The sequence below is a fragment of the Rhineura floridana genome, chromosome 6 (assembly GCF_030035675.1).
Source record: "Rhineura floridana isolate rRhiFlo1 chromosome 6, rRhiFlo1.hap2, whole genome shotgun sequence".
NCBI classification, from domain to species: domain Eukaryota; kingdom Metazoa; phylum Chordata; class Lepidosauria; order Squamata; family Rhineuridae; genus Rhineura; species Rhineura floridana.
This window is the reverse complement of record NC_084485.1, coordinates 88,165,457-88,309,635: the sequence shown is the minus strand read 5'-3', so window position 1 is coordinate 88,309,635 and position 144,179 is coordinate 88,165,457. Positions and strand designations below refer to the sequence as shown.

The following is a 144,179-nucleotide window of genomic DNA, read 5'->3' as shown; positions in this document are numbered from 1 at the left end:
TGTCTGTGCAGGTTGCCTGCAAGAAATCTGGTGAGGGCAAGGATAAGATCCTATGATGAGGATGAGGAAAGATTGGACACAAGTAAATTATCTTTCCTATGGATGTGGAACAGGAGGAAACAATTTCCCCACAAATGACAGCTCCTATGCTTTTTCCCTTGTATTCCTCATTCCACATTTTTCTTCCATACACACACCCTGAAAAAAAATACAGGCAGGAAAATGCAAAAATCTGTGGTTGCTTGTCATTCCAATGAGAAGCATTACCTGATATTCCCTTATATAGCTATGATGTAACCCTCAGTGCTGGCGGGGTGGAATGTTTATTTTTAGAAAGGGAAAAGGAGTTCTAATTTGTTTTCCTTTGTCCAGCACCAATATGTGGCAAACAAATATAAGGAAAATGTAGAATCTGTGTAAACAAAGAATATCATAATGTCTCCACTGTCCATATCAAGAAGCTTCAACGTGAAGTGACTAAAGGTTGTACAGCAGGACTTGACTTTTAATTAGTGGTATGTAACATGCCATGGAAAATCTTTTTAAATGCTTTTGACAAAGCAATGTGTTGAAATAAACGCCAGACCTTAATTGTTGTACAAAAGCAATATAATCATCAGTAATTGAATTGTCAGAAATGCAAATGTTATCTTCTTGACATTTACCATTGCTGTTCTGTCTTTTCTAATTATCTTTATTAAAGGCTGAAATTTACAAAGGAACTGTTAAAATTAGGAATGGTTTGTTTCAGTAGGTGACATTTACTTCTTTGATACTCTTTATCTCCCTAGTTGGAGGTTGATGTTCAATTATTGCCTCTCTGCTATCCAAAATTGAAGTTTTTCACAAGTTGTCTTATTTCTGAAAGCCTGAAGTTAAGAAAAAAATTCAAAAGTGGGTTAGCATAACTTATTTATCTGCACTTTAATTTCTAGAGTGAATTATTGATAGTTAGATTGTTTCTTTTAGTGAAACTCTTCATATGAAAGTTTCTTGAAAATTTTGATTTACATTTTTAATCAAGTTCAGTAAAAAAAGGCAGCCTGAACATTGAGAATTAGTGAATCTAAAATTGGAAACTACAAGAATTTGTGTTCAACACCCAATAATTTAGCCTTTGGAAGTGAAAGATTGGCAAGTAACGTGTTATAGTGATGATGATGATGATGATGATGATGATTAGATAGATAGATAGATAGATAGATAGATAGATTGATTGATTGATTATCACAAACACAGCACCTGTGGGCACTGTAGTACTCACCAATCCTCTCTATGAGCTATGACTCCTGACAAAGGCCTCAGTAAATATTCCCTCAAAAATGCACCATGCACAAGACTGATCTTCCTACATGCTCCCTGTTTGCACTGGCTCAGCCTCTTCTGCATTAAACATGCTCCCTTAAACATGCCCATATTTAACTGGATTCCACATTTGGTTCAGAGAGACTTTAGAGAAATTGTATCTGAGAGCAAGTGCAGGGGTAGCTGAAGTTGATGCCTTTTCCCCATTAATGAGGCAGCTGATAAGGTGGCACGCCTGCACTATTTTGTGGCCCTGTCTCTTTTTCTACAATTTTAGATGTGGCAGCTGTTTTGTGTTATGCTATGCCCCCATGACAGCCATTTTGGGACTGGTGCCTACAACTCTTTATCAAAATTGCAAATGTGACAACACTGGCCCCAAAAGGTTAGAGATTCCTGGTCTACTGCATATGTAATATTTTTACAGGGATATAATGATGCAAACAAAGCAAAATACTACTGCTTGGACCATTTCCCCCTGTCATCATGAACAGTTCTTGATCCAGTAGTCCAATAGCAGTAATGGTGGAGAAACTCCTCGGGGTTGGTAATACTTATTATTCAGCTGCTTGAGGAGTAGGACCATCAGAGTGCTTCCTTCATCAAGGTAGTGGAAGATGATTCAGTATTCCTCCAGGGCAGCCGAACCCAAGGATTAGACAGAGGGGAAGCACAGAGTGGGAAGAATGTGAGAGATTGAAGAGTATGTGATCATGACATTTTGGAATTTGTTCTTGAGTCCTTAAGCATGTTAAAAGCATATTCTGTTAAATACATTATTGTAAATGTAGCGTAGTGGTTAGAGTGTCAGACTAGGGCCTGGAAGACCAGAGTTCAAATCCCTGCTCAGTCATTTAGCTCACTGGGTGACTTTGAGCCAGTCACTGTCACTCAGCCTAATCTATCTCACAGGTTTGTTGTGAGGATAAAATTGGGAGGGGAAGAACCATGTTTGTATGCCACCTTGACCTCCTTGGAGGAAAGGTTGGATATAAATGTAATAAATAAATAATAAATAGTGAGGACATATGTTCTGAAGCCCTTCATACTTTATAATTCCTTTCTTCAGGATAATTTAGACTGGCTGTATCATTCATAAAAAGAGGGAACATCACACAGATAAGGTCACCAGAAAAGAACACTCCCTCATCTGAGAGAAACAGGCACTGCTTAGCAACAAAAGCTATGAGCAGTCCACAATAGCTTTTCTTTCTCAATCTCCTTTTCCTTACACAAGATGGTGAATGTGTAAGCTTCTGCAAGTCAGGCAACGCCTGGCCTATCTAGTTCTAGGGCCTTTTGATTTCAGAAAAGAATCAGATAGACATCCATTTGTAATTCAACATGTATGTATGCTCTACAGCAATTCCAATTTAAGCTTGAAGCAAATCTTGCCTGTCCATAGTTACGCTTAGAAGCTTTTCATTCAGCTCTTATTGTGACTGCTTATTTTCTCCTACACTCTAAATGTAAAATTAAGCGCAATTCAAGTTCTTTTGTTGATGCTGGCAACTGACAAAGAATCTGTTATTTCATGAATGCCATGTTAAATTCTTTGTGTCTTTTTTCCATGCCTTTTTTTTTCAATGCAGTGGACAGCACAATGGTTGTATAAATTCTGCTTGATGGTAGCTAAGTATTATTAAAGGGAGCAAATAGGGTTTAAACCCTGAGTTTACTTTTATGAAAAGTTAGGCTACAAGGCAAAACTATAAAATATTTTTTTCTTGAGAAATGTCTAATAGCATAATTTTGTTGACCAGTAGTGTGGTGTGCATGGCCAGATGGAGGCCACATATAGGTCTGGGTTTGAAAGTGTATCCAATGGTTTTCCAACAGTTTTTTTTCTAAATGCCATATATATGTATATTGTAATGCTGTTGATCCTTTCAATGGACAGATGTTTTAAAAAGGTGTTGTTCAGACATAATGAACAATTGTGTATCATATTCATTACAAGCTTGGGTGAGCATGAAGCTTGCACACTTCCGCCTATCTTCTCCTTTGATGGGGCTGGGAAGGAGGAGTACTGAAATATTCACTTCTGTTGTTAGCTAACCACAGTCAAATGTTATGTCTGTACCCAACCAACTGGTTAGTCTTAACTACAGCTTATAGAAACAAGCCGACTTCAAACCATGAAGCTGGCTTATTTCTATAAACCATAGTTAAGATTAATTATAGTTTAGGGTTCAGATATAAATCTAAACTTTAATTAATAAAAAATGAAAGCAAAAGCTTCCGACCACATGGCTAGGGCAAAGGGGCAAGAAGAGTGCACGAGCCCAATGGATGTAACAATAAACCATTGTTTGCTTGGAAGTCAAAACTGGGCCACTGTGTATAGGCACACATTTTATACTATACACAAAACACTTATAAGAACTTATTTAATTTCCAGGATGAACAGATGATTCCTTCATCTGATGTTCATACTTGTTGCTGCCCAAGGGAGAATATAAAGTTGCTTGGTGTGGGACAACTTATGACAAATATTTTGTAGTATACAAAAGATGTATAGACATAAACATGTGTATATGTTACAATGTGTAATTACTACAATGGCCTGAATTTTGACTCTGTTTCATCTAGGATGTGGACAAGATCCTCTCCAGTGTTTGGGGTACCACATGTGCTCTGGATCCATGCCTTTGTGGCTAGTAAAATCTGCCAAGAATGTGTTGAGGGAATGGTTTAGTAACATCATAAATGTATCACAAGAGGGGCAGTTACCAGTGTCATTAAAGGAGGCAGTAGTACATCCACTACTGAAAAAACCCTCCTTGGAAGCACTACAACTTAACAACTACCGCCCTGTCTCTAACCTCCCCTGCTTGAGCGAACGTATTGAGCATGTGGTGGCATCCCAACTATAGAGGATTTTGGATGAAATGGATTATCTTGACCCATGTCAGTCTGGTTTTTGCCCAGGTCAAGACACTGAAACTGCTTTGGTTGCCTATGCTGAGAACTGGAGAGGGGGAGTGCATCCCTGTTAGATCTCTCAGCAGCTTTTGATACCATTGATAAATTCCAGGTATCCCTCTGGACTGCTTCAGAGGATTGGGGCTGGGAGGAACTGTCTTTGACTAGTTCTGATTCTACCTCGATGCACATGTCCAGAAAATGATGCTGGGGGACTGTAGTTTGACTCTTTGGCCTTTGGCCTTTGGAGTTCTGCAAGGGTCCATTTTGTCCCCAGTGCTATTTAACATCTACATGAAACCATTGGGAGCAGTCACCTGAGGATGTGCACTGGGCTGCCAGCAGTATGCTGATGATATCCAACTATACATATCGGTCACATCAGATCCCAAGGATGCAGTGCAGATGCTGGATCGGGGGCTCCAGGCTGTAATGGGCTGGCTGTGGATGAACAAGCTGAAATTAAATCCAGACAAGACAGAGGTGGTTTTGGTGAACAGAAATAATAATAATAATAATTATTATTATTATTAGTTCATAAAACAGCTGGTTTAAAAACCTGTACCTGATTCTAACATTCTCAGTGACAACATAGCACACGTTTGTAAATATTACAAATGATGGGATAATTCTAAATGCTATTAATTCTTTAACAGAAACAAATATTGCTTGTGCATTCTCTGTTGACTAGTACCATCTTCCTAGTGGGGGATTCCACAAGTCCTTTTGTCCAGTTCCTTAAATCTACACCTTTTGTGTTTCATGTCTCTCACTTGATTTTAAAAACACAGCCCCATTCACTTATAAAATCAGTCTGCACTGCTGGCTGTGGTTTCAGGAAGTCTTACTGAGTTTATGATCTCTTATTTCCCATTTACACCCCTTGGATTTTCTGCTCTGTTGCTTCCAGTAATCCATGGATTAGAGTTGGAACCTGTTAGAGAAAAGTTGTGTTGAAAGCCGTTGTGATTCTATATAGCGTTCTCTTGTGGTGTATACCTTCTCTCTTATTTATTTGCAGTTAAGGCGCTCTACTGCTTTGAAACATTGTTGTCAAGTCTTTGGCATTTGTGCATAATTTTATATGGATTTTTTTGGTGTGTGTGATAGTCTCTAGGGATCAATCAAAAATGAGGTTTCAATTATTGTTAAAAATTTCCGTAGTCTCACGGTATCAAATAAGAGATTCCTTTTCTTTGTCAGTCACCCCTGGGGTGAAACGTAATTTCCCTCCAGTGAACTGTTCCGCTTGAGGGGAGAACCTTTCCATAGAAGAGAATATTATCCACATCCTTGTTTGCAGTATGCCTTGTATTTTGGTGTATTCCAAATCAGTGTCATGTTAACTTTCCTACTATCCCAGAATCCTTTTTTCTCCCTATTATGTTGCATGGAAGCTGCTCAGCATGCCTTCTTCCCATGTCACAAGCTTGCAGTCATGCAAGAGTTCATGCAGCAAGGTTGTTTGTTTGCATGTCAGGGTTGATTCGCTCTATACCAGATTTGAAGGATCTGGGACAAGGTTTTCTCCCACACATCCACAGACTTTCGTAGTGTTACATAGTAGCATATGAACTAACAGCAATGTGAAAAAGAGCTCCCATTTAATATTTATTTTTACAGTGCAATCGATGCAAAAGTAAGTTTCATTGAATTCAATGGGCTTGCTCCCAGGTAAGTGTGTGCAGCTCGGGTGGGAAGCCTTTTTCAGCCCAAGGGCCACATTCCCTTCTGAGCAACCGTCTGGGTGCCACATACTAGTGGTGAGTGGGGCTAGAAGCAGAAGTAGGTGGAGGAACAGCTGTAAATTTTACCGTTGCACAGGAGGCTAGTTTATGCACACAAGACACACTCCTCTATCTTCCATCCAGGTGAGCAAGAGGCCTGGCCAGAATTCAAGGAGACATTCTGCCCAGGCAAAAACCCTCAAGGAGGTGCATCACCTGGGGGATGTGGGGTGGGGAATGTCCGGAGGGCCCCAGGTTCTGCCCCTTTGCTGTATAGGATTGCAGCTTAATCTGTGTTGAAGTGGGGCAAGAGCAACTCCTGTTTGGGTTGTATGCCAGAAGGAAGACAGAGTTAGGGTCCTCCAGCTGGCTAGACTTGCCTACCTTTCCCTGTGCTCTTCTCTACCTAGTTGTGAACTGATATGCTAAGGGAAACTGAGTTGCCCCTCCATTGACTGTCTGAGGAGAGAGGAGACATCTTTGTCTTTGCTCTCCCTCCTGAGCCACGAGGGCAACTCCCAAGTATAGGCGTTGCACCTCCAATTTAGTCAGAACTGGGTATGCCTTTCTTATCTACTATGTATTTCTATAAAGAAAGTATCTTTTTTCTTATTTTACTAAGGCTTAAGTCTCAGTGATCTCAATGCAGGGTAAAAGCCTGCTAGTTAGGTAAACACACACACTGGCACACACAGCTCAGACCACTGAGTTACTCTCCATATGCATAACAATCTGCTGGGTTGTATCCAATGCTAGTTTTACTCAGAGTAGTCCCATTGAAGTTAATGGCCATGACTACCTTAGGTTCATTAATTTCAGTGGGTCTACTCTGAGTAAGACTAGCACTGGATACAACCCTCTGATTTCTGTTAAAAGGTGTTACAGTAGAGACCCAATCAATTGCTCTATTAACTCCGTAGAGATGTTGTTGTTGTGAACTGACTTCTTTAGCATTGTGCTACATTAAGTGATAATTACAAATGAATGCATTTTAACAATTTATATTTTTGTATATGTATTTTTATGCCTGTAAGCTGCTTTTATTATTAGTGTTTATACAAATAATCACTAATAATAATGCAAACAGACAAAGTTCTTCCTGATTGTGAGAATCAGCTTTGGGTTGCTTCCATCGAGATTTTAGCAATACGATGGTGATATCTCACAGGGCTGACTTACTAGTGCTGCCGCCAGCCACCTGCTCCAGTGTTGACGTTTTGTTGGGTGGTCCGGTTGTGGCTGCTGGTGCCAACAAATTAAGTCACCTGGAAGCTGAGGAACCCTGGGGCAGAAGAACTCTCCCATGACTCCTTCAGAGGTCTGGAGAAGCCAGAGAAGGCTGGTGAGGCTAGGGGAATAGAGATGGGTTCTGTTGTGTCTCTCATACATTCCCAGGAGTGGGCAAGGAAGAGTGGGCCTTGGCCTTAGAGTTCAGCTATAACAGAGAAGGGTCACTACTTAAAAGGACCCTGGACAGGCAAAAGATTATGGGAAAATATTTCTTTCTATGAGGGAACAGAGGTAGCTGAGCAGCTGGTGGGAGAGCAGGGGAAAAGTGAGCTAGGATTCTTCTGTTCATTGAGCAAGACAGGCCTGTCATGTAAAACTCTAAAGAAACCCCATAAAAGGGAAGAGTAAGGCACCAGAACACACATTCTTGTGCTACTTTTCCTATTAATTTGCTGGGGCCATTTTGTGGAGTTGCCTCCTGTTGATCATCTGTGTAAGAGAATACTTGGTACACTTCCCAGATGATGTTATCTTGCAACAAGACCGTTCATTAAGCTGAATATAGAACTTAATTTGAAGAATAGGAGGAAAAAGAACACAACCCACCAAAGGATGAACCAAAATGGTTGTGTCCTTATGTGGAAAAACTATTCACATAAGCAGAGGTATTTCAATGCAAGACCTTTGTTTTATCCCAAAACTATTTTACATTGGAGAAGCATTCACTTATCCAGAAACTCCTGCATTGGTTTGCATAACTAACTATGACACAAACTCTAAATTATCTCACCGTCTAAACGCTTTATGTGTCAATTAGCATTAACACCATGTAGGTTATCAAAGAAGTCCCTGTACTCAATGGCGGCAGTTGAAGGTAGTGCAGTAGGAATAAAGCTTTGACGTATATTTGAAAAGTGGCTTTCTAAGTGAGATTATAAAAACAAAGTTGATGCTTGCAATAAAATGTGTTTTTTCCCTTTTATTTTTCAGATCCTACCCTTCTTGGCAGCTACAGACCCAAGAATTCTAAACGAAGCAGTGTAAAGGAGAGCGTGTGAATAAAGCGAGGTGCTTTAAACTGAACAAAACTATCTTAGCAGTGTGGCTTCCTCCTGCGTAATGTCATTGCATTACTACTGACAATTGTATATTTTACACTGTTAAGATATGGCCTCACAAATTTAGAGGGAACACTGAACATGTGGAGTATGAAACTGCCTAACCTATAAGACAAGTCTATCTAGCTAAGTACTATCAGCTTCAACTTTCCAAGGCCTAAAGCAGTGACCTCTCCCGGCTCTTCCCATGATAAATGGCAATCCATGCATTCATCATGGGCACTCATTTATGCCAGATACAAACTAGGAATCTGTTTGTAAATGGAGAGCTCTGGTGATGATTACCAACTAACAGTGCAGTCCAATACATGTCTACGCAGAAGTAAGCTCAAATGGGTTCAATGAGACTTACTTCCAGATAAGTGTGAATTGGATTCAACAGGGCTTAATTCTGAGTAGACATATTAGAATTGCCTGAATAATCTATTGGACACAATCAATCAGTACTTGCTTACAAGCAACAATCAATTCACCATCAAGGTTGTCTTTTAAATAAGCCCTCAAAAGCCTTTAGAAATATCTACTAGCCTGCTAAGATGCTGATAGCTTGTGTTTCCATGCTGGCCAAGGAGGAGGAGAAGCCCATGGCTAGCATGGGAACAGGCTACTAGCCTCTTAACAATCTAGTAAGAAAATTGCCTTGTACCAAGTGGACAAGCACAGGAGTGATGGAGTGATCCTTCCCTCCCATGTTCACCTGCACTGTTTCCATGCTGGCAGTAGTGTAGTGGCAAATTCAGAAATGCAGTGTCCTTTCATGATAGCCACAGAGGAAGGAAATCCCCTTCTTCCACAACCAGGATGCAAGGGTGTAGTCATCCAGAGTCCGGGTGTGTGTCTTATACTCCTTACATTATGGGGAGCAGGGTCCCTATGTCTCCAGCATCCTACAAGCCAATCAGCATGAAAGAGGAGAGTGTTAGCCACTGAGAAGAGTCTTCTAACATGCTTCCTTATCTTTTCCTGCTGATTGGAGCCAATCAGAGTGAAAGGAAGTGAGTCAGCCACTGAAAAGACTCTCTTCAGTAGCTGACTCTCCTTCCATGCTTATTGGCTCCTAGGTATGTCTTTTGTAGTTAACAAAGATCTCATTCTCAACCCGGCAACAAAAAAAGGGGGGGAAGGGTGTGGCTATGACTATCATGAAAGGACCCTGCAAGCTTAAACTGTTCTCTACCAGCCTGCTGCATTTCTGTGCTGGTCGTGAAAGAGGTGAAGCTGTTCATTTTCCACCAGCTCACTTATATGTATGGAATTCCACATTGCCATTGGCTACTAGATGAGTCATTAAATACAAGGCTTCTCTTAGGACAATTTCTGCTATTGATATGATTCCAGGGAAGTGCTATTTTTCCCACCATCCTCTGCTGCAACACATGAAGTCATGGTCTTGAAAGCTACACTCCTAATTTCTTGTGATGATGTTGTGAAGTGTGAGGACTTTGGCAGGGAAGATGGGAGGAGGGGAAGTGAGCATCTACCTAAACCTCAACCTGCTTGGATGTTGGTCATTCCTGTGTTCATTTCTAAGTGTTTTCTGTTACCTTGGAGGACCTGAACAGCTGGGATCCAAGATACTTAAGGGGTCATCTCTTCCCCATATGTTCCTGCCCTCCCACTTAAGACAACAGAGAAGACATTTTTTGGTGTGTTTCACCGTCATCCAAAGTTCAGTACAGTAGGCAGCAACACAGGAAAAAAATTCACTTTTGCTGTGCAACTCTGAGAGATCCATCTTGCTCGCTACTTGATGGATGCTAGCTCAAAATGTTTCTGTTCCAACAGGCCCGTAGCCTGACAGGTTTCTGTTGGTGCTTTTCTAAACTAATTTTTAATGTGATTGTTTTAGATATTTTTTTGAAACTCAGCACCTTGATTATCTTGGACATGGGACAAACAGATAGGATATACATTTTAAAATTGTCTTTCTTGAGTTTGGCATTTGTGGTATTCACTGCTTAAATCACAAGAAAGAATTTGATTTGATGGCATGTTATTTCACTTTAATTGCATGTAAACCTTGATAGTATCTTATTTACTGTATATTTCACTCAGATGTGGACAACGCTTTTATCTTAGTCTTGTATCTAACATAATGGTCCTGTTAGCTCAAGAACTTCCACCTGTGCAATAGGACCTCCTCTCCCTCTTCTCTCCCTGCCCTTCCATGTTCTGAGGGTTTCCCCAATCCTCCGGAGCAGATTGAGGGGGTCCTGCAACAAGAGGAGGGGAAGGCCCATTTTGCATGCAAGTCCACGTGCCAATGGAGTTTTGATGGATACATCCTTTTACCCTGAAGGAAGTAAATATAACATCCTTTAGGCAGACCAGAGCTTGGAAGATTACTTTTAAAAAGTAATAAATTAGTTACAATTACATGGCCCAAAAAAGTAATAATTACCGTTACAATTACAATTGTTCTGAAAGTAACTGATTGCTTTGCTTTTCCTCAAAAGTAATCACTACAATTACATTTCAGTTACTTAAAAAAACACGTCTACAAGGTGCTGGCCTTGGCTGCTGCACATCTAAGTAGCCTAAAACAACACTAAAAATAAACACACACATAACTGCGGTAGTAGAATAATTCTTTTTATCCATAAAATAGCAATGGTGGTCTCTCCGCTGGTAAGGGAGGTGGGGAGGGAGGCAGAGGCCACTACTCAGATCTTTGCATGTCAAACCAAGTGCACCACCCCTCAGCCAGCAAGTAATCTCTCTCACTTAACCACCCCTGCCCTGCCACCAACTAAGGGACACTCCCCCAAGCAAACATTTTCTCCTGAGATGCAAAAAAGTTAAAACACTGCAAATGCAGCACAGTAGCCAGAGAGGCTGGTGTAGGCCACTTTGTGTGCCAAGTGCAAACACATTATATTCACAGACACAGACGTTGTCATCTTTTACAATTCTTTATCTCCATTCTACTGCTGCCTCCTTCTCCTCCTTCATCCATGTTCTTGCCTTCTGGCTCCTTCCCCCCTCCACTCCATTCTTCACCACCACCATCCATTTTTTACACAATTGTTTTCTCCACTCCACCCCATCTCACTCTCCACCTCCTCCCTCATTGCCTCCTACCCACCCACAGAGCATGAGGGAAGAGCGATGCTTTGCAGAAGCCCAGTTTGAGGCACATGATCAGAGGAGCAGAAGACTTTCCCTGCTTCCCCCCCCCAGTAATGCCCAAAAGTAATGCTGGAAACATTACAATTACTCCTCAAAAGTAATAAAATTACCCCTAGTTCTATTACAATCAAAATGTAAAGGAATTACACAGTCGTTCCGCAAAAAAGTAATGAATTACAAATAATTTGATACTTGTAATGAATTACTTCCAAGCCCTGAGGCAGACACCAGTATTTTCAAAATCTGAAGTGGAAATTTCAACTATGTGGATGACTTGGGAAACTACATGTAGAATGGAAAGGACTGTGGCTCCTGTGTTTTAGTGGTTTTGCTATTTCTGCTGCTGTGATGCAAATGCGCAAACATGGTGTTTGTTTTCATTGTATAGCAGTTAATGCTCAGATGTAGCCAAGTCATTAAACGTACTATACATCTTTCTTAAAGGTCATGCTCCTCTTTTTGTGTTTCCGACAGATTATCAGGTCATGTTATGAAAAAAACTTTGATGGCATTTCTGACAGCCATGATAAGCACTTGATTTCAAGTATAGCTGGTAGGCAGTTCCATTTAACTCTTCTGCTAATGCATTTGACATCTCCATCATTGCAGAAGTATTATTCAACTCCTGTGTTAAATCGCTTGACTCTTAGAGAAAGGTAATGTCATATATCAATGAAGTCTGAAATAATGTGCTGTCTTTTCAATGTTTACTCTGTTTTCAGTATTTTAGGTGGCAGGTTCTTTGACTGATCGGTTAACAACACGAGGGTGTTAGAGTATTGGCACACTTCTAAAAATGTGAAATGATAATATGTAGAATGTTTAGGATGACATGCACCTAGCAGTATACCCAGGGCCGGCTCCAGGCATGCCGGGGCTCTTGGGCTCCAGTCTGTCCCAGGCCCCGGCACACACTGCGGCGGATCGCACCACCTACCCATTCCCTTGCTCCACGTATCTTTCTGTCCTGTGTTTTGAGGCTGTGCACGCAGCACTGCCCTTAACCAAGATGGCGGCTGAGGTTTCCCTAAGGGTCTGAAGCCTCCACTGCCATTTTGGTTGATGGCGCACATGCAGGGCTGCCATCAGCCAAGATGGCAGTGGACACTTCAGCCTCTTAGGGAAACCTCAGCCACCATCTTGGTTAAGGGCAGTGCTGTGCGCACAGCCACAAAACACAGAAAAGGTAGGCGAAGCAAGGGAATGGGCGGGCCATGCTATCTGCGGCAGTGATTCTGCCGCAGATCGCGGAAGGGGAGCACTACTCCCTCACCCTAAAGAGGAGCTCTTCAGGGGCCCCTCTGGGCCATGAGGCCCTCAGCCAGGGCCCAACCTTGCCATCCTTTAGAGCCAGCCCTGAGTATGCTACATTCAGCAGATCAATTACATGCCATCTATCACATCCAGAATTTCTCCTCAGCTTCACTAGCTTTTCCTGAACTGGAAATGACTTGGAAGCATTGTTTTCTGCCAGGAAGAATGAGGCATGCAAGTATTCTTAGTTCAATTCAGGAAGCAGAGAGGCTAATAAAAGGAAGAGGTGCTCCTGAGTCATTTCCAGTTAAGGAGAGGCTAGAAAGATCTCTCCTGATGGGGCTGGGCTGAATTTGAAATGAGGCTAACACTCACTAATTAGCAGTGCTGCCTCAGGATTTTCCCAGAACAAACATACTTATTTATTTATTTATTTATTTATTTTATTTATTTATTCTATTTCTATGCCGCCGTTTGGCCAAAAGGCCCTCAAGGCGGCTCACAAGGTTGTGGCTCTGCAGGACACTACGGCTACTTGTTTCCCTGGCACTCCTCCAAAAAACTCCTTAGAAGTGGTGCAAGTTAATTCCCTCCCATTGGAAGGGCAAAACAACAACAAAACAAAAGAGAATAAACTACCAACCCCACCACTTTCTGCCCTGCTTGCCCCAGATCTCTGCCCCCATCCCTTCTCCTCCAAGAAAGTGCTCTATGCTTTGCAATCCCCACTCCCTTTTTCTTATATACGCCACAAAATTTCACAGCTGGAGCTTAAGCAAATTGCTTATTAGAACTACAAAGGATTTATAGTTTTAAAGTAGTAGTGGTGAGCCTTCTCCTTGATATGCTGGTTATGTGTGTGCAGAAAGTAGGAAAAATCACTTCACTGTTGCAGGCTGATTCCAAATAGCAGTATCTGAGATGAAGATGTATCCTTGGAAGACAAGAACAGTATCAACTGTGAGCTAAAAATAAGCCAGTCAGATACGTATATATGCATCTTATGTATAGGTGTCTCCTAAGTAAGTTATAAAATAGATTCTCTCAGCTACAGATCTTAGTCATTCAGAAGGAACTGTGAACAAAGTGCCAGTTATTCTAAGAGGAAACATTGACAAAGAGAGATTCTTATTGTCTCCTGTTATGACAGTAGGAGACTGCATATCTTGGGGATTGATTCACCCAGCATGATGTGACCTTGTCTGTTCTGTGGTTGACAGGTATCAAAAACGGGCTAGCTGGCCTTTAGAAAAGGAAAGGTGCAGCTCATCATAAGCAGTTACTCTTGACCTCCGCAACTTGTCTGATATGGTTCATCAAGACTTGATCTTGTCTGCTGTAGGTCAGAACAGTGCTTCTTGAGGAGATTGCACATTGTGATGCTCATCACATCATTCTTTGTATGCCAGATGATGAAACCTACTCTTTTTCATATTCACAATACTGTGAAATATTTGTCAAAAGAGAAGGAATGATCTCACTTGAAATCACAGTGGATTTAGCAACCCCCATTTATGTTTTAGTGCTGTCCAGAGGTGATCTGGTGACATTGTTTTTAGAACACTGACAGCTGGCTCTTACTGAGTATGTTTGTGCTTATAATTGACTCCAATGTTAATTTTCTTAAAACCAGTCATGCATTTTTGTAACTTTTAAACTGCAGAAGATGAAGGTCAGAGTATGGGGCAAGGTCAGTAACAGAATTATAGATGCTCTGTGAACATGGCTGATTTTTAATTAATTTCAACAAATTATGAGACCACTGACAGAAAAAAATCTAACAGGAGTCTGAATATTTTATTCTTGGTTTGGACTTTAAACTGACTATTCTCTCTGAATGTTTTGTGTGTCGCTATGAAAACTTAGAGGCTTGTTAAGCAAGCGTTTCTGAGTTTATGACTATAAGTTTTGCAAGATTCTTTTTTGAAATGAGCTTATGGGAAGCAGCAGAATGGCATGGGGGTATTTTAACATGGCAAAATGCAAAAAATCCATGCTGGCTATAGTATACAGCCACTCTTGTGGCTGTATGATTACTTGACATTCTGACCTGCAACAAACTGAGATTATTTTGCCCTATTCAAAAAGGGGGTGATGTGAATAACAGAACAAGCTTAATAAGCATTATATCTAATAAACCATTTTACTATCCTTTCACAATGACCTCACTCAACGATCCATGACCCATGAGTGGCCCTGGGCTTTTCATCCTTTTGAGCCTCATTTGGCTGCTTTACTTCCCCACTCCACTAAGGCTCCTGCATCTTGTGTGGAAGTGTAAGAAACCTGTATGACTTCTGGTTATTTGAACTATGTGCCTTACACCAACACCCATATTTAATCTCCATTTTGAAAGCTGATTGATCTTGTTTGATTGTTCATAACTGTTATGAACATATGAGCCACAACATTTTGCTCTTGTAACTCTCCATATTTCTTCCAAAAGACAAACTGTTATATCTTGTTCACATAAGAAACGAGAATTGATCTTGCATTTCCAAATATACCTGCCCTTGGTTGTTGATCACTTCCAAAGGTCTGCTTTGGGAAAAGTGAACTCAAACCCCTTTATTTCAGATGAAATATGAGTTGATATTTAAAGTGAGCCCAAGCTGTTCAAAAAGTTGAGAGAGCTGTGATCTTTCAGAAAGATAGCGAGTCACTTTTTTGCCTCTCAGAAGTGACTGATAGCATAGAACAGTTGAACTATAACCTTGGTTGTTTTCTTGTTCCTGAAAGTCCAAGGGAAGTGGGCTCAGTATAGGCACAAATATAATCTTATCTAAAATAGGAGATCTGATATAAAGGCAGCAGTTAAATTCCTTGCCTTGAGGTTAGCCATTTACCCAGGGTGTGTAACAAGTCCTTCTGGATGAGTAGTGTGGTGGTGAGATCCAGTATCCAAGCCACCAGCAACTCTTTTAAGCACAAGGTGTTCAGGCTGGTAAATATTTTGTACTTACAGGTAACGCTATGGGAGAAAGTAAGTTGTAGGCAAGTTTTTTCTCTTTTACACATCTCTTCCCACCCCACACCCACCTGCAGTCATCTCTAGAGAGAAAAACAGACAGTGCAACTATTTATTTTTTTCTGGCAAGAAAAAGCTAGATGCTTCCACCAGGGTGGGTGAAAATGGTATCTGGATCTCTTTCCTTTCCAGAAGCATGAGGCAAAGAGAGAGATGGAAGGCCCTTGAGCAGACACAGGGAGTCTTTATTACTTGTGTTCCCTCATTAAACCAGGCCTAATGTGTAAACCAGACCTAAGTTCACTGGGAGGGAAATCATGGCCTACCTCATCTTATCTAATCAGTAACTGATCTAATCAATTTTGTTGCAGTATTATTGATTTTGCATGGTTTGATGTGGCTGTCTGTGTTGGAATATTCCATGGCTAATCCCATGCAAGTAAAATAATGCTCAAGGTTCTACAACACAGGGTCTTACCATGTATGGAGCGAGAAATGCCAGACATCCAAGCTGGATTTAGAAAGGGAAGAGGCACCAGAGATCATATCGCAAACATACGTTGGGTAATGGAACGGAACAAGGAATTTCAGAAGGAAATCACCCTGTGCTTTATAGATTACAGCAAAACCTTTGATTGTGTAGATTATGAAAAACTATGGAATGCCTTAAAAGAAATGGGGGAGCCACAGCATCTGATTGTTCTGATGCACAACCTATACTCTGGACAAGAGGCTACTGTAAGGACAGAATATGGAGAAACAGATTGGTTCCCCAATCGGAAAGGGTGTGAGACAGGGATGTATTTTATCACCCTACCTGTTTAATCTATATGTAGAACATATCATATAGAAAGTGGGATTGGACCAAGATGAAGGAGGTGTGAAAACTGGAGGGAGAAATATCAATAATTTAAGATATGCAGATGATACCATACTCTTAGCAGAAACCAGTAATGATTTGAAATGAATGCTGATAAAAGTTAAAAAGGAAAGCACAAAAGGAGGACTACAGCTGAAAGTCAAAAAGACTAAAGTAATGACAACAGAAGATTTATGTCACTTTAAAGTTGACAATGAGGACATTGAACTTGTCAAGGATTGTCAATACCTCAATACAGTCATTAACCAAAATGGAGACAATAGAGAAATCAGAAGAAGGCTAGGACTGGGGAGGGCAGCTGTGAGAGAACTAGAAAAGGTCCTCAAATGCAAAGATGTATCACTGAACACTAAAGTCAGGATCATTCAGACCATGGTATTCCCGATCTCTATGTATGGATGTGAAAGTTGGACAGTGAAAAAAACAGATAAGAGAAAAATCAACTCATTTGAAATGTGGTGTTGGAGGGGAGCTTTGTGCATACCATGGACTGCAAAAAAGACAAATAATTGGGTGTTAGAATAAATTAAACCAGAACTGTCACTAGAAGCTAAAATGATGAAACTGAGGTTATCCTACTTTGGACACATAATGAGAAGACATGATTCACTAGAAAAGACAATAATTCTGAGGAAAACAGAAGGGAGTAGAAAAAGAGGAAGGCCAAAGAAGAGATGGATTGATTCCATAAAGGAAGCTAGAAACCTGAACTTACCAGACCTGAACAGGGTGGTTCACAACAGATGCTACTGGAGATCACCGATTCATAGGGTTGCCATAAGTTGTAATCGACTTGAAGGCACATAACAACTTTCATGGCATCTGAAAGTACTCAAATGTTATGGTTGGCTCTTGTTAGGCCATAATATATTTAAATTAAATCTGGTTTTATTAATTAGTATAATTGCATTGGTAAGCTCTTCAAGATTTATTTTAGCTTTTCCATTTGTAGTTATCCATGGAGCAATTTCTTTTCCTCAAGTTCTACAATAATTGCTTGCTCAGTAGATGTGCATCTGCTCCTATAGTACTTCATTGATTTTTGTCCTGTGATAGTTTGTCCTTGTATAGTTTTTTTCCATTCTTTTCCTCTCAGCACAAATCATCTGCCTTTGAAACAGATAAATCCTTCATGGAAGCCGTAGAGGTGCAATTGCACTTCTTGTGACACACTACAGCAGGCGAAAGGGCTACATGAACAATCACAAAGGTTTTTTTAGAATGTGTCTATAATAACTTTGTTGAAATACATTAATATTCCTTGCTGATAGGTGATGCTATCATTTCTTGCTGTATGGAAGTGAGTGATTGAAATGTCATCTCTTTGAAAACATCTGTTCATTACAAAATAGATATAAGCTTTTATATAAATAGTCCATGACAAATCTTATACGTATATCTGAGTCTGCAATCCCATTTACCTGGGAGTAAGGCTTAATTTTTGGAACTTACTTCAGAGTAGACATGTATAGGATTGCACTGTAAGTGCTCATTTCATCCTGGCAAATATGTCAAATTTAGATTAGCCATATTTTTAAGATTTCTAGATTCCTTCCTTGATGTTTTTGTGCAAAATACAAGTCTGTATATCATTTCCCCCCTCAAAAAATCGGTATCTCATGAAAGGGAAAAATGCTTTTAGCTACATTAGAAGAGAAAATAGTTTGTCCTGTTGATTGCTCTCAACATAGCATCTTTGAAATGAATTATGAGTTCTCTATTGATTTGGCTTATTCTAGGTCACCGAGCTATATATCCAAAATGTTTATACAATCCATTGGAATCGATAAACAATTTAAACTGATGTAACTGCAGAATGTTTGCTAGTCCAAAGGAAAATTGGAAGTATGACAAAGAATACACTTGTAGAGGTTTATTTTGTTTTGTCAGAGTAAAACAATATGACTATTCCAGCAGCACTGCAAGAAACTACTGGTACCTTAATCCCACATGTAAGAAGTTGGTGGTTTTACATAGACATTATTTGAGTCTTTATGCTTATTTATAGTTTTAAGAAATTACTTGTTGAAAATGATCTTCCAACAATAATTCCAGTAGGAGTTTGTATATCATAAAATGGTTTCAGTTTAGATTATGGGTGTTAAATTTCAGGTTTCACTTAGTTGTATGATGACTTTGGGTGGTATAAATATTAACATAATGGTTTAAAGTGTGGATTAGGTTTTATAGTTATGTCTAAAATTAGACAATTAAAAAGGAGCTGATACTGTTTTTATTAATACTTAAATTTTTTAATGTAGAAAATTAAATTGAGGGCTGTGTGATCAGCGAATATTTCTTATGCCACAGCGCACACTAGTGGATTATTCAGTCATTTCAGTAAAGAAATGTACATAGTATAAAGGATTTTGGGGGGGGAGGGGGATATTAATCCTCACTCATTCTTTCCTGTTCAGGTGAATACTATGGCAATTACAGCTTTGTTTTGTGACAAACAGAACTTACTTGAAAGTCCTATTGAAATCAGTGGCATTTACTGTTGAGTAAGCATGTTTAGGATTCACTCCCCCCATCACCCCAAAACCATCTAAACTTATATTTATTCTGTTAATAATTTAAAAAATGCATCTGCTGAAATCCATACTTACATAATACACTCCTTCAATATGATGTGGGTCATTCCATGATGATGATGATAGCACAACTGGGGTTGGGATTCACTTGCTAATGCTGCTCTGCCCATATTCTGGTGTGAACTGACAGGTGGGTCCATTCTGTATTAGCCTTTTTCCTGTTACCTTCTGCTTTTGCCAGTTTGGTTATTTTGAAATATCAATAACATTATTTTTAACATTATTTTTAAAATGTTCTTTCTGCCTTTGTTTTCCCTCTTATCGGTAGAAAGAACGTTAACACCTGATAATGGGGGGGGGGACAGGAGCAAGCAGCACTAAAGTGTGGCAGAAAGAGAAGGAGGCCATGGAGAGAGACAGAGAGAGGCACAGAAGCAGGAGGGGTGGTGGAGTGCCAGTAATGCTGGACTGTGGGAGAGAAAATGAGTGCACACCCTGGTCTGCTGCTGCTGCTTCCCCCTCTTTCACCTGCTCCTCTCTGAGGGAGCTCCCCCCCTTGCAACATACCAGTACAGTAGGGCCCTATTTTGAGGCGCTCTACTTTGCAGCGTTCCACAGATACAGCGGTTGTCAATTGCATAAAGGCCCCACTCCTACACCGCTTGTTCCACTTTTACGGCATTTTTTGGGTATCGGGCACCATTTTAGACAATGTTCGTCAATGCGTTCTGCTTCACGGCAAATTTTGCTTTATGGCGACGGTCCTGAATGGAACCTGCCGTATGAGCAGGGCCCTACTGTATGAAAAAGGTATGTGTGTCCAGGTGAGTTTTCTCCCCTCACTTCTTCCCCTGCTGGGAATGGAAGTTGTGACTTTAACCCTAAGCATCAGAGGTGAGGGGGCATGTGGAGAAGCCCAATTCATCCTCACTGCTGCCTGCAAGAGACCCCCTTTGTCCTTCCAGAGGACTCCGTGGAGAGTCGCATCTTTCCACCTCTGCAGGAAGAGCTGCTTTGAGAGCTCATCTGTGGGCAATTTTTCACCAGGGGTGGGGGAGGAATCAGCATAAGGGTTAAAGAAAGAGAGGTGCACAGCCCTAGAGAAGAGGATGAATGCCAGCCAGTGAAAATGATACTTGGCTTGATGGACAAGCAGGAGACTGCCAATGAGGTTTATTAAAAATAAAATCCAGTGTTAGGAAAATTCACAGAAGCTCGCAGCCCACAAGATTGGTTTGCCAAGATAATGAAAATGTGGACTATGGGGAAATCCGGTACCAGATTGAAAATTCTTGTTCATTCCTAAACACAACTATACAAATGAAGCAGGATAAAGGAAGAAATGTAGCCCTCTGTCTTGTTTGTTGACTGATACACTTACAAAAATTTCACAGAATGAATGCTATACATTATTGGAATTTAGAGTAAGTTTTACACAGTATGTGGTGTGACGTTCTTTCTTTTGTCTACCCTGACTCTCCCAACATTCAACTTCAGTGGATGGCCCCTGGTTCTAGTGTTATGAGGGGGGGGAGCACAGTCATATCCACTTTTTCCCATCATGCACAATGATACAAACCAGTATCATGCCCCTCCTACTTACTTTTTAAAAATCCCCAAATGTTGTAACCTTTCCTTTTAGGGGAGTTGTTCACTGAACTTTTTGTTTTACCTTTTCTGCATCTTTTCAGTTGTACAGTATCTTTTTAGAGATACGGTAACCAGGACTGTATGCAGTATTCGAAGTGTGGTTAAACCAAAGATTTGTATGAAGCCATTATGATACTGGCAGTTTTATGTTCAATCCCATTTCTGGCAATACCTTCATCTTTTTTCAGCTCTCACATACTGAGTTGTAATTTTCATTGAGCTATCCATCATGACCCTAAAATGTATTTCTTTCTTAGTCAGTCAGTGCCAGCTCAGACCCCATTAGCATATATGTTTAGGTGAGGGGCTGTTTGTCCCAGCATACATCACATTTGCCATTTTTAATGCCCATTTACCTTTTGGAGCTCTCCACAATCCCTTTTTGTTTCTACTACTCTGAATAATTTGATGTTGTCAGTGAACATAGCCATTTTACTAAACACCCCTAATTCCAGATTATTTAAGAACAAGTTAAAAAGCACTGGTCCCAATACAGACTCTTGTGGGATCCCACTTGGTACATCTTTCCATTGTGAGAGCTGTCAATTTCTTTCTACTCTCTGCTACCTATTCTTTAAACAATTATCAATCCATAGGAGGACCTGTCCTCTTGTCTTGTGACTGCTAAGTTTGCTCAGGAGCTTTTGGTGAGGGACTTTATCAACAGCTTTTTTGAAAGTCATCCTTGGTCACCTCTATCCACATTCATTTTAACACTTTCAAAGAACTCTGAAAGATTTCTGGCATCCAGGGGAAAAAATCAGAATTAAATTTATGGACACCACAGTTAACCTGACTGCTGTCTTTGTGATCCTGAGAAAGTATTATTATTTTTATTAATTTTTTAAATTTTTTTTAAAAAAACTCTAATATGCCACTTAATTATTCCTACTATGATTATAATAGTGATACTATTTAAGGAAGACTCAATAATAACTTAGAATAACAAAGTATTATGATATATCCTGAGACATTGGGATATGGCAGGATTGGGGGGGTCGTGGGGAGGGTAAATATATATTTCTATTTCTCCATTACATCTGAGCCAGGAGAGGCTGTGCAAGCCCTGGACTGGTGCCTGGATGCAGTGGTGGACTGGATTAGGGTCAATAAGCTGAGCTTGAATCCTGGAAAGATGGAGGCTCTTTGGGTAAGTGGTTCCCATGTTTGGGGGAGATAGGTCAATTGCCTGTTCTGGACGGGGCTGCACTCCCTCTGAAGAAGCAGGTACATAGTCTGGGGGTACTCCTTGATTCATCTCTGTCACTAGAAACCCAAGTTACCTCTGTGGCCAGGAGTGCTTTTTACCAGCTTTGACTGGTACAGCTGTTCTGGGACTGCTACCGCCTGACCACAGTGGTCCATGCATTGGTATCCTCAATACTTGATTACTGCAACATGCTTTATGTCGGGCTGCCTTTGTATCTTGTCCAGAAGTTTCAACTAGTGAAGAATGCAGTGGCCAGACTGCTCACAGAAGTCCAGCAACATATCACTCCGCTGCTGAGAGTTGCAGTGGTTCAAGGTACTTGGGTAATTCACAAAGCCCTAAACAACTTGGGCCCAAAGTACCTTAAGGACTATCTGATTCCTAATGCTCCACCTCAGTCACTGAGATCTTCTGATGAGGCACTCCTGAGGCACTTCTGATGAGGCACTCCTAAAGGAACTGAACCTTTAGTGTGGCAGGCCCTACCTGTGGAACTCCCTACAAGTAGAGGTTCGGCAGGAACCATCTCTCCCTTCTTTCAGACATCTTGTGAAAACTATATTGTTTAGACAGGGCCTTGTAATTTGATTTTTTTCTTTTTTAACCAATTTGTATTTATTGATCTTTTTAATGATGTTTTTAAGGTTGTTTTTATTGATTTTATTTTTATATGTTGTACTCTGCCTTGATATATTCTTATGAAGGTGTGGATTATACATACATGCATAGATAAATATTATATCCTTCCCTGGCTAAATAATATCAAAAGAATCTAATTGTTTCTTTTTTAAACAAGGACCACATTTTTTCCAATAAGATCTAATGATCATGAATTTTTTATCTTGATTTGTTAAGATGAGAGTTGTTTGTCAAAAGTTTATTCTGCTAAAACAAGAAACTCCAGTAAGGCAGGAAATTCAAGTAAGAAAAGAAACATTTTGGGTATTGACTCTTTAAGCAATAGTGAGCTTCAGAGCAGGTAATGCTCCTCTTCCTATTATGCCTCCCCTGCTCCAGACTGTCCTTCCTTTCTTTCACCACTGTCAATTCATTTCTTACCAAAATACTCCATCTTCTATGCCTGTTCTTGCAGTTGGAATAATTATGCAGATGAACTGGATTTGGACTGCTTTCACATTACACTTTATTCCATTATTCCAACCATGTGCTACCTGGTAACTTGAGCATTTTATTTGACCTTTCACACAAAGTAAGAGCTGGTTCCTGAAATCTAGTGGAATATAGTGGAAGTTTAGTGCTAATTTTCATGATAAATACCAGAAATAATCTGTCTGCAAACCTGGGAACCCGGAAGATTGCATGAGATTAGTGCTAGCTGCATCCACTCATATGAAAGGCATCCTGGCATGTAATGTGTTGCCGCCCTTTAGGTGAGTGCCAATTTTTTTCTGCCCAATGAGAACTGTATGGATATTCCAGCATAGGCATGGGTAGCAGCATTCCCTTCCTCCTTTTCCCCCACACGCCCCTGAATCAAGACATTAATTCAAGCAGTGAATTATGGGGGGACTGTAATGTGCATGTGTATAATGGGTGAGGGATGAAAACAAGGTGCTGTTCTTTGCAGCAGAATGAGTTGCACAAATTCTGGTATATCACCCGAAAAAGCTACAGTTCCTTAATCTAACAGGTACTGCAGTGTGAAAGGAATTCTAGAAATTGGGACAGAAGTGCTACCATTTTAATCTTTAAACACAATAAACCCCATGTCTGAATGCAGCCTTTCATAATTTCTGTGAGAATTATATGCACAGAATTTGTTTATACTTGAACCACATTCCATCACAGAATTGGGCACACTTAAGTCTATTAATTTCATTGGGCTTAAGAACATACTCCCAGGCATTTTAAAAATTTTAAAAATTGTAAATATTCTTTTTAAATAAATTGTTTTGTAGTGTATTTTAAAACAGTGTTTCATTGCTGGTATGTTCTGATGTTGTTTGGTTTCTGTTCTTTGTTTGTTTTGCTTTTTGATTTTCTTATATTTGTTCTATTCATATATTTTCTTGCTTATCTTCTATGTACACTGCCCAGAGAGCCTTTTTGGCTTAGGGTGGTATATAAATTAAATAAAATAAATAAATAAATAAATAAGAACATAAGAAGAGCCTGCTGGATCAGGCCAGTGGCCCATCTAGTCCAGCATCCTGTACTCACAGTGGCCAACCAGGTGCCTGGGGGAAGCCCGCAAGCAGGACCCGAGTGCAAGAACACTCTCCCCTCCTGAGGCTTCCGGCAACTGGTTTTCAGAAGCATGCTGCCTCTGACTAGGGTGGCAGAGCACAGCCATCACGGCCAGTAGCCATTGATAGCCCTGTCCTCCATGAATTTGTCTAATCTTCTTTTAAAGCCATCCAAGCTGGTGGCCATTACTGCATCTTGTGGGAGCAAATTCCATAGTTAAGCCTCCATTCTCTTCCTTCCGCCACCCCTCTGCCTTAGGAACCACTGCACCGCAGCTCCTTCCCATGTTGATGGGATCATATGAGATACCTGGGTTGCTTCTCTTATTACCCTGTCAACAACCCCCCTCCCCTGTTCTCTAACCCTTGTCTTGTCAGCTGATGAAAGCAAAGCCATGTGCATATGTTTTGTGATAGATTGTGAGACACAGGGATCATTTTGGAACCTAAGGATATGAATAAAGAATCTGCAGCAGCTATTGCCACAACATTATTGGAAATGAAGGACTTTGAAATGTCATATGCAAGTAGGGTTTGGGCACTGATGGGTGCATCACATTCTGTAGAGCAGTCATGAAAGTTGGAGGATAAAGAATGAGATTCAAGGACATTCTGACAGCTTGAAATCTGCCAACGTCCTCATAAATAACATACCAAGGCAGAGTTCAGAGGAGAATGTAGTTTTGCTGAGCAAATGGTCACATTAAAGTAAATGATTGAAAACCTTTGGGACTGCACAGAAGGTCCATGATGCTGAAATATTTAAAGTGCAAGTGACTTTGAAAGGAACTTGTGGGACTTTAAAGAGATGGAACAAAAGCATGTGACAGGTGTATGACAGGTATTTTGGAAAGTGGAGCTGAGTGCAGTTATCCTGGTCTTAATGTGATTTGTGCATGTAATCCCCAGATCACTTTAGCTCAACTTGTCAGGATAGTTTCCAACTAATGACAGCAGATGGATGTTTTTCTAACATGGGTGTAGCTGTGTCCATTCTAGTGCTGAATTTCTTATGAGAAAGGGATGATTAATGACCATGCACCAAAAGTAAGCACGCTAAAAAATGGTGACATTGTCAGAACATTGATGTGAAATTTATAGGAAATGCTGCCACTCTCATGAGCATATCTCAGCCTGTCATGATGACTGTGGTTCTAGGTGAAGGAGCCTGGGTTTTGTGGAGCCAGACTATGGGTGCTATTCTTCATACAATTCAGCCCTCATTCACTTCATCTGATGTTAATAGCAAGTAGTGCATGGTCAGCTGTGCTTTAAATATAACGCTAAAGCCAGCAGATTTTCTCATGGTCTTTTTTACAAGGATTATTCCATGACTATCGCACCGATAACCATTTTCTTCTCATCAGCTTTAGCATCTGCAAAGTATTTATTTATTTCAGGTATTAATATACCTTAAATAGGCAGACTTCACAAAGTGGTTTACATAAGATTAATACAACAATAAGCATCAATAAAAATGTTACAAGAAAATAGAAAAGACATCTGTTTAGAAACAGCTGTATTTGTTTCTCTGCTCCTCCCAGGGCAAAATGAAACTATGCTGGTCAACCCAGTTGTCTTTCATCTAAAGGCTAAATCATATGCACACTTCTGTGATGAAAGCATCACCTATATTTTTAAAAAGCAGCTGTATTTGGCTTGAATAAGTTCAAAGCTGCTTCTTTAGATCTGAGGTCAGGGGCAGAATTATGGAAAAAGTGATGTTTCAATCACGCCGTTGGTCTTATTTTCAAATGCTGACAAGGCGCTTAGGCATAATCAACCTGCAAGCTGGTATGATATTTATCTTGGCTGGTGACAGCCATCCAGGAGATGCTGATTCATCTACTAGCTGGAATTATCAACATTCTTTTTCTGAGTGCTGGGTGAAGGGCAAAATTGGGAGCTGCTTTTTACATGTTGGAATTCCATGCTACTTTGTTGTTGTTATGTGCCTTCAAGTCAATCACGACTTATGGTGACCCTATGAATCAGCACCCTCCAACAGCATCTGTCATGAATGTTCAGATCTTGTAAGTTCAGGTCTGTGGCTTCCTTTATGGAATCAATCCATCTCTTGTTTGGCCTTCCTCTTTTTTTACTCCCTGCTATTTTCCCCAGCATTATTGTCTTTTCTAGTGAATCAGGTCTTCTCATGATGTGTCCAAAGTATGATAACCTCCATTTCATCATTTTAGCTTCTACTGATAGTTCTGGTTTAATTTATTCTAACACCCAATTATTTGTCTTTTTCGCAGTCCACGGTATCTGCAAAGCTCTATTCCAATACCACATTTCAAATGAGTTGATTTTTCTCTTATCCGCTTTTTTCACTGTCCAACTTTCACATCCATACATAGAGATCAGGAATACCATGGTCTGAATGATCCTGACTTTGGTGTTCAGCGATACATCTTTGCATTTGAGGACCTTTTCTAGTTCTCTCATAGCTGCCCTCTCCAGTCCTAGCCTTCTTCTGATTTCTTGACTATTGTCTCCATTTTGGTTAATGACTGTGCCGAGGTATTGATAATCCTTGCAAGTTCAATGTCCTCATTGTCAACTTTAAGGTGACATAAATCTTCTGTTGTCATTACTTTAGTCTTCTTGATGTTCAGCTGTAGTCCTGCTTTTGTGCTTTCCTATTTAACTTTCATCAGCATTCGTTTCAGATCATTACTGGTTTCTGCTAGTAGTATGGCATCGTCTGCCTATCTTAAATTATTGATATTTCTCCCTCCAATTTTCACCTCCTTCATCTTGGTCCAATCCCGCTTTCGATAAGATATGTTCTGCATATAGATTAAACAAATTGAAAGATAAAGAACACCCCTGCCTCACACCCTTTCCAATTGGGAACCAATCGGTTTCTCCATATTCTGTCCTTACAGTAGCCTCTTGTCCAGAGTATAGGTTGCGCATCAGGACAATCAGATGCTGTAGCACCCCCATTTCTTTTAAGGCATTCCATAGTTTTTCATGGTCTACACAGTCAAAGACTTTGCTGTAATCTATAAAGCACAGGGTGATTTTCTTCTGAAATTCCTTGTTCCGTTCCATTATCCAACGTAGGCTTGCGATATGATCTCTGGTACCTCTTCCCTTTCTGAATCCAGCTTGGGCATCTGGCATTTGTCACTCCATATATGGTAAGAGCCTTTGTTGTAGAATCGTGAGCATTACTTTACTTGCATGGGATATTAAGGCAATAGTTCGATAATTACAGCATTCCCTGGGATCTCCTTTATTTGAAATTGGGATGTACATCAAATTCTTCAAGTCTGTAGGCCATTGTTTAGTTTTCCATATTTCTTGACAAATTTTTGTCAAAATTTGGATAGATTCAGCCTCAATAGCTTGTAGCAACTCTATTGGTATGCCATCTGTTCCTGGTGATTTGTTTCTTCCAAGTATTTTAAGAGCAGCTTTGACTTCACATTCTGACATTTCTGGTTCTTCATCATATGGTTCCTCCGTGAATGATTCTTCATCCTTGCATCTCTTTTATAGAGTTCTTCAGTGTATTGCTTCCATTCCTTTTATTTCTCCTTTAGTCAGTCACTGTGTTTCCCTGTTGATTATTCAACATCCCTACTCGTGGTTTAAATTTCCCATTAATTTCTCTAATCTTTTGGAATAGGGCTCTTGTTCTTCCCTTTTTGTTGTCCTCTTCTATTTCTATACAATAATTATTGTAATAGTTCTCTTTGTCCCTAAGTACTAGTCGCTGTAGTGTTGCCTTTAGGGTTCTGACCGTGTTTCTGTCTCCTTTTGCTTTCCTTCTACCTTTAACCATTTTAAGAGTTTCTTCAGTCATCCATTGAGGTCTTTCTCTCTTTTTAATGAGAGGTATTGTCTTTTTGCATTCTTCCCTGATAATGTCTCTGACTTCATTCCATAGTTCTTCTGGTTCTCCATCAACTAAGTTTAAAGCCTCAAATCTGTTCCATATTTGATCTTTGTATTCTTCTGGGATGTTATTTAAATTGTATTTTGGCATTATGATTGCTTTATTGTTCTTCTTTAGCTTTATTCTGATATTCAATATGACCAGTTCATGATCTGTACCACAGTCTGCTCCTGGTCTTGTTTTTGCAGAAAGTATGGAACTTCTCCATCTTCTGCTACCAATTATATAATCAATTTGATTCCTATATTGACTATTTGGTCAATAGGAGATAGTGCTGGAAGATGAGACCCCCAGGTCAGAAGGCACTCACCGAGCTACTGTGGAAGAACAAAGGAGAAGTATGAGTAGTGAAGTATTAGTATGTGACTAATGAGGCAGCTGGGTCAAAGCCAGAAGGAAGCCCAGAGGCTGATGTGCACAGATGCGAAAGGAGAGTCCAGAGTTGTACGACACACACAATAAGAACATGGAACGTGAGAAGCATGAACTAGGGAAAGTTAAAAAATTGTCAAGCAAGAAATGGAGAGTATCAACATTACAATACTTGGCATGAGTGAATTAAAATGGACGGGAATGGGACATTTTTAATCAGGCAACTACAAAATATTTTGTGCAGGAAATGAGAAATTAAGAAGAAATGGGGTTGCTTTAATAGTGAGAAGTGATGTAGCAAAAACAGTTAGGAGCTATAACACAAGGTCTGAGCGAGTTATATCAATGAGATTTAACAGGAAACTTATTAACATAACCATCATCCAGGTCTACGCTCCAACGGCAAATGCAGAAGAAGAGGAATTGGAGAGATTTTACGCAGAAGAACAGGAAGAAATTGGTCACACACCAAAGCAAGATGTGCTGATAATCATGGGGGACTGGAATGCAAAAGTAGGGAAAAGAGAAGAACTAGGAATTGTGGAAAAATGGGGCCTAGGAGATAGAAATGAAGCAGGAGAAAGACTAATCAAATTCTGTGAGGCCAATAATTTGTTTCTTGTAAACACATTTTTTGAGCAACCAAAAAGATGACTGTACATGTGGACATCACCCATGCTACTAGGGTGGGTGAATATAGCATATATGGAACTAGAGTCTATCAGAGTGTCAGTTGCAGACGGAAGACCCACATATTTGGCCCTACCTGTATGCTTGCTTAATTCAGCAGTGTACAAATGGAGAAAAAGCTCACAAGCCACTGGGGGTGTGTAGGACAGTAGGTTGTGTCAAAAACCAAAGACTTAATTGGAGGCTCATAGTTGTCAAAGAGATGAATACACTGAAATTGTCAGAAACCAGTCAATTGGATACAAATATATATGTTCATCCAGAGCTTGGAAGATTACTTTTAAAAAGTAATAAATTACAGTTACAATTACTTGGCCCAAAAAAGTAGTAATTACCGTTACAATTACAATTGCTCTGAAAGTAACTGATTACTTTACTTTTTCTCAAAAGTAATCACTACAATTACATTTCAGTTACTTTTTTTAAAAAACTCCTACAAGGTGCTGGCCTCGGCTGCTGCACATCTAAGAAGCCTAAAACAATATTAAAAATAAACACACACACACAGGGGGTAGTAGAATAAAAAATTTTATCCTTAAGATTAACATAATGGCATAACAGAATGTCACATCCCCCCAAGCAATGAAGATACCCCAACTCTTGAAATCAGATTTTACACTTGAAATGCATTTATAATATGTTTCTGTTATGTCTCAAAAGAACAAGATGCTCAAAGAGCATGTCAGACAAGGAATGTCTTTTTACAGTCATTACGTTGCCACCAGTACTGAACAGGCGTTCTACTGCGGCGCTTGAAGGCATGCCTGTGTCGTGCTGCAAAAAACACCGCAGCACACGTGGAAAGCCATGGAGTGATGACACTTCCCTGCTGGGAGACCTCAGGAACCTCACCAGTTCCTCCTCAGCAGTGTCCACTGCTGACTTCTTGCCCTGGGGCAGAAAGTTAAAGAAGTCATCTTCTAAGTCATCTCCTTCCTGGTCTTTATCTGAAGACTGACCACTGTCCTCATTAAGTACACCCATCTTTATTTCAGCTTTCAACAAGGCTTCCATTGTGTATCTAAGAAAGAGAGAGGATATGTTAACACATATATGTTAGGAAACCATCATCTGCTCTTCACTTCCTGATGCTTGTCATGTCCCCTGGTTCAGGGTCCAGCCTGAGCCTGTGGATGATGACATGGAAGGTAGGAAGTTGACCAAGTCACCACACTCATGGGGCAGCACAGCAGACCCTTAAGGATTACCTGCAGCAACCTAAGGTTGTGATGAGGAGCCCCAGGAAGAAAAGGCCCAGCCCCTGCCTACCACCTTAAGCCCTCTGATGCCTCCCTTGAGACAACATTTCCCTTGGAGTAATCCACCCAAAGGGCTTCCCTAATGTTCTTACTTGTTGGTATGGGTGGTGGCCTGACACGATTCCAGCCGATCTAGTTTGAAGCGAGGGTGTACGCAGGCTGCCAAAAGAAGCAGATCCCTGCCAGATCCCCACCTCTCAAGGGTTGTCTGCTGCTGCTTCAGCATTTTGGGAGGAGGGGTGTCATGCATTGGTTCAGGAAGGCCATGTCTCCTTGCCTTTATTGCTTCTTATTGCTCTCAGCTTCTCAGGGTGTGCCCTCTGAGGAAGAAGAACAAAGCATGAATCCAAGAAAAAATGGAAGAGGAACTTCACAATTTAAACATAAATAGACAATGGACACTCTTTGAGGACCAGCATGACAAAGGCTTACCTCAAAATGTTTCTTCACATTGGATGAGGAGGAAACAGCTGATCTCAGATTTTTGATCCTTGGAAGGCAGTAATTGCATCGTACAACAACATTTTCCCCACTCTGGCTCACAAATGTACAAGCTTTCTCAAAGCCAAACCATGGTACTTGCTGTTTTGCAGATGTGGCTGTGGGCAACTGGCACTGCTTCATGCCCTCCTCCTCCTCGTGCACAGGGCCTCCTTTCTGAACCTCACTTTCTAGATTTGCCTCCTCAGGATCAACAAGCTGTGATGCAAGTGGCTGCACTAACTGACTGCTGCTCTCAGCAGCAAAACCTGCAACAGGCGTCTCTGTAATAAACAAGAAATAATGCTCCTATGTGGGTGAACTTCAGCTGTGATGTGCCCCCATCTCTTTCCCATGCTGCAAGATGCCCCAGTCAGAGTGGAAGTAAGCAGGTCAATAGCACAATTAAAAGAGATCCTATTTGCATCATTTTTGCTCACTAAATAACCCTGCCTGGGCCAGTCTAACCTACTATCTCACAGGGTTGTTGTGAGAACAAAATGAGACTAGGGTTCAAATCCCCACATAGCCATGAAGCTCACTGAGTGACCTTGGGCCAGTCACTGCCTCTCAGCCTCATGAAAACCCTATTCATAGGGTCACCATAAGTTGGAATCAACTTGAAGGCGGTACATATATTTTTTATTTTGAATATGATGATTATGATAATAAATATGCAGCGTTTCAAATTAATTCTGTATGAGAAGCATTCCATGCCAAGCTTAGAAAACCAAGGATGAGGTATAAAATGTAGACAAAAATACTTTTGACAAAATGCCGTTTATATTTTATATATATGAGCCTGGGTAGGGAACATTTAATCTAGCCTACTTGCTTTCAGCAAGAAGGGTTAAGTGCCTTCAGGCTAGGGCAGTCACCAGAAGGCCACAGCAGAGACAAAGGAGCCTAGTGTTGTGGGGATGTTAGATGGGAGCTTTGGGGAGTAAAGATGGAGGCTCCTGAAGGCTGCAATTCTAAACACACTTACTAAGGGATTAAGCCCCATAGAACTCAACAGGACTGACTTCTAAGTAGATATAGTTTGGACTGTGCTGTTGGTAAACCTTGACTAGGGTTCTTCTGCAAAGACATCCATATCCAAGCAGGGTTGGCAACCCCCTGCCTGGAATACCCTGCCCTTATCTTTTAATGTGGCTGCTCCAAATGTTTTTACAGATTTGACCCTTTACTTCAGAAAGAGGTCTGAAAAATGAGTAAGAGTAAGAAGTATCTTTTAAAATTGTTCTTTTCAATTCACTCTTGAATGAACATCATACCTAGGGCAGATCCACACCATTCCTTTAAAGCACATTCAACACCCATTTGAAGCACATGAATCCCACCACAGAATCATGGGAACTGCAGTTTGTTAAGAGTGGTGAGAACTATAACTGTGAGGGGGAAATGACACTTCCCAGAATTCTTTAGGGGAAGTCATGCGCTTTAAATGCGAGTTGGATGTGCTTTACACATATTGTGTGAATCCGCTTAATAAATTTTGCCTGCATGTAAATTGTTTTAATTAATTTTTCAAAATGAAAATAAGCTATAAAGTGTAGTGGGTGACCATGGGCTACTCACCATTTCTCAGCCTATCTGCCCCTCAGGATGAAAACAATGGAGAACCATGACTACCCCAAGGCATACTTAAAATGTAAAGGAAGTATTGTACAACCATAGTATGCAATTGGATACTTATAGGGACACAGCATGACAAAACTGGGTGGAAGTAAAAGTTCTTAGGAAAAAGAAACCAAATGCACAGTTATAAGATGGGGGATACTTGGCTCAGCAGTATGACATGCAAGAAGGATCTTGGAATTGTTGTTGATCACAAGCTGAATATGAGCCAACAGTGTGATGTGGCTGCAAAAAAGGCAAATGCTATATCAGGCTGCATTAACAGAAGTATAGTTTCCAAATCATGTGAAGTATTAGTTCCCCTCTATTCAGCACTGGTTAGGCCTCATCTTGAGTGCTGTGTCCAGTTCTGGTCTCTGCACTTCAAGAAGGATGCAGACAAACTGGAACAGGTTCAAAAGAGGGCAACAAGGATGATCAGGGGACTGGAAACAACGCCCTATGAGGAGAGACTGAAGGAACTGGGCATATTTAACCTGGAGAAGAGAAGACTGAGGGGAGATATGATAGCACTCTTCAAGTACTTGAAAGGTTGCCACACAGAGGAGGGCCGGGATCTCTTCTCAATGATCCCAGAGTGCAGGACACAGAATAATGGGCTCAAGTTGCAAGAAGCCAGATTTCGACTGGACATCAGGAAAAGCTTCCTAACTGTTAGAGCCATACAACAATGGAACTAATTACTAGAGAGGTAGTGGGATCTCCGACACTGGAGGCATTCAAGAGGAAGCTGGACAGCCATCTGTCGGGAATGCTTTGATTTGGATTCCTGCATTGAGCAGGACTTGATGGCCTTATAGGCCCCTTCCAACTCTACTATTCTATGATTCTATGAAAATATTTATATAAGCATGACTATCAAATATGTTTATTTATATAACCTGTAAAGATATTTATAGTGCAATCCTATGTTTGTTTACTCAGAAGCAATCCCAATGTATTCAATGGGGCTTACTCAACCAGGGAAAACTGCAGCCTCAAGTGATAAGGAACTTGTTCTTTTAACAAGTCCTTTAAGTTGAGAGCTTATCCCAGTCTGTGTCTGTGTTGAAATTGCTTTTTAATATGTTTTTAAACTTTTTCTTAAAAAAATATATATTTAAAGCTTTTAAAAATGTTTTTAAAGATGTTTTGTTTTAATATATTTTAAAGTCTGTTTTTATGATTTTTAAAGTGTTTTTAGTGCTTTTGTTTGCTGCCCTGGGCTCCTACTGGGAGGAAGGGTGGGATATAAATAAAATAATAAAAATAAATAAATAAACTTCATTCATTTTTTAAAAAAATGAGTATTAGTTTCCTACATAATAAAAACTGTGATAAACCCTGCCTAATTTCTTTAAAAATAGGGTTGGAGGGAGAGAGATTTACAACACAAACACAAGTCTGCACTTTACTCACAATCATGAAAGGGCGGGGTTGCAGCCAGAGCTTTGAAAAGTTACTTTAAACTACAACTCCCATCAGCCCCAGCCAGCATGGCCACTGGATTGGGCTGATGGGAGTTGTAGCTAGAGCATGATCTGTTTAAAAAAAAGTTGTGCAGGGGGGGTTTACGTTTTGGTGTATATCTCGGAAATTAGACCACCTAGAAACTTAATTTTTTAAAAAAATTGAAGCGGAGAGTCCAGAGAGTAAGGGGTGGTAGCCAGAGAGCCGGAGCCCCCCCAAAACCAAAGACTCCAGCCGAAAACACACACACCGGGGCACACACACACCGGGGCACACACACACACAAATCATCGTCACTCACCTCCACAGCTCTTCGCCATTCTGCTGCAGCCTTCTCCTCCGTTGTTGTCCTTGCCCTGGCTTTTTCCTCCGGCGTCCATTTTTTCCTCTCAGAGTCAGACGCTAGCAGGCTCCCCCTGCCTATTCATCTCTTCCCTCGTGCCTCCTAACACAGATCATGAGGGAAGAGACAGTCTGCGCAGAGGTCCAATCAGTGTGAGGCACATGTCTTGTGTTAACCAATCACAGCCAGGAGCTGACTTCCCCTTGTTCCCGCCCCCAAGTAACGTCCAACCTAACGTGGAAACGTTAAAGTTGAAGCTGAAAAGTAGGGAAATTACTATTCGTTCCGTTACTTGCCACATGTAATGGAATTACCCACTCGTTATTTAAAATTGTAACGAATTAAAAGTAACTCGTTAAAAATAACGAGTTACTTCCAAGCTCTGTGTTCACCAAAATAAATGACACCATACAGTCACTTTCCATATTTATGAAACCACAAAAGGGTATAATAAATTTATGAGATAAGGCAATTGGACAGCATACTCAGAAATAACAGGCAGGTGTTTTTTTATGGGGGGGGTTGCAAATAGTTTTCGGTAAGCAAATTTTCTAGACTGCATTCAAGCACAGATGCTATTCAAAGAGTAATCAAAGAATAAATGTCTGTCACTCTTTTATTTGTGTCAAAAGATAACATTTGTGTGTCTGTGTTTCAATGGGGTATTGCTAGTTCATCCATATGGCAGAGCATCATGGATCATCTGGATAATATTTATTTATTTATTTGTTTGTTTCATTTTTAAACCGCCCATAGCGAATAGCTCTCTGGGCGGTGTACAAAAGGATTAAAATACAAAATATCATAATAAAAACAGCCGAACAATAATAAACACAAACAGAAACCACAGAAATATAAAAGTAAACACATTAAAATGCCTGGGAGCATAGCCAGGTCTTAACCTGGCGCTGAAAAGATAGCAGCGTAGGCACCAGGCGTATTTCTTTGGGGAGGCTATTCCACAATTCAGGGGCCACTACAGAAAAGGCCCTAGATCGTGTAACTGTACTCCAGGCTTCCTGATGTGTTGGTACCCAGAGGAGGGCCTTAGCTGCTGAGCGAAGTGACCGGGTAGGTTCATAGTGGGAGAGGCATTCCACAAGATATTGCGGTCCCACGCCATGGGATGATGTCTATTGGACCAGTCAAGCCACTGAGTATAAAAGCAAACCACACAGAGCAATCTTTGAAAGCAGTATGGAGAAAATCTATCAAAATATCTACAGAAAAGCTTCTGGATCAATTTCAAAGAATAAATAAATTCCTGATAGTGATACAGGTGAAAATGAACAGTATGCAAGATCAATATTTTTAATGAAACTGTTTGTCTAACAAATGTTTGTGGGTTTTTTTATCCCAAAATATTTTTACACAGTTTGTAAAATTTATTTATTATTATTTATTAAAAATATTTATAAGCCGCTCTATTTTCACAGAAACTCAGAGCGATGAACAACATAATAAAACATGTAGATAAAAGCACAAATACAGCAATAAAATTACAATCTCTATATTTAGAGGTCACAGTAAGCCCAATCCAATACTTAAAAACTCTAATTATTCATTTAAATTAAATGCAATCCGGAATAAAAACGTTTTAACCAGGCGGCAAAATGACAAAAGCGAAGAGGCAGAACGTATGTCCACAGGTAACGAGTTCCAGAGTCTAGGAGCAACAGCTGAGAATGCTCTATCTCTAGTCCCTGAAAGACGAACTAGTGAAACTGGCAGAATTGTAAGAAGAAAATCATTAGCGGATCTCAAGGGACAGGGGGGTTCGTAAACAGACAATCGATCGGACAGATAGACAGGGCCCAAGCCGTGAAGGGCTTTAAAGGACATCACCAGCACCTTGAATTGGGTCTGGAAGCAAATCGGCAACCAATGAAGTTGCTGTAACAGGGGAGTCGTGTGAACATGAAAACTAGCCCCGGTCAGCAACCTAGCTGTAGCACGTTGAACCAATTTTAGCTTCCGAACAGTCTTCAAGGGCAGCCCGACGTAGAGTGCGTTGCAGTAGTCCATCCGGGATGTAACCAGGGTGTGTGCCACCTTAGTCAATTCAGGCGTCTCCAGAAACAGACGCAGCTGGCGGACCAGCCTTAGCTGGGCGAAGGCGCTTCTGGAGACAGCCGAGACCTGGGCTTCCAGATTCAAGGCAGAGTCCAGGAGCACCCCTGAGCTGCGAACCTGAGTCTTCAGGGGGAGTGTAACCCCATCCAACATAGGTAAATTCCCCGTTGCCAGATTAGTCCCACGATTGACGTGGAGCATTTCTGTCTTATCTGGATTTAATTTCAACTTGTTTGCCTTCATCCAATCCATCACTGCAGACAGACATTGGTTCAGGGGAAGGACGGCTTCCTTGGCATCAGGCGGGAAGGAGAAATAAAGCTGAGTGTCATCAGCATATTGGTGATAACGAACTCCATATCCCCGGATGACATCACCCTGCGGCTTTACATAGATATTAAATAACAGTGGAGATAGGACAGAACCCTGTGGAACCCCACAGGTCAAAGGCCAAGGGGGTGAGCAGGAATCTCCTAGTCTTACTCTCTGGAACTGGTCCTCCAGGAAGGAGCGAAGCCAGCACAAAACAGTACCCTCCAGTCCTAACCTGGATAGACGGTCCAGAAGGATACAATGGTCAATGGTATCAAAGGCCGCAGAAAGATCCAAGAGAACCAACAGGGACACACTTCCCCTGTCTAGTTCTCTCCGAAGGTCATCAACCAAGGCGACCAAAGCCGTTTCAGTCCCGTGGCCAGGCCTGAAACCAGATTGGAATGGATCAAGGTAGTCCGTTTCGATTAGAAACCGTTGGAGTTGAGTAGCCACCACACGCTCCACTATTTTACCCAGAAATGGCAGATTGGAGACTGGCCGATAATTGTTCAAACAATTGTCTAGGGAGGGTTTTTTCAATAAAGGTCTTACACATGCCTCTTTAAGGCAACTTGGGAAGAAGCCCTGTTGCAAGAAGGCATTAACTATTCCGCAGACCCAAGTAGCCAAAGTCCCTCTCGCTTGTTTTACAAGCCACGATGGACAAGGGTCAAGTGGGCAAGTGGTAGGTCTCATCTCTCCTAGTAATTTCTCTATATCTGCATATTGAACAAGTTGAAAGGAATCCATCTTAATAGGACAGACAGAAGCCCGAGGTACATCCTTACAGACTGCATCAAAATTGGCCTCTAAGTCGGAACGGATCTGATCGACCTTGTTCGCAAAGTTAGAAGCAAATTCTTGACAACGAGATGGAGATGAGTCCATATTCGTATCCAAATTCTGAGGCTGGGCCTCCCATCAGGGAAATAAATAAAATCTGGAGTATATTACGTAGGGTGTATTTGCCTATTTGCTTTTGGGATTTAAAAGCATGTTAGTGCTTTAGCTTTCTATTTCTCAAGCATCTTGCTTTGAATTAAATTAGGATGAATTTGCACACTAATTAACTACATAGCTGTCGACGGTTTTGTATATGTATCATGCTTCTCCAGCACAAACATAGGCACACATGGGTACGGTTCCCTTACAGTTGCGTTTGGAGATGTGTTTCCAGCACTGTGCTACTGAAAATAGCCGTTGGGCTGCTTTTCAGTGGTGATATATCACTTAGCACGTTGCTGAAGATTTGTGGTTCATACATGGGCTTCCATGCAACTGGTGGGGGGGGAGGGACTATGGACTTTTGTGTACTGAGTGACTGTATGAATTCACCCTAGTGAATAGCAAGGGAGTCGTTATCAAGAGTAAAGCTTTCATTCATTATAAACACAAACAGCCAATAATAATAATAATTGCTGCCTACCAAGTTGTAGTAGCAGCAACAGCAGCAGCAAACAACAACAAACAACAACCTACAAGATATATGAAGGCAGGAAGAGAGCACAAGAAGCTACTTAATACAGTATCCAGAATTATTTTATTACCTGAAATATTCTCATGTAAACCATATACCTCCTGTATTTTGTTGTACAAATCAAGTGTGTTCTATGTGTTGTGTGTTTTCCCTGCAAAACTGATGTTTTGGTTCAGCATCAGGTGAAGTAAGAAACAGTGCTAGCCTGCTCCACCCTAATGGGCCACATCTTCCCTCCTTTTTCTGTGCTATTTTTAATAATTATAGTTCTACTTAGGATTCTCTTTTTAATGTAATTATGTCAACAATATGTCTTTTCCTCCTATATTTGTTCCCAAACATCCTTTGATTAACTCGGTCCTCTTGGACTACATCAGAAATATGCCAGTGCATTGTTAAGTATGCAAAAAGTAAGGCTAGATCATGTTACCTAGTGCAACCACCTAAATACAAACATGACGAATGTTCTGCACCTCGATCTGATCAAATTTGGACTCTGTTTGTACAGGCTCAAGGGATGTATTGGCAGAACTGTATTGGCAAAGCGGGCATCTCTTTGCTAAAGGCCACCAAATGTTCACCAGAAGTTTTGAAACTTCCCCTGAGAAGAAACCTTTCCAGCCATCCACTGAGTATACCCCAGACTAACAAATAAGGGCAGGCTGCCCACTCTTCAAGCATTCAGAAATTTACAGAGGCAGGAGTGTCTATCTCCTACTTCCTTTCAGAAAGGGAAGAAGTAAACACACTCCTTTTGGAATATTTGCTTTCTAAGAGCATAGAAATAGTGTGTAATTGACTCACAAAAGTGGTTTAGGATGTATCTTTTATCCAAGAAACTGGAAAACAGTGTGAGGGATATTTAATACATAATATTAGCACTGCTGTATCTCCATTTTATATTTTGTATTTCAGAAAATTCTATTTCAGAAAATATTTCAGAAAATTCGGAGGTTTCCTATCTCCACCAGCTATGTAAGAACAGATTCTGCATTTGGTGATTTATTTATTTAATGTTGGGATGGGGAACTTGCAGCCCTCTGGTTGTTGTAGATCCATCATGCCTAACCATTGGCCATGAGAGCTGAGGCTGATGGGAACTGGGAGACCAACAACATCTGAAAGGGCATAGGTTCTTTTTTTATATACCATCCCTTAACAAAACTGTCAGGGCACATGGAGTTGAAATCATAAAACACTACTTTTTACTTATTTGTTTACCAAAATGTCCTATGCTGCTCAACATATACAGTACATACCAAAGAAGGGCACCATTTTTAAAAATAAAATTCCATATAGCATATATAGAATTTTAATAAATAGACAAGTATAAAATACAAAATCACACATAAAAAGAGCAATGCAGCAGCATAAAACAAACATCATAAAACTTACACAGATAAAAAACATCAAAAAGTGAGTTTAAAAGCCTGGGCAAATAAGAATGTCATCTCGTCATGCAAGAATGATATCAACATTGGTGCCAAGCAAGTCTTCCTGGGGTTGGCATTCCATAAACAAAATGTCACAGATCAAAAGGCCCTCTCTCTGATCACCTAAGTTTGGGGTGTGGTGGAATCTGAGAAGTGACTAAGAAGACAAATACTGTATTCAAGTAGGATAATGTGGTCAAAGATGGTTCTTCAGATACCCAGGTCCAAAGACATTTACATAAGCACCATCATTTTGAGTTGTCTCTGGAGATGGGTCAATAGGTAGTGTCAGTGACATAGAAAAAAATATAATTCTGATATATAGGTGACTTTACAAAACATGGATAAAATTAGCAAAACATATTGCCAGCAGTTATTTCTCTTCTATGATCCAAGCAGCTCATGCAGTGTACTTTCGGAATGTTGGGTTGGGAATGTCCTGAATATCAAATTATTACTAGGCAAACAAAGGAATGCTATGTGGTGGGAAAGTGTAGCAAGTAGCTGTTCTGCTTGCTTCTCATCTCTGTAAAACCCATTAATTCTTTGCCTTTTGCTTTCAGAGCTATTGAGCATGGCAGTCTTGCCTTAGTATGAGGTGTACATAGATCTGAGATGAGAATGGGCTATAGGCATCACAGGGTGCTGATGGCTCCCTATAGCAAGGGAAAGCAGTGTTTTTTCTCCTATGCAATTGAAATATTAGAGAGTTTTCTTCATGGTGAAAGGTTCTTGGTTTTGCAAACTTGGACCACCTCCTTGGCTTTGCCAGAGGGGTCAAACAGGGGTGCCCCCCAAAGGAAGTTGTCTTCTTTTTAATTTGTGACATGACAGACAATGACAACCTCCATTTAAACAACGAGAACAGGAACAATGTAACAATAGGACACTCTGAAAAATTCAGTGAAGAAGGCAAGACGAGTGCACATCAAAAGCCTAATCTGGAAGAGCCCCCAAAAGTGCATTTTTCATTATCACAATCACCCTATAGTTACTTAAGTGATCCTGAAAAAAACAGCCTGTATACATGACCATTGCAGAGGTAAATATTTATTTATTTATTAGATTTATAACTCACCTTTTCTCCCAGTAGAAGTCCAGGGCAGCAAGCAAAAGCACTAAATACACTTTAAAAATTCAAAAAACAGACTTTAAAATATTAAAACAAAATGTCTTTACAAACATTTTAAAAAAAATCTTTAAAAACAGAAAAGGTTTCAAAGCATATTAAAAAGCAATTCCAACACAGATGCAGACTTCAATAAGGTCTCTACTTAGAATGTTTGTTGAAAGAGGAAGATCTTCAGTAGGAACTGAAAAGATAACACAGATGGCGCCTGTCTAATATTTAAGGGGAGGGAATTTCAAAGGGTAGGTGCCACTGCATTAAAGGCCCGTTTCCTATGTTGTGTGGAATGGACCTCCTGATAAGATGGTATCTGCAGGAGGCCCTCACCTGCAGAGTGCACTGATCAACTGGGATAAGATGGTCTTTCAGGTATCCTGGTCCCAAGCTGTATAGGGCTTTCAACACCAAAACTAGAATCTTTAACTTAGCCCGGTAGCTAATAACAGCTCACCCCAAATCTCCTGATAACAGCTCCCAAGGGTTTCATATAGATGTTAAACAGCATGGGGGGCAAGATGGTACCCTGCAGCACTCCACAGCACAACTGCCAGGGGGCCGAAAGACAATCACACAATGCTATTATTTGAAAACAACCCTGGCAATAGGATCGGAACCACTGTAAAACAGTGCCCCCCATAGCCATTTCACCAAGTCAGCCCAGAAGGATATCATGGTATGGTATCAATGGTATCAAAAGCCGCTGAGATATCAAGTAAGTAACAGGGTTGCACTCTCCCTGTCTTTCTCCTGATAAAGGTCGTCTATCAGCGTGACTGAGGCCGATTCAGTCCCATAACCAGGCTTGAACCCAGACTGAACTGGGTCAAGATAATCTGTTTCATCCAAGAGTACTTGCAGTTGCTGCACCACAACCCTCTCAATCACCTCCCTAAGAAGGGGGCATTTGCATCCATGCAGTAGTTGTTGCAAATCAATCGTTCTAGGGTGGGCTTTTTCAGGAACGGTCGGATCACCACCTCTTTCAGGATGGCTGGAACCACTCCCTCCCACAATGATGCATTGACTACACCCTGGATCCCCTCGGTTAAACCCCCTTCGTAAGCTTTAATAAGCCAGGAAGGGCAAGGATCGAGAGGACACATTGCTGGCCGCATCATCGCAAGCACCTTGTCCACGTCATCAGGCCGCATCAATTTAACTGTTCCCAAGAAGTTGCAGCAGACATTGCACAGGACACCTCACTGAGGACTACAGTAGATGTAGATGGGACATCAAGACTGCTATGGAGGTGAGCAACTTTACCCTCAAAGTGCCTTGCAAACAATTCACATTGGACCTTTGAAGGGTCTAAAAGTCCATTTCCTGGAGTTGATGTCAACAGACCCCTGATAATAAGGAAAAGGTCCACTGGACGGCTACTTGAGGATGTGATGGTTGCAGAGAAGTGGGCCTTCTTTGCCGCCCTCACCACCACACAGTAGGCATGTTTATGATGTTTTACTTGTGCCTGATCAGCCTCACAACATGTCTTCCACCACTTGCACTCTAGCCGTTGTCCAGCCTATTTCATTGCCCTTAGCTCGCTGGTGTACCAAGGTGGAAACTGGGCTCCACAATACCTGAGAGAGCACTCGGGGGCAGGTTCCTCCTTACTAAGACTCTGCCTAAACACCTGATATGGACCCAAGAAAAGCCCACCAGTAAAACCTACCTGAACTAGTTAAGAACATAACATAAGAAGAGCCTGCTGGATCAGGCCAGTGGCCCATCTAGTCCAGCATCCTTTCTCACAGTGGCCAACCAGGTGCCTGGGGGAAGCCCGCAAGCAGGACCCGAGTGCAAGAACACTCTCCCCTCCTGAGGCTTCCGGCAACTGGTTTTCAGAAGCATGCTGCCTCTGACTAGGGTGGCACAGCACAGCCATCATGGCTAGTAGCCATTGATAGCCCTGTCCTCCATGAATTTGTCTAATCTTCTTTTAAAGCCATCCAAGCTGGTGGCCATTACTGCATCTTGTGGGAGCAAATTCCATAGTTTAACTATGCGCTGAGTAAAGAAGTACTTCCTTTTGTCTGTCCTGAATCTTCCAACATTCAGCTTCTTTGAATGTCCACGAGTTCTAGTATTATGAGAGAGGGAGAAGAACTTTTCTCTATCCACTTTCTCAATGCCATGCATAATTTTATACACTTCTATCATGTCTCCTCTGACCCGCCTTTTCTCTAAACTAAAAAGCCCCAAATGCTGCAACCTTTCCTCGTAAGGGAGTCGCTCCATCCCCTTGATCATTCTGGTTGCCCTCTTCTGAACCTTTTCCAACTCTATAATATCCTTTTTGAGATGAGGCAACCAGAACTGTACACAGTATTCCAAATGCGGCCGCACCATAGATTTATACAACGGCATTATGATATCGGCTGTTTTATTTTCAATACCTTTCCTAATTATTGCTAGCATGGAATTTGCCTTTTTCACAGCTGCCGCACACTGGGTCAACATTTTCATCGTGCTGTCCGCTACAACCCCAAGGTCTCTCTCCTGGTCGGTCACCGCCAGTTCAGACCCCATGAGCGTATATGTGAAATTCAGATTTTTTGCTCCAATATGCATAATTTTACACTTGTTTATATTGAATTGCATTTGCCATTTTTCCGCCCATTCACTCAGTTTGGAGAGGTCTTTTTGGAGCTCTTCGCAATCCCTTTTTGTTTTAACAACCCTGAACAATTTAGTGTCATCAGCAAACTTGGCCACTTCACTGCTCACTCCTAATTCTAGGTCATTAATGAACAAGTTGAAAAGTACAGGTCCCAATACTGATCCTTGAGGGACTCCACTTTCTACAGCCCTCCATTGGGAGAACTGTCCGTTTATTCCTACTCTCTGCTTTCTGCTTCTTAACCAATTCCTTATCCACAAGAGGACCTCTCCTCTTATTCCATGACTGCTAAGCTTCCTCAGAAGCCTTTGGTGAGGTACCTTGTCAAACGCTTTTTGAAAGTCTAAGTACACTATGTCCACTGGATCACCTCTATCTATATGCTTGTTGACACTCTCAAAGAATTCTAATAGGTTACTGAGACAGGACTTTCCCTTGCAGAAGCCATGCTGGCTCTGCTTCAGCAAGGCTTGTTCTTCTATGTGCTTGGTTAATCTAGCTTTAATAATACTTTCTACCAGTTTTCCAGGGACAGAAGTTAAGCTAACTGGCCTGTAATTTCCGGGATCCCCTCTGGATCCCTTTTTGAAGATTGGCGTTACATTTGCCACTTTCCAGTCCTCAGGCACGGAGGAGGACCCGACGGACAAGTTACATATTTTAGTTAGCAGATCAGCAATTTCACATTTGAGTTCTTTGAGAACTCTCGGGTGGATGCCATCCGGGCCCGGTGATTTGTCAGTTTTTATATTGTCCATTAAGCTTAGAACTTCCTCTCTCGTTACCACTATTTGTCTTAGTTCCTCAGAATCCCTTCCTGCAAATGTTAGTTCAGGTTCAGGGATCTGCCCTATATCTTCCACTGTGAAGACAGATGCAAAGAATTCATTTAGCTTCTCTGCAATCTCCTTATCGTTCTTTAGTACACCTTTGACTCCCTTATCATCCAAGGGTCCAATCGTCTCCCTAGATGCTCTCCTGCTTTGAATGTATTTATAGATTTTTTTGTTGTTGGTTTTTATGTTCTTAGCAATGTGCTCCTCAAATTCTTTTTTAGCATCCCTTATTGTCTTCTTGCATTTCTTTTGCCAGAGTTTGTGTTCTTTTTTATTTTCTTCATTCGGACAAGACTTCCATTTTTTGAAGGAAGACTTTTTGCCTCTAAGAGCTTCCTTGACTTTGCTCGTTAACCATGCTGGCATCTTCTTGGCCCTGGCGGTACCTTTTCTGATCTGCGGTATGCACTCCAGTTGAGCTTCTAATATAGTGTTTTTAAACAACTTCCAAGCATTTTCGAGTGATGTGACCCTCTGGACTTTGTTTTTCAGCTTTCTTTTTACCAATCCCCTCATTTTTGTGAAGTTTCCTCTTTTGAAGTCAAATGTGACCGTGTTGGATTTTCTTGGCAATTGGCCAGTTACATGTATGTTTAATTTAATAGCACTGTGGTCACTGCTCCCAATCGGTTCAACAACACTTACATCTCGCACCAGGTCCCGGTCCCCACTGAGGATTAAGTCCAGGGTTGCCGTCCCTCTGGTCGGTTCCATGACCAACTGATCTAGGGAATAGTCATTTAGAATATCTAGAAACTTTGCTTCTTTGTCATGACTGGAACACATATGCAGCCAGTCTATGTCCGGGTAGTTGAAGTCACCCATTACTACCACATTTCCTAGTTTGGATGCTTCCTCAATTTCATATCTCATCTCAAGGTCTCCCTGAGCATTTTGATCAGGGGGACGATAGATCGTTCCCAGTATTAAGTCCCTCCTGGGGCACGGTATCACCACCCACAATGATTCTGTGGAGGAGTCTGCCTCTTTTGGGGTTTCGAGCTTGCTGGATTCAATGCTTTCTTTCACGTATAGAGCGACTCCGCCACCAATACGTCCTTCCCTGTCCTTCCGATATAGTTTATATCCAGGGATAACCGTAGCCCACTGGTTTTCTCCATTCCACCAGGTCTCCGTTATGCTCACTATATCAATGCTCTTCTCTAAGACCAAGCACTCCAGTTCTCCCATCTTGGTTCGGAGGCTCCTAGCATTAGCGTACAGGCACTTGTAAGCAATGTCTCTCTTCAAGTGTCTTTGGCACTTGTGGTTAGGCCTGTGGTAATTTTGCTCTTCTGAATTTATATCCTGTGCCCCTGCTCTCACAATGCCTACTTCTAGGCCTACCCCTTTTAAAATTTCATCATTTCTTTGGTTTTTATCCCAGGGGGGAGGTTTATTCCGAACCGGACCTTTCTCAGCTCCTGTCGGGTTTCCCTCCTCAGTCAGTTTAAAAGCTGCTCTGCCACCTTTTTAATTTTAAGTGCCAGCAGTCTGGTTCCATTCTGGTTCAAGTGGAGCCCGTCCCTTTTGTACAGGCCCGGCTTATTCCAGTAGGCCTCTGAGAGAACTGGGAACAGTCAGACCCACTCAATATCTTCCACACAGGGCACATCTACTCCCCCCCCATCTCACACCCAGGGAGGGCCAGCCTTCTGCCAGTTGGAGACTCTCACTCTGAAGGCATCTGATGACTTTATCTTATCATTCAGTTCAATGCACAGGCTCTCACCCTGCACAGGAACTACACATGCACCATACACCCTCCCCACTACCAATCTCCTCTAGATTGGTTAAAAAAAAATAGAACTTTGTATTATGGGCTAGAGTTAGACTCTACACCTTGGATTTTCCTTTGCTCTGCTTTTCAGTTTCAGCTGTGCTGTCTACCCAGCCAGCAATAAAGAAGCATGTTTATTTGCCTACAATAAGAAGCAAGAGTTTGTTTATTCTGCTGTTATTATGAGTAGAGCAGGATTGGGTGCTTATTGCTAAAGGGTGAACTAAGGGAGATAACTTAAAGTGATCTGAAAAAATGACTACCCTTTAATCTTTTAAAGCATTCACTACACCCAGAATCATTGTCCTGCCCGAATCCGATGAAATCAGACACAAACACAGAGGTGTGTTTTTCTTTAGTAGATTTAATGCTAAAGATTCAGAGCACTTCATGAATTGGTTTACAGATTACACAGGATTCAGCTTCATTACAGGGAAAAACTATGCATTACTACTCTGCACAAAGATATTATTGTAGCAACTAGACACTCCTCCTCAGTGACCTTAAGTAAGGATGGGTGGACCCCTACTTTCATGGACTGAGTGTCATTGTGGGGAGCATGCACACAGACAAGCACTTCTTCTCAGAGGCATAGTGAGAGCCTGTTGAGATTGCTGGCACCACCTCCTATGAATCCAGGAAGAGGTGGCTGGACCGCCTCAGTGAGGTCCTTCCCAACAGGCGGAGGGGGGCTGCGTGGTGGTGACGGTGGAGCAGGCAAAGGAAGGGGGTGAAACGTAGGCAGAGAAACATCTTCCTGACTGGGATGGACATCCTCTCTGGTAACTGGATCTATAGGGGTGGAATTGTTACTGGCTACAGCGTGGGCGCTTACATACTCTTGAGTTCCTGAAGGCACATCATCGGTGTCTCCTTCCTATTCAAAGTCTGACTCCTCCTCTTTGTTCTCACTGCCTCATGCCTGTTCCATGGGGCTCATGGCAATCATAGTGGATATTTTTCCTTCTTTTTCTTGATTACTTGATGGGAAAAGATGAAAACAGCCTGAGAGGAATTGAAATATTGTGTACACTACAGTTAGCTAGTTGGCTGGCTGGATACATGGGCTGTAACTCAGGCCTAATTTCTAATTTTTCCAATATATGAAGCTTAGCATGAGGCCTTTTCAGGGTTTGTGGACAGAAAAATCAATGCAACCACTAAAAAAAATCCAATTGCTATCCACAATTAGTTTCCAATTGCTTAGTTCATCCTTTATATAGCAGCCAGTTAAAAAGGTTTCCCTTGATTGTCCAGCACAAAGGAAAATCTAAAGGCCAGCGAAAAGACTAGAAGGAGGAACTCTCAACGAAGAGTTTACAAACTCATCCATATAGTTTACATTTTCTCTCTGCCCTTCCCTAAACTTTTAGTATGAACAAGTTTGTTTTTCAGGTGGAATCTAAAACTGAGATACCTAATGCAGCAACAAAGCCAAACTCAGGAGCTCACTGAACTACCAAAGTAGTTCAGTTCATGAAGAATCAGAACACGGGGCAGACCACAGGTGAAAGGAGTCTGTAGCTATAGGCAAAGTCAAGCTTTTGAGTCTGGTATTTCTGGGGATCTCTCAAAAACGGATGAGACAATTCAACAGATTAAACTTCATTCATGTAAGTTAACACAATTTCTGGATGGAGGAGAAGTGACAGGGAAGGTCACTGCCTTTCCCTTCTCCTAGCCTGGCCTTCACATCTCCACCAGTGAGGGGGGAGGATTGGCTGGTGCTATGTGCCTCCCCTCCCCATGCCCCACTTAGAAATGTAGCTGCCCCACATAACAAGGAAGGCTGGCTACAGGGCTGTTCCTACAGCACAGTGCTATTCCTATAGATGCTTACTCAGAGGTAAGCCCCATTGCATTCAGTGGGGCTTACTCCCTAGTATCTACAATTGCAGCCTTAGTGGCCATTTTCATTCAGCTAACAGTGCAATTCTTTGTGTGGTCTATAACAGAAATAAGTCCTACTTAGTTCAATGGCAGTCACTCTCAGGTAATTCTTTGTAGGGCTACTTTGCACAATAGGTTAGGGCACACTGTTGTTTGCAGTGAAGGGCATAAAGACAGCAGGGGAGGTGTCTCCCCAGACACCCAGGAATGGGTCTTTCCCCTTGTATTTGTATGTGTTCACCACAGCAAGAGCTGATGGAACACCATGGTCTCAGGCTATTTCACAATTCTGGAGTCAGGTTGCACCTGCTCTGTCCACAACATTTAACCCCATGAAGTTCCCTTTTTATCCTAAATGCCTAGGATCAGACTTTTTATACCTGACTTGTCTTTTGGACATGCTTCACCTGTCTGTTCCTTCAAGTTCTCAGCATGGTAATCATATAATTTTAAAAGTTGTATTCAATAATAATGTGGTCTGTTTTGAATGCTAATGATTATTTGAGATATGAAAAGCAGGTAGACACGCCTCATCTTTACCCACATATAATCCTCAAGTCACTTTGCCTTTCTGTGGTTGGTTAACCTTCTGTTACTTGGCAAACAGCATCTGCATAGGGCAGACTGGGTCTCCTCCCTGACTGCAGTGTGTGATAAGTAACATTTCAGGCAATGAACCAACATAGTAATAAACAGTAATTGTTTAGTGCACCTTGCCTTCTAATACAATTTAAATCCCTTCTATCAAATGCAAATTTCTAAGTTCCCAAGCAGAGTTTTAAATAACATTTTTCTGTGCTTTTTTCCTTATCTTTTGCCATCCACAAAGTGGTGTGTTGGTAGCAGAGGATGGCACAATTCCACCAGCATCATTTTGCAGCTTAAAGAGAGCTGTCTATTCAAATGCAGAAAAAATGGTTGAATGAAAAGAGAACTGGAATTTAGTAAAATCTTTTCTTTTGCTTTTTTTAAAGCGTTACAGCATATGAAGATTCCTGTCAGACACAGTATTTTCTTCTGTGAACAATGTAAAAATATAATCAGCATACAGCAGAAATTCCTTATACTAAAAAGCGTTGACAGTTGGTTTCATAAGCTCAGAAATCAAAAGGAATATAAGTGAAATCCCAAATGCTGTGTGGATTTAAGTATCTTCAAATTTCTAAGTACATGATGAACAAGTTAACCACTTTTAATGCAGTTTTTGTATAAGTGCAACAGAGGATGGATAGAGAGAAAACATTTTCCAAGTGGAATCCAGCATTTGCTCTGGTATCAAATGATATCACAATATCCCTCCAAATGATAAGACTTTTATCACATATAAATACCAATTTGTGGGAGCAAAATAATGGTAAAATTCTCAATGGCCAGTGTAAGGTCCCAGGCTATGGTCTGAAGGCACATGAGGCCACCACTTTGCTGAAACTAAGCAGGTCTGGGTCTGGTCAGTGCCTGGATGGCAGACCGCCTGGGAACCACATGTATGCCACCTTGAGTTCCATGGTGAAAGAAAGGCGGGGTATAAATGTAATAAATAAATAAATAAGGTGTGGTGAATGTATTCACTCTGACTTGTTAACGCTTTATGAAGGAGCTTCCAAAGAACTGCAGTTAGATGGATCAAAATATTTCAGTAATGCATAATAATTGTATTGCTGGAATTTATTGTTTTATCCATTCAGATTCAGCTCAGAAGTATGTAGCCAGTTTGGAATTTGGGTGTGTATTGGATTCCTCTTGAAAATAATTTTAAGAATGCCATGTGATTGCCACAAGAGCGTGGAGACTAGATTTAGACTGAGACTTCTGTATGCTGACATACGCAAAGATCTTTCAGATGGAGGTGTTTCCTATTCATTACAATGGAGGAACCTGGTCCAAACACATGGATCAGTTCCCTGCATTGAAATAAATGATGAAGTTGCACAAGAAAGAATGCTCTGATCTAATCGCATTCCCTTCACTGGAACAAATTGGCTGGATTGGTGCAATATGGTTTCACTCTACTTACATTATGTTACCCATTTGAAATATGCCTGATGAGTTGAGCATTCTAGATGCTTCATATATTTAATATGGGTTTTTTAAATGTTTGAATAACGAAGAGAATTTGGAAGATGTGAAAGCCAGATTATGCTCCAGTATGGGCTTTTAACCTGTTAAATGGTATTCCATCTCTTTGTATTGCTTAGAGTGGCACCGGTGCCTGCTTAATACACAATGATAAAAAAAATGAATGTTTGTGGACCTTTGACAGCTTTTGTCGTAAGTGTGATCTATAGTTGAGTTAAAACACACACCTTTTTTAAGAAGCCCAGGAACCTTAAAAAAGAGACTTTGCTGTAGCCTTCCCGGTTTACTGGTTTTTAATCATGTAGCTGTCAGAAATAAACAACCACTGTTCTTTGTGTGATGGAGCCTAATGTTAAAGCTGTCAGAGTCTACTGAGAGAGAGGAAGTGTAATATTTATGGCTGTAGGGCTTGCCATTCGTGCTGTTCTCAACTTTCACTGATTTGGGACTCAGCTGGTGTAACTGGGTCTTGTTCCTGCACACTTGAAGCCAGTGAGGACTTTTTAAATGACTTTTTGATGTGCAGGATGACACAGAAATGCCTTCCGCTCAGTCTGTCTGTGTTTCTAATCTTTCAAAAGTCTACCTGTTCCACCATGCTCAAGAGTTTTGGATTAGAATCCTTGGATATATTGGAGAATAATCAAGTGTATCCTAAAAGAGTGAACTGTGCTGAAATAAAGCTTCTTGCAAAGCGAAATACATTAGAGCTATAGTAAAGCTACTACATCATTGGGTAGAGTCCATCCATATTGGTGATGCTTCTGCTGGAAATTTCTTTGGATATTGCCTTTCTCTTTTCTAAAATGTTATACCATATATCCCCTTCTCTTTTCCACATCAAAACTGGTCTGAATCTCAGATGGGAGGAAATTTAGCTGTCCTCATCATAATTGGTACTGAGCAGCTTTTCACTCCTTGGAGGCAGCAAAGAGTAAATGGCAGGGATTGAATTCTGATAAATGTATATCTCAGTAGCTTGTGATCTTGACAAAAGTTATCCCAATGAGAAACATATTTCAGGAATTACTGTATTCTTGTAAAATATCTGTTCGGTCTGTGTAAGAAGATTTGTTTTTCCATGTGTATAATGTACAACCAATATATATTAGCCTTTATTCCAAGAGATCTACAGTTTTGTTTTGTATATTGGTTCTCTTAAAATCAGGATTACCAGCTTCAAATGCTTACTTGCCAATCTACTCTGGAATGATGTATCAAAATGGCCATTACATTTGCTAGAACATCTGTTAATATGCTAGCAAACCTTTTAAATATAAATCATTAAAGAATTTTGGAGAATCCCTGTATTTCTGAATGACTTATCTGACCTACATTAAAGCAATGTGGTGCTTATTAGCCATTTTAAATGCATTAGCTGGTTGAGAATGTATTTCCATTGTAAGCACCAAAGGTAAATGCATTAGCTGGTTGAGAATGTATTTCCATTGTAAGCACCAAAGGTTTTTAATAATGTTAGATAGAAAAGTTATACAGAACTCTTAAAATGCCTTAGACAACAATTACTTGACCATTGGCCTTCATTTAATAAACCCAACGGAGATAAAAGTGTGAAGTACTCTCCTAAGGCAAAGGCACTGAAATCCTATGTAGTAACAGAAAAAAGGAGAGTTGTAGGCTATTCATTGCAACAAATAAATCAGCCAAAGATTGTCTTTTCTTAGTTCTTTCACTTTGAAAATCACATCTTCTGTTAGTACTGATCATTTGAGTTGAACTTTACACAGCTACTACTGTAAAAAGAAAAATTAGCATGCACATTCTATGATAGCCAAGAGCGGTGGAATAACACTGCTGTGCTCTTTTCAGTGCTAGGAAGATTTTTATTGGAGCACTGAGGAATCAAAAAGCTGTAACTTTGAGCATGGGAGGGAACCTTAGGCCCAGAAGTCAAATGCTGCCCCCCAATCCTCTATGTCTTGCTCCTGGGACCCTTCCCCAGGCCACTGACAGTCTTGCTTATTCTTGAGAGTTTCTGCCTGTGTGGGATGTGTCACGAATTGTGATAATGTTCCATGCTTGCCTTAATGAAAGAATGTGTGTGTGCGCGTGTGTGCGTGTGTACACACATATATACTGTACGTAGAACAGAGCTCGGAAGATTACTTTTAAAAAGTAATAAATTACAATTACTGTTATATGGCCCAGAAAGTAATAAATTACTATTACAATTACAGTTGCTCTGAAAGTAACTGATTACTTTACCATTACTCAAAAGTAGTCACTACAATTACACTTCAGTTAGTTTTGGAAAAAATGAAGTGCCTACAAGGTGCTGGGCCTTGGCTGCTGCACATCTTAAGTAGCCTAAAGCAACGTTAAAAATAAACACACACACACAGAGGGTAGTAGAATTTTTTTTTATCCAGAAGATTAACAGAATGGCACAGAGCTTGGAAAAGTTACTTTTTTGAACTACAACTCCCATCAGCCCCAGCCAGCATGGCCACTGGATTGGGCTGATGGGAGTTGTAGTTCACAAAAGTAACTTTTCCAAGCTCTGGAATGGCATAACAGAATCTCACATCCCCCCACAGCAATGATGATACCTCAGCACACATATAAATCAAATTTTACACTTGAAATTCTGCTTTTATAATACATTTCTGTTACGTCTCAAAAAAACCAAGATGCTCAAAGAGCACATCAGACAAGGAATGTCTTTTTACAGGCATTACATTGCTACTGGTACTGAACAGGCGTTCTACTGCAGCGCTTGAAGGCATGCCTGTGTTGTGCTGCAAAAAACACTGCAGCACAAGTGGAAAGCCATGGAGTGATAACACTTGTGAGAATAAAATGAATGGGGGGAGAGCCATGTACTTTTTTTTTTTTTTTTCAATAATTTTTATTCAGATTTTCATAAAACATACAAGACAAAATCATAAAACATTCAAAGACAAAAAACAAAATCAAAAATAGTTAAACAAAAAGAAAAAAAGAAAAAAAAAACAAAAATAAAAAATAAAGAGTAAAATATTGACTTCCCATTTGTCAAAGATCAAATCAGTTATAAGTCTATAATATATAACAATCCTGTCTCTTAAGTCATATTATAAAATCACTTTCCTCCAGTAGTTATCTTACTTAATCATCAAATCTCATAAACATTACTTTATTCTTTCCACAAAAAGTCAAAGAGAGGTTTCAATTCTTTAAGAAATATATCTATCAATTTTTTTTTCCAGATAAGCATATCGATTAATCCATCTCATTACTAATTATGATAATCTTATTGTCATAACCATAGTCAAAATAAACATTTCAATTAATCCATCACATCAGAATCTGTTAGGTTCAATAATTTCAGTAGCCATTGTTCTATTATCTCTATTAGTTCCATTTTCCATCTTCCATCTTCAGTAGTCTTGTTAAGTCCAGTAATTTCAATATCCAATCTTCCATTATCAGTATTCCATAATAATCTTGCTGTCAAAGCCATAGTCATATAGTAAGAGTCTGATGGGGATTACCTCTATCCCAAATATTTTCTTGCCATCCATTCTGAATAGGTTGCTGAAATACTGCTGTAAAATCATATCTCTGTTCTTTTTTTCAAAATACACTGGGTCATCTCTTAAAAGTTTTTCCATTGTCACATGGCTGCAGATAATTCCATAGATTTTCTCTATATTGGGCTCCATCACATCATTCCAGTCCAGAAGATTATCCATGCCATTGATAACTTTATCTCTAGAATCTTCATTCATTTCTTCAGAGATAACATTGAGTTCCAAACAATAGATTTTATTTCTAAAGTCCATAGACTCCAAATCTTGTTCCTGTTCCACGTTGGTTCCAATCTCCGGGATCTCCTCTCTCACAGGGACCCCTATTCCAGTCTCCAGGGTCGCCTCTCTCACAGGGACCCCTGTTCCAATCTCCGGGGTCTCCTCTCTCACAGGGACCCCTTCCAGGGTCACCTCTCTCACAGGGACCCTTATATCTTTAATCTCCTGCTTCATTTTACTCAATTCAATTTTCATTATCTCAATCTCATCCATTATTTTCTGAAACATAGTTATTTCCAGATTTTCAGCCACTTTCTTAATTGCCATTTTAAAAGAAAAATATAGGAAAACCACTTCTTATTTCAGCAACAATTGGGTTAATACTCCAAACTTGGTGACATCACAGTATAAACAGAGCAGACAGCCTTATCTCTCCAATAGTTAAGTAAACAAAATGCAGTTCCCAGGATCGAAACAATTAATGGCAATCGTCAAGAAACAGATTCGTCAAAATAAAATAGACCAAAAAGAGAGTAGTCTCAAAACAGTATAATATTTTTCAAAATAAAAATCTGGAATAGAAATCCCTCTTCTGTGTATATCTTTAGAATGCAAATCCAGGACAGCTTTTTGCAACAAAAACAGAGATAAGCTATTAATTAGTGCGTAGCAGAGAGAAGTTATGGCTCCCCAGTGAGATGTCAAAAACTGATCAATCTGGCAAATCTCTTTTAAACAGCAACAATTTAAGTCAAGTAAAAGAAAAATATAGAAAGAAGGGTGCTTGCCTGTTAATGCGTTCTCTCTTAGAAGATAAGGTGAACGTTCGCTTTATCAGATAGAGCTTGCTGTTAAAAATCCGTCCCACCTCCGTCGGCTGGACCTCGTCCCATAAATTAATGAGATCTGGTCGTCCCAACAAAAATAGGCTTTGAGGTTAATCTCTTCGTTTCTCCCTACCCGGGAGAAGTTTAATCAGTCAAAAAAAAAAGAAAAAACTGACTGATATATCTGAATAAGCTTCTTTTGAGGCAGGAGCCCGTCTCAAAAGCAGGCACAGGCTAAGTCACCCTTCCCGGAAGTCGGGGGGAGAGCCATGTACAATGAATTGAAGTAGGATTTGAAGGTGATGATTATGATGATAATAAATATGCAACATTTCAAATAAATTCTGTATGAGAAGCATTCCATGCCAAGTTTGGAACACCAAGGACGAAGTATAAAATGTAGCCAAAAATACTTTTGACAAAATGCCATTTATCCTTTATATCTCTATATCTATATTTATATATTATTAGTAATATCTTTTCATATATCTTTTCATTCAATATATAAGCTGAATGATGTATGTAAAGTGTTTTTCTCTTTTCCTTTCCTTTTTTCTTTTTTATTATTATTTTAGTACTACTTTGTAATTTTCTTTTCCTTATTATTAATGATAATTAATTAATTCTGCACAAGCCTCTATGCACCATTGCAAAATTGCCTGGGGGGGGAATGGATGGCTTGAAATGGTTTGAAATGGTTTGAGACTCGCTGTAATGAATTTGCTAGGTACTTCCAGGATAAAATCTCTAGCATCCGACAGGACTTAGAGTCCAGTGTTACAGCAGGTGAATCAAGCGAGGTATCCAGAGCACAGCCTTGTCCCGATTTCTTGGATGAGTTTCAGTTGGTACAGCTTGAGGATGTTGACAAGGTGCTTGAACAGGTTTGTGCAACCACTTCTGTGCTGGATCCTTGCCCTTTTTGGCTAATAAAAGCTAGCAGGGATGGAACAGCTGGCTGGGCCAGGAAAGTGAGAGGGGGTGGTCCCTGGCTGCCTGAAAGAGGCAGTAGTGAGACCACTTCTGAAGAGACCCTCCCTGGACCCAGAAAATCTTAATAACTATAGGCCGGTGGCAAATATTCCATTCCTGGGCAAGGTCCTTGAATGAGTGGTGGCAGGCCAGCTCCAGACATTCTTAGATGAGACCGATTATCTGGATCCATTTCAGTCGGGTTTCAGGCCTGGTTTTAACACGGAAACAGCCTTGGTTGCCCTGTATGATGACCTTTGTCGGGAGAGAGACAGGGGGAGTGTGACTCTGTTGATTCTTCTTGATCTCTCAGAGGCTTTTGATACCATCGACCATGGTATCCTTCTGGGAAGACTGGCTGAGTTGGGAGTGGGACAGACTGTATGGCAGTGGTTCTGCTCCTACTTGGCGGGTCCTCTCCAGAAGGTGGTGCTTGGGGAACATTGCTCAGTACCCTGGACTCTCCAGTATGGGGTTCTGCAGGGGTCAGTTCTGTCCCCCATGTTGTTCAACATCTACATGAAACTGTTGGGTGCAGTCATCCGGAGCTTTGGAGGGCGTTGCCATCAGTATGCTGATGACATGCAGCTCTATTTCTCCTTTTCATCTTCTTCAGGTGAGGCTGTCAATGTGCTGAACTGGTGCCTGACTGCGACAATGGACTGGATGAGGGCTAATAAACTGAGGCTCAATCCAGAGAAGACTGAGATGCTGCTAGTGGTGGTCCTTCTGATCGGATGGTGGATGTTCAACCTGTCCTGGATGGGGTTGCACTCCCCCTGAAGGAGCAGGTTCGTAGCTTGGGGGTTCTCCTAGAACCATCTCTGTCACTTGAGGCTCAGGTAGCCTCGGTGGCACGGCGTGCTTTCTACCAACTTTGGTTGGTGGCCCAGCAGAGGCAACTACTCAGAGCTTCGCACGAAACCAAATGCAACCCCCCACTCTGTCAGCCAGCAAGTGTCGTCTCTCTCGCTCTCACTGCAAATGCAGCAAAGTAGCCAGGGAGGGCGGCGAAGGCTGCTTCGTGTGCTCAGTGCAAACACAGTATTAACACGCAAGCATCATCTCTCTCACTATTCAGCCACCTCCCGGACCCTGCCCTATCACCAAATAAGGTACATGCTCCCAAGCAAACATTTTCCCCTAGGGTGCAAAAAAATTTAAACATTGCAAATGCCATGAAGTAGCCAGGAAGGGAGGTGGAGGCCACTTTGCACACTAAGTGCTAACATATCAGTCACACACACACACCATCATCCCTCACCTCCACAGTTCTTCTGCTGCCTCCTTCTTTTACTCCTTCATCCCTTCTTTGCCCTCCAGCTGCTTCCTCCCTCCATTCTTCTCCACCACTGTCCATTTTTGAAACAATTTAAATTTTTCTCTCCACTCCACCACCATCTCGCTCTCCACGTCCTCCCTTGTCACCTTCTAAAAACCCACGGAGCACGAGGGAAGAGTGACGCTACACAGAAGCCCAGTATGAGGCACATGACTCTCATCCATGAATCAGAGGAGCAGAAGATTTCCCCTGCTCCCCTCCCAAGTAACGCCCCAAAGTAACACTGGAAATGTTAGTTACACCTCAAAAGTAATAAAACTACTCCTCGTTCTATTACAAGCAAAATCTAAAGAAATTATCCACTTGTTCCTCAAAAAAGTAATAAATTAAAAGTAATTTGTTTTTCCTAATGAGTTATTTCCAAGCTCTGGTATAGAAACCTCAGACATTTCTGTGTACAAAGGTGTTATATCTATTGGTCCACTCACCTTTGCCTCTGGCCCCACCTACCTCAGGTTGCATTCCTCACCTCAGACTGACAATTTCTCCACATCCCTGATTTTGATTTTTTCTCTAGCAACTTGAAACCAAAATATCCATTAATATTTGTCATATATTTGATAACTCTAAATTCTGGCGTATAGTCTTGTTTCTGTCCCCCACCCGCCCTTAATTAACCTAGTTTTCCTGTGGTGCACCAAGACTCTTGGTTAAAGATCCAGACACGTCATCAAGTATGCATGGGTAGTATTACATATGTTTGGTGAGGACACTCTGATACTTCATCTCCCATGGACTGGGGCAGTTGTGCACACATTCACCTTAAAGAGAAATGAAAGGGAATTAGTAATACTATTTTTGGAATATATACTGGAGACAAGAGAGTTGCCTAAGAACAGATTATGACCTGGATTTACTATGAAGACACGAAAGAACTAAGAAGGGAGAAGGGTCACATGCAAACTAATAGTTTTGTTGTCCCACCGTAGCCAGATTAGAATGAGACTGAAATAATACAGGAGTAGGGTTGCCAGGTCAGAAGCATCCCCGACCCTGGATTACAGTGACTAAAGGAAGACTAATGATTTGTTTTAATCAGTTTTGTGTTTTCTTTGGATCCATGTACTATTACTTTACAAAAGTTACCTGCAATTAGAAAATTATGGGCCATTTGTGTTTTTTTAATATATATATATAATTTAGATGTGTTAGTCACTTGTTACAAAGAGGACTCTGAGGGACTTACAGAATACTTTTAAAAAACATAAATAAAATAAAATAAATAAAATTATAATATTGACACATTCATACCAAAAACACATGTAGTTCATAAAAAATACTACACCCTTCTCCCCATAACAGCCACAGTAAGCTTTGGCAGCACACTAATAGCAACATCATCATAGTCCATCAAAAGCCTGGGGAAAACGTAAGTTTTTACCTGGTGCTGAAAAGATGTCAGTGAAGGCACCAAGCAGACCCCGCTGTGGAGAGGTGGGGAGTCACAACTGAAAAGGCCATCTCCCTGATCACCATCCTCCTAACCTCCTTCAAAGAGGAAGGTGAAAATCTAAGGATCTGGGTAGGTTGAAATTGGGAGAGAAGTTCCAGAAGATATTGGGTTCCTGAACCATAAAGAGCTTTACAGGTCATCACCAGCACTTTGAATTGGGCTCAGAAGCATAGAGACAGCCAGGGTAGCTGTAATGGAACTGGTGTTATATGCTTTGTTTGCCTCAAACCTGTCAACAGGCAGGCAGCCGCATTCTGCACCAATTGAAGCTTCTGAAACATTTTCAGAGGCAGCTCCAGGTAAAGTGTCACAGTAGCCTAATCTTGATGTCACCGGATAATAGATTACTATAGCCAAGTTATCTCGATCAGACAGGGGTGTAGTTGGGCTACTAAGCTGCTGGAAGACCACCAAGGCTTCCTGTGCCTCAGGTGACCGCAATGGATCCAGGTGAACCCCTAAATTATGGACCCACTCCTTCAGAGAGAGTATGCCCCATCTAAAGCAGGCCACACACTACTCAGCCTGACAGAGAAGCCACCAACTAACAGCATCTCAGACTTGTCTGGAGTAAGCTTTAGTTTACTGACCTTCATCCAAACAAAGTATGAGTGGGGAACAGAGAGCTTGTGTTGGGGTTTTCCATGGATGGTATGTTAATTCTACCACTGTTAATTTTGTCACTGTTTTCATAACTAATAAAATATAAACATATACAAATGTATTTTTTCCTGAAGCTAAAAAACAATTCTTTAATTTCACTTTATTGCTAAGGGCATTCTTAATTTCAGAACTAATGTACATGGTTCCATTTTGGTATAGTGACAATTGTTATAGCTTCAACCATATTAAATGGTCAGATTTGAGATTGGCCTCATATAAAATACTCAGACTAGGTATTTTACGATGCAGGGAGATGATTTACATCAAATGGTACCAGTTTCAGCCATGTACCGTATATTGTAATTAATGGTCCCCATTATCAGTTTTTGGAGGGATCAGTAAGGGAGTAAACCCCCAACAAAATCAGTTGGATAGGATAGTGTGAAATTATGTACATGATTGCTGCAATAGATACAGCTTTTTTATCCATGTACATTATGATGTAATAATTACTGGACCTAGAAAGGAGTTTTGGGAGGCTGCCACCAGCTAATCACCCTGGCAGTTGCTCATAAGATTTGCAGTTTTCTAAGGTGTCTAGACATCCAAACCTTTTGTACCTTATGATGTGTTTTTTAACATGAGTTCTTGGACTATTACACCAGAGCTCTTTAAAACTCTCTTTTTACTTGTTAAATTTTTCACACTGGATTTCAGTCTACAGGAAAAGTAATCATTATATTTGGTGTGTGAACCTTGAGGATCATGAATTTTAGGCTGCTACAGTAACTTTCTATCCATTTATTTCAGTAAGCTCTTTATTTATGTTAAGGTAATATATCCACTTTACTGAGTTGGAGATTAAATTTCTTCATAGTATTATCTAAGAAATTAAACTTAGTTGGGTTTGATGTAAATATTTAATATACTGCAGTTTTATAGTTCTGAAGTCAGTATTCAGAGACTGCTAGATTAAAATGGTGAATGAAAATATATATGGCATAAAATTAATTCTGGGACAGTGTGCGTTGGCCACCTCTGGGGGTGGGGTGGGCAGAGACATCAGCAGGATGAAAATATTTAAAGGCTGTAATTGTGTGAAGTGGTTTTCTCCACTCTCCAGCAGTAGACATTTGACAGAAGGTTGCTTTCCTTGCTTTCCTTGTTTTCTGCACAGTCATCTAGTGTTTACATACATCTTAGCCTCTGTGGCATTTTTGAAGACTTTATTTGTCTCATTTACTTTTTTGGTATGGATAATTCTTAAAATATGAATCCCATCTGTGAAGCATATTGCCTAGTCACACTGAAGGGTGAAACCAGTTTTTAATTAAAATTTTATACAGCACTTGTATTTCACTTTGTCCTTTTTTATTATGAAACACTTCAATCTTTTCCCTAAAACACATATGTCTTGCGCACTTCAAGATGTTCCTTGCTGCTCATGCAGAACTGGTTTCTTAGCTCTGTCAGCAGAGCACCATATGCTCAGGGTTCATTTAGCTTCTCTCCCTGGCATTGTGTAGGCAGCATCTTGGCTGCAATGCAACTCGACTATACTATACCCCATTCTTCTATTTTGGAAAACCTGTCAGGAGATAAAATAGCAAAGACACACAAAAACTGCTGGAGGATGCTCCAGGGTCTTGCATTCTAAATAATCTATGATAATTTAGCCAATCAAGACAGGGGCTTAGTGTACACGTGAAAGTTGCTTTCTTAATTATGCCTTATGCATAGTATATAAAGTGATAAATGTTAACACCAGAAAAAAGGGCTGGAAAATGAGATACTATTTGGAAAATGACATGGATTCTAAATTGCCTTGGTGCTCTGTATACATAGATCAGATTTAAGCAGAGAAGATAGCAGGTGTCTTTTGTTGTTATGAAAGTGAAAAGTTTCCCTTGTTGGAATTTTCACCATTGGAGGCAGCTTATTTATCATAATGGCTTTGATCATGTTCCATCTGCTGATTAAAATTCCATTCCTACACAAAGCCATATTCACTGGTATTCCTGGACAGCAAAGGAGTGAAGCTACCACTCCCCCACTGCATCTCTAATTTTGGAGACTGCATGCCATGTTTCAGTGGTTCTAATCCCGACAGCCTATTCGTCTGGGGTGCTTCTAATGGCACTTATCCCCATTAGTCTACATGACTGAGAAGAGGGCTCAAGACCTTTGAAAGCTGTACAGCAGGGGGGGGGGGAAAGCAGGCTCTGTCTTCCCGCAATTTTTCCTTTGCCACATATTGAGTACTATAGAGCCCATCCAGCAATTTGGGACATCTGGATGAGTCTTTATGAGGCCCAGAATATGGTATACTCATGTTGCATTTTCCCTGGTCTGTTTTTGGTCCACTGTCTGAGGTGCTGGTAGTGGTAACCCATTCTGCTTCATTCACCCATTAAGCACTGGAACCTCGTGATGTGTACACATGCCCTGCACAAGAAACAAGTTCTAGAGCCATGCTAGTCTTCCTAAAAACATCCCTGTTGCACTGAATTGGGAGAATCAAGCAGCAAGGCACTTAAACAAGTGGTTCACTGTGAATGAATGAGAGAAGACAAATGATCAGAAAAATTGAGCTTTATAGTGCCAAGTTAAAAGCCTGAACTTTGATATATGTTTTTTTGCAATATTAAAGTAAACAAAGCTTCATCAATTCTCTCTCTCTCTCTCTCTTTTAGAATAACCTTTAGAGTTCTCCAAACTTTTTAGCCCTGAGGACCCAAAGAAATTATAACAGTAATCTTACTTATGACTGTCTGCAAGTCTTCAGAGATGGTGGCTGTAGGTTAATAAAAAATTGAAACCACAACTTGCTGGAGCTTCAAACAAAATGCTTCTTTTTGCAGCAGTTGTAAAGTGTCACACCAGTTGAGACAGTTACAAGTCCATCATGAAAGTGATCATGCTTGAACTTTCACTTACCAACTCCCATTTTAAACAGTTATTAAAACAAAAGGTATAATAATAATTGTTTTCCCAAAGAACTGGCTGGAGTGTTGTATAATCCAGAAACAAAAAACTGCACCAATTCATGGCAGAAACTAGAATATCCAAGGGGGCTGCAGAAAACTACTTTAATTTTTTTTGTTTCCTTCCATCCTCTATTCCTCTAGAATTATTACCTCATTTTTTTCTATCTCATTTTTGTGGACTGCTTTGTATTTTTGAAAATTTAATAAAAAGTATTATCTAATTCAAAAAATACTTTTAAAAGCAAGTGCTGGAGGCATACCTTTCCCATCTTACTATTTAAAATCCAGGATGAACATTATTAAATTTTCAAGTTCAAACATTTCACTTGTAGACCCCATCTCTGTGCCATTATATGGCCTCAGCTAGTAAGTCTCTAGCTTTTAAAAAATGCTGCTGTTGGAAAGCTTTTATTTGCTTAGCAAGTTGATTTGCTGCAGATCTCAGCACTGCAGAAAATTTTGTTGTTATTTGTATGGGGAATGGAACATCTTCAAAAGCCTCTAAAGATTACTACAGTTATTTGTACTTTTATGTGCAGAAGACCATCTATTGTAGAATTAATTACACTGAGGCAAAAACATACAGCAAAGCATCAACCAATTTAATTGGTGTGGGTTGTTTGGTGCTTTCTATTGTGTAGAATCCCCATATCTCTGAAGTATTCTTGCTACTTCAGTGGTTAACAGGCCAGTGGGATAATTTTTTTCTGCCTGGGTTTTAAACCATGTCAGATCATTGTGATAAGATGAATGCCCCAGTGGAAAACAAAGACCTCTGTTGTCTGGCGGAGTAACACACTTGCCAAGACATAATACAAAATTGCTTGAACAAAACCCATAGGCAACTGAGCAAAACAGTGAAAAATGCTTTTGCCTCTGTTGATGGTATAGTGGGGGACACTGTCAAACTTGACATATGGATTTTGTGAAGTCAGTTCAGGTGAGTCACACAAAAGCCTGGGGGAAAGCTGCCACGTGCATGGATTGGATATGTGGTCTGAGTTATTGCAAGGCAGTCATGTGAATGATTTACCATACATACAGGTCCTACTTTTTTCCATGTGCACTGTGCGCACATGATCACCACACCCCTAACCTTTCCAGCAGCAATGCAGTTAGATAGTTCTTCTGCATCTACTTGTCTGATATAAAAACTATGGTAGATGGCCGCTAGTGAGATGGTGATTCTCTCTCATCTTTTCACTTGTACAGATGGCAGTTCCTTCTTCTGGACATCAAGAGTTCTAATGTAACAATGTAGGTGTGGCCAGTACTTACAACAGTGCTGCTACCCCACCCCCCCACCCCCAGGCATCCAATGTGGTAAACTGTGTTTCAGCAGCACAGGGCTACTGAAATGTGACTGCCTCTGTCCCACTAGTGCTTTCACTGCTTTGTAAATGTTATGTGGTATTTTCTGTACTATTTTGTTAACTCGTGGCTCACACAGTGACACTGCTCATGTTAAAAGGCCACTTATGATAACTGCCCTTTAAAACAGCAGAGGACTCTTGCCACTTATTTTGTGCTCTTTAGCTGTGGCAACCTGAGAAGAGGGCACCTGTATACTTGACAACTCTTGTCTTAGGACAGCTCCATGCTTCCCAAACCAAATATGACTGCTGCATGTTACACTTATGTCTCCCACCACAAACCCTTTAAGTGGGAAATGTACAAACATTTTTGAACGCTTGTATAGACAGGTTTAGAAAGCCTGATTGTGCCAGGGTTCCTAGGTACATGGTTACATGGCCTCACCTGATATGAGAAACATTGATGTAACATTACTGAACACACACCCATGGTGTTTGCTGCACTTTTTTCAACTGTCTTTTATAAGTACTGCCACATACTATTTGTTACTTATGTAACAGACAATCCCAGAATACTTTTTTTTAAAAAAATAACAACATGCAGCATTATTGCTTACCAATGTATCAATCCAAACAAACTTTAGAATTTCCAGAGGGAAAGGGATGATAATTATCTTATCTGAATGGCCTCTTTTAAATTTGAATGAATGAGCATGGAAGAATTTCTGGCATTGGATAAAATGGATTGTAGAGTAATAAAGATGAATGCCTTAATTTGTGAGAAAGTCATCTTATTAACTCCTCTGTATATTTAGAATTTATGGATAGTAGTACATAAAAGATGAAAACTGATTTGTAAAACTGCTGTCCATCTTTCCTCAAATTTATGACGTTCCTTTGCCTACAGGTACTAAAAATGTGCCCATAGAAGCAGATTATTTAAAAAAATAGTATATTTCAAATAACATTTAAAAACATTTACCCAATAAATTAGTGTAGAGGCATGTTTGTAGGGGTTCATTGTTAATTTAATTTCTTTTTGCTCAGCCAGCCTGACAAGAAAACACCAAGTCATTAATCTTGGTTTAAAAGACCTTTTTTTTTTTTTTGTGGAACAATAATGAATGACCTTGATAGATTTGTCAGGAAAATGAATGATAATCATTTGCTGATCGACACAGCCCTAGCAGGGAAGATTAATAAGAAAGTATGTATTAACATCATTAAAAAGGTCTGGTGCCAATGGACTTACACGTCAATTACAATTGAGGTAAGGTGTTGCAGCTAGGATAGTGCTGTTGCATCACAATCTGTTTGAAAAACAGATATATATTCACTAATATGGGCTCCTGCGGGGAGGAAGGGCAGGATATAAATCAAATAATAAATAAATAAATAAATAAAATAATAGTCAAAAACCTTGCATTTTAAGAACGTACTATAGCCAACAAATATTTCTATCAAACTTTAAAAAGCAGGGATATTGGACAGCTATAGTGAATGCACCAGGGAAGCAGGAGACCTGACCTCCTTTCTGAGATATTCTATCATCTTACAAATTTGTCAAAATGCAAATACAATTTCGGTTGGTCTTTCACAGTCCAATCCACTTCCTGTGTAGCTTGGAAAAATTTGGTAACATGTGCCTCTAATTACATTTTTGTATGTTTGTTGGTGTACTTTGCATCTTTTCTGTGTTACTACTGTTTCTACAGAGAATCTAACCCAGAAAATTATATTTCTCTCGTTATTCATCCTAGCAATCTGTGTCAAATTTATTTTTATTAATTTCAAAGCCTTTTTATTGGTCAGTGTCATATGATGGTGAAGACAGCCTTTTGTGTTTCAAACTGGAGGTTATGCTCTATTTCAATTTTGGGCACATTAACAGTTGAATCTGCAACTGCAGCTTGATGTAAAATCAGACTGATTACAATATGTTGTCACTTAAACAATGACTCTAGCTGTTGGAAAAAATAAATTTGGCCTGCCCAAGATGCATGTTTTCAGCCTGCTATGCTTAAACTACTCCACTTAAGGAAAGGTGGTCATGGTCAAATAAAAACATAGAGCACACCTAGGATTTTGCTAGAATATATCTCACCTTCCTCTGTTTCATCTTGTGCAAACTGAGACACTCCTCATGTCCATTGGAAACTATTCTGCAGAACAGTCAGTACCATTATTTCACAACTGTTTTTGGAGCTTTTTTTAGTGTTGCAAAGTGTTGCTGTACTTCACATATTCACAGTAACAGAAGCAGAAGAAAATGATTTACTATAGGAAACTTCACTAAAAGTGCAAAGTAAATCAAACATATTTAAAGTGACTATCTGAACTATATCAACTGTTTTATAATTGTTGCTTCGTCCCAGCTAAAACAAGACCAGCACAGCACATGTCTTGTTTCTATTATTTGGGCTGATTGCAGGTGTTGCCACCACTCACCATATGCTCAGAGGCACGTTACCAAATTCTTCCAAGCTACACAGGAAGTGAATTGGACTGTGAAAGACCAACCCAAATTGTGTTTGCATTTTGACAAATTTGTAGGGCAGTACAATATCTCAGGGAGGAGGTCAGGTCTCGTGCTCCCCTGGTGCATTCACTATAGCTGCCCAATATCCCTGCTTTTTAAAGTTTGGTAGAAATATTTGTTGGCTATAGGTACATTCTTAAATGAGAATGCATTGATCATTTGCATGCTTGTTGAGTTCAGTGGGATTTACTCCCCTGCAATCATGCTTAGGATAGGTGAAACTGACCACAAGGGATGGGGAGGGGGGGAAGGGGATAGGAGCAGGCAGGAGGGGGAGGAGGAGGGCAGGTTTGATCATTTGCATGTTTATTGAGTTCAGTGGGATTTCCTCTCATGCAATCATGCTTAGGATAGGTAAAACTGATCATGAAGAGGGAGGCCTGGAGTGGGCAGGGAAGGAGGAAAAAGGAAGGGGGAGGGGAGGGAAAGGAAGGAGGGGAAAGCCAGGTCTGATCATTTGCATGCTTATTGAGTTCAGTGTGATTTACTCCCATGCAATCATGGCTAGGATAGGTAAAACTGACCATGGGAGAGGAGGAGGGATAAGGGAGAGTAGAGGGAAAGATGAAGAGGGGAGCAGAAGGAGGGGGAAGGGGTGAAGGAAGGGGGAGGAAAGGGGCAAAAGAGAGTTGATGGGAGGGAAAAGGGAAGGGGGAGGGGAGGGAGGGAGAGACGAAGGAGGGGAGGGCAGGTTTGATCATTTGCATGCTTATTGAGTTCAATGGGATTTACTCCCTTGCAATCATGCTTAGGATAGGTAAAAATGACCATGGAGGAGGGCGGAGGGGAGGGGAAGGAGGGGATTGGTAGGGGATGGGGGAGGGGAAGGGAGGGGTGAAGGAAGGGGGAGGAAAGGGGAAGAGAGAGGGGATAGGATGAAGGAGGAGGGGAGGGCAGGTTTGATCATTTGCATGCTTTTTGAGTTCAGTAGGATTTACTCCTGTGCAATCATGCTTAGGATAGGTGAAACTGACCTGGGGGAGGGGCAGGGAGGGGAGGAGGAGGGCAGGAATGGGAGGGGGAGGGGAGGAGATTGAGTGGGTGGGCACTGGGCAGAAGGGAAGTCCTTTCCTTTCCAAAAGGAAAACATTGTGTACAGTATCATTTTTTTCAGGGTTTCCCCCACCTTTTTATTCTACAGCAGGAACATGTAGCCTCCCACCCAAATTTAAACCAAAGCTGTCCCTGGCCACATCCACACCAGACTTTTATTTCCCTTTAGATGGTCATGGTTTCTCCCAAAGAATCCTGGGAGGTGTAGTTAGTGATGAGTGCTAAGTTGCTAGGAGACACTCTAGTCCCCCTCACAGAGCTACAATCAGAGTGGCTGACTGTTGAACCACTCTGGCCACTGGAGCTCTGTCAGAGGAATAAGAGTCTCCTCTCAGTACCCATCACAAATTACACTTCCCAGGATTCTTTGGAGGAAGCCATTACTGTCTAAAGTGAAATAAAGATCTGGTGTGGGTGTGGTCCCCTGATTAGCCAAGCCAAGCAGCTGTGAGTCTGGCTTTTAGAACACTGACAGTTGGTTCTTACTGAGCATGCCTGACACTATATTGAGTTCCAGCCAAAATTTCTTAAATTAATTAAAACTCAGCCAGGCATTTTTTCAACTTTTAAACTGTGGAGGATGAAGGTCAGAGTATGGGGCAAGGTCAGTAATAGGATTACAGGTACTCTGTGAACATGTCTGATTTGTAATTAATTTCAACAGATTATGAAAACTCTGACAGAAAAAAGTCCAGAAGGGATGTTTTCTCTCTCTCTCTTCTTATACTTTGAACTCTCAATTCTCTCTGACTGTTTTGTGTATCACCATGAAAATTTAGAGGGTTGTTAAGCAAGCGTTTCTGAGTTCAGGACTATAAATTTTGTAAGGTTTTGTTTTGAAATGAGCTTATGAGAAGCATCAGAATGGCAAGGGGAGTATTTTCAATTTAACATTGCAGAATGTGAAAAACCCATGCTGACTATAGCATACAGCCACTCTTGTGACTGTAGAATGAATTCTACAGTACTGACAACTCATTTCTTGAGATGTGTTAGCCTGGAAAATTCATCCACACATGCCTGTGCATGATACGAGGCTGCACATAGGATCACTAACAGAGTTCTACCCTGTTGAACTGATGTCTGGTGCTGTCATCTCTGATGGTGTCTGTCAGCTATTGGGAATAGAATGGAAGTCTAGATTCTGTATTTCATTGTTTCCAATGACTATTCACCAACTTCCCATCAACTTCTCAGCATGATGGATACAACATATCCTAACCAGTATTCTGAATTAAGCATGTGGGCATTTCTGTAAGGATTCATAGCTACATAATGCACAGGCACCTGCAGAATGAATGCCATGAATTTAAACTTGCTATTGTCTGCCTTTTGTGATGAGCGTTTGCCTTCAGATAGAAACACAGAACGCTGCCTTATACCGAGTCAGATCATTGGTCCATCGAGCTCCGCATTGTCTACACTGACTGGCAGTAGCTCTCCAGGATTTCAGGCAGGGTTCTGTCCTAGTCCTACCCAGAGATGCCGGGGATTGAAGCTGGATCTTACAAAGCAGATGATCTACCACTGAGCTATGCCCCTACCCCAGGTAAGTGCCATTCACAAAGTAAGAATGACTGAAAGCTAAATTAAGTGCATCTCTTGTTTTAAAAGTCACCTTGTAGTTCATGCATTTTTTGTTTCTTTTGGAATATTATGTTAGCTTGTTGTAGCACTAAAGTCCAGTGACACCTTAGAGATGAACAAAGTTATTGTGGTATAAGCTTTTGTGGAATTAAACCCAGTTCCAATCCAAAAAATGTTATGCCACAATACAGTACATTCTTCAGTCTTTGCTCTCTGGTAGGATACTACATTCTTTCTTTTCTTTCTTTTTTGGAGGCTTTCAGGTCTTTGTGAGGTTTTATTACTGTAAAACTACTAGTTACTTAGGTTTTGCCTTTATCATGCTTTTTTCATTTCCAGAAGCATGGAGCTTTGGAGGAAAGTAACAAAAACTAAAAGAAATACTTTGAGACCACTTGTGGTGTGTAAATCACTTTATCTTGTTTGTCTTCACAACAACCCGATGAGGTAGGTCAAGATTTGACTGATAGGGAGGGAGATTGAGAGATGGGGACCTGCTGAAAGCCACGCTGTGGGTCCATAGCTGAATGATCTGGAACTTGTTTCCCCGTTAATGCCTGTTTGTGTTCTAACTGAGGTGAAGCAATCAATCTATCTGAGTTTCTCCCAAGCTTGGGTTCATCCAAAGTATCCCCATAAGAAGATGTTAATAGCCAAGAGAACTACAGCATTGACATTGCAGACAGCTTTCCACACTGGCTCTTCCTTGATGCTGGTGAGCTTCTTTTCAAGGGCTGCTGCATCCTCTCTGGTTAAAGTTGGCTTGGGGTCAATGGAAATCCCACAGAACCAGAAATATACTTTCTTCCAGCAAGGATGCTTCACATCTGTAGGGGAAAATGAGGAAAATGAACTATTCTGTTTTGGGTATTTGTATGAACTGCTAATATGTATGGTGTTTAACAGTATAAGTAGGATGACATAGGTCCCCATACTGAGAAGCTTACCTTCCAAATTTTATGGCACAGGGAGGGGAAGTATGGGAGACTCAAGACAACTTTGAATGGATGTGAGCAGTTGCAAGTAGATTTACTTGGACATCATGGACCAAGCTTGCTTCCCAAAACTGAGGCAATCAAAACTAGGAACCACTGAAAAGACTTACCCATGTTGCTTTTGTTTGAGCAACGTGAAGCTCATGGTTGGCAGAGGTGGGTAGGCCTTGTGGTTCAAGTACTGTCGGAACCTGCGGCCCTTTATATATTGCTTGACTACAACTCCCATCTTTTTTGACCATTGACCATGCTGGCCGTGGCTGATGAGAGTTGGAGTTGAACGACATCTGGAGGGCCACATGTTCCCTACCCCTGACATACTGCAACTGTGCTGGTTGCTGGGGTCTAGAGACCCTTGCACCACTGGTCAATCTACTACAGATGCAGTTTGGTGTTATGGATCCCTCAGACTCCAGTATTGGCTCCCTCTTCTAGACTATACAGGCTGACTATTGAGGCCACCAGGCAGTAGCAGATAAGTCCCATGAGCACATCAGAATGAGTGGAAGCCCACACTGCTGCATCTTTACCTTGGATGAGCTTATTAGTGAGCAGAGGTAGAGCCCAAGCTGTTGAATGCCTAGCTGGAAAGTACAGAGGCTCTTGTTTCCTTGCCCTTTAGCTTTCCTTCTGTGAAGTCCCTCCAGCAAATGAGAGCAGCTGGTTAACATAATCCAATTTACATCTTGGTAAGTCTTTGCAGGTTTTCACTCCATAAGTTGCCATGCTAGCTTTTTTTGCTGCCAGTGTGTGTGTATAGCATTGTTTGTACATCTGTCTCTCTCTCGGCTTCTGTGCCCTTAATAACATCAGCCTGTCAAAGAAAGCTTCACTTCACCTGTTGAACTTTTGCTTTTCTCTAGAGCAACCAGTTGCAAAAGAGAAGAAAGCCCATGTAAGAGCTGTTTAGAAGGAATTGCATCTCATGCAGCTTTTCTCACGCCTTGCTTAACAAGCTAGACCTGCCAAAGTTCTCTCTTTTATATAGTGAATAATGGTGCTGGGGCTCTGTTCACTCTTGCATCTGGTTGCACCCAGATTTACAGGCCCAACAGCCCAGCCCCTCAAAAGGTTGTCAACCAATTGGGGGGGGGGAATTACCCAAAGAGGGAGAGAGTTAACTTTTTATTTGATGGTGTGGTCTGTTCCAAGAAGATGCACTCTGACCTTTGACAGCCATTCTATTCTTGTGATTGTAATTTGTTTTAAATTGTTTTTAATGTTGTGATCTGTCTTGGAACTTTAAGGTGAAGGGCAGGTAAATCTTCCTCCTTCTCTATTTCTGCTCTCTGCCTCTTCTGTGACACTCCTAGCATGTTCTGGCACCAGTTCTCAGTTACTATATTTATTGATTTATTATGAGAAAGCTTCATCATGCATAAAACCCACTGGAATTGTTTTTTTTTAGCTGTCAGCTTTGCATGCTTACCACTTTGCATGCTTGTATGGTGGCCCTGTGCTTTCAAAAAACAACATGAGCATATTTAACTCTTCCCACTATAAAGAGGGAGTCATAAAAACATTTCAACCATTAAATATGGAGCTGTTAAAAGAACAGATCCATGTCCATCTGGTCTGTGGCAGCCTTTGTTCATCTAGTGCCCTCCATATGTTTCAGACTACAACTCCCCCCCCCCAGTCAGCAAAGGCCACCTTAGAATGACACTAAAGAAAAGATGGGGACCTATGGCCCTCCAGATGGGCTACAGCTCCCATCATGCTATGTCCATGAAAATAGTGTCACCTCTATTAAAGCCTCTATTGAATGTGCCTTTCTCACTTATTTTTCCAAGCATAACCCACTGAGAAGCTAAAATCGCATAAAGCATAAAATGGCACATACACACAACCCAAAAGCCTCATTATGTTTTTGTGTGAAGGTTGTTACATTTCTTTCACTGTCAGTGCTAATAACCTCATCTTCAAGATAGCTATTTATAAACAGATGCAAGGACAGATGAGTTTGGCTCATATGCAAAGGTGACAAATAATTAACGACAGGTTGAACAGCTGTTTTGAATGTGAATCAAACCACCTAAAAAGTTCGGTTTCCTCTCCTCACCTTTTGGTTGTTTCCAGAGCTGGTTCCTGCAGAACTCTCCAAAATAAGGAATTTCCAAGAATAAGAATTCTCCTCCCACTCCCCCTGGATTTCCTGTCTCATTTTTTCTGAGTCCAAAAGTTCAGGATTAAAACATACACTAGCATAGCATAGCTCTTATTCCCTAGACACTGTCTTGATTGGTTGTTCTTGATCTGTTGTCACACAGAGGAGGGCCAGGATCTCTTCTCGATTGTCCCAGAGTGCAGGACATAGAATAATGGCCTCAAGTTATAGGAAGCCAATTTCAACTGAACATCAGGAAAAATATCCTAACTGTTTGAGTGGAATGACAATGGAACCAATTACCTAGGGAGCTGGTGGGCTGTCCAACATTGGAGGCATACAAAAGGTAGCTGGACAGCCACCTGTTCCGTATGCTTTACTTTGGATTCCTGCATTGAGCAAGGGGTTGGACTTGATGGCCTTATAAGCCACTTCCAACTCTATGATTCTATGATACAAAAGCAGGGGTGGGAAATATGTGGCCTTCCAGATGTTGCTGGACTACAGCTCCTATCATCCCTCGCCATTGGCCATGCTGTCTGGAGCTGATGGGAGCTAGAGTCCAACAACATTTGCAGGACCACAGGTTCCCCATCCCTGCACAGAGTATGAAGCAAATCCAACAGCTACAAGCAAAGGGTGGGAATTCAGCAAAATGAGAACACCCAAGGATAGGGGGGGTTGTAAACATCTTTGCTTCCCTATGTTTCTTGTGTCTGCCACCAGGAACCAGAAGCTTCAAGGCAGAAGCCCGGATAAAGAAGTCCTGCCCTGTACTGGGCTAACATTTTGGTGCCCTGGCATCCATCTCCAGATTGGGACACAGCTCCCCCCATCTTCCCCATGGCTCTGTTCTGGGGGGCATCAGCCTAACTTGCCCTGGGTTGACCTGGGGGACATCTACACTGCCCTGGATCTGGTCCCAAATAAGTTATGGGGTGAGGCTAATGTTTAATTAGGGTTTTAATCCCTAATTAAACTCACAGCCAAGAGAGGGGTGGGAGAAGGAGATCTTGCATGTCCCCCCCTTCCCAACTGAGACAAAGGTCAATTCTGGCAGGTGCTGTGATGTCTCCCCCTCTCAGCAGAGGCATTGATCCAGGGAGAAGGCATTGCAGCACCCTGCAAAACTGACCCCTGGGCTGAACAGCTATTGAGAGGAGGGGCAATCCTGCACAGGTGATGCTCAGCAAGTGACTTTCCTTTAGAAAAGCCACTTGCAGAGCATCACTCGCACCCTGCAAAATCACTGGGGGATCAATCCTGGGAGGGGGGGAGGCATCAGGCAGGCAGGAAGCTTGGCCTACTTTCTCCCAGAAGACGCAGCCAGCAATCTGAAGTAGGTCGTGGCCTTTTAGCAAGGTTTTTACATCCTTCCTGGCTCTCCTTCTTGCCTGATGCCCTGGATTGCTCTAGGTTATCCAACCCAAACTGTAGTGATCTGTGGCTGTCTGAACCAGACTTGTCCAACACCCAAGTTATTCAGAATAGGCCAGATTTGGCTCGGGACCCAGCCAAATCCAGTGCACAGTCCTAGCATGTCCTCTGAGAACTGCTGTGGTCCAGAGATTCAGAAGCAGAGTGGTAGATGGTGAAGGGAGAGATTCTATGTTTGCCATCAAGGGATGACTGTTTCTATCTGTCTTGCCCCAAGTAGCAGCTGGCAGGGTGACACAGGCAGGGCAGCATTGCTTACCTGCCTTCCTAATGCCAAGAGTTGCTGCCGATGTCTTGAAAAGGAGATGGCCATGGCGCAGGGTGCTCAATGTGGTGTGGACGCTGCAACAGGAGTGTCAGATTGACACTTCCACTGCACCTACACTACACTGAGCTCCCCACACCATGCTCCTCTTCCTCCTGTACCTCTCAGGAACCAGCCATGATGTTTGACATTGGGAAGGCTAGTGAACAACAACACCTTGCCGGTGACACTCTGCAAACCGCTAAGGCTTGCCCCGTCCTCCAGCCCTCAGAGCCTTCATACAGGAACTGTTTCTGGAAGAATTCTGAGGGAACTTTTTGGGCTTTTGGATTGAGGCATAAAAGATGGGGGAGGGGTGCTAGGTACTAATGTCACCAACTTTGGGGCTACTTTTGGATGTGATTAGATGTTTTTACTTTTAACTATTGGTGAGTTTTATGCTCCTTTAAATTTTGATGTATGTTAAATTAACTGTTAATTGTTGATCTATTTATTTAGATGCTGTGATTTTATTTGTAAAAAAACCCCCAACATGTTTCAGCCTGCATACACTCTAGGCCTTCATCAGGGGCTTCTAGGACCCTAAAGAAGAGAATAGAAGTACATCTAGGAGAGCCTTTTACCAGCTTTGGCTGGTAAGATAGCTGTGGCCGTTTCTGGACCAGGATAGTCTGACCACTGTTGTCCATGCACTGGTAACCTCCAGGCTGGATTGCTGTAATGTGCTCTATGTGGGGCTGCCCTTGAGGTTGGTCCAGAAGCTGCAGCTGGAGTAAAATGTGGCAGCATAACTTCTCACTGGGGCAGGGTATCACCAATATGGGACCCTGCTGCTTAAATAATTGCCCATTAGCTACTAGGCCAAGTTCAAGGTTCTGGTTTTGGTGTACAAAGCTCTACACAGTTTGGGACCTAAAATATTGTCTTACTCCTCATATACCCAGGCACCCACTGAAGACCTTCCTCTTTCAACAAGCCTTTTAAGTAGAGACCTGCTAGTGGAAACTCGTTGCACAACAGATTGCCCACTTTATCGTGCAACAAAGTTATCAGCAACCTGTTTATGCATTCACTTGCACGACGTTTGCCAGAAGAACAAATATACGACTAAGTGACTTTAATTTAGTGCCACATTGGACACATCCCCCATACATTTAAAGCACATGGATTCCTCTAAAATAAATCCTGGGAACTATAATTTACCCTTCACAGAGCTATAATTCCCAGCACCCTTAAACTACAGTTCCCCACATTCTTTGGGGAAAACCATGTGCTTTAAATGTGCATTAAATGCATGGTGTGGATATGACCAAACTAATTTACTATGGCATAAGCTTTCGTGGACTGCAGTCCACTTCATCAAATGAATCTGATGAAGTGGTGGATCTGAGAGATCCACAGTCCGGAAAAGCTTATGTCATAATAAATTAGTTTTTATGGTGCTTTGTTTGTTTTTTCATTATATGTGTGGATTAGGGTGAGAGACAGGGAGAATGTATTAAATCCTAGAGCAATATTTGTGGCATCTCTTCACTGAGCTGACTTCATTCTGTATGAAAATGGCTAAAACATTTTATGTAGGATCTTTTTGTGATAATGAATGCTGATTATTCCAGCTAAGCATAATACTTTACACCTAGCTCACTTTCAAGTTCCAACCACTGGGTTTTCTTTTGCCTCACTGAAATTACTGCCAGAAGATAAAATTACAAGGCTGTGAACTTGTAAAAGAGGAAAATGCAATTAATCTTTCTAATCTTTGGCTTCACTAATTTTAATGGAGAAATATTATACTTCAAAAGAAATTGTTTCAAAATAGGCCTCTTAAGAGAACAGCAGCTATTTTGGAAAACTTATATAATGTAACTTATTGTATGCTGCACTGTTCAGAATATATTTGCAAAATCTGGCCCTTTTTGCAAGAAGGAAGCAGAATGATATAATGCTTATGAATTCAGTTAACCTCTAGGAACATTTACTTCTACCCCAAGCTTCTGGTGGTTTGTGCAGTGTTGATGGTTTTGAATGGGGATGAAAGTAGAAGTGACAACTGTTCTTTATCTTTACATTAACACTCCTTTCTATTTATAAACTCCCTACATTCCCTAGCTTTAATTTTTCCTTTTTTCTTCTGTTTCCAATCACTTCTGAAGTGTGTCCACTCATACTATCCTAAATCACTTCATAGTTCCTGCCAAAATTCTTAGACAAAAAAAGCAACTTCTTATACCAGAATAGTAGCTAGTTAATAAATTGGCATACTTTTAATATCTTGTTGAATGACTTCTACCTTCTCAAACTGATTGTTTATTTCTTGATAGGACTATTTGACAATTGTGATTTCTGTTTGTCACCTTGCATGGTTAACAAAAATCCCACTCCATTTTTCCAGTTTGCAACTGCTTTGAATATTTGTTTCAAGAAATTAGATACTGTGTATGACAAACTCAAACATGCATATCGTTGCTTGAGAGATTATATATACATACTACATTTTCTTCTTCCCTACAATTTATGTCTCACTTCACCCTGCCAGGGGTCTAATGCAATTTACAGGGGTGACAACATACAAAATTATTATAAAATAAAAAAGGCATAAAACTAAAATCACCCAACAACCTAAAATAACCACCCCACCCACACAAGAACGAACACAAAAAATAAACTACCAAAATCTAGACCATTCAAATGTTCATGAGAATAAAAATGTCTTTCCCTGGCACCAGGAGGATGACAAAGGGCTCATCCAAACGACTATATAATCTGGAATGTAATTGCTTTGTGTAGTGTTTAATTGGCCATGGTCTATATGACGTTGCAAGCTGTTGCGGATTTTTGTTCTCACAAATCCGCATTAGTGATTCCTGGAAAAAGCTGATATGACTTCCTAAAGCAGAAATCAATCACATTGCCTCATGGAGCTCAGACGCAATGTCGCGGAGTTTACCTTGATAGGCGTTCTGGGCCGGTCCATGGGCATTTCCCCATTATATTCTGAGCCCCTTCTCTCCTTCCCAGCCAATAGCGCATTCAGAGAACTGCACATGTGTGTGGGGAAAGCAGCAGAGCTCGTATGGACCGATTGCGAGGGGCTCTGCTGGAATTTGGCAGTGCAAAGGCTTGGAGAGCAGCCCCATGCTGACTCCTATTCAGCAGGCCAGTTCTCTGCAAGCTTTGGAAGTTTTACTCAGCCATGCACTCAATGGAATTCTACCCCACCCCTACAACGGTGGGGCTCCTGTCCACCCCCCACACACACACACACGGGAAAGGGGGGAAAGGGCAAGCCCTGTGGGAGAGCAACTTTCATTGTGTCAGCAAACAATTCTCTGGCATTTATTCCCCCTATTGAGGTGAGGAGTTATTGGATGGCTTGTGTGACTTCAAGGGAGTGGGAGGTGGGGAGGAGCTGCCGAACGCAGGTGGATGCACAGATCCACTGCCCTCATCACTGCCGCTTGGGATTTCTCCTTTCCTTCCTTAAAAAAAATAAATTGCCCCCAAATGAAAGAAAGAATAACTTGATCTCCCAGGAAGATGCACTCCGGGAGCGGGGGAGGGGGAGAAAGCATACATGGAAAGGGGAGTGAAAAAAGTGTTTTGAGGGCATGTTGCTTGAGATGGCAGCTGCCCACCCGGGAAGGAGTTTGGTTAAGAAAAGGAGTGTGTGTGTTTGTGTGTGTGTGTACAGAGTAAATTCAAAATATTGCGCTCTTCCGCCCAGTCTCCCAAAGCGCATGTGCGTTGAAATGCAGATTTATTCTGTTTGAGGCAATGGGGAGGGCTAGCACACGTCATTTTTTGAGGACCAATTGGCTCATACGGGCGGAGTTACAGGTGGAGCACTGTGAAAAACTGAAATGAATGGTATTTCACATCTGAGCACGAAAACAGTGCATTTGTTGATATTGAACACTGCGAACAAAAGCTGGGGTGGGGACTCTCCGATGACAAAGCGAATATGGAAAATGTGGATTATCGAGGTACGTTTGGATGGGGCCAAAGTTGGTGCCAGGCAAGTGTCCCTGGAGAGAGCATCCCATAATCAGGGAACCACCAGAGAACAGGCCTATTCTCTGATATCAGAATATCAAATGGTACTACACTGGGCATAAACTCTGTAAGCTATGGTCCAAGGAGAACAATACATGAATAGGGTGAGAAATTCACTCATTCATTTCTGCTGTAAGTATAAAGGGCTGCTGGGATAGGTGGCTGGGGGAAAAAACTGCAGATGGGCATTTTCTGTTTTGAGAAATGCTGGATTCAAAGCAAGTGCTCTTTCACTCCTCTCACCCATGATGATCAGTGTTCTTGCTGCTAGTTTAGTGTAGAAATGGGAATCCTTGAGTGCAGCAACAGACATGTAGTCTTTCGCTGTGGTCAAGTTATGTCCCTGAGAACTTTCACTTATCTGATCAAAATATTATTTTTGCTTCTTACAAAATGTATCTTAATGAGCTGGCATCTTCCAAATTCATCACAATATATGGGGCCACAGGTGTCAGTTCTTGTCCAAGTTCGTATCAGCTGTGTTACTGCAGTTCCAAACTTCCAAGAGAACATCAAGTACAAAATGAGAGTCAGATAATACCCACAACAAGAGGATAATTTGACCACTTCTGCAAAAACCTGTCCTAGACCCACTGGTTTGTGACAACTACTGCCGTGTTGCAATTATCCCCTTTCTGGGAAAGGTGATTGAAAAGGTTGTGGCGCAACAGTTCAACTGGATGAAACCAATTATCTTGACCCATGCCAATTGGGGTTCAGAGACTGGTTATGGGACTGAATCATTCTGGTTATGAGACTGAATCGACCTTAGTCACCTGGATGGATGACCTTTACTGAGAGAAGGGCAGAGGGAATGTGATCCTGTTAATTCTTACTTGATATCTCAGTAGCTTTTGGTACCATTGACCATGGAATCCTCCAGAACTGGCTCTGTTTTACAGTGCTGCTGGTTGTATCTTCAGGGTCAGTTTCAGGTAACTGGGTAATAACCTCTGTCAGCCCCATGGCAGTTGTGCTGTTGGGTGATGTAGGTACCACCCTGCCCCAATGCTATTTAATATCTATATGAAGCCTTTGGGGTGAGGTGTCATCAGTACTCTGATGATACCCTTCTCTATGACATCTGAATTGGGAGAGGCTGTGCAAGTCCTGGATTGATGCCTGGACTCAGTGGTGGTTTGGATGAGGGCTCAATAAATTGACTCTGAATCCTGGTAAGATGGAGGCTCTGTAAATGGGCAGTTCCCAAGTCCAGATAATTCTTCAATTGATTGCTTTGGATGGGGTTGCACTGTCCCTGAAGGAGCATGTTCATAGTCTGGGGATGCTCCTTGACTCATACCTGTTGCTAGAGGCCCAGGAACACCTTTTTGCCCAGTCTCAAATCTGCCATTCCTGGGCAAGGCGATTGAGCGGGTGGTGGTGAAGCAGTTGCAAGTGCATTTGGAGGAAGTGGATTATCTGGATCCATTTCAATCAGGCTTCAGGCCTGGACATGGGACTGAAACGGCCTTGGTCGCCTTGGTGGATGATATGAGGAGGGTGTTGGATAGGGATAAATGCACCTTCCTTGTCCTCCTGGATCTCTCAGTGGCTTTTGATACCATTGACCACAGTATCCTTCTGGACCGCCTGAAGAGGTTAGGCCTAGGGGGTACTGTATTGCAGTGGTTCCGTTCCTTCCTCTCTGGTAGGTACCAGAGAGTGGCATTGGGGGATGAGGTTTCGGATCAGGCACCATCCTCTCCCCGATGCTGTTTAACATCTATATAAAGCCGCTGGGGGCTATCATCAGAAGATTTGGGCTGCAGTGTCACCAGTATGCTGATGAAATGCAGCTCTATCTCTCATACAAATCTTCACCGAGGTTGGCTGTAGAAACCCTATCCAAGTACCTGGAATCGGTGAGTGGCTGGATGGGAAGGAATAAGCTGAAGCTGAACCCTGACAAAACCAAGGTACAATTGTGGGAGACAAGGGAAGGTTGGGGGATGTTGACCTGGTGCTCAGTGGGGTACAATTGCCCCTGAAAGACCAGGTCCGCAGCCTGGGGGTCGTTCTTGACTCCCAGCTGTCCATGGAGGCTCAGGTCTCGGCTGTGAGCTGGGCGGCGCTGTATCAACTCCATCTGATACAGAGGCTGCGCCCCTACCTTCCCAACCATCTGCTCCCATCTGTGGTACATGCCCTGGTCTCCTCTCACCTATACTGTAATGTGCTCTACGTGGGGTTACCCTTGAAAACGGTCCAGAAGCTGCAACTGGTACAGAATGCGGCGGCTCGCCTGATTAAAGGCAGCCGCCGGTGATATCACTCACTCCAGTGCTGAAGGAGTTGCACTGGTTACCGGTTGTTTTCTGGTCCCAATTCAAGGTGTTGGTTCTGACCTTTAAAACCCTATACGGTTTCGGCCCAGTCTATCTGAAGGAGCGCCTCCAACATCATCAGGGATGCCGCTCAACAAGATCAGTCTCAAAAGGCCTTCTCTCTATCCCACCAGTTAAAACAGCTAGACTGGTGAGAACTAGGGAGAGGGCTTTTTCAATTGTGGCCCCCACTTTGTGGAATTCCCTCCCAAATGATCTCCGCCTTGCCCCCTCTTTGATGAGCTTCCGCCGGGCCTTGAAGACCTGGCTCTTCAGGCAGGCTTTTGGGGTGGGTTAGGTTTTATTATTATTGTTGAGATTTTTTAATGTTTTAATGTATTTGTATGTTTTTATTTTGTATGTCACCCAGAGTGGCTGGACAGCCAGCCAGATGGGCGACTAATAAATTTAATAAATAAATAAATAAATTTTAGCAGCTTCAGTTGGTAAGATACTTATGGTTGTTTCTGGACTGGGATAGCCTGACCATTGTTGTCCATGCTCTGGTAACCTCCAGATTGGATTACTGCAATGTGTTCTATGTGGGGCTGCCCTTGAAGCTGACCTGGAAGCTGTAGCTAATGCAAAATGCAGAGGATCAACTGTTCACAGGGGCAGAATATCACTACCATATTACACTGCTGCTGAAACAACTGCACTGGCTACCAATTAGCTGCCGAATTAGGTTCAAGGTGCTGGCATTGGTGTACAAAGCCCTCTAAAGCTTGGGACCAAGATACCTAAAAGATTGTCTCATCCCCTACATCCCCAATCAATGTGTTCTCCAGGAGAGGGCGTCATGCAGATACCATCCTATCAGAAGGTCAGTTCTGCACAATGTCGGAATTAGGCCTTTAGGGTGCTGGCATTTACCCTCTCGAACTACCTCCTATTGCGTATCAGACAGGCGCCACCTCTATTGACTTTTCAGCAACTTTGAAAGACGTTTCTCTTTCAATAAGCCTTCTAAAATCTTTATCCCAGTTGTTGTCTGCATCGGATTTGAATTGATTATATGTATGTGCTATTGTTTTAAATGATGTTTATATTCCTCATTTTTATATATGCAATTTTAAGCTGTTTTTATATATGTAATATATATGTTTTATATATGTAATTATATTGTAAATTGCTTCAGGACACCTCATGGGAAGAAATTCATCCAGTAACTAACAATACTGTATTTTTCTGTGGGGCCCAGGCAGGTCTGTGAATCCTCACCATCACCTTTATAATAAGTATCTGCCAATCATGCTCATCCAGTGAGAATAATATGTGGTTCCCAACTCCGGATCTCTGAAACTAGCAATTGGGGATGTGTGTAACTCTTGACAATGAATTAGGAATCCCACATGGCTAAACTAGGCTTTACACATGTAACAGTCTCCTGTCATTTTTTTAAAAAAGAAATGAAAATCAGCAACAGGAGAATGTGAACCCTAACCCTAACCTTTTTTGTTGCTGATGCTCAAAATTGCCTTCTAAGCTGCTTTTCCACCTATAAAGGTAAAGTTATAGGCATCTGCATCTTCTTCCCTGTGAGTAGAAAAGAAGCAGACTCTGGGATTTTGAAAGGTTAAGCAGACCTTCCTTTGCCATCCCTCTGGTCAAATTTTCAGCCTGCCATGAATGTTCATCATTAGTAGAACATTAAAATATCTACCATATAATGTCTAATTTGGTGCACCACGCTGTGCCAAACAGATATATAAGGTTAGCAAGTGAGCTTTCTGTTTATTTCAGGCCCATTCTCTTTGCCTTTGATGGACCTTGGTTATTCTATGTATGTTGCACACACACTCAAATATATACACCTGATAGAAGAAAACAGATAACATACCTCCATGTTCTGTATGTACTAAATCTCCATTCTCTGATTGAATAGTATCCAAATTATTCTCTCCCTTGGATGAAATAATCTCTGTGCTATGGTTCTCCAGGTCTTTTGCAGGTGTTTTGCTATGTCTAGTCCACCATGTCAGTTGGGCAAGCTGGATAATTGCAAATTAGAAACAAAGAAGTGAAAGTTACAGAGTATTTGTGTATCATTTGGGAAGTACCTGCTTGTATGTGATGGACTGAGATCTAGCCAGATTTACAAAGAAGAGCAAAAAGAAGCATGGCTATTGTAATGTGTTTGGGTTTAATATATACAGCCAACAGTTAACAAGGTAGTTTTATTAAGTAGTAGATACAACAACACCGTGTTTTCCCCTCAAGCTCCTTCAGTCAGCCAGGCTCCACCCCCTCACCCCATTCTTTAGGGATCATCTCTAAACTCCCATCCCAATGTTTCTTGTAAGGAAATGTCTCTAAATTACTATAATCATTACATATCCCCTTTTCTCAACCAAAGTAATGAACACCAACAGACAAACAAGAACTAAATTCTGTAGAGGAGAGGTTACTAGCATATCACTCTAGAGCAGCCTTTCCCAACCAGTGTGCCTCCAGATGTTGTTGGACCACAACTCCCATCTTTCCTGACCATTGGCAATGCTGGCTGAGGCTGATGGGAGTTGTGGTCCAACAACATCTGGAGGCACACTGGTTGGGAAAGGCTGCTCTAGAGTGAGTCTTTACCACTCACTTCCCTGCTTTATCCCAGGCTTCTCAGCAAGTTTCTATAAGTCTCTATGGAGCTTTCACCTTCCTTTCTGACCACTGAGGCATCTCATATTCCTTCACCTTATCTTCCATAATATCATTCTAAGGAACAACTTGTTTTGCTTTCTCCCCTGTGAACATACATGAAGTGTTGATGTAGACTCTGTCCCATTTCCACCTCCTGGAGTATCTGGATCACTCTTTGGGAGCGCTTGGAGATCCTGACGATTACGTTGAAATGTCTCTCCTTGAGCTGTCTGAACTAAATATGATTGTGGGTGCACTAGCTGTTGGACTGTGCCCCTCTGATCCCAGAGATTGGAGCTGTAATTTCTCAAGCACACTTTGTCACCTACTTTCAGTCCAGGGAGCTCCTTTGCTCTTTTGTCAAAATTCTGTTTTTGCTTTTGCTTCAAAACTTGTTTATTTTTTTGAACTCCTATACGGTTATGTTCCTCCATAACTAATTCCTCAGTTATGGGTAGTGTAGAACGTATCCTTCTTCCAATGAGTATCTGTGCTGGAGACCAGCCATAGTCCAATGGTGTACTGCAGTAAGCCAATAATGCCTTATATTAATCTTCTCTACTGTCAGCTGCCTTTTTGTTTGGATGGACTTTTCCATAAGGCCATTGGATTGGGGGTAATGGAGACTGGATGTACTGTGATGGAAGTCCCAATCCTTTGCAAACTGCTTAAACTCTGAACCGGAAAACTGAGGTGCATTGTCACTAAAAAGTTCACATGGGATTCCACGCCTTGCAAACACTGCCTTCAGGCTGGCTATTACTGATGCACTGCTTGTACCATTCAGATTGCAGATCTCTGGATACAGGGAGTAATAATCAGTAACTATCAAGTATGCTTGTGAATGCCAAATAAAGAGATCAGTGCCTACCTTCTCATATGCTCTTTGTGGAACAGAGTGCAGATGCAGAGGTTCCGCCTGCTGGGATGACTGGAACTTTAAACAAGTGAAACAGTTTGCTACTGTGTTAGCAATATCCTGACTGATCCGTGGCCAATACATTACTTCCCGTGCCCTTTTCTTACATTTTTCAATTCCAATATGCCCTTCATGGATCTTTTTGAGCATTTCATGCCAGAGGGTCCTTGGGATCACTACTTTGCTGCCTGTGAAAATCAGCCCATCTATCACTGAGAGGTCATTGCCTGCAGTTCCAATACTCCCATAGGCTTGGATCACAGCTGCTGCAGTCCTTTTTTCAGGAGGAACATGGCATCATTGTTCTCTGTTTCTGCTAAAAGTTGCTATAATTTTCTATCAGCTATTGGAAGTAACTGTACTATCAGGTCTACATATGCCTGCACCTCCATATCTGAAATATGCTCTGGGTACAATGAAGGTTGTGTTGCCCTGGACAGTGCATCTGCTGTAAACCTCAATTTGCCTGGTGTATAGGACACTATCAAGTCATATTTTTGTAATCTGAGCATCATCCTTTGTAATTTGAGCATCATCCTTTGGATTCTCAAAGTACAATCATTTAATGACTTTTCAAACAATGCTATCAGAGGTTTATGGTCAGTTTCTACTTGCACTTTTTGTTCATAGATGAACTGGTGGAATCTCTGGCAAGCAAACAGGATACCTAGCAGCTTTTTCAATCTGTGCATACCTGGTTTCTGCCACAGTCAATGCCTTAGATGCATACGTCACTGGTTGCCAGTTACTGCCATGGTTCTGCATAATCACTGCACCCAGCCCAGACTATGAGGCATCAAAAGAAATCATGAGTGACTTACCAGGATCATAGAACTTTAACACAGGGGCTCTGCTAAGTTCCTTTTCAAAATGGTCCATGCTTCCTCCTGTGGTGCATGCCAGTACACCAGGAGGGGTGTTGCTTTAGATGATAAATTTGGTATAAATTTCCCAAGGTAATTAACTACCACTAGGAATCATTGCACATCTTTGTTGGATTGGGGTCATGGCATCATTTCAATAGCCTCAACCTTTCTCATGTCAGGTTTTACTCCCTCTGTAGAGATCACATCTCCCAAAAATGTCAGTTCAGTGACCTGAAAAACACATTTTTCTTTATTTGATTTCAGATTTGCTGCTCCTGTTGCATCTAAGACCTTCCAAAGGTGCAGATCCTGCTCAGCTTTGGTAGAACCCCACACAATATCATCCACTGAAGTGTCAACTCCATCAGTGTGCTCATATATCATATGTATGGTTCTATGGTACACTTCGGGTGCTGAAGCCACAACAAATGGGAGCCACAGAAAGCAATACCTCCCAAAGGGGGTATTGAATGTGCACAGCTTAGAACTGTCCTCTGTGAGTTTTAATTGCCAAAAGCCTGAGGAGGCATCAAGTTAGCTGAAAAAGCAAGTATTTGCAAATTGTGCCATGATTTCCTCCCTAGTGAGAAGTTTGAAATGCTCCCGCTTTCTAGCTTTGTTAAGGCTTCTGGGATCAAGACAAACTTATAATAACTAAAGAGCTCACCCATTCTATGGGTTCCTCAGTCTTCTCAATGACCTGTACAGCCTCCATCCTTGATAGCTGCTCTCTGAGTTTGTCACGAAGGCACTTTTCTGCATGGATGGATCACTGGGGAAACTGATTTATTTATTTGGATTGTATGTTCATCTGGTAAACAGTCAAGTCCTTCAAATATATCATGATAACTCAAAATCAATGTCTCATATTTCTGTTCCCCATTGGCTTTCATGGTCAGTACCCATTTAATCAGATGAAGCTTCTCACATGCTGCCAAACCCAGAATTGGAGTCACCTGTTTAGGAACTATAATAAATGCCAGGTTGTACACATGGTCTTTGTATCTGATGCTGGCAATACAGTGACCCTTTACCAGTATCTTCACTCCAGAATACAGTTTAATACTTGTTGGGTGCATTTTTGGCCTGACTTGGAGTCTTCCATAATCCTCTTCAGGCAACACATTAACCTGAGCACCTGAACTGAGTTTAAAGGACACCATTGTTCCTTGTACTTTCACTGGCAGATTCCAGTCCTTCTCCTTCTCTCTGTCTGATTCCATTACATCCACAAAAAACTGCTCCTCTTGCCGCTGCTCAACAGCATGCACTTGAGATTTCAGTACTTGTGACCTGCAACATTTTACGAAGTGGTTGTGCTTGCCACAGTTATAACAGACCTTCCCAAATGCAGCACACTGTTTCTGACCATGCTGCCTGCCAGTTTCTGCAAGCTTGGCTCAAGCCCGTTTCCTTTCCCAGGAGCTTTGTTAGGTGGCTGCTACACACTCTGATCAGGCTTCTGCTGTCCCTGTTGCTGCTTGCTTAGTACACAGACAGTCTCTTCAGCTGGCCTCAGTTCTTTTGCTTGGGCTCTCATTACCTCTGCTGCTCTACATATTTTGAGTTTTTTTTCTAGTGTGAGATCTTCTTCATGCAACAGCCTTCCCCTTATTGCATTCTCCCTAATGCCACAAATACTCCTGTCTCTGATCAGACAGTCTGTTAGGGTCCCAAAAGCACAGGTCTTGCTAAGGGTTTTTAGCTCTGTAGCATCTTGTTCTACAATACACCTTCATCCATTTTCTGCATGCACATAAAGAATCTATTCCTTTCAACGGTTTCATTCTTTCTGGGTATACAATACTCCTCTAATTTTGCCATTACTGCACTGAACTTCATGTTTTCTCCATCTGCAAACTGGAAGTTATTGTAAATTCTCCAATGCTTCCTCTCCCACCACATGTAACAGTATTGATGATTTTACTATATCAGGTTTCCCTTCAGCCCCTGTGGCTGCCAGATAGAGTTCAAATCTTTGCTTGAATTTTCTCCAGTTTTCTGCAGTTTCCCAGGCATTTTCAGGCTTGATGGAGGTTGTAAAAGTTCCATAATGACCTTTGTGCTGAAGAAGCTCATGGTTCTTCTGCTGTTAAATTTAGACGAGGCCTGAGGCCCCTGGGTGGAGTCCTTCTTTCCTATAGCACTCAGTTGACCCGAGGCAGAAAAAAGCTACACACTGCTTCACAAGCCTTGTAGTCTCCACTTCTGACACCATGTAATACGTTTGGGTTTGATATATAGAGCCAACAGTTAATAAGGTCGTTTTATTAAGTAGTAGATACAACAACAACACATTTTCCCCTCAAGCTTCTTCAGTCAGCCAGGCTCCACCTCCTCAGCCCATTCTTCAAGGATCATCTCTAAACTCCCATCCCAATGTTTCTTGTAAGGAAATGTCTCTAAATTACTACACGTTATGTGTAGATAGGTCAGCATGCTACTGGCAATGAAAAGACATCCGGGTCTAACATCAACAGTAAGTCATTTTGACTTCACATCCTCCAAGATCACAATAATATAAAACCATTATTTAGAAAAATGCGCAGACACCACCAGCCCCCGGCTACTTGTATCTAAAACAGAAAAGGAAAATGGAACCCTCTGAACATTTTGAAGAGAACAACATCATGTGAGCACTGTGAAAAGCTTGCATGTGTGAGCAGTACCAAGTCCACAATAAGCTGCTGCATGGAAGCACCCCATCTCTATTGTGTTGAAGAGTTAAGCGCACACACACCCCACTGCCTGCTCCAACTTACCTCCTCCAGAAGTTGCTTTTCTAAAAGATAAAATGGTGAAGGGTTTTAATATAAGCACATTTGCACATAGCATGCTATTAGCACCCTACTCTACTTGGAAAGCAACTCTCAAAAGGTCACTTATAAATGAACAGTAGTTTTAATACTTTGAATTTCAGGCACAAAATCTAGAAGGCAGTTTCCATCTGACACAAAAACTTGTTTAATCTCCAGAAGATTTATAGCTTTATTTAAATTATTTTCAACCAAGATGAGCATCAGGCAAGACTAATCTTTCTTGTCACATTGTGCTAAATTGCTTTGATTTGATGATCCTCATCTTTCCTGAAGAATCCTTTTAAGGGTCCTCCCCCCTTTTGTTACTCGTTAAATCCAACTAGAATGTAATGAAATTGGAGGACACAAAAGGATTCTAGAGACATTTCCTAGCACAAATGACTGTTGGTGAGTGAAGGGGAAGAGCTGCATTAGGATGAAATAAAATAGTTTTAGCAGAAGCACAAAACACTTAAACTAATTTAAGTGCAGGTGTGACTAACACAGTAACTCTAAAATGCACCTATTTATTGGACTAGAAACAGATTAATGGGCAAAATCTTGCTTCTGCAGGATACATATTTCTGACAAACTAATATTTTTAGGTCTTCATCTGGAGAGAGAGAAGCTGTGTCTTCAAAAGTCCCATAGCACCAAACTAAGCGGGATCCCATTAGTCCATCAGTTGCTTGGTCTGTCTTCCTTCTCTTGCTTTTTTCAACCCCACTGGAATCCTGCATGCTATACCAGGTAGCTGAAGGGAGTTGTCAAACTGCAAGCTGGGAGGTCCAGTGGCTGCAGAATCTTGTTATTTAATAAAAAATTAAATAGCCACCCATCAAAATGTATATAGCCATGCGGTCTGTGGTAGAGGGGCTGAGGGCAAAGGGAAGGTCCCCAAACTTGTGTAAGTGAGAGCTCTACTCGTGGAAGGTAATTCTACCTGATTTGGGGGAAATCCTCCTTCCCCTAGCTGCCCATGCCATAACCCACCATATTTAAAACCTTAAATGGCTTGGGACCCAATATTTGCAATAATGCCTTTTTCCATATCAACTTCTTTGTGTTGTAAGATCAGCAGATGAGGCCCTTCTGGTGGTCCCTCCACATAGAGGTACGTGGTGTGTGGTCCTGGAGAATGACCTTCATAGTGGCGACTCCTCATGTGTGGAATTCCTTACACTTGGCCCCAATCTCTCTATAGGTTTAGATGGTTAGTTAAGACTCATCATTTTTGGCGGATGTCTGGAGGAGCAGAGACCTGATTGCTGCTGCTGCTGCTTTTAGTAACTATTATTCAGTAATTGGTTGTTATGTGTTTTTAAAGGATTATGCTGTTTTAATGGATTTTTATTTATTTGCTCTGTTGTAAACTGCCCTGTGGCTTGTGCAAAGGGTGGTATATGAATGATCTAAATAAATAAAATAAATTCAGTAAGCTCCACTGATAAATTCAGTAGGCTCCACATTTTTAGGGGGCAGGGAAGTTAGTATGCACTAACCCCAAAACTCATCCATAACTCTGGATCCCATTTTGTTTGGTTTTATTATTTTATAAGCTTCTCTGAGTTTATTTTACAAAGAAAAGTGGGGTATAAATTTTTAAAATGAATAAATATAGCACCACTACCATATTGTGATCCCACTTTGTCTGCTACTCTCTGCTTCCTCACATTCTCTTTTGACGAACCTTAAAAGAAACTTTGCAAGGATTTTAAGAAAGTTTCCCCTCCCTTTTTTCTCTGTAGAACTAGAATAAAACCTCTTCCAAAATGCCATCTGGCATCTGGCAGTTGCGTTTCAGCTTCTGTCTCAAATTTAATTGTAAGCTCCTTTGCAGAGTTTTCAAGGACGACATGACACAATATGGGCTATGTACAATGAAGACATATGAACTCTGAGGCATACCAAACAAATTCTTTGCATATTTGTTTTGCAGCAGAGCATCCATCACCACAGGGATGGGAGAGTGTCCAAAACAGCAGGAGAAAATGCTTCTGCTTGCTGTTTTTAGGCTGTAATTCATTTAAAGCTTGGTGCATTAATGGTACTACTTGAACACCAGATACAAATCTCTCCTTCCTCTTCTGTCCATTTGCTACTGTCAAAGAACAAGGACATCAGGGAAAGCTATGCAGGGCCAGGTGTAGTCACTGTTTACCATGAAACTGTGGAAGAATTACGCCCAGCTCCACACCAGCGAGCCAAGGTCCTTACGCATTTAAGATAATAGACTGAAATCATTTTAGCCCCATGTCCTCTAATCACTGACCTGCCGTCATACTAGTATGAATGGATCAGTCTATTTCCAGTCCATGTCATTTTTTGCATATGTTCATTCATTAGGCCATTCCACCCCATTTTCAAATTTTAAAAATTCCATTCAAAAATTCATATTTAAATACATATTTTATCACAAAATATGTGTTTTGAAGTACATTTGGTATGTCTTTAGAGATGATGGCTGTATTGCAAAATTTGGAGAAGTGCAAAATGTGAAAGATGTATTAGTCCAGTTTTCCTAAAAATGCAAACTGAACAGATTTCTCTTCCATCCCTAGGCCATATCATCGTAATGGAGCCCCATCCTGTCTAATATGGGAAGCTAAGTAGAGTTAGAGCTTTCTGGTACTTGGATGATACCTGGGAAGCCCAGCAGCTACAAGCACTCAAACTATGGGCTCCATGGGATATTGTCCATTCACATCAATTGATAATAATATCCATACTTTTGTTTTGGAGGGGAATGTCTCTTCTCATTTTCTTACATTTTGTAGTATTTTATGGAAACCTTAACAGTAGAGTGCATGCTTTGCATCCAGAAAGTTCCAGGTTCAATCCTGATATCTCCAGGTAGGGATTAGAAAGACACCACTATGAAAACCTGGACAGCTGCTGCCGATCAGTGTATTATTCAACATTTATTTAAAATGTACTTATTTATTATAATTTATAAGGAAATTAGAGTGAGGTACATTAAAACAGTAAAACAATATGTTCCGACAAAACACACAGCATCAAAAATATCTAGGAGGACTGAACAGTCTCATTAACAAGAAAAGTTTTAACTGTCCCACAAAACTCAAGGAGTGAAGGAACCATACAAATCTCCCAGGGGAGCAGGAGTGTAGTCGTCCAAGTTCTTAGACCCCTTACATTTTGGGGATCTGGATCCCAGCAGGGACCCTACGTCTCCAGCATCCTGTGAGCCAATCAGCATGAAAGAGATCTGCTGGTCACTGAGAAGTGTCTTCTAACTTGCTTCCTTCTCCTTTCCTGCTGACTGGAGCCAATCAGAGTGAAAGGTGGGTGAATCACTGAGTAGCTAACACACTTCCTTTTCATGCTAATTAGCTTCTAGGGACATCTATTGTTGTGAAAGAAGGAGTTAACAGGATAGAGAAGAAGAAAACTATATTCATGCCTGGCCAGATTATTCTATACTCTTCGAAGGGGTGTGGCTGTAAGGGGGCATGGCTGTGACTATCATGAAGGGACCCTGCACTTCAAAATTTGCCACTACTCTCTGCAGAGGAGGGTATTCCAGAGACCGGGGTGAGGCCTCAGAATAGGCCCTCTTACATATTATCATGTTATGAATTCCTGGTAGAACAGCAGGTAGGGGGTCTCTATGGAAGATATGTGTTTTATTTTTGGGATTGCAGTGAGTTTTGTTTATTGTTTTTGATTTTATCTCTTATTTTGTCTTTGCATTGTTGTTATATTCATTTTTATAAGCTGCCCAGATAACTTTATGTTATGAGATGGCATATAAATGTTTAATCATCATCATCACAATATTTGTATTTAAGCAGGGATTATATGGAGGAAGGGGGCCCTTCAGGCAACCTGGGACAAGCCACTTAAGGCTTTATGGCTCAAAATCTGCATTTTGAATTGTATTTGCAAAATAAACAGGGAGCCAGTGCACTTGATACAAATGGGGGGGGGTGTAACATGAGTCCCATGTCCAACCCTGTAAGAAATCTGGCTGTAGAATTATGAACCAACTGAAGTTTCTGACCACTCTTCAAAGGCAGCCCCATGTAGAGTGCATTCCACAATCAAAAAGACTCAGGCATGGATCACTAACCCGGGGAGGAAGGTTCTAGAAAGAGATACACCTGGTGCGCAGAACTTAATTTTGTAAAGGTGAGGTATGAAAATGCAGGTCTGCAGATCTGAATTGTCAAAGGGAGTGCAAACCCTTTCAATACCAATTGAACATCCAAACAGAAACTCTTCCTACTGATCAGAAGAACCTCTGTTTTGGCCAGATTTAGTTTCAGTTAATGGGCTGTCATCCAGTCTGCAATGCAGTTGGGCACCTTCAGGGGCCTCCTTCTTCAGATAGCGATGTGTACTTTACAATGTCTGATGACACTATTACACCCCCAAACTCTGAATAACCTTGCCCAACAGTTTTAAGTGCATGTTAAAAAGCACAGAGAACAATGCTGAGCTAGATGAACCAATGACCTGACACGAACAGAGGAGCAGTTCTCTGTTCATAACTACTGATTACACCTGCAATAAATTATACTTTACAATACACCAATCCATTTTGAATGCAGCATTTCTTCCAGTTGCTTGGGAAACCCTGCAGTGAAGCAGTGACATGAACATTCTTAGCTCCAACCCTGTTTATTATGCCATCACAAAAGCTGGCAGTAGCGTATGGCATGTGGGTTCAGTCTGGGGATATAAGAAGGCATTGTTTTCCATTCTGACCCATGTCTGTAGCTGTTCCGTTGCAGTTTGGCTCCCAACAAAAACTACGTTATTCATCTCACTGTCCACTGTGGTGAAATTTTGCATAATTAATTAGGTAATTAATTAGGTAATTAATTACATTATTCCATGCAATTCATTTCAGTGCAAAGGATATGCAGTGCAAAGGGGAGTGGGGAAATGTCATCCATTACATGTCGTTTGTGAACCGAAAACAACAATAAATACCAATCATATTCACTGCATAGATTTCTATTCTGGACATGGGATGAATAAGCAAGCATGAGCAATTTCCACTCCTGTTGCCATTTCTGTCAGAATTCCCTGTCATCTCTAGGTGAATCATACGTGGAATAGGAATACATCAAGCACACAATTGCTTCATCACATAGTATAGATCCACTTACCCTAGATTCTCAACATATCAGTTTGGTCATCCAAACCTGGCTCGTCCCTACCCTTCTGTCTTAGAACTTAAAAAAATACAGCTGAAACATACTGTCAAACACAAAAGACTGACTTGAGTTCAGCCTAACATATCAGGCTTTCTGGGCTGACCTGAGAATCTGTGAAGTAACAGGAATGCATCATCAGATATGGACAGGGCTATCAATGGCCATGATGGCTGTGCTCTGCCACCCTAGTCAGAGGCAGCATGCTTCTGAAAACCAGTTGCCGGAAGCCTCAGGAGGGGAGAGTGTTCTTGCACTCGGGTCCTGCTTGCGGGCTTCCCCCAGGCACCTGGTTGGCCACTGTGAGAACAGGATGCTGGACTAGATGGGCCACTGGCCTGATTCAGCAGGCTCTTCTTATGTTCTTATGACAGTTGTGAGGTGCCCATAACAGATTTTTCAGGAATCTTGCCTACAGTAGATTATGGGGACACCATAATCTAAAACTAAGGTAAAACTCTTTTCACAAAGTTGGACCAGCAAAATCAGGAATGGACTGCTTTTGGAAAAACTAGTGATATGAGTAAGTATTCAAAGTATTACTTGAAGTACTCACTGAAAGAAAATGTTTTTTGCCTGTTTTATGTAGCAAATGAAATAAAGTTCTTTGCTGTCAAACCTCAGTTGTTCAATGTAATTGGGATCACTTTGGGATGGAATGTTCTTTCTAAATGCCAGGGCTCCAACAATATTAATCTTGTTAGCTTACAAGATTGATGCCATCTCTGCTGAAATATGAGAGAGGGTTCAATTAGAGCCATTACATTCCCTCCTCAGCAGCCCATTCTAATATGATTTCTTCTCCACTGCTTGCCTCTTTCCTTGATAGGATGCACTGTATTGTTCTCACAGCATGGAAGCCTGCTCTCCATTTCCAGTGCTCACTGAACCTAAAGAATGTTTAACCCTATAATACATGGAAAATGAGTTGGTTTTAAAGAAGGACTTCTTTGTAGGGCCAGCTTGTTTACAATAGTACTGAGGTCCAAAATACAACAGCCTTTAGGAAATCAAAGCGAGTGGAGATTGTTTTCAAAAAGAATATTCAATTTTGAAAGTCACTTACATTTTCCTCTGGGATTGGTGGTGTGCAGAGGCTAACAAAGACGATGACAACTGCTGTTAATACACACAGGATGATAGCAAAGTACAAATAGTGCAAATCTTTCAACACAGCTGGCCTTTGGTCCTCCTCACCACAGGAGGGCACCATGTAGATGAACTCCATGACCATCCGTATGACTCCGACTGCTAGCCCAAACATCAATCCCCAGAAAGCTCCCTGAGAAGAAAACATAGGGAGATGCGGGTGACGAAATCTGAGTGGAAGAGTTGGAAACATCAACTTGTTTAAAGATTTTATTGTTATGTTCCAATCTGGTAAATGAACATGATCCAATTTATTCCTTTATTGGGAGAGGGACTCAAGATGTCTTTAGTTATAATTACACCATATCACATTTACATTTTAACTTATATTTATTCATGAGAGTCATTGACACCTAATAAATAGATTGCCATGCCTAGAAAACCTTATTTCAAATTCAACGTAACTCTCTAGGTTCTGATTATATAAAGCACATTCCTAGACTAATAAGTGTTTGGCTACTCCAACTTTTTGCCTATGCACCAATCCAAGTGCCTTTTAAAAATTAAAGTAGTGCCTTCAGAACAGATTTTCTGACAGTTTATCCCAGCCCTGCAGCCAGCCTTCCTTGTAAGGTGGGCAGCCACATTTCTAGGTGGGGCATGGGGGGAAAGAAACATAGCACCAGCACCCCCTCCACTAGCGGAGAGGATGTGAGGGCCAGACCACAGGAAGGAAAAGGCAGTGATCTTCCCCTTCATTCCTTCTCCATCCAGAGTGTGTGTTTAATCAGTTGAATTGTCTCACCCTTTTCTGAGAGATCCCCAGGAATACCAGACTCAAAAGCTTGACTTTGCCTATAGCTACAGACTCCTTTCACCCGTGGTCTGTCTCTGTGTTCTAATTCTTCATGAACTGAACTTTTTTTGGTAATGACAGTAATCTCCTGAGCTTGGCTTTAATCCTGCATTAGGTATCTCAGTTTTAGTTTCCACACAAAAAACAAACTTGTCCACACTACAAGTTTAGGGAAGGGCAGAGAGAAAATAAATACTTTAGGGTATGTTTGTTAACTCCTCCTTCTAGTTCCTCCTTCTAGCCTTGTTCCTGACCTTTAGATTTTCCTTTCTGTTGGACAATCAAGGGAAACCTTTTTAACTGGCTGCTATATAAAGGACTAACTAAGCAATGGAAACAAATTGTGAAAAGCAAGTGGATTTTTATTTTACTGGTGGCTGGGTTGATTTTTGGTCCACAGACCCTGAAAAGGCCTCTTGCTGAGCTGCACATATTGGGAAAATCAGAAAATAGGCCTGATTTACAGCTTAGATGGCTAGCCAGCTAGCTAGCTAACAATAGCGTACACAGCAATATTTCTATTCCTCTAGGGCTGTTTTCATTCTTTGCCATCACATTCTCAGGAAAAAGAAGGAAAATAGCCACTTGGATCGTAAGTATAGTGAGTGTTCTAAAAGAGTAAAGGGTAGCCATATTTTCAAATCAGGTATCTCTTTATTTGACCCTTTAGCAATAAGCATCCAATCCTACTCTATTCATTATGCTAATTGCAGAATAAACAAACTCTTACTTTTTACTGCAGACAAACAAACATTTATTGCTGGCTGGATAGAGAACACAAATGAAAATGAAACAGAGCAAATGAAAGTTCAAGGGCTGGAGTTTAACTGTAGCCCATAATACAAAGTTCTAATATTTAACTCTTCACTGGTCATGTCACTGTTTAGGCTGTTTTCTGGATTCCTTAAGTAATTGCTGAGTTATTGTGATCATGAAGAATCCACCCTCAGGGAAAATTTTGAGTAAGCTGACTTTGGGGGCCCTTCCAGATGAGGATTTTGTTGCGCATCCACCCTGCCTTATTCAATGAATTTTTCAGAGGGACCCGTTTTTAAATTGCTCCTGTTCTTAAAACAATCTGTCATTCTTTAAATGAAGGTTGTCATTGACTTTTATGTCACAAATTAAAAAGATGACAATTTCCCCCAAAATCTTTGGGGGGGTGCCTCCATTCTCCTCCCCAGCTACAGGCCTGGTTTGTCCTACAGCTCTAGTTTTATATTTAAAGGCATACAGCCACATGAGTGGGACCAACTGCATGAGTCGTTAACACAAAATTTTGGTCTCAATTCTGTCCAGGCAGAGATTTTTCATGGTATAAATGCACATAGTTGTAAGCCTTTAAGTGTTGCAGGAGGACAATGGGAACCTCTGGAGTGGTTCCCATGACACTAGTTACATTTAAAAGATAGCATAGGTAATGAATTCACTGAATACTGTGCTCCAGTGCAACAGAATTAGACAGGGTGGGCAGGAAGGGGAGGGGGAGGGAGGAAAGGGGAGGAGAAGGTCTTTCCTTTCCAAAAGGAAAACATTGTGAATGGTATCATTGCTTTTCAGGGTTTCCCCCACCTTTTTATTCTACAGCAGGCACATGTAGCCTCCCACCCAAATTTAAACCAAAGCTGTTCCTGGCTACATCCACACCAGACCTTTATTTCACTTTAGACAGACATGGCTTCTCCCAAAGAATCCTGGGAAGTGTAGTTAGTGAAGGGTGCTGAGAGTTGCTAGGAGATGCCCTGTTCCCCTCTCACAGCTTCAATCAGAGTGGTTGACTGTTAAACCACTCTGGCCACTGCAGCTCTGTCAGTGGAATAGGAGTCTCTTTTCAGCACCCTTCACAAACTACACTTCCCGATTCCCTGGGGGAAGCCATGACTGTCTCAAGTGAAATAAAGTTCTGGTGTGGATGTGGCCCCCTGATTAGGCAAGCCCAGCAGCTGTGAGTCCGGCTTTTAGAAAAATGACAGTTGATTCTTACTGAGCATGCCCGGCCTTATCATTGAATTCAATGTAAAATTTCTTAAATTAATTAAAAATCAACCAGGCATTTTTAAAAATTTTAAACTGCAGAAGATGAAGGTCAGAGTATGGGGCAAGGTCAGTATTAGGATTACAGGTACTCTGTGAACATGGCTGATTTTTAATTAATTTCAACAAATTATGAGAACTCTGGCAGAAAAAAGTCCAAAAGGGGTCTGGGTTTTCTCTCTCTCTCTTTTTACACTTTGAACTCTCAATTCTCTCTGACTGTTTTGTGTATCACCATGAAAATTAAGAGGGTTGTTAAGCAACCATTTCTGAGTTCAGGACCATAAGTTTTATAAGGTTTTGTTTTGAAATGAGCTTATGGAAAGCAACAGAATGGCATGGGGAAGTATTTTCAATTTAACATAGCGGAATGTGAAAAAATTCATGCTGCCTATAGTATACAGCCATTGTCGTGGCTCTATAATAAGGCTGAGCTCTCTTGAAATTTCAAACCAAAGAAGATTGGATGACTGGAAGATTAAAGCTAGGGAAATTCAGTTTCAGAATAAGAATTACTTTCTTAGGCAGCGGGAGGGCAAGGGGAATAAGTTTTTGTAATTCTTTATGAAGTTCCTTCTTTTCTCCCCCCCTTCCCTCACCCACCCCTGCTTCCTATGTCTTGTCACTACGTTCAGTTAAACCAGTAATCAAAGTCCTGAGAATCTTTTTTAAAAGATGCTGTTCTCTAACGCAGCTAAATTCCACAGTTGTTGCATTCAAGAGAAGTCAGTCAATATAATTGTAATGAATGCCCTTAAAAACTATGAAACGATGACATTTGGGAGACGCTATTATTCATACGAACCTCCTCATTGATTCTGTACTTACTGGCTCATTGATCCTCTTACAGAAGATTGCTAGGATGAAGAGTGCAGTGATGGGTGGCGCTAGGTAACTGGTTATTGACTGAATGTAGTCAAAGAGCTGGCCGCTGTTGGCTGTCTGGATGATGGGGATCCAGAGGATGCTAATGGCAACGAGAATGAGAACAAACACCCTGCAAGAGAAGTACAAAGTATGTTACTTCTGCACAACTTGACAAATCTAACTTTTGAGGTTGTCTGTGAATCACTGGAAGGGGGAAAAATTATCACAACACAACTTGATAGAATGGGCTTTTGGGAAACTCAGCATTGTTAGACTTGAGAGAGAGAGAGAGAGAGAGAGAGAGAGACAGAGAGAGAGAGAGAGAGACAGAGAGAGACAGAGAGAGAGAGAGTATATTTCATTGACCGAAAGAATGATAAGTGAAGGATCTTGTTAGAAAGCTGTAAACATGCTGCTGCATAATGTTTTGGACAGTTCACATTGCACTAATATGAGGCATCTGCTGCCACTATGAATTTGTGCAGACAGAAATCACTTGGACAGCTACAGTGCAATCCCTGAAATGGTGAGAGCACTCAGCCAACAACACAAGCTGCAGAGATGAGTTTGGAGACAGGAGGACACCAGTTGTGGAGAGCAATGATATGTACATTTGTCCAACCAAATCTGCTTTGGGATCAAGTTCAGTGATTTGGATCAGAGACTTGATGGCTCAGTTTGAGCTGCTTTTAGCACTTATCTGAAGCTAAATATACTTCCCTCAGAATGGAATATGTACTATGGAATGTTTCCTATGAGACAAGTTCCCATAAACTTTGTAAGCATTTCACAAGGTCTTGTCCCAGTTCATGGATTGTTTAGGCTCCAACAGGACCTTAACAGGAGGGCATACAATAAGTTCTCAACAAGGAATTTTGGTAGTTGAGTACACCAAGCCTTTCTGAAACTGAGCCAGGTACACCTGCAGATAATGCACAGACAAGTGCACTAAGTAGTGGCTGTTTAGGGACAACCCATGACTGTTTTAGATAAATGAACTATGGTGTAGGGAAGAAAAAGGACCTTCCAACGATCATGAGCTCCTGATCAGTGGCCTTGTTACGGAGTCGCTGCCAGATATCTATGGCAAACAGTGTGCTGCTGCTATTGAAGATAGAGGTGAGAGAGCTCATCAAGGCAGCCATAATCACAGCAATCATCAAACCACGGAGTCCTAAGAAACCAATAAGGAAAGCTTAAGTAACTTTTATTGGCAAATTATCACTAGCACTTTTAGGCACTAGCCCACTTCATCAGCAGGCCATTCAGTCCACCTCCCTCTCAAAATGAATAAAATTAACTTACCTACAGGCATGAGTTCCATTACCAGCTTAGGATAGGCAATGTTTGAACAACCCACTTTAGCTCCACAGACCTTCTCGCAGATTTCTGGGTCTACACATCCCACATCATCTGTAGCGGATAAATAAAGAAATGCAGATTTGATTGTTAGAAGTAGAGAGGAAGCAGTTGTTGTTTACATATATGGGAGAACAAAAGCCCAATGGAGACATGATTTTGGGGTTGTGCTTGGGATCCAAGCCATAATTCCCTATCCCTCATACCTGAAAGACTGTCTTACCCCTTATACAGTATACCCAGTCAATCACGGTGCTCTGCAGGTGAGAGCCACCTGCAGATACCCATCTTATCGGGAGGTTCATTCTGCACAACATAGGAAGCAGACCTTTAGTGTTGTGGCACCTACACTTTGGAAATCTATCCCCTTAAATATTAGACAGGTGCCATATCTTTTTGGCGTCTGTTAAAGACCTTCCTCTTTCAACAAGCCTTTTAAGTAGTGACCTTTCCCTATCTGCATCTGTTTTGGAATTGCTTTTAAAGATGTTTTTAAAGTGGCTGTGTTTTTAAGATGTTTTATTTTTAAATTGTTTTTTAGATGTTTTAAGATGTTTTACTGTTTTATCCTTTGTTTGCCACGCTGGGCTCCTTGTGGGAGGAAGGATAAGACAGAAGTTTAAATAAATAAATAAATAAATAAATGTTATGAGCTCCTGACAATGTTACCCACACATATATAGGGCAACTACAGATGACTGTGTCTATCCTGTGACTGCTGCTTATAAATTCACTGCAAGCTGCTTGCAACCACAAGATCTGGTCGTCATATAGAGTATTCATCTTTGTGGTAAGACAATTTTACTACATACTCACAACCAATTTGGAGATGGGAGGTAGAGGGGATGTAGAAAAGTTTGCCTCATAACATAGCTGGATGAGTCCCCTGGTGGTTGCATATTTACATCTAACCATCTCTTCGTAGAGCACACATAGGCTTAATACAATCAGCAGAAACATACCTGGAAAGAGAGCTCTGCTAATCATGCCTGGCATGACAATGAAAAACATTGGAAATATTTTCAAATATCCACCCAGCACTGACCCGCCTTTAGCATGAGAGAGGCTCTTCGCTGAGAGTGACCTTTGCACAATCACCTGAAAGAAGAACCAGCTATATAAGAAAAATTTGCCCAGGTTGTTTCACATTTTATTGGTAACAGAAGTGTACCAAAATGAACAAAGCAATTTCAGCTGAATTGTTGAGAAATGGCAACTGCTAAAGATGGAAGGCCAGGCTAGGTGGTTTGTATAGCATCTTCAAGAGAAAACCTCTCTCAAATTAAAATTTGATATCTGCCTAACAAATAGGTGAAATATAGTAATAGAAAAATAAGCCATGCATACCCCTTAAGTTAAATTATATGTATTTCATGAATACAAGTTTAAACTGAAACTAAACTTTTAATCTGTGTTGTAAATAATCATTTGTGAACTTTAACTCTGGTATACAATTGCATATTTAGTCAAACTGGCTTTAGAGAGGGTTTATGTTCCATTTGTTACCTCAAATAATAGAGCTGAGTTAGGACTACTTGTTCAGTTTTGCATTTCATTGTTTTTCCCCTACCAGTAGACTTTAACACTGCCTCTGAATTTTCTAATGTATGTTTAAAATCTATGTCAGCGTTTCCCAACCTTTGGACCCCCAGAAGTTGTTGGGCTACAACTCTCATCAGCCCCAGCGCCCCAGCCAGCATGACCATTGATGAGGAATGTAGTTGTAGTCCAGCAACATCTGGGGACCCAATGGCTGGGAAAGGCTGCTCTATGTAATACAAATGATTCATGTGCGCTGCAATGATTCAAGGAAATCAAGACCTCATTTTCTCATTCTGACTGAAAAATCCATGGGTTTTGAATTCCAGCACAATGTTTTCCATGGGCATTACTTGATAGAGCTATTCTTAAAACCTTCTTGTGGAGGACAATGATAAATCTGTCAAACAGACTGACTCTGCCTGATTTACATTACCTGATCAGTGCACCAGCACCACAGGGCAAGCACAGAGAGGCCAAATATAAGCCCGGGCCATGGAATATCTCCATTGACAGGATCCCTCATCATATGGAAAGCATCTTTCCGTGGCAAGTGACATGTAGTGTTTGGCACAATGACACTAGGTATGGCTCTACTATACTTCTCTTGCAGACCTTCATACCACCCAACTTTATCAAAGCCTGAAAAGAAAGAGGTCACAGTCTAGTTAACAAGACCATTGCATTTATTCATTTCCTCAATCATGTATCTTCCCTCCATCCACTCTCTTAGGATCAAAACAGATGTGAAGTTTGTCATGTGATTTTACCTCTGTGTGATTAATTTTTCAGCATTTTTTCCACTGAGACTGCAGTGTGTGGAAGGAGGGGTTTAAGCTTTTGCCCCCTCCCCTATGGAAGGCACTTTTGGAGTTGGTACATGCTGACTCTTCCCTCTTTTAGAAGTGTTTTTAAGCATAATCCCTTTCATTTAAAATATAAACACAATTTATTGAGTGACAATAGAGGTAAATATTACAAACAATATGATGATAATAATATAGTGAACCTTTCATTTGAGCTTATAATAACCTACAATAATAGTCTATAGTAATGAAATGAAACTTCATTTAATAAATACAAATATTACTGTGCTGTTGGAGTCTGGATGTTGTTGGCAATTTTTCTGTATATTTTAGCCATGAAATTAATTTCTCTTAAGAATTTTCTGATCTCTGCCAGGCAGATGATGTTCTCATCTGGTGAATTTTCCTATAACGAGTAGTGTTCAAACAAGGAGCATTGTGAGACCATTTATTTGTTTAATTGATTTTCAGAGGACACAATGGCTATGTTTGCATATGGCACTAAGCCATGGTTTCTTTTAATTATGGTTTATTCAACAAACCACAAGTCATCTCACAGGTAAGCAAACAAGCCATGGCATATTTCTCCAAGACCTGGTTTGGTTTCCAGTTGTTCTTGCCTTTGCAGCTTGGCAAGCAGCTTATATAAATTACAACAACTACTACTAACGTAGGCTAGGGTGGCCAAATAAACCATGGTTATGCAAGAATGTTGGATACAAAGTGACACCAAACTATAGTTAAAACAAGTCTAAGCTAACAGCAAGCCATGGCTTTACATCCTAATTTGTTGCCAGACCATGGTTAGTCTGCAGGGAACATGGTCAGATGTTCAAACAAGCACACACTGGCTAACAAACCATGTGAAGCATTATGGGCAAACAAAGTTGATATTTTATATTACTTTTTAATGTTTTTTGTTGACCTAAGATAGAGATTAGATGAGCCAGACTGGACACATAACTGAACACTAGTCCATTTCTCTTTCCTCATAAGAATGGTTTGATGTGGAAGTTCAGATGACATTGATCTAGATGGTTTTTGGAGCTTCTTCAAGATGCATAATTCTATCAGCTAAAAAAAGAAAGCAATACAACTCCTCCTTCATCTCACCTATAAACATAAGTACCAAAGCTCCAAGCACCATGATCACCGTCTGCAGAGCATCTGTATATATCACTGCAGTTAAACCACCTGTGGAAAGGATTAAAAAAGAATTGGCTTAATCACCAATACTTCTAAATTTTGGTCATTAAACTAATCCCACTCCACACTCTCCTTGAGTGTTTTTGATTAACTGGAAAGTGTTCTTGAACTGTGATAATGCTTCTTGCTTGCCGGGATGCAGGATACAGAGATGTGGCGTGTAAGCAGAAACCTCTGACTTTTGTGTGGGTCCAGCATATGTATGTATGTATGTATGTATGTATTTATTCCATTTATTAGTCGCCCACCTGGCTGGACACCCAGCGACTCTAAGCGATGTACAAAAGCAAAAACAATAACAATATAAACAATGTAAAACATCAAAAGGCTAAACAATACTGTGCAAAGATAATAGTCACATCCATTGCTCCACCAACCTTTGCCTCTTGCCCTATCCAACACTGGCATATGACCCCCAAAAGGTTGCCCACAAGGTAATGCAGCTCTAGGGTCAAAAAAGGTTTTTGTGGAGGTAGTGGTGGGAAATGGTGGTTGCCACACACAGACAAAAATGGTGGCCACCAGTGGAGGCTGCCATTTTAATGGCCTGGGATAACGCAACACCTGGAGCATTTGGGGAAAATAAAGTTGTAGCTGCCAAGTGGGCAGCCACCAAGGCAACTTCTGTGCCACATTGCCATGGGCAGCAAATAAAGAATTAAAACAAACAATGAAAATAAGCAAGAAAAAGGAATATGACTAATAAATTAATCAATGAAACGATTGGGATTTTAACACATGAACAACAAAACAAAGATGTTAATAGCACAAAATGAATGGAATAACAAAATGTCTGCTTCTTCAAGCTTTGCATATTTAGAGCCAGCCTTGTGACTCTCCATCATGTGAATCTTTCCCCTGGAGTTTTGTTATGTTACTCAAATCAGCTGCAGGAAGCTGTAATCAGCATCAGAAAGCAAGGAGGGGTCTTTCTCAGTCTTTCCCCATGGACTGTTTTTTTTCTTCAAAATTGCCTCCTCTGAGCTGATGTTTTGCCCTATGGGGCAAAAGATGTGCATGCCTGAACCTTTTCTCCCGTAGAGTGAACAGCAATGTGGAGAGGGCATTTTTTAAAAAAGAAAAATGACCTCATAGCAAAGCACCCTCTTTCCTGCTTTCCTGGTCCAGATTAGAGCTGCGGGAGAAATCTGATCAGTTTGTATTTAAAGCTGAATTTATCAAATCCGTTCTTTTTGAAACAATATGAGAACTGAAATACAGCCATCCTTCAAAATGTGCACTTATCTGAATTTTGCAAAGCAGTTCACCCAAGCAATGTTTATAAAAAATGCATATATTAGGGCAAAATGTGCACAAAAATGAATATATTAATGAAAATAACATACTAAAATGCATTATATTGGGAGAAATTGCTTGCAAAAATGTGTACATTAGTCAAAGCTGCCTACAAAAATGTGTTCATAAGGAGAAATTTGCACTAAAATGTGGAAGAATTTTCATGAATTTTATTTTAAAACAATGTGTGAATTTCTGCAGAAATGTAGAGAACTGAAATTGACAGATCTTTCCATCCCTACTCTGGATTGCAGCTTCCTACAACTGCTTTTGGTTATAGAACACACACACACACACCATCAGGGAAAATATTCACACAGCTGAGCATCACATGTAGTTTGACCTTCAGCCAGCAAAGTTGCTTTGAAAACTCATGTATGAATGCCACAGATTGGAGACATCTGAACTTTACATTTAACTATTTCTTTACATTTAACTTTACATTTAACTATTGGTGTTTTATTTTGAGTCCACAATGTGGTAGCTTGGTTCATATCAGCAGAAGTCCATTCCTACCCTCCCCAAATGTCAAATCTAGATTGCCCATACTACTCAGATACGTAAATGAATTTCTTGCTTTTTATACTATTATTATTGTACAGCATTGTTACCAGCTATAGTATAGATGGCTGTCACTGCTAACAAGATCACTGTAGAGAGGTAAAGGTTCCAGCCGAGAGAGACTTGGATAAAAAGTGCACCAGAGAAAATATCTGTCTGGAACAAATGCAAAAAAGGATTTGATACTCAGTGGCATTGTCAATGGCATTGGAATATTATGTCTCTGTAATGAATATTATATATGGAAAACAGCAATAAATTGTTTGTAAATAATCAAAACCAGACATCAGAAATGCCAGAGCCCTCAGTAATGCATACATTGACAAAAGCTAGCAGGATCAGCACCTGTTATCTTTGGGCAGCTATTGGGACCCCAGCACTCCAGCAGGGGCCATTGCTGATACCTGCCTTGGCCCCCATTTAAAATTTCTTGGCCTGGCAGTCCAAGCTGCACAGGTAGCTATGTCTCATTGCATTTAAATTTCCCACAATGCCCTTGAGTGACATTACATTGGAGGCATAGTGGCAACATTAACTTGACAGCTAAATGTAACTGCTTGGCATAGTGGCCACCATTGCTCACTACCACATAAACCCACCAGGGGCCACTGATGGAAGAGGAAGGCCACCACAAGGCATTTTGCCAAATATCTCCTCCACTATGGCCCTGAAAGTTAGTATATAACGTATACCAGGAGTACTGATCCAGTATGTAGGACTATTTCAGTGAGACTAGCAAAACAACTCATTCAAACAACTGGCCCATCATCTCTCTGTGAAAGTGCTGTGCTTTCAAAGATGTGATTATATTTCCCTGGGATACATACTGATATTTTGGTGAATATATACAGAACGAGGGACAGTACAGACATGTAGATTTGAATCCTCTGCCCTCCAAATCTTTTCCTTAGGTATTCGGGCATGGTGACCACTCCTGAAGAAATGTAAACTGGCACAAAGATCCAGCCAAGGACCAGCAATGCCCACGTGGCCTAGCACATAAGAAGAAAATAATACAACATATGGACAGATTTTGTACATCATTGTTACACAATCAGTTCTATGCAAGCAATATTAAAATTGTAAGGACCAGTTGCCAGTATCTCTATGGAACTGGAAGGCAGATACAACGTATGCTACACTGCTGGAATGTCTTGCCTGGCTGTCAACTGTACAAGGGCAGGGACAAATGGACACTAGAAGGCCACTGGATAAAAGTAAGGATGAAGGCTGAATCCTCCCTGCTTGGACCGGGCTCACCTGATCTGATCCAGCCAGATCTTGACCAGGATCAAAACAATGGTCCACTTCAGAATCAGCAGCCTGGAAGATTCCATTCCAAAATGGTTTGGGGTTTTTCCCTTTAAACACTGGGATAGCCATGTCTTTTTCCGTACAATTCCCTCTGGGAGCATTGGAATGTCATCAAGCCCCGTCACTTCCAGGGGAACGTGCTCTATATTCGTTCAAGGCAAGTGGCAGCAAGAAACTTCACTTGCTAGCTGCTCAGGCTGTGGATAGCTGTTGGATACACAATTTCAGACAGGTTAAAGGGGAAAAAGTGATGGGAGTAGACTGAGGCAGCACACAACCCTCAAACCACCTTAAAAGTTGTTTTTAAAAGAATATTTCCCCTTGAAAATCTGCCTGGAAATGGGATGGAGAGGATTTAGTCCTGCCCCCACTGAGAACTGGGACAGATCAGACTTCAGTGTGTCCATCCATCCCTAAATAAATATATCTGGATATAACCTTGGATCAGTAGTTTTCAAAAGGCAAGGATGAATCACAGGGGACACAAAAGCCTTGGGTCTGGGTTGCCAGAAATAGATACTGGAAATAAGGAGCTTTCAAGTTTTGGAACGGATCACTCCAAAGCAAAACTGGTGACCACACTGTAGTACTGAGTCCCACAACAAAAGTGTTTCTAATTACTTTCCTATGTTCAAGATAACTTACACCTTGGGGAAGGGCTGTAGCTCCGTGGTAGAGCATCTGCTTTGCATGCAGAACATCCCAGGTTCAACCCCCAGCATCTTCATGTGCCTGAAACCCTGGAGAGCCGCCGCCAGTCAGTGTAGGCACTACTGAGCTGGATGGAACAATGGGTCCAACTTTATATAAGGCAGCTTCCTATGTTCCACTGTGATTCTGTGTACTAAAACAGGACAGTAGGTCATAGGATAGAGCACCATGGTCTCACCCTACCTGGTGCTGTTGGCCAGCACTGGGAGCTGACACAAACCATGCAACTGGTCCATGGACAGCCGTTGTGTCTTCTCTATCAGCAGCTTTCTCCTGCCCTTGAAGAGGTACAGATGTGCCAGAAAAGGACAGTTATAACTGTCTTTGTCCAGGCACATGAACAGGGTATAGACTTTTCTCACCCTCTATGCCATCTTGTGGACTTTTTTGACAGGCCTGTGCCATGAAGGCCAACACAAATATATAAGTGCCAAAATCAATAGTAAGGAAAAGGATGGAGGTTCCTGGCAGATGGGTAGAATCAGTGAGCTCCATCCTACTTGCCAGGTATAGAATTAGGCCAGCCTTCACCAACTTGGTGTCCTTCAGATATTTTGCACTAACCCCCCCATCACCCTACAGCATTATAGTCTAAAACATCTAGAGGGCCCCAGGTTGGTGAAGGCTGAATTAGGATTTAACACAAGGGTGGAGAAACTATGGCCCTCCAAATGCTGTTGGACTTTGACAACATGAAGTGAGTTGCAGTAACATCCGGAGGACCTCAGATTCCCCACCCCTACTTAAACATTACACATTATGGCTTACCTTGCTGAAGCCAAGCAATAGAATGGGTCTGTTTGAAGGTGAACACTACTTATAGATGAGAAGAGTTTTGGTTTATTATGGAGACCTCTAATAATCACTCAGAAGTATCCTGTCAATGTAGTGACTATAACAGTACAATTAAGAGACTGCTTCTACATTCAAATATATTGTCCTGGTTCACATGTCATGTTTAACCACTATTAATGTTTAACTATGGTTTAAAGCAAATGAGCAGCATTCTAGTGCATGATGCTCAAAAGTCCCTGCTTCATTCCTCCCCAGCTCCTGGCTGAATCACACTAGAAGCAACAAACCACAAACCTTGGTTTGTTGTGCCTTCCAAACCCCGTCTTGTGGTTTATTTCTCTCTAAGCAAACCATGTGTGGTGGCCAAGATTTGTTCTTAGCTTACCACTCATGATTTGTTTGGGTAAGACAAACCATGAGGCCAGGTTCAGATGACACAACAAGCCAAGACTTATAGTTTATTGCTCTCGGTGCAGCCAAGACGGAGGGAAAAGCAAAGCAAGGATTTTGAGGGTGCATGCACCACCATGCAGCTCATTCACTGTAAACCATAATTAGACCGTTAAACCTAGATGTATGTTCACAGCTGCTTTGCTCCTCCCAAGTCTTGTTGCTGCATAGAATCATAGAATAGTAGAGTTGGAAGGTGTCTATAAGGCCATCGAGTCCAACCCCCTGCTCAATGCAGGAATCCAAATCAAAGCATTCCTGACAGATGGCTGTCCAGTGTTGGAGAGCCCACTACCGCTCTAGGTAATTGGTTCCATTGTTGTATGGCTCTAACAGTTAGGAAGTTTTTCCTGATGTCCAGTCGAAATCTGGCTTCCTGCAACTTGAGGATGACCTTCACCTCCCTACTCCAGTTCCTGCAACTTGAGCCCATTATTCTGTGTCCTGCACTCTGGAACAATGAAGAAGAGAACCCGGCCCTCTTCTGTGTGACATCCTTTCATGTACTGGAAGAGTGCTATCATATCTCCCCTCAGTCTCCTCTAGGCTAAACATGCCCAGTTCTTTCAGTCTCTCCTCATAGGGTTTTGTTTCCAGTCCCCTGATCATCCTTGTTGCCCTCCTCTGAACCTGTTCCAGCTTGTCTGCATCCTTCTTGAAGTGCGGAGACCAGAACTGGACGCAGTACTCAAGATGAGGCCTAACCAGTGCTGAATAGAGGGGAACTAGTACTTCATGCAATTTGGAAACTACACTTCTGTTCTTTCAGTCTAAACTAGCATTTGCCTTTTTTGCAGCCACATTGCACTGTTGGCTCATATTCAGCTTGTGATCAACAGCCATTCCAAGATCCTTCTCACATGTCGTATTGCTGAGCCAAGTGTACCCCATCTTATAACTGTGCATTTGGTTTCTTTTTCCTAAGTGTAGAACATTGCATTTATCCCTGTTAAATCTCATTCTATTGTTTTCAGCCCCATGCTCCAGCCTATCAAGGTCCCTTTGAATTTTGTTTCTGTCTTCCACGGTATTAGCTGTGCCCCCAAATTCTGTATCATCTGCAAATTTGATAAGCATGCTCTGTACCTCCTCATCCAAGTCGTTAATAAAAATGTTGAAGAGCACTGGGCCCGGGACCAAGCCCTGTGGTACCCCACTCGTTACTTCCACCCAGTTTGAGAAGGAATCATTGATAAGCACTCTTTAAGAACATAAGAACATAAGAACATAAGAAGAGCCTGCTGGATCAGGCCAGTGGCCCATCTAGTCCAGCATCCTGTTCTCACAGTGGCCAACCAGGTGCCTGGGGGAAGCCCGCAAGCAGGACCCGAGTGCAAGAACACTCTCCCCTCCTGAGGCTTCCAGCAACTGGTTTTCAGAAGCATGCTGCCTCTGACTAGGGTGGCAGAGCACAGCCATCACAGCTAGTAGCCATTGATAGCCCTGTCCTCCATGAATTTGTCTAATCTTCTTTTAAAGCCATCCAAGCTGGTGGCCATTACTGCATCTTGTGGGAGCAAATTCCATAGTTTAACTATGCGCTGAGTAAAGAAGTACTTCCTTTTGTCTGTCCTGAATCTTCCAACATTCAGCTTCTTTGAATGTCCACGAGTTCTAGTATTATGAGAGAGGGAGAAGAACTTTTCTCTATCCACTTTCTCAATGCCATGCATAATTTTATACACTTCTATCATGTCTCCTCTGACCCGCCTTTTCTCTAAACTAAAAAGCCCCAAATGCTGCAACCTTTCCTCGTAAGGGAGTCGCTCCATCCCCTTGATCATTCTGGTTGCCCTCTTCTGAACCTTTTCCAACTCTATAATATCCTTTTTGAGATGAGGCAACCAGAACTGTACACAGTATTCCAAATGCGGCCGCACCATAGATTTATACAACGGCATTATGATATCGGCTGTTTTATTTTCAATACCTTTCCTAATTATCCCTAGCATGGAATTTGCCTTTTTCACAGCTGCCGCACACTGGGTCGACATTTTCATCGTGCTGTCCACTACAACCCCGAGGTCTCTCTCCTGGTCGGTCACCGCCAGTTCAGACCCCATGAGCGTATATGTGAAATTCAGATTTTTTGCTCCAATATGCATAATTTTACACTTGTTTATATTGAATTGCATTTGCCATTTTTCTGCCCATTCACTCAGTTTGGAGAGGTCTTTTTGGAGCTCTTCGCAATCCCTTTTTGTTTTAACAACCCTGAACAATTTAGTGTCATCAGCAAACTTGGCCACTTCACTGCTCACTCCTAATTCTAGGTCATTAATGAACAAGTTGAAAAGTACAGGTCCCAATACCGATCCTTGAGGGACTCCACTTTCTACAGCCCTCCATTGGGAGAACTGTCCGTTTATTCCTACTCTCTGCTTTCTGCTTCTCAACCAATTCCTTATCCACAAGAGGACCTCTCCTCTTATTCCATGACTGCTAAGCTTCCTCAGAAGCCTTTGGTGAGGTACCTTGTCAAACGCTTTTCGAAAGTCTAAGTACACTATGTCCACTGGATCACCTCTATCTATATGCTTGTTGACACTCTCAAAGAATTCTAATAGGTTACTGAGACAGGACTTTCCCTTGCAGAAGCCATGCTGGCTTGTTCTTCTATGTGCTTAGTTAATCTAGCTTTAATAATACTTTCTACCAGTTTTCCAGGGACAGAAGTTAAGCTAACTGGCCTGTAATTTCCAGGATCCCCTCTGGATCCCTTTTTGAAGATTGGCGTTACATTTGCCACTTTCCAGTCCTCAGGCACGGAGGAGGACCCAAGGGACAAGTTACATATTTTAGTTAGCAGATCAGCAATTTCACATTTGAGTTCTTTGAGAACTCTCGGGTGGATGCCATCCGGGCCCGGTGATTTGTCAGTTTTTATATTGTCCATTAAGCTTAGAACTTCCTCTCTCGTTACCACTATTTGTCTCAGTTCCTCAGAATCCCTTCCTGCAAATGTTAGTTCAGGTTCAGGGATCTGCCCTATATCTTCCACTGTGAAGACAGATGCAAAGAATTCATTTAGCTTCTCTGCAATCTCCTTATCGTTCTTTAGTACACCTTTGACTCCCTTATCATCCAAGGGTCCAATCGTCTCCCTAGATGCTCTCCTGCTTTGAATGTATTTATAGATTTTTTTGTTGTTGGTTTTTATGTTCTTAGCAATGTGCTCCTCAAATTCTTTTTTAGCATCCCTTATTGTCTTCTTGCATTTCTTTTGCCAGAGTTTGTGTTCTTTTTTATTTTCTTCATTCGGACAAGACTTCCATTTTTTGAAGGAAGACTTTTTGCCTCTAAGAGCTTCCTTGACTTTGCTCGTTAACCATGCTGGCATCTTCTTGGCCCTGGCGGTACCTTTTCTGATCTGCGGTATGCACTCCAGTTGAGCTTCTAATATAGTGTTTTTAAACAACTTCCAAGCATTTTCGAGTGATGTGACCCTCTGGACTTTGTTTTTCAGCTTTCTTTTTACCAATCCCCTCATTTTTGTGAAGTTTCCTCTTTTGAAGTCAAATGTGACCGTGTTGGATTTTCTTGGCAATTGGCCAGTTACATGTATGTTTAATTTAATAGCACTGTGGTCACTGCTCCCAATCGGTTCAACAACACTTACATCTCGCACCAGGTCCCGGTCCCCACTGAGGATTAAGTCCAGGGTTGCCATCCCTCTGGTCGGTTCCATGACCAACTGGTCTAGGGAATAGTCATTTAGAATATCTAGAAACTTTGCTTCTTTGTCATGACTGGAACACATATGCGGCCAGTCTATGTCCGGGTAGTTGAAGTCACCCATTACTACCACATTTCCTAGTTTGGATGCTTCCTCAATTTCATATCTCATCTCAAGGTCTCCCTGAGCATTTTGATCAGGGGGACGATAGATCGTTCCCAGTATTAAGTCCCTCCTGGGGCATGGTATCACCACCCACAACGATTCTGTGGAGGAGTCTGCCTCTTTTGGGGTTTCGAGCTTGCTGGATTCAATGCCTTCTTTCACGTATAGAGCGACTCCGCCACCAATACGTCCTTCCCTGTCCTTCCGATATAGTTTATATCCAGGGATAACCGTATCCCACTGGTTTCTCCATTCCACCAGGTCTCCGTTATGCTCACTATATCAATGCTCTCCTCTAAGACCAAGCACTCCAGTTCTCCCATCTTGGTTCGCAGGCTCCTAGCATTAGCGTACAGGCACTTGTAAGCAATGTCTCTCTTCAAGTGTCTTTGGCACTTGTGGTTAGGCCTGTGGTAATTTTGCTCTTCTGAATTTATATCCTGTGCCCCTGCTCTCACAATGCCTACTTCTAGGCCTACCCCTTTTAAAATTTCATCATTTCTTTGGTTTTTATCCCAGGGGGGAGGTTTATTCTGAACCGGACCTTTCTCAGCTCCTGTCGGGTTTCCCCCCTCAGTCAGTTTAAAAGCTGCTCTGCCACCTTTTTAATTTTAAGTGCCAGCAGTCTGGTTCCATTCTGGTTCAAGTGGAGCCCGTCCCTTTTGTACAGGCCCGGCTTGTCCCAAAATGTTCCCCAGTGCCTAACAAATCCAAACCCTTCCACCCGACACCATCGTCTCATCCACGCATTGAGACTGCGAAGCTGGGCCTGTCTGGCTGGTCCTGCGCGTGGAACTGGTAGCATTTCAGAGAAAGCCACCTTGGAGGTCCTGGCTTTCAGCATCCTACCTAGCAACCTAAATTTTGCTTCCAGGACCTCACGGCTGCATTTCCCCATGTCGTTGGTGCCAACGTGCACCACGACCACTGACTCCTCCCCAGCACTGTCTACCAAACTATCTAAACGACGGGCGATATCCGCAACCTTTGCACCAGGCAGGCAAAACACCTTGCGGTCTACACGCCCATCACACACCCCACTGTCTATGTTCCTAATGATCGAATCACCCACTACAAGGATCCCTCCACCCCCTGGAGATATATCCTCGGCACGAGAGGATAGCTGCTCATCCCCCAAGGAATGGGTCCCTTCTAAGGGATCATTTCCCTCTTCCTCAGCTGGATGCTCTCCTTCCCCGAGACCATCGTTGTCCATGATAGCAGGAGAGCTATCATCGTTGGAGTGGGACACAGCTATAACGTCCCTGAAGGCCTCCTCCACACACCTCTCTGCCTCTCTCAGCTTTTCCAGGTCCGCCACCTTGGCGTCAAGGAAATGAAGTCGTTCCCGGAGAGCCAGGAGCTCATTGCACCGAGAGCACACCCACGACTTCTGTCCAACAGGCAGATAGTCATACATGCTGCAGGCGGTGCAAAACACTGGAAAGCCCCCACACCCCTGCTGGCTTCTTACCTTTGAGTATGATTCTGTAGCCAACTGTGGATCCACCTGATAGTTTTTCCATCCAGCCCAAATTTCACTAGCTTGCTAATCAGAATATCATGGAGCACTTTATCAAAAGCTTTGCTGAAGTCGAGATGTATTATGTCCACAGCATTCCCACAGTCTACAAGGGAGGTTACCGGATGAAAAAACGAGATAAGATTAGTTTGGCAGGATTTGTTCTTCATAAATCCATGTTGGCTCCTAGTAATCACTGCATTGTTTTCAAGGTGCTTACAGATTGACTGCTTTATAATCAGTTACAGAGCTTTTCCAGGGATTGATGTTAGGCTGACTGGTCTGTAGTTCCCTGGTTCCTCCTTTTTGCCCTTTTTGAAGATAGGGACAACATTAGGTCTCCTCCAGTCATCCAGCACTTCACCAGTCCTCCATGATTTTGCAAAGATAACAGACAGAGGTTCTGAGAGTTCTTCAGCCAGTTCCTTCAATACTCTAGGATGCAGTTTATCGGACCCTGCCGATTTGAACTCATTCAAAGTGATTAGGTATTCCTTGACCGTTTGTCTATCAATCTCAAGTTCCAATCCTGTCCCTTCTACTACTTGTTTCCCAGGAGGGTCATAGACCCTTTTTTGGGAGAAGACTGAGCCAAAGTAGGAATTGAGCACTTCTGCATTTTGTTTGGCTTAGTATATCGCATCCAAACCAGGGCATATGGTTAAGCTCACTAACCACGAGCTAAAAGAAAGAACAAGCCTTGGCTACAGTTCATGACTAATGAGAAAAGAGCTTAACCACAAGCCGTAATTCGAGTGACCTGCTAAACTAAATCTTGGGTTAGCTCAGTGCAGAGCTGCAGCAATAAGGACTGGGGAGAAGCAAAGTGGCTGCAAGTTCCTCTCACTAAGCCTTGTGTGTGTGTCTGTGTTAGGATTTCAATGGATTTCTAAAGTTTTCCCCAAAATTCTGAAACTGCAGAGATTTGAAAGGTCAGGGCCAGTGCCAGCCATGACTGGGCCCCTTGGCACCAGCCTGCCTGGGCCTACAGTGCTGTTTACTCCAACATCCCCTCCCAATACAGGCGGTGCAGGAATTATATAAGCCCGTCTGCCCCACCTACCTTTGGCATTAGTAAGCATGCTCTACATGCTGTATGCTCACCTACCAGCATCCAAGATGGCAACGGGGGTGTCAACCCCTTAGGGATGCCCCCATTGCCATTTTGGGTGATGGCAGGCATGGCAAGCATTACATGGGGCACACACACTGAAATGCTAACATGACAGGTAGGTCAGGCAGGTGGGCTTATTTAAGCCTGCACCGCCTGTATCACGGAGGATATGTGGGAGCTCCCACTTTGCAATTCATGGCAGCATTGGGTTGCATGATGCAGCACTACTGTGGATGGCAGAGTGGGCTCCACCCTCCCACCCTAAGGTGCCCTTGGCCTGGGCCCAACTTGGCCACACGCTGGCACCAGGCCTGTTAAAGGTGCAGAACATTGTTTGCTCTAGGAAAATGTGCTGTAGAGTTAACGTTATTTTGCTTATTTACACTGCATTGTGCTGCATGAGCCTAGAAACTTTTCTGTTGAAATCAATTATACATTTCACATTGTGTTGTTAGAGTTACAATAAAAGAGAGTTACAATAAAGCAGAGCTAGTGTGGTGTAGTGGTTAGGGAGTTGGACTAGGACCTGGGAGACCAGAGTTTGCATCTCCACTCAGCCATGAAGCTTGTTGGGTGACCATGGGCCAGTCGCTGCCTCTCAACCTAACCTACCTTATGGGGTTGTTATAGAGATTAAATGAGGAGTGGGAAAACCATGTATGCCACCATGAGCTCCTGGAGAAAAGGTGGGATATAAATGTAATAAACAAACAAAGAAATTCTGATATCTGAAAATTCCAAATAACGCATTCACATGACTAAACTGATGCCCATACCCAGATCCTTATAAAGAGAAAATTGAATCCATCAAGAGAATCTTACGTTCCACTCAAAGCCCCCAACAGCCAGGCCTCCTGCAGCTCCTGTGCCTGCTAAGCCAATAAACAAGCCACTCCCCACATTGCTTGACATCAGAGATGCTCCAATCTAGAACACAAAACACACTATAGTTAATTCAAAGAAGACAACCAAGTACATGTTCTATCTGTGGTGAGTAAGCATAGAAGAGCTATACGGGGTTCTCACCTTACAGTAAAATTCCCCTATTTAAAAATAAAGACTGCATAATTCATCCTAAGAGCATCAGTGATGGAGATGTCCATTTTACTGCTTAGAGTCGTAAACTGCCAATACTTGGACTATTCAAATGCCATAATCTTTCATTCTGTATAATTTAGCATGAGTTGATAGGGTTAATAGTATGTTTTTCTCTGTTTATATCTATACTAGGGGCTCCCACACCTGCATGCTTCATGAACCAATCCCACCACCTATCCTCAGGAACGGCAATCCCACGTACCTTCACACCCCTTTCCAAGCATCCCAGTGCTGCCAGGCATTGCTGCACAGCCACTGCTGCCACCACCACCTCACTCACCTGATACTGGTCCACTTCACTCTTTGCTTGCTTGCTCTGCCACTGTGCCCGGTGCAGCCATCCCTCATGGAATGTTGAAGTCTTCATGCTGCAGTTTGCAGTGCCACCTGTCTGTGGTGAACCAAACTGCAGCAGGAGGACCTGCAGTGTGATGACTTCTTACATTTTTAAGTATTAGGGAAGATAAGCCTCAATTCTTCCCTTGCCAGTCGAGGTAAATTTCTGTTTGTCTTACTCTCTACTCCCTTATTCCTCTTTGCCCCAACCATCAAAATGTCTTTGGATAGTCCTGAATCCCATTAGTGTAAGTATTCATGTACTTTAAAAGGCATATATAGCCACTCAAGGCCAGGAAAACCAAACATCTGATCTCAGTATGGCATTGTGATGCCAAATCGATCAGCTGGCCTGGGTGCTAGGAAACTATTCAGGGCATTCCAATACCTTCTGGGTGGCAATCTACATGGAAGACATCGCACAAAACCTCATTCAACTGTACTGCTTCCCACACATCAGGTTTATCATTGCTAAACTGCCAAACCAGCTGAGCAGGAAGCTCCCAACAAGACAAGCCTTAAGTTTGCTATATGCACAAATATAAATAGTGCCTAAACTGCCAAAAAGTAACAAAGTACAGTGTCTCACAGCATGTAATGATGTAGCAGAGATGTTACAAGTGTGTTGAAAACAAACATGCTGGTGCAAACATTTAAACTGGAGGTGTTGATCTATCCTTTTCAAATGGTGAGTGGCTGAAAAGCATTATCAGCAGGGCCACCAGTGAAGATCAATGCCTTGTTGCCGCTTAACATGTAAAAAGGATAAATCCTTTTAAATGTAAATAATTTAGATGTTTATTAACAATATATGTTACTGAAATATTAATAATTGAATTTTCATTGTAATGTATTCAAGCGATGAATCAGGGATTCACCAAAGTTTTACACTTTAATTTAATTCAAGCCAAGCCTTACAACCAGAAACTTCTCAAATAAGGAACTTAGTGGTTGTGGGGAAATTATACCATGTATTACATGAAAGAATGCAGTGCATATCTGTGGGCAAACATTTAAACTGCATGCTTGAAGCTTCAGCTTGGCCTGCCATGAAAGAAAATATTGCCTTGACAAGCAATGGTGTGCACAGCGACAGCACAGCACAGAAGTGTGTGTTCATAGTAGGTGGCTATGTTTGGTTAGAAATATGCAGAGTGCAAACTGTGAAAGATTAGAGACTGGGAAATACCTTGGGTTTATTTTAACAGTGTTGTTAGTGACTGTGAGGCAGGGATGGAGATGTAAGTTATGAGGCACACATCACACTGATCCAATACATGGCTGTGTATTATATTTGCTGAAGTGATTGCAAAACCATAATATAAATTATTAATTAAAAAATAAAAAAGCACCAGCCAGACTAGAGATTTTGACACCACATGTTTATATCGCGGAAACCTAGGCCTAATTAATCATGCAGCAGAATAAGGTGGAGGAATCAGAGTAGACTGTGTTGTTGTGACCTTTTTTGCATGTGATGCTAAGTCAAACAAACAAATGTGCAAGTTCTTGAAGAGAAGATTACAGGCACTCGACTCTTCCTCCAGCCCTGCTGCCGCCACGGTGCTGTAAACAGGGCTCATGATTTATCGCACTCTGAACAAGCCACGATCTACAGCCAAGGTTTGTTCAGTGGCTTATTGCTCATGGTTCATCTGAGGAAGAAAAAACTTCAGCCTTAGTAAAGACAGAATGCTAAGCAAAACCATGGCTTAGCTCACAGCAATGTAGTAGTAGGAAGACTGGATGAGGAGCAATGCGGCCACGATCTCCCCAGGAGCCTGAACGCCCCTCACAGAGTTACAATTCCCAGAGTTCCCTGGGAAGAGGGATTTACTGTTAAATCACGTGGAGATTGTAGTTCTCTGAGAAGAATAGGGGTATTCTCTCAGCATCCTTCACAAGCTACCATTCCCAGGATTGTTTGGGGGAAGCCATGATTGTTTAAAGTTGTATGATACTGCTTTAAATGTACCATGAGGATGAGGCTTCACTCTAGGAGGAAGATACTATCAGGGGCAGCCAGCAGGGAGGGGTGGTGCTGCATGCCTGGCCTTATTGCTGTTGGATTGCTGTGTGTTACCAGAAGGGGTAATAAGAGAAGTGAGGTAGCAGAGAGGTTGACATGTTGTGGACACAGCACTGGCAGTGGAGGAATTGGCCCTCCCATTAAGCACAGCAATGTAGCTGATGAAAGGGTAGGTGTGTGGTACCATCCCTTCCCGCCGCTTGTCACTGGATACTATTTCTGAATGCTTTCACATGTAAAAAACCAAGTTACTCCCTGCAAGTAAAAAAAAAAAAAAAGCCAACAACCTTAGGATACAAGGGGAAAGGGTTTCAGCTGAGTTTGGTCCTTGTTTTGCTAATTTTCTACTTGCTGTCTGCTTTTCTTTTGAGCACCTAGACTGCACTCTGGTCAGTACAACCCAACTACTGGCAATGTTTTCATCATGAACCCAAGTCTAAAATGCTCACTTTGCTTTGATTAATGATATAGTGACTGACAAAAATACTTGGCTACAGAGAGGCAGTCCTCTTCTATGCTTGCCCCTTGTGGCAACACATTCAACTTTTGCCAGCACTGTCCCATTCCTGGCCTGCAGGAATGCTGGTCAAAGCAGTTGCAAGAACTTCCAACCTGGAAAATAAAAGTGGGATTCTCTTCTCCCTAAAGACCATGCACATCCCAGTCAATTGGACTCAGCAACAGGCAGTGTAATGCTCATTCAAACAGCGGGCCTCAGCACTAGAAAAGTTATCAGGCCATTCAAGGAATTTCTGGGCACCACTCTGCATGGTCAATTCAAGGAATAGCTGCAGAAAACCTCATGTTGCTTGGCTTCATATTCTGATGGGAAGAGGAGGATTCCATCAGTGTAGCAAGGTACCCACAAGGATTGTGCCCTAAAACAGATTGATTGGTGTTGAGCTAAATGGTGATATGTTCTTCTCAGGATGAAAGGTATCTGGTCTGCTACAGCTGCACCCAACTGGGCCTGCTCATGTATTTGCGGGATAGTTCACAAATTTTTGCATTTTCCCCAAATAAATGTTGTAATGTTTATAAAGCAATTTTATATACAGTGAGAGCCACTATGTGAAGAAGATTTCTCAAAAGGGGGGGGCCTGAAATGTGTTAAAAAAAATTAATATAGTTTCTGTTCAAAACCTCTGTTCTTTATTAAACAACCCTCAGCTATACCAAGGGCTTGTTTACATGGGACTCCAGATCCACTTTAAACATGCTGCTTTTCCCATTGGGATTGATTTTGACAGTTTACATACTTCGGCCCTCGCTATGAATAAATTGGCTGTTTTTCTTTGTAGCATTCACACGCGTGTGCGTTTATTGCTTTCAGTGTTTCCTTGTTGCCGAGCCCACACATTAGCATGTTAACTGCGGAGGAGGGGAAGGGGTGGTGTACCCATAAACAAAGGAATAGGCGCTTGAAAGAAAGGGAATCACTCTCACCCTGCACAAAATTATCTTTAGAGAGAGAAAATCACAGACACTGGCCCCTGTAGGGTTTCTTATTTTGTTGTGTTTTGTTGCCCAACAACTTCAGACAGGAGCAGTTTATGTGAGCAGTAAGTACTTGGAAAAGTCCAGCAATGATAGCATATGAAGCATATTGATTCAGAAATGCTGAATGGGGCTCTTTGCCAAAGTGTGCATGGCGATTGCAGTTGTACAATGCAATCCTAAAAATAAAATTTTATTTATTATTATTATCCTCTGCAGCAAAGGCTAGAGGCTCTGCTAGTTTATTCAAAAGAGGCTGAAGAGGTCCTCCGCACACACACACAGGGGAGGAAATTTATTGGGGGGGAAGCGGGAGAAAGGAAGGCGTGCAGCCTGGGGCTCCAGCATCCCTGAAAATGCAAGCGCAAAAACACACGCGCACGCTTTCACCCTGGCTCTCGCCCCCACTCCAGGAAATGGAGGCGGCCAGTAAAGGAGCCAGCCCGAGCAAGCCTGCAGCCCACAGTTTTTTTTCTCTCGGTCTTCAGAGCTCAGGAGGACCGAGAGGAGATCACGGGGGTGGGGGGAGGCAGAAGCGCAGGCAAGCAGGACCCGGAGAAATCGCCAGAGGCGTCTGGCATATGCAGACGTGTGGGAGCATGTGTGCCTGTGTGCCTGTTACAGCGCCTCTTGGCTCACAAAAGTCCAGCACCTGCTTTCAAAGCCTGGGCTTCGCAGGTTGATCTTCCCCATAATGAGGTCTCCGATCTGACTGTTCTGCACTAATGGAAGCCCTACCTCCTCTCTCTCTCTCGGAGCTTGACTGAAGGCGAGAGCAACCGGAAGTTGCTTCATCAAGGGCCAGAAACAAAATGACGCCCAGGGACAGTTGAAGCGGCGGAGAAAAGGGAGGATCTAATGGCGAAGAAACTGCACAGCCAAAAAAAGGCGCTTTAAAGGTAATACATGGTAGGAGCAGAAGCGGATTTTAAAAGCAAATGCTGGTTTTTATCGCATCCATTTAATCCAGAGTTAAAGGCAAAAGCAGTAGTTTGCACGTGGGTTGGGTAAAACGTCAAGTAAACGGTCCAAATTAAAAGGATCTGCATTTTGCGCCATATGCACATTTTCTTGGCATGTAAACAGACATTATCTACCAATGTGACGTCACTAAATTGTTGTCCTTTTTAAATACTTGCTTTCAACACCTACACCTATAAAAATGTTCTGTGCAATTCAAAAGCTGAAACTTTCAGCCAGCATTTTGAACATTATTTTTTTCCCCAGTAAAAGCTATTGCCTCACTTGCTCTGTGATTTTCCTTTTCTGAATAGCCAGGCTTTCTACCTCTTGCACTGTTGAGCTGTAAGCAAAAACTAATGGAATTTGACCTGCTTCTCACCTTTGGGATAGTTAACATATTAATACTGGATAAGACTGAAAACCTTTCCTGAAGCAAACATGTGCAAACACCTCATCTGGGAAGACTCTGATTAAAAGACTGACTGCTGCAATATGAATTCATATCTTGGGTAAATAGAAAGGCTCCCAAGAAATGTAAACACTTTCCTTAAGACACGTATCTCTGTTGTCATAGGCAGTATAAAAAGGCACATAAAGCTGTGTAACACAATGCCACAGTGATCTTAAGTAATCAGAGTTTATCATTTCCCTGGCAGCAGCTGGGTCTAAACCCGTAAGGTCCTCCCTATATCCTGGAACACAGAGGCAGTGCAAGGAGTTTGTGGAGCAATCCATCCTCTGCAAACCTTTCCTCCAGGTTTTCAAAAAGAGTCACACACTAACCATCTTGATGGGGGATTGAGAGCCTAGGGAAATGTTACTCATCCCAACCTAACCCAAAACTTTTTATGATTACCGGAACAATTGTCCCTGTCCTAAAATGCAATCTACAAAGGGGAATTGCTTCATAAATGGTTCTGAAATTTGCACTATGGCTAATAGTCTTCATAAGCATTATGCTAGCATGATCACGGGGGGGGATGCACGTGTGCACCATTAAAAAAAAAGGAACTTACATAGTCAAAAACAGGACACAGATTTGCATAAAATTTGCACATGCTAATTTATATGTATATATGCAAGTTAATTAACAATTACTATAATTTAAATAGAAATGTATACATCTCACCATGATTGGGAGGATTGTGACCAGGTGACCTGTGTGCTTGTTCAGTCTGCTGTCCAGGTGCTAATTGTTGATGGATAACTTCAAGGCCCTTGCTCTTCCTTCTTATTGTTCATCATCTTTAAACCAGTCATGGACTGGACAGCCCTTCCACAGAGAACTGCTTCAAAAAGAGGACTGTAAAGGAGGCCACCCTAGATGATGAACAAGCTGTCTCCAATATCATGCCATGCCTGTGAGTTTCCTTGAGGCACCTGGACAGGCATTGTCGGATAGGAGACAAAATGCTAGACCAGATGGACTTTCATGTGATCTTACAAATCAGTTATTATGTAGCCATATCTCTGAAAAGGCAATGGCATTCACAAATTGTTCTGTGTTGTCCTATGGAAATCAACACCATCATAACAGAATAGATGTATGGAGTATTGTTGCCACAATGTTTTCACAGATTAATGAAAAGTCTGAATCAGGGATGTCAGGAGGCTTGAGGGTGGGGAATTTGGTGCCTTTCAAATGAGTAGTATCTTTAGGGTGAGGCCAACAGGAAGAAAATTATATATATACACACACACACACATACAGGGGGAGCTCACAATGGAAGTCAATGGCTAGAGAAGATGGTGCTGCTGCTGAGGGGGACTGAAAAAATCTGAGGCACTCCTCAGCAACCAGCCAAGACTAGTTCTGAGCCTTGGACTATTTCATACTGGACTACATCAAGGCATAACAAAATTTATTTACATGCTTTGTTTATTTTTATGTTGAAAAATTCAGATAGAACACAGTAAACCTAACAGAAGAGATGATAATTCAAAGTTGGCTACAGATATAATGGTGTTGTGTTAATTTCATCTATCTATCAATGCGTGCACACACGCACACATATGGAAAGTTTCAAATATTGGGCGAAATTATAGAGAATTATACAGACCTGTTCAAATCTTTCTGTGGTATGTGGTGTCCATGGGAGAAGTCATGTCATGCTGCTTCCAGCTTCTTGATTTTTTGCTTCTTTCTCACTCTCACTCTCTCCCCCTGCCCCCAATTAATTTCATTTTAATGTGTGTGCTGACTTTCCACATTACTGTACACAACACTGGTAACCCACATGTAGGTTGGATGGATTATAGTGACTTGCAAAGAGTTGAAGTCAGTGTATGCGGGATTTCACACAACATGTACTAGAGCTAGCACAGGCTGACTTTTCCCTAGGATCATCACGCACACTGTGTGATCATAAGAATGGTCCTTATTTAGAAAGGACACTTTGGAGGCATCCAAAATTAAAGGCCCCATTTATGCTACATGTTGCTAGATATTTTAATCATTTAACTGTATTTTGTATCTTATGATTGCTGCTAGTCTCCCTAGGCTCCTATTGAAAGGAGGGACATGAAAACAAACAGTAAATAAAATAAAGAATGCTAAACAGCTGTCCTACCCAGGGTGACAAGAGGAGTTTTATTTATTTTGTATCAAAACTCAAAGAAGCAAGCCTCTGCTTGGATTCAGTTTCCATGAAGTTTAGTTCTCCCTGAAAAAAAACCCCCTAAGTCTAGCAGGAAAGATGATGGAAACATTTGGCTTCTTGTCAGCCTCTTAAATTTTCTGCAATGAAACGGCAGGGGCTACAGGTAAGCCAATGCTTAAATGTCATCTGGGAGAAAGTGGAGCACAAAGCGCATTAGAACAATAACAAGCTGTGTGTGCGCGCGCGTCTCCAGTGGAGGCATGGGGAGGGGGGAATGTAGCCTACAGAATTTACAAGTAACGTTGGAGTTCAAAATGGCATTCAGCTTGCAGTTAAACACTTGAGAGATCTACAGCTGTGTGTGTGTTTTTGTGACAGAGCAAAAAGGATATTTACTCCTGTGACACTTATTTCTCTGGGTCTTTAAATTATTGTTATATTACCTTTCTGCTCCAAAGAAAATGTGTCCTTCAAAAGGTTTATGCCTTGCCACTGAATCATTTTGGAGATTTATATCTGGGTGGTTTAGTGTGAAGAGTTGCAGTCCTAACACAGTTGCTCAATAAATGAAGAAGTTACTAGACAGTGCAAAAGAGACTCTTGCCATTATTTCAAAAGAGGAATGGAATCTGCTCTTGAACTTGAGTTTATTTTCATTTTTATTTGAAAAAGGCCTTTTTATTATTTTTAATTCCCACTATAGCCTTGTGGATGTACTAGTTTGCTTGTTTTTTAAGAACTTGGGTCTCATATTTGCAACAGTGATGCCACATTGCAAAAGGCTGGTCATACATATTAAATCCAGCAATTTGCATCATACTTCCTACGCTGGCAACAATATCGGCACTTGAAACAGAGAAGAGTGTTTCCTTGTTCCTTTTTTTTTTGTAAAGACTTTGCATCAGGGATGGGGAGCCTGTGGCCTTTCACATTTTGTTGGACGCTGACTCCCACCTTCCCTGGCCTTTGGCCATGCCGACTGGGACTGATGAGAGTTGGAGTCCAACAACATCTGGAGAGCCGCAGGTTTCCCATCCCTGTTTTATATGATTCATTTGTTTGCATGGGCATTTTATAGTGCAATCCTGTGTATGGAGTAAGTTTCAGTGTGTCCACCAGGGCTTAACTCCCTTGAAACATTCTTTGGATTTCACTTCAGCCTTGAATTGCCATATTCTCTCACTCACTCACTCACTCACTCACACACACTACTGCTAATAGTGTATTTATATAAACTGCCCTAACATTTTAAATCTTCAATATGTGATTTTATGCTGTGCTTGCTGTACTAATTACTTTGCAACACTGCAAAAAGGCTGTGATCTGTGATGCAGAGGGCAGCAGGTGGCACAACCTTCCTAACTACATACTTGTTATGGCAGCAAAGATTCATGCCATCTTCTTCTTTTCTTATCACATTGCCCCTCCCACTTCCCTCCTAATACTTGTACAACATCCTTACTTCCTGTTTTTACCACTGCAATGACTACGTCACCTCCACTATTCCGCTTTCCCACCCTGTAGATCTAGTGGTCAGGACCTGGGAAACCAAGCTAGGACCTGGGAGACCAAGCTTCAAATCCCCATTCAGCCACGAAGCTTGCTGGGTGGCCCTGGGCCACTCACAGTCTCTCAGTCTAATTTACCTCATAGGGTTGTTGTGAGGATAAAATGCAGAAGGAGGAGAACATGTATACAACCTTGAGCTCCTGAAGAAAGGTGGGATGTAAATGTATTTTGAAAAACAACATCTTATTTATTCAATTTATATCCTACCCTTCCAGCCAAAGGAGCCCAGGGCAGCAAGCACATCAATAATACTTTTTTAAAAAAGTATTGTAAAAATAGTTAAAAACATCTCAAGCAGTCATCTCAGAGTTGCCAGCGATAGTGTCTTTCAGCTTAAGGGGCACAGGGCAGGCTGTGTGGCACACACAGACTCTTGCCCTCCTCCCAGCATCCGCCATCTAAGGAAGCAGACTCACTTGCCTAATGGGAGGGCTGCCCCCCCTCTCTGTGTAGTAGTAGTAGTAGTAGTAGTAGTAGTAGTACATTCAGAAGTGCAGGGCACATTCATGACAGTCCCAGCCACTCCCCTCTTTTTGCTGTCAGGTTGAGAATGAGATCCTTGTTAATGCCTTCTCCCACAACAACAGATGTCCCCAGGAGCTGAAATAGGCTGAGCCTAGTCACCTGGATTTTCCACGTACTATATGCTGGCTAGTGCTGATGGGAGTCGTAGTAGTCCAAAACATTTAGAAGATACCAGATTGGTAAAGGCTGAGTTACGGGATGCATCCTCCTTGCTGTGTATCAGGTTTTTTGGTTGTAGAATCTGATTAATTTTGATACAGATGTTTGAAATCATTTCTAGTAGTTCAACAACATCTGGAGGGCATCAGGCTGACAAATGTGTGGGTTAATTACATACTCACAGGCCACCATGTCATGGATCTTCCAGCCAAGAAATAGCCTCCAACGGTTCCCCGACTGGCTCGAAGAGAAGACTGAAATGAAGGGGGGGGGAAATACTGGCTAAGATATTAAGATAAGTGAAGGGAAAGAAGGAAGGAAATTTCCTCTGCTCTCATTCTCCCTGCACCTTGTGAAAAGCCTCTCTAGAGGGTCAAGATCCCCTCCCCTGTAAGGATGTGGAACAGGCCACAGGGACTGGAGAATAAATTAGTTGCTAGAACTAGATTCCACAGACATCCGGCAGCATTCCACACCATGAAAAGTGACGGGGGGGGGTGTTGAGGGAGGAAAAAAATGGACAGTTTTGTGTTATCCCTCCTCCCCAGTGCTCCATTCCACATTGTTCAGGAACTCCCCCTGACTTTCCAGAGAGGCTTTTTAGGGAATACAGGCAACAACCATGGGGAGGAGGGGAGGAGACACTTGCCTTCTGTAAACTTCCTTCTGTTAACATACCTTAGCATAGTGACACATAAACACACTCCCCTCTAACATGGAAGGAGTGCAAAGGCATGCTGGGAAGTGATGAAAGAGTTGTGTGATTGTTTCCTCTTCCCTTTCCTACCATTCATCCTGGAATATGTCCAAGTGCCTGCCCTCTATCACGGAGGCTGATATTTAAGGCTTGATACTAGAACTCACTGCACTGAGTGGCAGGAGCTTCAAGACACTGAGTGGCACTAAGCAATTCATTCCTGAAGTGATAAATGTATTATTGTTGTTGTTGTTGTTGTTATTTAATTTGTATACCACTTCATACTTGAAAAGATGTCTCTAAGCGGTTTACAATGTTGTAAAAAATCAAATTAGAGTGTAATCCTTCCTATCCCCACTGATTTGATAGCTGGGGGGGTGCGAGCTAAGATGGTGTGTAGTGAGGAATGGTAGTGGTAGTGGGCTCTGCTGAGATGAAGGTCTCATCTTTATGCAGGACTTGCTGCCAGTTGTTCTACTGCTGGCCGAAGGCAGTGGAAAGTCCCCATATGGGGCATTTCAGGGAGGGTTAGCAGCAGGGCACTGGTGATTTTGGATCCACTCGATCAGTGGATCCAGGATCCCACGGATTCCCTCAGCTACACCAGACTAGAGCTAGTGTAATGAAAAAAGGAAGCAAAACCATCACTTCCCACCTTCCACTTTAGTTGGTGCCAGGGATTTGGATGCAGCAATAGATCATGTGTTGCCCAGGCAGGGTCTGGATTGCTCTGCCTACTGGTATTAGAAAAGTAGTGGACAAATACATATAAAGAAGGTCTTAGAATGTCTATTAGTTATGACCGCTATATGCAACCTCCATGTTGAGAGGCAGGGGATTCTGGTTTATGAGATGCTGGGTAAGCAATAGGGGATGTGAGGGCTTCAGAGTCATCTGGCAAGTAGGTAGGGGGGAGTTCACTTTTTAACATGAACCTACCTAATTTGCACTTCCGGAACAATGCTTGTACTGACATTAGCTAGCTATCCTTTAAAATTTGCACTTATCCAAATTTTACGATGCAATTTTTCAGCCAAAAATGCATACAAAATGTGTATACTAGAGGAAAGTAAGAATAAAAATGCATATAGTAGTGAAAACAGCATATCAAAAAATGTATGATGCTGGGGAAAATTGCTTGCAAAAATGTGTATACTATGCAAAATTACATATCAAAATGTTTATTATTTATTAATTAAATGTGTATCCTGCCATTCATCCCAAAGGAGGATGAATGTAGACACATTTCCCTGAGTTTTAAAAAAAATAAAATAAATTGCAAACTGTTGCAGAAACGGGGTGAAACTGAACTTACAACTGAACAAATGATAAACTGAATTGGACAGATTCATCCATCCCTAACTGTGGGATACAGAGTAGTAGGTTAATTGAGTTTTGATCTAATCCAGTTCTTATGGAACATGCTATGTACTACTGCTGCTGCTGTTGCTGCTGCTGCTGCTGCTATTACTGTTACTAAATAAAGAATGCCATTGAGAACATCCAGCTACTTTTCTTACTGTCCAGTAACCCTAATTATCTCTTGCATCTTGGACATTTTCAGGAAAGGCTGCCAGATCTTATAGCACAAGAAAGACTGAATAATGTAATGCATGTATGAGAAGACACCCCATTGTAAGCAAGAGGAATACTGCTGAAAACAGATTTATGCCCAGCTAGGACCTTTTGTCAAAAATAAAGAGGAAAGCTGGGGCTGTTCTATGCAGCACAAAGAAAAGAGGGGTATCAGTAAAACAGGAGCATCAGTTATAACCTACAGTGCTGTGATGTTCAGTAAAGAGGCATGTTCTTCAAACAACCAAGGGACACCCGGCATCCCTAATCACCGTAAAATGGCTGATATCTAGCACTTACCCATATTCCAACAGCAAGGACAAAGATGAAATAAACGACAACAACAATGATGTCAGGAACTTCAAAGACAAAACTCTTCTCATCAGGCCTGCTGGTGGGTGGCTCGGTAGTAGCTGGTGTTTGGCTCATGACTGCCCAAAAGGTGTTGGCTTTTGCCTCATCTCAAAATGGACTTTGGTACATGTTTCTCTTCATTACTTCCTTTTAATAATAATTAACAGGTTTGAGAAGTGAGAATGTTGATAAAGAAGCAGGCAGGTTCATCAAAACAAGCATTTCACACATTGCAGCTTCAGCATGTACAGGATCTGGGTCTGTCCTATGCAACTGTAATGTTTGAATCAGCTATATATTTTTTACAAGAGGAATCAGCCACAGCTCTTTCCTATATATATTGCCTCCTAGCTGCCTTAAGAGGACATCCCTGAACCAAGAAGTGCTCGATAGTGTCCCCTTTTTTGTGCAAGGTGCTTGAGAAGGTGGTGGCTGGGCAGCTTTAGGTTTGTTTGAATGACACCAGTTATTTAGACCCATTTTAATGCAGGCTTCCAACCAGGTTATGGGGCAAAGCCAGTTTGGTCATCATGATCAATTACCTTTGTTGGGAGATAGACAGGGGGAGTACAGCCCTGTTAATTATCTTTGACCTCCCAATGGCTCTTGATACCATTGACTATGGTATCTTCTTGACTGTTTGGGGAATTTAGAGGTCAGAGGTGCCACTTTGTGGTGATTCTGTTCTTATCTTCATTGGCGGTTCCAGAAAACATTGTGTGATCTTTGCTCAGTTCTGTAGGAACTGTTGTTGCATTGTTTTGTTTCTAATTGAATTATGAAGCGATTTACAATATAAATAATTTGAGGTTATGCAGGGATCAACATATGTATGAAAATGCTGGGAGCAGTCATCAGGGGATTTGGAGTGAGGTGCCATCAATACGCTGATAATACTCAGCTCTATCTCTGTTCCACTGTTATCAGGAGAGGCTGTACAGGTCTTGATATGGTGTCTGGAGGTGGTAATGGGCTAGATATGGGACAATAAATTGAGGCTGAATCAAGACAACATAGAGGTATTCTGGGTGGGTGGTTCCCAGCTCTGGAATTTGCCAGAACACCCTGTTCTGGATGGGGGTTGCACTCCCCTTGAAGGAGCAAGCTCATAATTCAGGGTGTGTGTGATCCTATAGCCACCATTGTTTCTGAAGATCCAGGTGGTCTCAAAAGCTAGGAGTGCCTATGCTTGGCTTTGGCTGGTGTACCAGCTGTAGCTTTTTTTCTGGCCAGGGATAACCAGGCTACATTTATTCATGCTCTGGTAACCTCCAGGTTGGAATATTGTTAAGCACTCTATGTGGGGCTACCCTCTGACTATACTTCTTGTGTTCAGTGTGGCTGCTCCAGAGTTAGCTACAAACTCAGTACTAACATTGTTTAAATAAGTAAGTAGAAGGGAATGAAGCAGAATCAGTATTAGGTAATGAACTTACCTAAATTTCACCCATGTTCTTTGAAGTATGTGTGGATTCCAGATCTAGTTATTTTTAATGGTATCCAAATCAAGTGTCCCCATTAGACAAATTAACTCTCTCCATGGCACCCTGGCATTTGATGCATCCTTTTGGAAACACCAAGCTTTCTCCAAAAGCTTCTTTTGGCATTTGAATCCAGAGGGCTATAACATCCTGTTGCAAAGTTTAGATGCTGATGTGGCTGTACAACAGCTCGTAGGTTAGGACAGGAGGGGGAATGTAGTTTAGCTCTGTGTGTCAGAGGGCTGAATGGCATCATAATTAGTTTATTGAAACCTTTAAGGAAGCAGCTATTGTGATCCTTGACTGACAAACATAACTACCAAGGATAGCGAAATTGAAAGAGGGTCGCCACCTATAACGCTTACTGTGATCCTAGCATTTTGTTTTCAGAGCTTTCTCTTTGACATGAATTGTCCCATATGGAGAGCCATGTTATGCCTCTGATGCTGAAATGTAGGTGGTAAGTGAAGGGCTTCCTTGGTTCTTACGAATGTAGGGTAGGTCTGTGCTTCCTTCAAGAGGGGCAGGGTGAGAGTCACACAACAACAACCCTCCCAGCTAGCTAGCCAGCCTCTGGCACACATCACAGCAGAGCTTAGCAAAGACCTTACCCTTACTGAACTCAGTAGGATTTTATTTTCAGTAAACGTAATAAAATAGTTTCTCAAATACCAAGGGTATGTATGCATTCATGGGGAGCACAGCACCATCTTGTGGGTGTAAAAGAGAATTGGCTCTGATATTCAGTCTGGATTACTTCGCTTTGGATGTGTACACTGGGGTCACCTACTTTTTCTCTTGTCTCGTGTTCTCTGTGTACAGAGTGTATACACTCTGCACCTTGTGGTGTGCTGGTGAAGATTGCTTGTATGTCACACTTGTAAATTATTTTTCATTCAACTTTTCACAACAGCCACTCTTTGGCACATTTCTACATTAAACCAGCATTGGTAGCCTCACATAAAAACAAACAAGGATAATTGTGGGAGAGAAAAATCTACCAATTTAACAAGCCAGGGTGTAAGACAGCTATTTGGTGTTAATGCAGTTTTTGTCCAGCCTAGCAGCTGTCAGAAAAAGCATCTATGGGTATGCTCCTTTTATGGCCCAAATAAGGTCTGTTTGGCAGCCCAACTCGCAAACACAGGCTTCTCTCCATGTGGAAGGGTTCATATGCAGACACATAAGAGCAACAGAGATGTTGACAGGTGGGCAACCTGGGTTCCAAGGACTACATGTAGCCCGGACCTCATTTTATGTTGCCCCTGACACCTCCTGATGCTGCCTCAGACTTCCATCCTATCAGAGTTCCTTCCTTCCTGTTTGTTTCCTCATTGTTCCTGGCTTTAAAAAGTGTCACATCGTCCTCTTTCTATGTAGTTTCAGGACAATTGGAAATAGCAATATTTTATTTGATAAAACTAAATCAATGAGTTTTTAAAGCCTTTTTTTCTGGTTGTATGGTTTTGGGGGAAAAAATTTTCTCCAGCTATCTGAGAATAAATTTATAGGCTTCTGCCATATATGTGTGTATATATAGCACACTAAAATCAGAAAGGAATTACTTTCACTTGGTTTCCAAAATAGTAGCTGTAGTGTCTGTTGTACTGCTACTGCTACTGCTACTACTACTAATAATAATATAAAACTCTTTGTATCCTTATTTCAAAGTAAACCCATCAATCCCACCAGCACTTACTTCTGAGTAGACTTGCATTGCATAGCCATGTCGACAACTGAATCTGGTCAGTCTTTATTTGAGATTAGTTAATTCAGGACATTTTTGTTACTGACTCCTTCTGTTATTGACTTACTCTATCCACCACCTGCAAGAAACCCGTGGCAGATTACTCCCAAGGCAATGCAGCCTTTGACAGAAAAAAGATTAGGCACCTCTGTTCTAAACAGATCTCATCTGGTTTTATTCAGAGAACTCCATCCCAAGAAATGAAGCAAAGGTCAGCCATTTCCTTCAGACACATATTTCCCACAATATCATTAAATCACATAAGTCAGCTTTCAGGTTCCATATTAAAACTACATATGCGAGCTTTAAACATCTTTAAATATTAACCTGATGTAGTGAAAGAGTCCTCCATCTCAGTCACCGGAAGAGACGTTTTAGGGAAAGAGGTTCATGGTGTCTTTCCATAAATATTCTTTAGTCCAGTGGCTCCCAAACTTTTCTCTCCCCACCAACCACTTGAAAATTGTTGAGGGTCATGGCGAACCATTTAATGATTTCTCTGCCTGTTGTGGCAATGATTTTTAATTGTATTTTTATTGCTTCTTTTATTTCTTATATTGTTTTTATTGTATTACAATTTGCATAGAATTCAAATTGGAACAAAATACAATATATCAAATAAAAGAAGCAATAAAAATACAATTAAAAAGCAATATGAATATTTAATGTGGACATGCTATGGACTTCCTGAATGAAGCTCGCAGACCACTGGTAGTCCATGGAGGACCACAGTCTGGAAACCCCTGCTTCAGACCAATGCAGGTTTTGGTTTTTTCACCACAATGGCTTCTATAAGAACCCTAGAATAACCTTTCTTAACAAGCAATAAAATCTTGTCTACATGAAGCACTTCCAGCATAGGTATGTTTTGATTTACTGGTGTGTTTAACAGAAGCTCCAGCATCCTATAAGTCTTTCAACAAGCAAGTCTACAAGCACATGTCTATAGGTCAGATTCAGGACAGTCATGTCAGGAGATCACAAACCATGAAGATCACAAAATATGAATATATAGCAAAAGGATACAAATCTATATCCATACTGCTTCAGCAATTAATTCAAGGAACAATCAAAATTCTAGCAGAGAATGCAGACCCCAGAACAGACCCCACCCCAGGGAGTCTGTGCCCAAAAGGAAAGCAACAACAACAGGTTGTGTCCACAGACAATGCTCATGTGAAGAAATGACAACAGGGAACCCATGCATTCTACTTTACAGAAGACAATCCTCTATTTGAACAGCTGTTCAGGCCAACATTGGGTAAAAGATAAAGAACCATAAGGAAGGAGGGCAGGAGGGGCCTGAAGTTGCCCATCAACAAGTAGCACCTGGACTGAGCAGGCATACAGGTTACCTGGCTACAGTCTTCTTCATTAGGGAGATACTGTATTTTTATTAAACAGATAGTAATTATTTCTAAATTTACATATATAAATGAAAATACATATACACAGAGAGCCTTAAATTAGGTCATAATCACATCAGAACATATGAACAGCCTGCTGGATCAGCCCAGTGGCCATCTAGTCCAGCATCCTAGTCTCGCAGTGGCCAACCAGATGACTGTGGGAAGCCTGCAAGCAGGACCCAAGCGCAAGAGCACTCTCCCTTCCTGCAGTTTTCAGCAACTGGTACTCAGAAGCATGCTGCCTTTAACTGTGGGGGCAGAGCACAGCCATCATGGCTAGTATTCACTGACAGCCTTATCCTCCATGAATTTGTTTAATCCTCTTTTAAAGCCCTCCAAGTTGGTGGCCATCACTGCCTCTTGCTTAACTATGCAGACATTACAGTCTGAAGCTCCCAGAACCTAATTCAGTCTTTATTTTATGAATGGGGCCTTTGAGATCTATTTCTCAATGTTGCACAACAGAGGAACCGTTTATTTTTATTTATTCATAATTCAATTTATTCAATGAGACTACCTCAGTCTCAGGGTGGTGTTCAACAATTTAAACATCAATATTGAAATCGCCATACAGGAAAAAAACAGCTGATAGCTCAGGCAGAATTAAAATAAGATAAAATAAAATCACCTGCTGGAATTAAACACCAAGAAAGGCCAGGGAACATAAATGTAATGGCTATAAAAGAGCTTGTGCTAGCAGAAATGTTGCAAAACTACATTTTATTTTCTCTACAAATTGTCTATTTATAGAACCTGTTAAGAATATAAGACAGCCTTTCCCAACCAGTGTGCCTCCAGATGTTGTTGGACCACAATTCCCATCTTTCCTGACCATTGGCAATTCTGGATGAGGCTGATGGGAGTTGTGGTCCAACAACATCTGGAGGCACACTGGTTGGGAAAGGCTGATATAAGAGTATAAAAAGAGCTTGTTGGATCAGGCCAGTGGCCCATGTAGTCCTGCATCTCACAGTAGCCAACCAGATACTCATGGGAAGCCCAAAAGCAGGACCTGAGCACAGGAGGACCCTCCCCTCCTGCAGTTTCCAGCAACTGGTATTCAGAAGCATACACCCTTCAACAATGGAGCTAGAACATAGCTGTTACAGTTAGTAGCCACTGACAGCCTTATCCTTGTTCAACCTTCTTTTAATGTCATCCAAGTTTGTTGCCATCGCATAAGAAGACACACCTGTACAAAACAAACAGCAGGGATGGGGAAGCTGTTGCCTTCCAGATATTGTTAGACTAAAATTCCCATCAACCCCTGCCAGCTTGGCCAGTGAATGCAGATGGTGGGAGTTGTAGTCTTAAAACCATTTGGAGGGCCACATGTTCCCCACCCTTGTACTAGTGGAACAAGTTCAATGCTAACTCTCTGTGGAAACCAGTTAGAACCTTTAGAAGGCCTCCCTGACCATCACAGGCCTGCACTGCAGCCCTCCACACTCCCCAGTTCAGTGGTTTAGCCCAAATCCCAAAAGGTGAGAAACCAAAGAAAGGTATGATATACTGCAGGGTTTCACAAGCCCATTGCACCCTCTTTATGTTGTGTAAATTTGTGTATTTGTTAGCAGAAAACATCATCTCCCTTCTGGAACATAAACAAAAGAAGAAAACAGGAGTTGCTCTTGCCCACTTCCAATACTTTACACTGCCCTTTCACTGCACTGAGTCACAACTCATGTAGCAGATGGCAAGGGAAGTACACCTCACAAAGACATTCTTGTGCAAGAGTGAACTTAGAGGTAATGACAATACTGTTGTTTCATGATGCATAAGCTCTCTTGTCAAAACAAAACCACAAATATTTATTTTTAATCTTGGAAGATCCTAATAGTAAAGCCACATCATACACTTTTATAACTGGAATATATCAATATTACATGGCATTAATGGTCTTACAAGTTTGTTGCAAATGTTCAGTAAGGTAGTTACTATTGTTATGCAAACAGGTGACATAGAATACCTATTTCCTCCTAACTAACAATTGATAAATTGAACCCTACTACAGTATTGTTAGGATAATCTTGGCCCTTTTGCATGATGTAGAGTTCTACAATACCTTAAGTTTCTGCCTCCTTTTCTCTTGCTCTTTTCCTCTTGGTGTTATGTTCCTATTGCCTCATCTTACATTTTTGGCTTATCTCAAGCTAGAGGCAGGCTGGCTTGGACACTCCTCCCTTGCACTCAATGATGTATGCATGGGGCAGTCTATAATTCTCCTCCCTCCCTCTCAACTGTGTTTGATAACTTGAAGCTTGGATTGAATGGCATTTAGTTTGGCTTGGATTATTTACAAAATGTCAGTTTCATTCAAAACCACTCATCCAGAAATACTGATCAAAGTCAATCAGTCTTACTCTACCCAAGAGTGCCTGCAGTTTATCTCAGGGTAGAAACACACTTACTGTTCTGCTGGTTCCAGTGTGGCTAATGGAAATACTTTGATCTGGCAGGTTTACAACCTCGGATTATCTATTTTAATGACTATTAGATCAACACCTGCATCTGCTTCCTGAAAGTATGTTTGCCCCCTTGACATCTTTAAAGATGAATAAGCATTGTGAATTATGTTGATTTCAGAGTGGCAGAAAGGTCAAGTGAGACCAAGCTAGAAAATGGCAAATCTATGATGGTTTGACTTTGTACTTATATTGATCTGTTCTACAGGTACTACTGGGCTTTTGCACATCTGAGGCTATAGACAAGGTTCTAGTCACCAAAACTATGCAGATATTTTCAGAGCTTGGAAAAGTTACTTTTTTGAACTACAACTCCCATCAGCCCAATCCAGTGGCCATGCTGGCTGGGGCTCATGGGAGTTGTAGTTCAAAAAAGTAACTTTTCCAAGCTCTGGATATTTTCTATCTGATTTTACTTGTCTATTCATAAAGAATATTCTGTTTAACTAGTTTGTCAACCATAAATTTCCATTGAGTAAACTCCCCTGGGAAGAAATCACATAGTGATTAGGAGAAAACATCCTCCATTCACAACCACTTCCTCTTAAAGAACTAGCTTGAAAAAACAGCTGATCAGCATGCCCTTTGCACATACAGTTCTCTTTCTTCTTTCTTCTTTTTTGAAGGAAGTCACAGCCATGGTTTAGGCTTACCAAAAAGTTTGTGAGGCAAGCCATGATGAGAGATAGTGGGCCCATCTCCATGGTGGTTTACTGTGTGTTTGGTGCTACTCACATCTCCTTTAAATTTGCATGGTTCACATAACATTACCAGCAAACAGAAACTATTGCACAGTTTCCCCCCTGTAAATCCATACTAATCCAATCCACTGACAATAGAAAAAGGGAAGAAAAAAAAGTCTTCATTCCCTTTCTCTAGTGGTTGAAGACACTTTGCTCAGATGCTTGTAGGTGGGTGTGTCAAACATTCCCCTCTTCATACCCACTCCCTCCTCCTCCCTTCATTCATTTTATTTCCTGTAGGCTGACAAGCAACTTCTGGTTGCTCTCCTCCATTCTGCTGGCCTTTTTTTATGTTGCTGCAAACAGTGCCTTTCTTTTCTTTTCCCCCTAACTTGTGCGCAAAAGCATAACACTGCTCAAAGAAAGCTTTGTATTTCAGCTGTAACCTACCAAGGAAAACATAGATATTCACACTTCCGGATTTTAAAGGAACCTTCTGCAGCTGGTAGAACAGACTGAGCATGCTCAGTCACCTAGAAACCAGAGCGAGTGGAAATATATAATTGAAGGATGGGGCTACAACAAAAAGTGAGACCAATTCTCTCCAGAGGAATGCCTGCTTGTGTGAATGGGAAAAAACAATTGGCAGCTAACATTGAACAGGAACTGCAGATGATGCAAATGAAAGGCAAAGGTAAAAGAAGTGTATTTCCTATGAAGAAATGCTCTCATGTAGATGAGCCCAGTGACTTACCCAAGGTCATTCAGTAAGCTTTGTAGCTAACCAGGGATTTCAAACTGTGTTTCTATAGGCAAGTCCAATCCTCCAAACACGATTCCATATTGTTTTTGTATTATGCACTTCCATTTTCCAGAACTACAGGGCAGTACAAAGTAACTTAGTCTGACTTAATACAGAGACACAATTGATACTTTCCAGACATGTCTAATGAATTAGCTCTCGATTGTAAAGCAGATTATAATTTGCCATATGCAAGAGGAACCAAGAGGGGTACACTATGAACAACAGGGTTGAGAAAGGCATAATGATGCTGCACCTTGAGCTAATCAGCATGTAGGTCATTCCTTTTTAAGTCTATGACCCTCTGAAGGCAGCTTTGGATGTTACCTGGAATTGCCAAAAAGTTGATTCATGTGTCCTTTCTCCATGCTTCTGGACAAGAAGTTTAAGATGCCTGCATATATTATTAAAATTTACTAAAAACTAAATGATTACCTAGCTAGGGAAAAGAATACAGAGACCTTTCTGTGATATTTAGGAGTATACGGTGAAAGGCTCATTTCGTCTGCTGTTGTTGAAGCATTCCTCAATAAGTTGTGATTGTGTGGCTCCAAAGTGTGCTGCTTCCTTAATTTTATGGATTCAGTGTAGTGTTCCCTAATTTCTTTTAAATGAGCTCTGACTAAACATTTTTCACTTAGTCATAGGCACACATGCACCCCTAGAGGCTTTCCTTGACAATCACTCCCTCTCGAGTCCCTGCTGAAATTAGGCTAGAAAGAAGCGGTCTATTATAGCCCATAGAAGATTATGGCATGTGTTTGGTTGTGGAATGTGTGTGGTGCACACAGCAGTTTCTCTGGTTTGCAAATGTGCCTACACACCCAAAAAGGTTGGGAGCCCTTGCCATATCTGATCTTACAGTGCAAGCCTTGGAAATGAAAGAACACTGTCTGGGATGTGGCTTCATATTTAATGCAGTGTTTCCTAACCCTGAGGCTTTGGACCCTTTTCTTGTCTGGAGATGTGTAGAACCTGGGGTACATTTTGTGTGCAAACCCATCTCCCTGTGGGTTCACTATTTATACTCATTCATAGAATGTTGTCATAAACATTTTGGTAATTTATTTATTAGCGTTCTTACTAGTGGTTTGGTTAGGTAATTTCAGGTCCCTGGACTTAATGAATGGTATTCAATGCTAGTCCTACTCAAAACAGACCCACAGAAGTTAACAGACATAACTAACCTAGGTTCATTAATTTTAATGGGTTGTATTCAACTAAGTCCAACTCTGAGTAGACCAATTGAAATTAATGTACCTAAGTTAGTCATGTCTATTAATGTCAGTGGGTCTACTCTGAGTAGCACTAGCACTGAATACACCTTTGTCTAGGAATCAGTTAAACACAAGCCAATAGTCTCTTTCGACAGCCATATGTATTACTTTAGTAACATTTCTCTTCTCTCTCTCCCTTTCCACCCCATTCCATGTTTTAAGACTGCTTCTACATTCCTGATATGTTAGAGCAACAAGCAAACAAAAAACAGTTTGATTTTTTAAAAGGCACTCTGAGCACGTGCAATTTCACATTTTAAATCATACACTATGGAAATTAAATAGGATTTTCTTCTGCTTTCCTTAATGGTAAACATGTTTACTTGGGAGTAAGCACCATTTTGTTGCAGAAGAGGATAACCACTTTTAAAAGAAAAATAATAAAATGAGCATCTGTAACCCTGTACTTACCAGGCCACCCCCAACTATAAACTATTTAAAAATAAGAATAAAGGCTGCTGCAGTGGTCAGTGTCAGCCTTTCAGAGTCCAGATGCTGATACAGGACCTTTTTTTGCTACTGCTTCCACCATCTGCCACTCTCAGGGTGGTCACTGAGAGGGGGGTGGACTTCAGCCCTGACTATCCTGCTCCAACTGCACCACTGGTTCTTACCCTGGTGAACTGAAGTAGGGTTTGGACCACAGATGAGGATTTGACTCCTAGCCTTCACCCCACCCCCTGCCACTGACTACATGCAACCACAGAAGTGTAAATTTGAGAAAAGGTTGTAAGTGTGTGTGTGGGGAGGCTGCCTTGACAATAGTCAAGAAATCAGAAGAAGGCTAGGACTGGAGAGGGCAGCTATGAGAGAACTAGAAAAGGTCCTCAAATGAAAAGATGTATCTCTGAACACTAAAGTCAGGATCATTCAGACCATGGTATTCCTGATCTCTATGTATGGATGTGGAAGTTGGACAGTGAAAAAAGCGGATAAGAGAAAAATAAACTCATTTGAAATGTGGTGTTGGAGGAGAGCTTTGCACATACCATGGACTGTGAAAAAGACAAATAATTGGTTGTTAGAACAAATTAAACCAGAACTGTCACGAGAAGCTAAAATGATGAAACTGAGGTTATCATACTTTGGACACATCATGAGAATACAGGATTCACTAGAAAAGACAATAATGCTGGGGAAAACAGATGGAAGTAGAAAAAGAGAAAGGCCAAACAAGCGATGGATTGATTCCATAAAGGAAGCCACAGACCTGAACTTACAAGATCTGAACAGGGTGGTTCACGACAGATGCTCTTGGAGGTCGCTGATTCATAGGGTCACCATGAGTCGTAGTCGACTTGAAGGCACATAACAACCACAACAACCATTTGCCACAATATTGCTCCATTTGCTGAAAACTTTGACTTGTCTGATGAAACTCATAAATTACAATCCTCACAAGCTGAATTTGCCCTGACTTGCACAAAATTATTGCGAGTTAGGAGAAAAAGCTGGCAACTTGCTAGCCTTCAGGCTTAAACTTATACAAGGTATATACTATAATCAGAAGGCAATGCTGGTTGGATACCTGTCCCCCCCAAAAGTGATTAGAACAATTTAAATAATTCCACTCAGCCCTTTTCAGCAGAACATGTCCCAACTGAGAAGGAGCCTCCAGCTTTTCTGGGCAAGGTAAAAATCCCACCTGTAGACAAGCAGCTACAAGAATTTTTGGCAGCACCCTTGTCCACATCTAAAATAGAATGCAGTGAACAAAAAACCTACCACTTTAAGACCAGGGTTAAAACTATCTCATGTTGGCTCAAGCTCCACAAAGCTGGGAAACTGGAAGCTAAGGGTGATGCCTTAACAGTCGTACCCCATGATCAGTAACGATGTTTTGCAATGTTACAAACTGAGCATGTTTAGAACTTACCCTCTGTGCACCCCTGCTTTTTCCTTGGTCTTTCAGACCCAAATCCAGATAGGAGATGATGGAGTGCTTAGGACCAGCAAATGTGTTCCACGTTGTTCTGGGCCTGTATTGCCTTATGAAGCATCTGAGCCTTACTGTATTGCAAGAAGAGTTGTCCTGGAAATTGACCCATGTCTGTTCATTGCTTAATCAGTGACCTATACTACAGAAGGAACAGGATTATTGTCTCTTGTATAGTGCTGAACATAAAGCAAGTGGAAAAACAGGAGTGACTTGCTCTGGTGCTATTCCAACAAAAAGTGCTTGTTCCCCCGCCAAATACTTAGGCAATCCATTTTGGCAGATGAATTGCTAATAAGTCTCATTCTGAATTGCTCTTATATCAAATGGCAGGATGTTTTTTAAAAAAAGAAAGAGCAGATCAGCTTTGAAACTAAGCCACTCCTCGTGACAAATATATTCAACTAACAAATAGAAGACAATGATGTAAACAGAAAAAAATAAAAACAAATTTCAGGTTGCTTCAGGGCTCCTGCTTTTACCAGCAGCAATGTCCCTCCTTTCCATTGCATGTTTTTTTTTTAAATGCTGCCTCTGAGTTGCTTCCTTTATATCATGCTTGAGTTTAGCGCTTATGCAAAAAGTAGGCCAGATGAAGAAAAAGTTGCATATCCCAGAGATTCAACTGCAAGTATGTATGTCTCACTTATTGCACCCGTTTTCTGCTCTGCATTATGGCATTGGTCCATCATCATCAAAAGCTACTGAATATTTGTTTGTTTGTTTTCAGCATTTATAGACTACTTTTCTTCGCCACTGTGAGTCTGTCACAAAGTGCTTTCCAAGATAATTAATAAAATCACACAGCTTTTCAAATAGCCGTGGGGAAACTCCAGCCTGCAGGCCTAGTTAAGCCAAGCAGGGTTCCTAATTTGGCCCATGTAGCCATTCTTCCCAAACCACAGTCACCTACCCTGCATCTGACATTATATGTGATATCAGGTGTGGGCAGGTTAGAGATGTTAGATCGGGGGCTTAAATTTTTGACACTGTCTTGAAAGATAGATGAATGCTATCTGAATTGCAAACCACTTATAAATGTTATAATTCAAGAATACACCCCAGTTGACTGTTGACATGGATATGCTTATGCCTTGAAATGGTTTTGGCCTAGATGAAAAAGTAAACAAACCAGAATCTATTTCTGTAACATTTGGAAACTGGTTGGGGAAAAAAAATTATCTCTTAGCTGGTAAAAAATTATTCAGTTTGCATGGAGCACCATAACTTGGGGTGAATGAGCAAACATGCAGTCTCCTGGAGAGATCATGGACACTTTGTTCCTTTTCCAGTCCTCCTACTGTTGCACTACTGTGAACTAAGCCATGATTTGACTTAGCATTTTGTCTGAACCCAGGCTGATGGTTTGTCTACCCCAGACAAACCATGAGCGATAAACTACAGAACAAACCTGGCCACAGCTCGTGGTTGGTCTGCAGTGCGATAAATCACGAGCCCTGCTTACAGCAGCAGAGGCAGGAGGAGCAAAGTGCCTGTGATCTTCTCTCTGAGAATCCACACATTTGCTTGTTCACACTAAGGCCATGGTTTGGCTTAGCATTATATGCAAAAGGTGTCGCAGTATGTCAGGCCCCATGTGCACTATACATTTGAAGCAGTATCATACATAAAAATTACTAGACCAGCAGTCAGAAACAGCAACACCACTGCCATGGGAGGGATGTTCTGATCTCATTCTCCACCCTAAAAGGCCTGTGCAAAAAGGTATGTCTTGACTTGATGTGGAAATGCAGTGAAGAACATGTAGATTTCAGGAACTAGAAATACTGAAACAACAATCTCTGTCCCTCAAACTGTGGCTTTTCCTCCCTGCCTATGAAGGACCACTGGGGTTTTCCCTACTACAGGTGGATTTTGTGCCACCTCTCCCTTTAAGGTGGCCACAGTCCATTCCACCAGGAGATGTCACAGCCAGGCCCCTCAGACACCATTGCTGGGATGCTGGTGAGAGACCACCCCCACAACAATAAATCATGTGGTTCGTGGCTCTTTCACTCATCAGTTCAGGCAACACATCTGGTTAAGATCAGAGAACAGAGAGTGAGGGGGAGCAGGAAGTGGGAGAACCTAGGCACTTATTCTGATAGTGTAGATGATCCATGGCACTTTCTCAAAAGAAATAATAGGCCAAAACAAAAAGTGAATATATTGCTATAAATAGTCTGTTTGGATGGGCCCAACGTGGAGTTGAAAATCTTAAACTCTAGGTAGACTATGAGTCAGAATGGAATTGTCTGCCCTTGGCTTTGCACAAGGCAGAAGGTTTCACATTCATCTTTCTGTGAAAAATGTTAGGAATCTTCACATTTTACAAGTTATAAGTGTTCACCATTATATTTTACCTGATTATTAAGAACAGGTCCCTTCTAGCAATGTCATCTGCCATAAAACTCTCCCATAACAATCTATCATTTTCTGTCGTCTTCTTCCCCCTAATGGTTGTTTTAAGAAACTGCCCTTCTTATGTCCTCTCTTCCATTTGCTAAAAATTCATATGCCAGCTTTTTGGAAGAATCAGACAAGGGCAATTTCCCAGACGCTGGCTTTCTATCTCACAATGTATCCTTTTTTTTCTGCAGGAAATCAATGACTGGAAATTGTTTCTGCAATATAATGTGTGTGTGGTTGTTACTCAGTTTAATACAGGAAGCACAAACGTGATGATGATGATTTGTAGTATTAGTATGACCAGACAGCTATGCTTTGAATTATGCAGTTGTGTTTCATCCATATTTTCTGTTCCCTCCATCCTAAATTAAAAACAAATACCCCACACACTTTCATGGGGGACAAATGGCTCTGTGTAAGTATGTGTGTGTGTGGGATATTGAGCACTATCTTAATACCAGCTGAAGACACCCCACACACACATAGAACCACTTGTCCTCCATGAAAGTGTGTGAGATATTTGACATTTTTTGAGGTGGACTTACTTTTAAAGATAAGGTGGCTAGTTCTCTTTTCCTTTCTTGTTCCTTTCTCACTTTGTCTATGTGGGTTGTGGCCTTTTCCTCTCTGGAAGTGAAACAGAGTAGAAAAGTCTGAGGGTGGTTCCCCACTATCACTACCAGCCACAGCAAGGGGGAGCAGATGAAGAAGAGAAGCAGGAACCTTCCGCCTCCCTTTAAACTAGGTTCCTGCTCTTTCCCCTTTGCTTCCTACTTAGTAGGGAATTCCACTTTCCCCCATCTTCTGGCCAGCAGGTGGTGCTAATGTCTCATGAAGCACATTATATCAACTAAAGAAAAGTTTGCTCTGCCATCGTGTTGTATCAGGAGAAAATTCCACTAGCAAACTCTGAGCTATTCACTCAATGTGCAGGCCTGTGTTCAATAGTTGGAGAGAATGATTCACTAGCGAATGCAGAGAACATTTATGGGCCTGCCTGTCCCGTGCCAAATACTAGGGACTGTATGGGTGAGGCAGGTGCAGCTTGCTTGGAGATCATCTAAGCAAGGGGGAAAACCACAATTTTTGCACATATTTCAATATTCTTTCCCTAAACTGAGCCAGCAAACAGTAGGGCTTCCTCCAGGCACCTGGTTGGCCACTGTGAGAACAGGATGCTGGACTAGATGGGCCACTGGCCTGATCCAGCAGGCTCTTCTTATGTTCTTATAATGTTAGAACTCTGGAACCAGGATGAATGAAACATTACAGTCTGTCAAATGCAGCCAGAGTTACTAAAAAGATCACCACAGTAGTTAGTATAGATGTCCTTCCAAAAAAACAAAGGACTTCTTTTTTCTGTAATAAACCAAATATATGCTGGATCAATCTTTTTTTACTTTCTTTTTTTTAAGCAGGAGTGGCTAACCTTTTTGGGGTATGAGGGCTGCATCACCCCCTTCTAGCTCTTTCAGTGGTGGGCTTGGCCAACTAGCCACCAGTGGCAGGTGAGGGGCAGAGCTGCAGTGCTGCCCTTCTTGGGGTGACACTGCATTCACCAGGCCAGGAGTAGGGTAGCAACTGGCAACAAGCTGACAGGAGCTCTAGGTTGGCAGAATCAGTGTCCTGCTGGTGTGTGCACCCCTCCCCCAATATTCCAGATAAATTTATTTTCTCCTCCATGGCCTTTTTTGGGGGGTCATTTCCCCCCAAAGAATCAATGAATGGTTGAAAAATAAAAGTGTTAAAACGACTAGTTCACCGGCTAAATGCACAGATGACAGGGGGCGTGGCCACTGTACACATAAGCAGTAGGGGATTTGCAGGCCCACAATCTCGCCACACTTGTTTTTCTAAAGCATGGGGGGGATGTCTGAACCCCCTATAGTGTTTCAGAATGAAGGATGTCTGACAACCCATGTATGTTTACTCAAACTGTATTCAGTGGATCCTACTCCATAAACCAGGTAAATGTGCCGAGGATTGTGACCTTAATCCATGATCACCATTCCAACCTCTGTTTGGCCTTATATGCCCACAAATTTCCTTTTAAGATATATTTCAGAATTTATTTTTCTATGTCACTGCTTTATAGCAACAATACCAGGGTACTTCCATGTGTTTCCAAAATGCCCCTTTTCACCTCACGGAGCAACCAGACAGTCATCCATATCTCCAGAATAAATGCATTTGGCCAAAGGGAATGGGAAATGATGGGAAATGAGGTGAAACTGATTTAAGGAACAAGCAGTGATCATACCCTCCACCACTGCCCCAATATATGCCCACACAAACTGTAATTTGAGGATATTAACAGTGGATCACCACCCAGGGCTGTTTTAAAACACTAAGAACCAAAAATGAAGCATTTGTTCATATGCAATTAACTGAAAGCAATCAACTGATTGACTAACATATGACAATTAACCAATTAAAATTTTGTTAACTGGTGTGTACCTTGAGCTGAAATTTCATTTTCTGAACAAGTATTAAAAATATAGAAATGCTCATCTTACTTTGCATGGATTACCTAATTAAGACCATTGTCAGGAGAGCAACTTCTCTCCCATCCATCACCCTGGCCACCACTCTAATGGCTTCTCATCAGCTTAAAGCTCTGTTCTCATTATTTTTATTTCTCTGTAGATTATATTAAAGGCTAAACCAAGATGACTATGGATGACGGATGCAGGAATTCCTGATTTCTTAAGTGTATCTGAATGATTTAAGTAGCTCCATCTGGGAGTAGCTGGATGACCTCATACAGGGAGAGGGGCAGGGGCAAGGTGACAGAGAGGTTGATGAGGTGCAGACGCAGTGATGGAGCCAAACTGGTGCTCCCATTGCTGCTCTCATACTATACTAACCTCCCTCCTGCCACATCTCTAGCGTAGCGATGCTTCTGACAAGGTCAGGTGTGCACCACTGCCTTTCCCCACCATCTGCTCCTGTAAATAAACATGCTTGCAAGTGAGGAGAACACTTACGCATCTGATCATTTGGACTAGTTCAAGAAAGTTATGCTATAATAAAATTATTAGTCTTTAATGAGTCACAAGGCTCTTGTATGTTTGTGCTGTAACACAAACTAGCATGACTACCCCTCTGGAAATTGTTTAATAGATAAGATTTTTTTGTACCTTTGGTTGCCATCTAATATGAGGACATGTCACCTAAAAACTACATACTTAGCTGATAGAATACTAGTTTTCTAGAGCAGGTTAGGAACCTGTGGCCCTCAGATGTTGTTCTGCAACTCCTGTCACTCCCTGTCAGCATGACCAAT

General features: G+C 41.6%; 1 protein-coding gene across 6 annotated transcripts; it reads right to left on the bottom strand.

Moving 5' to 3' along the window:
* Positions 1-68,770: 68,770 nt before the first annotated feature.
* On the bottom strand, positions 68,771-138,595 carry SLC5A9 (solute carrier family 5 member 9). Of its 6 annotated transcripts, none has more exons than XM_061630446.1 (16): positions 138,425-138,493; positions 129,865-129,991; positions 126,631-126,831; positions 124,241-124,312; positions 114,105-114,209; positions 104,363-104,527; positions 103,586-103,691; positions 101,586-101,666; positions 100,103-100,308; positions 99,090-99,225; positions 98,074-98,181; positions 97,792-97,942; positions 96,730-96,898; positions 92,989-93,204; positions 81,363-81,513; positions 68,771-69,165 (listed from the first exon to the last, which is right to left on the bottom strand). In XM_061630446.1, exons 3-16 carry the CDS (start codon positions 126,757-126,759, stop codon positions 68,957-68,959), a joined length of 2,004 nt encoding a protein of 667 aa, XP_061486430.1. In that variant the 5' UTR covers positions 126,760-126,831; positions 129,865-129,991; positions 138,425-138,493; the 3' UTR covers positions 68,771-68,956. The 6 variants fall into 6 exon arrangements, with proteins under 6 accessions (XP_061486430.1, XP_061486431.1, XP_061486433.1 ...); XM_061630447.1 differs by lacking the exon at positions 138,425-138,493 and adding an exon at positions 135,224-135,293; XM_061630449.1 differs by lacking the exon at positions 129,865-129,991 and having other exon boundaries at positions 138,425-138,510.
* Positions 138,596-144,179: the final 5,584 nt, after the last annotated feature.

Coding starts and splice junctions, on each gene's coding strand:
- SLC5A9 (XM_061630449.1), bottom strand. CDS start 126,759: ATGAGCCAAACACCAGCTACTACCGAGCCACCCACCAGCAGGCCTGAT. Junction 103,692..104,362: donor ATATATTCACCAAAATATCA/GTATGTATCCCA, acceptor CATTTGTTCCAG/ACAGATATTTTCTCTGGTGC. Junction 99,226..100,102: donor GGTGCTGGTGCACTGATCAG/GTAATGTAAATC, acceptor TTCTTCTTTCAG/GTGATTGTGCAAAGGTCACT.